Source organism: Magnolia sinica, chromosome 9 (genome assembly GCF_029962835.1).
Source record: "Magnolia sinica isolate HGM2019 chromosome 9, MsV1, whole genome shotgun sequence".
Classification (NCBI taxonomy): Eukaryota; Viridiplantae; Streptophyta; class Magnoliopsida; order Magnoliales; family Magnoliaceae; genus Magnolia; species Magnolia sinica.
The window spans coordinates 5,565,944-5,710,122 of record NC_080581.1 but is presented as its reverse complement, the minus strand read 5'-3'; the positions used below and the strand labels follow the sequence as shown (position 1 = coordinate 5,710,122).

Sequence of the window (144,179 nt, the reverse complement as noted above, 5' to 3'; positions counted from 1 at the left end):
GCACCACATTGATGTAGTGCGGGTTGCGGACACCAAGATGGATTAAAGAAGGCCCTATCTGAGGAGGTAGAAATGATTCAAACCATCAAAACTTAAAACTAGTCATATCTCGCAAATCAGGATGAGTTTTTGTACATATCATATATGATTTTGGGGTAAGATAAGCTACTTTAGCCAACTAACCTATTACATCAAGTTACCGATGCTGGATTTGTGAGATTCCATCAAATCAATAGTCAAAAGTTCCATTTAATTTCATTTTTACTTTAAATAGCAAGTTTTAGTCCAAGTATATTTAATTTTGGTTTAATTATAAATAGCAAATTTTAGCCGAGTATAACTTTTGATCCTTTGAGCTATAGGAGTTTTGCCCAACATGACAAGGGCTTAGAAAAGTTAGAAGGTCAAGGTAACTAGGCCAAATTTAACACTTACTATTTTTTGTCGAAAACTATGAAGTGCAATAAGAAAGTTTACTATTTGTAGTAACTCATGTTTTTAGGGTGTTTGAGTTTAAAATTCTTTTTTAAGTTTGAACTCATTATTTAAAGGATTGTAATTTCTTTTTTTATATGTTAATCAATTTATTTCGAATTTATTAAAAATTATTTATACTTTTATCTCCCACGGTTCTAAGAAAGTTTTATGAAGAGTCCAAAGAGCATCGTGGATTTGAAATAGATATCCCCTGAGGAAGCCGGTGAACGACCTCATCATGTCCCTCCCTACATCACACATGCTTCTGGAAAAGCTCTACAAGCCCTGGGCCCACGATGATATATGTTTTATTCATGTCGTCCATCCATTTTGCTAGGTCATTTTATGGCATGAGCCCAAAATACTTAAATGAAATGTAATAATGGATAATGGATGTGGATATAAAATTAGGGTTGTACATGAACCGAGTTAGATTGGTTAGCTCGCTCGACTTGGCTCCAAAAAGCTTGATTCGACTCGGTTTAAAATTGAGTTCGAGTCGTGTCGAGCTGATTTTTTGAGCCCGAAAAAGTTTCGAACCGAGTTCGAGCTTGCCTGAGCTCGACTCAACTCGGATCGAACCCCAACTCGAATCAAACTCGGATCAAACCAGTTCAGTGGCTCAGTTACTTTAATATTGATGTTGCTCACCAAGTGTTTGATGAAATGACTCAACGAAGTGTTGGCTGATGGTAATGAAGGTATGTATATGAAACAAATACCATTTTTATCTTGATTTTGATGTTGCTTATAAGGTGTTTGATGAAATACCTTTAAACAGCTGCTGTTGTTTTACATACAGTAAGATATTGAAAGTACACTCCATATGTTTTTGAAAATGCCACACAGGCTTGATCTTAGCTCAAACTAGCTCAAGTTACTGATCAAACTGAGCCGAGCTGGCCAGTCAAGCTAGAGAATCGAGCTGAGTTCAAGCTGGGGTCAGCTAGCAGGCGAGCCGAGTGGAGCCATTTCAAGCTCAACTTGGTTCAACTCGTGTACACATCTATATAAAACACATACATCATGGTGGGCCATGGTGCTTTTCTAGCACCAGCGGGAGGGGGGTTTCAAAACCAATCTACGATTCTGAATAGGCTGATTACAAACTCGGATTGGGTAGTAGAGTGCACAACATTTATGTCGGCACTATGTTGCTGAAAAAGATCACTCTCGGCCTCACCATGATGTATGTGTTTTATCAACTCCGTCCATTCATTTTACTACAATCCTTAAAATGAGGCAAATCCAAATCTCAGGTGGACCACATTGTAGTTGTGATTGGACGTCCACCGTTAAAACTTTCCAAAACTTATAAAAAATTTGGATCAACAAGATATTTGTGTTTTCCCTTCATCAGGCTTGTGTGACCTGGTCAACATGTTGGAATGCAAATTTTTTAACGGTAAGATTTTTATCACCACTCTTCAAATGGTCCACGTGAGATTTAGATCCAACTCATGCTTCACCATGAGTTGGGAAACGATGAAGTGCTGGATAAAACACATACATCGCAGTGAGAACACAGCGATTTTTCAGCACCTACGTCGGCAGCAGACGGGTCACTACCGAATCTGACTCGGTAAGGACGCGCTTGGACGGAAGCAAGATGGGGCGGAGGACACGTGGGTGCATCACGTGTCCTAGGTTTCGCCTTCACGTGACGCCCATTGGCTTTCTTGTCCGTTTCTGCCACGATAACACAAATTCTTCTTCCACATTCGCTCTGGATAAATACCAATGCGATTTGTGAGACACGTGTCAATGTGGTACACTTTTAAGATCAGGTCCGTTCATAAGATGGGGCCCACAATTATATTCCATTTAAAATCCAATCGTATGGTTGGGCTGATGTGTACCAAAAAAGGAGCACTAAAATAAGATGAACGGCGATTTATGTTCATGCACATGTGTGGGCCACATGATGAGTGGATCAGATTAATCTTAAAGCTAGATCATGTTCATGGTGGGCCCTACTTTTCATGGTTTCCAGCATTTCCATGTCTGCTCTGCCTTTATAGTCACTACTCGCATGAATCGGCTTACTTCGCCGAGAGAAGAGAGAGCGAAAATTCTTCTATCCGTCACTTTCCTCCAATTACCCCCAAAATTGACCGTTGACTATTTTATTTTTATTTTTATTTTTATTTTTCTGATGGCTATCAGATGAATACGATGTACTAACAGGTGGAACTTCGTAGACATAAGCCATCCATGGTAAGTCCAGTGTATGGATGGACACGATAGACGGCCTAGATTGTTTTTCAATATTTGGGTCCACCTGTAACAACAAAGATAGCTGACTTCACGTAAATGGGGCCCACTACACGTAACCAATCATGATATAAAAAGGTTTTGCGGGGCATATTAGGAATAAATAACATAAGTTTTATTCAAATTTATGAAGTTGTAAACCAGTGGGGACGTCTGAGTTTGTACAGATGGGGTCCATTGTTTGGTGATCCAGACCGTCAATCTGATGAAGCCAAGATAGACCGACAAAACCCAAAAATCTCCCAGATTGGAAGACCCTATACATCTGGTTTTTGGCTCTTCATACGTTGAAGAGACTTGGCCAAATTCTATTTATTTCTGTCTTTGTTCATTTATAGTGAGGCCCATCAGATCAACGGTATGGATGGCCGAAGCAGGCATCCCTCTGTTACAAACATGGTGCTGGAGGAGACTATACATGTCTTTGGTCAGATCATTCCACTGTTGTAATTTTATATGCAAAGATAAGATGAAAAATGACACGTGACTCTTATTAGATGGTCTTGTCGGGCAGGCCCACCACAAGATTTTAAGGACCAATGAGAGAACAGAATCTGATGTGGTGGGGTCCAGTGTAACAACTAAAAACCAAAGTAAATCAGCTATCTGCGTCTTGGCACTGTAGTAACTGAAATAAACTGCCACTTCGACATTGTCATGGTTCATGTTGGGCTAGAAATCTATGATAGTTCATCATCATTTAGAAAATGGTGGTGATTCATGCTTCTCACAATTTGCACTCATTAGGACCGTCCAAATTGTGGGACACATTGCGAATGGAGCATTTCTCTAAAATCACATTGATTAAGCAATCCTTCTCATCCAATTGATGGTTGCAAAATGGATGGTTAAAGTGTAATACTGAATGGTCAAGAGTCCAAGGGCTAGATCAGATTGTTACTATCATCTTCTTAGTGAATTTTTTTAGTGTTCCATTCTTAATCAGACCAGCAATTTGGACGATCTGGATTGCAGTACGACAATGCCAGGTGTAAGTTGAAGAGTCACCACATCTTTAAAATGATTGTGAACTGTTTCTTATAGTAATCAGACTGTTATAAGAAGAAATGTGTGCACTCAATTAGTTGGATTGGATGACGTGTCACTCCCAGATTGGATCATCTCATGCCACATCATCAAATCCATGCTAACGTGTCTTCCATGTGGAATTGCAAAAAAAAAAAAAAAAACACAGCTGTTAAAGAAAACCACACTATTACACTGCTGAAAAAGCCAGTGAAATTACATAGGCAAGCCACACACAGAAATACATAAGAGAAGTAGAGAAAGTGACACACAAAACACACATTTGCAAACCATAAGATGAACATGAAGAAAAATGGAAGATGGCCCACTAGATGGTGGGCCATATGTTTCCATCTCTCTTCATTTGGATACGAAATCTACATATCCCTAACCTCGAAAACGTTAGAATTCTTGACGACGATGTCGTACATGTGGACGGATTTGAACTTGGAGAAATCCTTAGGGAGGGAGATGAGATCCACTGATGATTGCTTGTGGTATTGGAGGAGGTCGGGGTTGTCATAGTACCTCTCCCACCCGAGTGCAGCGAGCTTGCGCTCAAGTGATGAATAGGATTTGATCACCTCATTGGTTGGTAGGTGGACCAACACCTTGCGCCGGGCATTGCTCGTGTCTGTCGCCGGGTTCTCGACGAGGCGGATCACACCATTGTTGAATACCCAAACCCCAGACATTTTTTTTATATATTAGTTTAGTTATACTTAGGAGAGAGAGAGAGAGAGAGAGAGAGAGAGAGAGAGAGAGAGAGAGAGAGAGAGAGAGAGAGAGAGAGAGAGAGAGAGAGAAGAGTGTGTATGAAGGTGATGGAGAGGGAAGGAGGGTGGAGGGGTATATATACATGGGAGATTTGGATGAAAAGAGAAAAAAGATCTTTTGGGTGAGGGCTTAAAGGCACGTTTGTGACAGTGTTTGGTTTTGGCATGGATGATGTGGGGGCCATGTTTGGGTGAGCATGGGGAGAGGGGTACAAGGATGCTGTCTGGGTTATGTCTGATTGACACGTACAGGTCGTGGGGCTGGATTGAAGAGAATCCAGACCATGGGCTGTGGCCCACTAAGAGGATGGGGCTGGACTTCCAAAGTCAATACTCAAGATAAGTATTTTGTACTCTCTCTCTCTCTCTCTCTCTCTCTCTCTCTCTCTCTCTCTCTCTCTCTCTCTCTCTCTCTCCAATTATGCTCCTGAATAGAGAAAGGAAATAACTACTCAAACTAATGGCCATCCAAATCCTACTCTCTCATACATACCAATACGTTTGCACGTGCAAAATGCAGGTCATCCATTCAATGGACTCTAATTGCATGTCTGCGTGTCTTTACGTAATTTCCACAAAAAAAAAAAAAAAAAAAAGAAAAAAAAAGAAAAAGAAAGTAAAATCATTTCGTAAAAAAGTAAATAATAAAAATAAAACTAACTATATATTTTATTGTTGTTGTTGATATCTCAAATATGAAAATCAATGGATCTGTCGATGTCATCGACAGACACCCTGATGCAATTGAGCATACTTTGAAGCATTCAAATAGATTTTGATACCATCAAAGTACGCTTGATGCCATCGGAAAAATTCAGAAAATTCATGTTCTGTAGCTGGAATATTTTGATTTTTTCTCGATGCCATTGGCAATCTTCCGATGCCATTCAAGTCTCATCGAAGGAGTTATCGAGTGCTCGTATAGAATTGCGTGAGGGATTTGTTTCTGATTTCAATTGCAATTCTTATAGAGGCTATATACATGGGTGTAATTGAAATGTGGGAGTATGAAAAGGTCTTTTTAATTCATTTCTAGGGTTTGCAAGAGCATGACTAAGGGAGATTCGAGGCTTTTGTTCGAATTGGGTAATCTCTGTCTCTTGTAATTTTCTACTTTCATAGTGTAATACTATAACTTTGTGCCCTGGTGTTTTGCTGCAAAGGTTTTTCCATATAAAATTTAGTTTGTTAGTGTTCGAACTTGGTTAAGCGATTAGAGTTCTTTACTTAATTCATCTCTACATGGTTTCCCCAACAATTATCATGATAGTTACCTCACCATTGCCTTTTTAATATTTTTCTGAAAAAACAACGTTCAAACCAATCAACATAATAATCATTGGATATCATAATTTTCCATATTCCCTATTCTACAAGGGTTTTCCATGTTAACATCTTTTATTCTCTTTAATTGGATATTACTTAGATGAAGAAAATAACCAAGTAGAAATTTACCAACCCACATAGGTGGGCCTACCAGATAAAAAGGATCCAGCCAGATTTTGGGATGACAGCATAAAATGATCGGGGCCCACCTTATGATGGACCTCACTGTGTATGGACCTCACTGTGGATGGAGTATGACCTAAAAAAATTCTAGATTGAATGATTTAACCATCTAATCGATGACAGTTATTTAAGTTGCATTCTATGTCTTTTCCCTAACCATTTGTTTTTAGATCTCTTATCCCACGGTTAGAACAGTGTAATCTGACAGAATTTTTTAGGCACCATCCATCTATTGCAGACTACTTTGAAATCAACGGTGATCCGTATAAGGTCCCTTGGCACATCAGAAACCTATCCCTCTATCAACCTTAGCCATGTTCATCACTAGTTCACCTATTCAAATATTGCAAGCAAAGTCAAAAATAATAATAATAAATAAATAAATAAATAAATAAAAACGGTCAAAAAATTCAATGGAATTATAGAACTTTTATTTTTTAATTTTCCTTTATCTGGGTTCATCCAAAATCAGCGGTTCAAAGTTGATGGTGGTCCTGATTCATCCCTAAAGCTAGGCTGATACTAGTGTCCAAGGAAAGTTGATACATCCAGTCTATCTTTTGGGGATACATATCACAGGGCCATGGCTATTGTGTTCATACCTTGTTCCTCTTTCTCTCAACCATGGTGTCCCAATGACGTGGACATATCAAGACCATGGTAGATGAAGTCTTCGCCAGCCATCTCCCGATAACAGCCCGTTCTGCTGAATTTTCCACGATTGCTGTAAATGTAAGTGGACCACTTAGAGTATTTCCCATTCACTTTGTCCAATAGAATCTTTCCTCGTCATACATCAATAACCATTAACTTCATAGGCATCCGATGAATAGAGAAGCATGGAAATTAATATAAATTATTGTTTCTTTAACTTTATAAATTTTTTTATAGAAATGTTAAAAGGTCAAGGATCAAATTTAAAAAAGAGTTATCTTTTACAACTGTGAAAATGGACATTTAATTTTATTTTTTTTTCTTATGAAATTGACATCCATGATTTTATAGGAAAACCTTGGGAATGAAATATCCATTTTTGTAGCTGCTACTTTTCTTCTTAGATGGGAGAAGTAGATGTCTATGGAAATTGAATTTCTTTTCCAAGGTTTTTAATGTTCCCTCATTGAATTAAATATTAATCCACAGACAAATAAGCATCAATCAATATTAGATTTTTGCAATCAATTTGATGGAAGGCATGGGTTAGGTCATTGGCAAAACCCTCCTCGTGGGCCCCAAATTCATGGGTTCCGCCTCCTCGTAGGCTCAAAATTTATAAGTTTCACCTCACACGGGCGTCAAATACATGAGTTCCGTGGGCCACCCACCCCGAGTGTACCCCTGCGTCCCACAGGCCACCCGACTTGAGCCAGTGTGAAAATGCCCTCGCATTAATGGGACACATAGGTTCAGTTCGAGATTCGAGCTTTCTATAATGCTTAGATATTCTGCATAAAAAATCAGATTATTTCATACTTTAAAAAAGCAAACCCAATGTTATTGTTTTTTTTTGTGTTTTTTTTGTCTAGCTAGCCATTCACTTTCTTTCATAATGTCGTGGCTCACTTGATGTGTGCAATGGCCTGATGACTTTTATGCTAGAAGATCTAAATAGTGCAGCTCACCTCATGAAAAGATCATACCTTACACAAGTGCCACATTGGAACATATGCTACGTGTGTGGATGTGTACGGCTCCCACTGGTTTGTGGAATTAGCAAACTACCTGCTGTTTGCTTGTTGCTACTGCCACTAGTAAGTACTAACATGTTTCACAGGGGAACGGCCGATTGGCTACTCCCCCTAACACCAGCCAATGGCTGGTGGTCGGTGCTATGTGGGCCCCACCATGATGTATGTTTTTCATCCATTCCATCCATCTGTTTTTACAGATCATTTTACGATATGAGGCAAAAAATTAGGTACATCCAAATCTCAAGTGGACCACATTACAGGAAACAGTGTTGAAGGAGGGTAGACCATTAAAAACATTTTGGGGGCCATAAATGTTTTGGATCAAGCTGATATTTGTTTTTTCTCTTCATTTGGGCCTGTATGACCTAATCAACAGATTGGATGTCAAATAAACAGTATAGTGGGCCTTAGGAGGATTTTAATGGTTGATATCCAATCACTATTGTTTTCATGTGGTGTGGTCCACCTGAGATATATATCCCTCTCATTTTTGGGATTAAGCAATAAAATGATCTGTAAAAATGGATGAACGGAATGGATGAAACACATACATCATGGTGGGGCCCACAGAGCACCGACCATCAGCCACGAAGCTGGTGTCATGGGGAGTAGCCAATCCGTTTCCGTTTCACAGCTACTACAGCCATTGTAGCTGCCAGTATGGCTGTTGTAGTTATTCTTGCTGATGCAACTAGTACAGTATTCCGTGTAATGTTGTCACCAATGTTGTGACTTGAAGCTGCAAAACACTATCGTAGCTGCAACACACAACTATCTTGCTACTACGACGGATGCTTATTGTTGCTACTTTTCACTACAACATTTCACCACGTCGACTGGTAGATAGTGAAGTGCGAGGATTATTTCAAATGTCGACTCTTGCTAGAGGAACTGTAGGGTACTGATGTGCCATGTGGGTTATGGTGGGACCCAAGGTTGTATGATCCAGGCCATTAATGTGACCAACCACAGTGGATTGGAGATGCCCAAAAAAAAAAAAATTCCGGATTTGAATGCATCAACAATCCAATCCATGGCCGTTTTTTAAAAATGTTTATGTGACTCAATCTCAACTGTCTATTTGTATGTCACTGATTGAAGGGTTTGGATCTTCGGGCGGTAGGGAATTTTTAAAGAATTACCTATCCATGTGGAGTCATTTCAGATGAACAGTATCGATCACCAAACCATGGGCCCACTTGCACAAACACGACACATGGGCAGGAGATTAAGATCCTGATGATCAGCACCATGTGTAAGGAGGGAACCCAAAAAAATAAAAAATAAATAAAAAAAAGACCCAAAAGCAAATTCAATGTGGATAGTGATGAGGACTTTGTGTTGGAATCAAATTCGATTACCCAAGCAAGATTCCATGTCCAACTAGGACTCCTAATGCTTCGATGAAGGATTTTTTTTTTTTTTTCGGATCAAATACTCATCACACGTGCAACGACATGGCCCATCAGCACACGCCCCTTTGTTTTGTTTTTCTACCTTTTCTTGGTATTTTAAAAGCTATAGAGGGAATCTTGTGGGGGCTATTCCCTTATCAGGCCACAACTTTTGCAACAGGCTTTCTTTTGTGCTGATTCAAGTGAGAGAAAGGTGGGGCCCACTTCAGTGGGGGAGCATCCCTTAGAATAGCTATTGGAAGCCCACCCACTCACCCGTGGCATGCGTGCCAGATCCGGGCCGTTCACCATGCGGGCCTCATTGTGATGCCCAGAAATCAGGTCGGCCTGATCATCATGGTCCAAGCATTGAAAGTGAATGTGAAGTTTGGAGCGGATTAGCTGTAACCCGGGTAACATCTTAGTGCGTGTTACCCTAACTGTGTGGAGGCCACCTTGATGTATTTTTTGTATATCCACGCCATACATATGTTTTAACATCTCATTTTAGGTCATGATCCCAAACCTTAAGAATACCCAAATCTCAGGTGGGCCATACCACTAGAAACAATGATGAATGACTGTTAAAAATCTTTTGTGGACTACAAAAATTTTGGATCAAGCTGATATTTTTATTTTCCCTTCATCCAGGTCTTCTTGACATTATCAACAGGTTGGATGGAAAATAAACATTATGAAAACCTTATGATGGACCCTTTGAAAATTTTAATTGTAAGGCACTCAATCACCAATGTTTCTTGTGGTGATGTCCACCTGAGATTTGGATCTACTTAATTTTTCGGACCACATCCTAAATTAGGCTGGAGAAACGGATGGACGGCTTGGATATACAAGACATCATCAAGGTGGGCCCCACTGTAAGGACAACACCCACTAAGGTGTTACCTAGGTAACACCTAATCCACTCCCATCTAAGTTGATCCAACTGATTGCCAGATTGGCCTGATTGCTTTGTTTAAGAAATACACGGTGGGCCACGTCAGATGAATGGTTCGGCTCTTGCTGAAAGGTGCCACGTTGACATGTGTGGGTAGAGTACGATTTGGATGGCTACTCGCGCAAGTAAAGCCTTTCATCCCATCACAAGACTAGAAAAGCCAAAAATCAAGTCCTATCCTTTAACAAGGAAAGATACTCACAGCAACTGATTTTCTTTTGATAAGTATCACGGAATGTTAATAGAAATGCCACCGTGATGTGCGCTCCACGTAAGTTTGTGAAGTGTGGTCCCCCACCATACACGTGGCAAAGATTTGTATGGAGATCGAGACCCATGGAAGACCATAGTACTAAGTAAATGTTCTTGGACAATCTTCACCATTCGATCATTGTGAGCTTTTTACTGTTAAATATGGACCGTTGTTCTTCTTTTCCCTGAGTTTGAATTAACCATCCAGTTTAAGTCATTAATCCAACGAATATCATAGTCCGGAAGTCCTATTTTTTATATGGATCATCCATATAATGTCCCACTCAATCAATGGTCCCGATCATGATACGCTGTGTGACATATGAGGTGGAGTTTCTGGTGCATGCTCATGGAATCATGTAGTGCGCGTACCACTGCAACGTACCGTAATCATTTAAATGGTACTTTTTAGTTTACAAAGGTTTCTCACGTAAAGTTAATTTATTCTCGCTAACGCTATAGGCATTTGCTAGAATACATCGCGATGTATTAGTATATGATATCTACGGACTGTAGGCTTTGGATCTGGAATCACCTTTCAATGATCCAAACCGTTTATAAGATGCGTCTCAACTATAATGGGTGATTGATAAAATCTTAAGTTGGAAATTTTTAAACGTTTGGGCATTTGAGTCCTTCTATTCGAATGTGAACGGTTTACTTAATTTTGAGTAATTGAAGGGTTAAAATATTTTAATAGGATTTTTTTTTCATGGGAATTGCCAATGCTTGGTGAGGATGGCCTAACCTTTGGACAATCGAACGGTTTGGATAATTGTAAAGGATCTAGATCAAACTACTAAAAGTCTGAACGGATGGTATTGCAGTACATCACGATGTCTTCTAGCAAACTCGTTGCATTCCAGCGAACCTTTCAAGTACCAACCCAAAGAATATGGTTTAAGTAGAAAATACATTATTAGAGTAATTTACACAAAACCAAGGCCCACATGCACATACAAGGCAGCCCATCTATACACCACCACAGGCACCAATCTAGCACATAAGCCCAAGATCCAAGTGGCCCATTAGGAGGGTCCCACAGCGTTGCCCTATCCCAAAAAAATCTGGCCATACCATTCATCAGGTTGACGACAATGTTCGGAACAAATCAAGCCCTTATCCTTCATTGAACACTGTGACCTACTTGATGAGTCAGCTGGCCCGAACTTTGGGACTGATCATCTCCGTGGTGGGACCCACCTGATGGACGGATTGGATCATGTACATAAATACTAGGTTGGCAAATATTGGGGGCGTGTAGATCAGCTGGATTATAATGGGGAAATAGGCTTAGCAAAGCTAGTTATGATTATTATTCCTAAGTAAGATTAAGAAGCTTAATGATGATATTAGTGAAGGTGAGTTCCAAACAAGGAGAATAAAGACCCAAACACTTATAGTATATTGTAGGATCAATTCCCTCAAGCTAAGCTTCTTCTCTTTTTCATAATCTAATAGATTTTTTTTCTCAAGGGACCCAATTGCATGCATTGACAATATGGTTGGTTAGATCCCACGTTCATGTCACCACATGAGTAGATGCAGGGGGGGCGTGCTATCAGTTGCTCCGTACGATATGGAAAGCCTGGCCCAAAATCGGGCTGGCCCACTTGGTTGGCAGGTGGCTACAATGTGTGTAACAAATGGATGGCTGAAATTAACCTACCAGGTCTATTTTCGCTGTCTACTTGTTTCATGTGTTGTGGCCGATTGGATGGCTGGACCAGCTAGTTTCTTTGGTCGAGTCAACTGCATGGAGAGGCCCATATAGTGGACGGCTTAGATCTGTCACGCGTGTACCTTGTTGGGAAATATCTGTGTGTATCCGGACTAGCACATACCGTGCATGGAATTGAGAGAGAGAATGCTGCCTGGAGAGAATGTTAGGAAAGCAAGAGTGGGAATATAAAATCGTTATTCTCTTAATTGCTTCTCTAAACAAGTAATTACAATAGAACAGAATGTTCTAATTTTAGCCCATTGTCATTGATGATGATGTTGTTGTTGTTGCGGCTGATGCTGTGTTCCATACGCAACTGGGTGTGGCAATGGGCTGAGTCTGGGTTGGAGCCACTATAAGGTCCATGGGCCTACCAAGCAGGCCCAAGCTCAAAATTAGAAATTTTATTAAAATGGGATCCATTTTTAAAAATAAATTTCAAAAGGAGATTTAAAAAAAATGAGCCAGTTAATGTTTTACTATAGTTGTTAGAGCAATCTACTTTTTCTAAAAAAATCTTGTGGCTAAGGGCGGTGATTTGTCAATTCAGTGGTAATTTTGGAGGTAATGCTTGATAGGTGTGCCATATTAAAATGGATTCCAAAGTAATAAATGTGGACAATAGCATCTCTTTGGATGCAATAAAGTCTCTCTTCATAATATATATATATATATATATATATATATAGAGAGAGAGAGAGAGAGAGAGAGAGAGAGAGAGAGAGAGAGAGAGAGAGGAATGCTTACCTGCCACAAGTTCTAATGAGTTTTCATGAGAACTTTTTAGAACTCATCTCCCATTATGTAAGCCCAAAATCTCAACCTTCCATGTGATACATAACCTTATGAAATTCTCAAGGCTCAACTTTCACTCTGATCCAAAATTTTGGTGGGCCATGAAAAAATGAAATAGTTTTCTCCCTTGATTAATTTGTCTCTCTTTTTCCATGGCCTACCAAAGTTTTGAAAAAGGGTAAAATCGAGCCTTTGGAGATACATGAGGTATTCTATCACGTGGGTCATTCAGATTTTGGGCTCATATGATTGAAGATGAGTTTTCACGAGAACTTGTGATAACAGTTGGACAGTTAAGCATTCCGGTATATATATATATATATAAAGAGAGAGAGAGGCATGCTCAGGTGCACACTTTTGCACACATGTCATGGGTGTCTAATCCGAACCGTCCATGTGATGCGGAATCACATGAAACTCTAAGGGACCAATTTTCAACTTGATCTAAAACTCTGGTAGGCCATAGAAAAGAGAGATGCAAATCAAGGGAGGAAACTATTTTCATTTTTCGTGGCCCACCAAAGTTTTGGATCAAAGTAAAAGTTGGGCTATGAGGTTTCATGGGGTGCTGCATCACACGGACGTTCAAATTTATGGAATCACATCACATATGATAAGTTCTCAAAAAGTTGGCACATAGAAAAGGTACTATGAGAGCTTCCCATGAGATTGAGCTGTGTGGACCCCACTGTGATGTGTATCAGACATCCACACCATGTATTTGGTGGGTCCCCTCTATATTATGCGAAATATTAAAAATCAATCATATATGGAAATCAAGTGGGCCACACCATCTGAAACAGTGTGAATCATGCCTAAAACATTTAAAAGCACTTGTTAGCTCACCTGAGTTTGGGATATGACTGAAACTTGGTGTGACGCCTCGTCCAAGTGTGACACACACAATGGATGGGCTGAATTACTAAACCACATCTAAGTAGACCCTATAAACAATCATGGAGACGCCTCGTCCACTCTCAATTGTTGTCTATGGTGTGGCCCACATAGGTCATGGATTGCCCTGATTTTTAGGCACATGGTCTATCATAGAAGGGTGTATCTAATTGATGAGTCCATCACACATCTCACTAAGGGCCAAATAGCTCGACCTCATGGGAAGCTTCCCATTAGGTGCAAGTCAGTAGTACCTCTTCCTAATTGCAATGAACCTCTGATGTTGACTTCTAAGAAAATTGCAATACCGGTATTGATCCAGAATTTAACTGTCTATAAAAATTCAGATGCATTGTGTAAATATTTACTTGCTTGTGGTCAAATAATAATGCCAAAGTGTAGGGCACAAACCTGCAGATATGAGGCTAACTCAGGGACCCAGATGTTTTTCGGCCAATCAAATAATGATGGAGTGCCTCTTGAGGATGAAGAGAAATAGTGGACTTATGCAAATGGAGTGTTTCTTAATGAATCCACAGTAGGATTACTTGATGGATCCATGGATAGGTCAATTGATAACTTCATGGTTGAACTACAAAAAGTTCCAATCAAATTAGAAGATTAGTAGACGAGTAGCCTAAGAGAAAATGGGTTTGTAGATAAGGATGGCTCAATGGCCAAGGAGATCGTTACTTTCATGATCATTCCATCAAGCTCTAAGTAGATTGTCACCCTTTTACCTTCTCCGCAGTGATCAAAGTGCACATATCAAAGGCTAGTAGTAACGGGAAAAACAGTGTGGCCGTTCAACGTTCATCAAGAGTGACCAATCACACATCCATTATTATGAAAGAGAGGGAAGTCGACCTCCAAGATGCAAAGGATTGTAAATAAGAGGTTTTGTTTTCTAAAGCTCCATCATAAATATAAAATTCCTATCAGATGCATGGGCCTTTATATACCATCAGTTATTGTCAAAGACAAAGAAGATGCATTACAAAGGCAGGTCATTGTGATGGGCTACTGCCATTCTAAACTCAGGGACAAATTTAAGTTATCAAGTGGAGGGTACTGATGCATGACAAAGTTAAGGACAATCATGTGGACGGCTAGAATTGAAAGAAATCGGGTTAGAAAATTCAATCTAAGGATCTAGCACGCATTATAGCTTCCAACAACTATAGCTTTGTGACCGGTTATCCGTTTTTTGTATATAATGTCATTAGAAAACTATCAACGAGCTGTACATGCTGGCCAATGCCTAAAAGCCATTGGCCCCCAAACGGTTTTCGAAAAATATGTCATTTTATTAGTTAATTTTGAGTTTTTAGTCAATATTTACTATTTTTAGTAAGTTGTGATTTTTTTTTTATTGTTACAGTTTTTTAGAGTTTGGAGAGTCTTGGAATATGTTAAAATACTTATCTCAATCCTCAAGCCTGACTAGTCAGCTCGGCTTGGTTCAGTCAGAAGCTCGGGCCAGTTCAACCTGAGTTCGAGCCAAGATCGAGCCGAGTTCGCCAGTACAACATTTTCACAAACACATGGACTGCATATTCAAATTCTCACTATATGTAAAACAACAGCAGCAATTTTACAGGTATTTCATCAAACACCTTGTAGGCAACATCAAAATTAAGAAAAAAGAGGGTATTTCTTTCATATACATACCTTCCTTGCACCAGCTAACACTTTGTTGAGTCATTTCATCAAACACTTAGTGAGTAACATCAATATCAAAGTAATCGAGTCACCAAACTGGTTCGATCCAAGTTCGATTCGAGTTGGGGTTCGATCCAAGTTGAGTCGAGCTTGGCCAAAATCGAACTCGGGTCGAAATTTTTTCGAGCTCGAAAAATCAGCTCAACTCAGTTCGAACTCAGTTTCGAACCAAGTCAAATCAAGCTTTTTCGAGTTGAGTCGAGTGAGCTACCTCAGTTCGTGTACAACCCTACTTATTTGAGTCATGAGAATTTGAATCAATTTAAAAGTCATTTGTCATTTTTTTTTGTAAGTTGACTATTTTAAGAAGTTAACTATTTCATGAAAGTTTATAGCTTATGTAAGTCATATTAAGGGTTCTGTAAATAGACTTCTTCTTTTTTTTTCAAACTTATCAATTTTCATCAATAATCTCAATTTTATTTATCGCTTTTAGAGCTCTCTCCTAACAGATTCAAGAGCTATTCTTAAGAAGAAGATGGTGATCTCTTCTCTTCATCCACGCATCTGCTATGCTAAAGATTTTGGAGAAGAAGAAAGGAGATTAAAGAGAGTTTCTCTCTAATCTAGGTGCGCATGTAATCCCGATGCTCCCTTAGGACACCATATAATGTATTTTTGTGTGTATGTAATCCCAATGCTCCCTCGGGACACCATATAATGTGTTTTTAGGTTTATTATTAAAAAAAATAAGGTTACAGAGAAACTCTCTAATCTCCTTTCTTCTCCAAAATCTCTCTGATAAAAGTGGAAGAGAGAGAGAGAGCTGGAGAAAGGGGATTGTAGAGAGTCTCTCTAACTTATCATTATTAATAATAAAACCCTAAAAACGAAATATATGGTGTCCTAAGGGAGCATTGGAATCACAAGCACGCACACACTTCTAACATCTCTAACCATCATAATTTTAATTTCAGCATATGTGTGTGCGTGTGGCTACCATTGAGCTATGGGCTCAAACCCGAGGGGGCACATGACTTGGCAAGCGTTGCCAAGCGCACGCGCATACCAACCAAGCAATATGCCAGCAGTTGGGACATCCAACCATGTATCAAGAAGGCCTACTGAGTAGTGTGAACTGGCCCAAAAATAGTCTGGTCAACTCATCAGATGGGACACATAAAAACAATGGACGGTTTAAAGCAAATGGATATATCCACATTCAAATACACATGTGGCCGGCTTGATGAGTGGACTAGCCTGATTCTTGGACTAGGACATTTAGACAGTGGTGCCCACCTGATGCACAACTCAAATGTTCCAACAAACATGCCAAGTGATTCACGTAGAGGTGCATGGGGGTTTAACATCAATGGTTCCTGTTCATCATGAAGACTTGCAAAGCACTGTAAATTAAAACCAATAGTGGACATGACTCAAGCCATCGGCTCTGGCTGGTTCAATGCATTGGCACAGCTGCACATGTGATGATGTTGTCGAAGAGCCAAACTAAAATGGCATTGAAATAACTGTGGACTCCTACCCAGAACACCTATTGGTGGCCAACAACAACGATGGCAGGGAAGTCAAGGGAGTCTTAATCCATGTGCGAGAAGGATCACCGTCGAACTTTTGCAAAAAAGGTGAGTTGCAGGCACCTCTCCTATCAACCTCTTCATTAAGAAAGTCAACCACAGAGCTCAGTGCAACTAACACGTATCAAAAGCCACGGCAACAAATAAAAAACTTGGCTCTCAAGTCTCAACACTAAAACCATCCTCAACCACTTCATAATGTAGTTCAAAAACCAAATTTGGATTCAAGTCGACCTTCTGCCGGGTCAGTTTGACTCCAAGACTCGACCAAACTGAACTGGGTATTTAGTTACTACAAATTGAAAGTATTACAATTGTTCATAGATATTTAAAATAGTTAGACCTTGAATAAGTAGAATAAACCATAATTCAAAGCAACAACATTACTAATAGCTTACTAGTTATAGTTTATTGCCTCTGTAGTTGAGGTTGGGGATTCGAATCTTGCTCCTGACATATTTCATTTTTACTAAAATAGTTGAGGGTCAAATATTACATATCAGACCCTAATTACTGCCTGGATTTACGAACATGATACTGTTTAACGGTCCAATTTAACTATGTTTTTGCTGCAAGGTGTATTTATGTCACGCCTCAGACTCGGTAACTGGACTCACAAGGATCCCGATGGCCGGTTCTAGCTGCAATCCTGGGATCCTAGAAGGAGGATTTTCATAACAGTATAATCATTTCCAATACGAGCATACTCAAAATCACAACAAATAAATCTCGAAAATAACAAAAGGACACATCACAAAATCCACTATAAATTTGAACTTTTACAAGTATCCATAAGGTCCAAAAGGACATACATAAGATGATAGAAAAATATCTACAACACTAGGGTTCTCAAGCTTAACTCTACTCCACGCTCTGCCGCTACGACGCCTGCCTAGGATCTCTTACACGCATCAATCGTGCATAAGCTTATAAAAGCTTAGAGGGTGGTGAAGGTATGTGATAATAGTGCACAGAAGAATAATAAAAGATACAGGAAGGAAACGTGATCAAAACCAACACCACCAGCCTTACCAAGGCTGTCATGAACGCAAGAAGTTATACCAAGGCAGTACAATAATGCGGGAATCCATACCAAGGCTATATAATGTAATGAGTACTGGGCGCCATGCCAAGGCGATGCAATATGAGGCTTATACAATCGATGCAAATACAATGCAGAGTAATGCTAGTGCTCCTATCAATCCACATATCAAGTACATTTCTATCATAAAGAAATCACCGGGGTCCATTACACTGCTGGATGATTGTCGCTCTACAGACCCTGCACAGTCAAACGAGCATAAAAAACCTCACCACCCTACCTCCGGCCAACCAATCACCAGCAAGGCCTGAAGGTAGCGGACCCATTTACGAGCTAGTCAGACTCAGCCTAGTAATGCCTCCTTACATCAGGTAAGTAAGGCCACACGCTATTCCAACCGACTACACAATAGTGGGAGTCGCGGCCTAAAGGTGTAAGGCCCCCGTGCGCTCATAGTTTCCACTCGGTCACGGCATTGGAGTAGATCCTTGGTACCATGGACGTTTTGAAAATTTCACTCATGGGCATCCTCTACACCCTATATGCTCAAGTAACATTTTCAGTGTCCAAACATGGTCATCCACGATTTATCTGTGGAGGCCTCAGCCGTGAAGAAGCAAGGGCGATTATGCTCATATGTTATGCAATACCAGATGCATGAATCACACAATCAATCATACATCAATTCCAAGCATCTAACGTGCTCAAGAAGGGATACTACGTCCCTCGAGGAAGGTATCATGCAATGCCCAATGGTATAATCATAACCACACACACACAGTGTCGTTCAAGCATACAATGATGCACATGGGCCGTGAAGATAAATCTAGACGCGTTATACAGCGACATACAATGTGGTACATTCCTCCTAAGAATGGACCATGACTAGGTATTTAGACAATATCTATAAGGAACCAACTTCTAGGGGAGGCCCAATTACCCGAGATAGTCCACAAGACTAAGCATATAAGCTACAAGACTAAATAATGGAGAAATGGCCCTAACAAGAGTCTAAGATGGGCATCCAAACACACTTAGATACTACCGGGCCTTAAGGGGGGTCTATAATGGGGATGTTTAACCACCATTCCCCAAAAGGCATATCAACCACGAACTATATAGATAGAAGGCCCAAGGCCCATAATTAAGATAAAAATAGGTGGTCACATACATATATCCCTCATAATGGGTCATAAGAAAAAGGGTCTAATGCTACATTCAACAACATGGGCCCCAAGAGGGGAATTAAGGCCCAAGGCCCAATTTCCAATGGTCATAGAATCCGTGCATTAAGTTGGACTTGGTGGGCAGCCCGCGTACACAATATACCGCCCAAAAATAAGTTTAAGTTTGGATGAAATGGGCCCCCACTACATCAGCCCAATAACTAGCAATTTAAGTGGACAACCAATGGCCCAATATTATCCTTATGTCAGCCTACAAGTCCATCAAAATGATGGAAGTCGGCCCAATATATGGCTGGGCCAAGCTGGGACGTCTCAACCCACTCTGAGCCCATGAGATGCCCCAAAAGCTGATTTAAAATGGGGTCCTCATGTGATCACTAAAGGTGACCCAAAAGAATGCACTGATTAAGTCCAAAGATTATAAGAAAACATAAGCATGTAACATGTACACAGGTTCTCAATATGGTGAGTCCCATAGCTAAATAAAGTTTTGACCATAAAATTGTACATCTAAGGCCCGTTGATAAACTTTTGGCCCTTTGACTTCCTGGACCTGCTAAGGTCCAGAAATTAGTTAACTAGGTGGAAATAATCTAATGAAGCCTACTATACTCATTGAGGGACCCCACCAGATGGAGATGTGTATATATCATGAAAAGATCAAGTGGGCTTGCTACTAGATTGTGAGTCTAGCAACAACTCAAGGCACAGAGTGCTTCCATGATCGGGCGATCCAAGGATTGAATGGCCTGGTCCAACATACGTTGAGGTAGGCTCCACATACATCCATATTTAGCCTCAAATAAATGGCCTAGGATTTATGGTGGGTCTTTAACCATCCATAGAAAAACCCATGGGCCTACCTTAGGATCACCCGGGAGGACATTAACCTCAACGGGTTTCCAAGAGGTAGCCCGCCACTACTTGAGCATAAAATAAGGCCCAAGGCCTAACCAATCCATGGCCTAATGGGCTATACACAAAGCCTAACTCATAGGCAATATAGTGGAACCTCAAGCAAGGTTTGGGCCTAACCATAAAAGTTATAAATCCATATATTGTGGTGGGCTTTATGGGCAGCCCGATAGTTCATCCACATGTGCAAATTTCACATTTATCACAAGTGAGTTGGGCTTCACTTCTTAGCCCAATTACAAGGTCAACTTAGTGGGCAGCCAAGGGCCCAACTACTTGCATACATTGGCCCCTAAACCCATCACAATAGATAGGAGAGTGTAGGCCCCCAAGGTCATTGGGCCTACTTAGAAGGTTCTAATCTAAAAGGGCTAAGGAACTAGTTAATTATCCACATACAACATTCCAATGAAAACCTCAACTTGAGTGGGCCTCTGATGGGCCCTAACTACACCCAAAAATACTAAAGAAAAAATGGTAAAATAACAAATAAATCCACCCTCAAATCTGGTGGGTCATGCTGCCCCAAAATAAACTCTTATGGGTAGCAATATTAGGCCTAATTGCCAAATTCCAACCCACCCATTTTCTGGGTTGGTTGGAATCCAACAATAAAATTATTTTATAGCATATTTGATCCCTAATGGCCCACACCTTACACAGTGGGTCCCACCAGATGAGAAGATGATATACAACACATATTCAAGTGGGTCATGCCGTTGGAATGCAGGCCCAGCAGCCCAAGGCAGGGATATCCCTTGCATAGATAGCTTTATGGGCCTGGGTATATGGCCCAAAGACTCATCCAAAGGGCCCCAATTGAATACTACTGAAGGGGAGAATATTCAAGTCCCCTATGGACCCCACATGGATTAATGGTGGGATATACAACACATTAAGGTGGGCCCACAAAGTGGCCTAACGGCCAGCCAAGGCTGGATGCCCCAGCCTGGGTGTCCCAAACTGGTGGGCCACTCCAGGCCGCACCACGGATGTTATAGAGGCCCATTGGTCTTGAAATTTTTTAATTTGGTACTTTCATAGGTGGGCCACACCTCCACAAAATTTCATGATTTTTGGATACTCATAAATATTTTAATTTATTTAAATGAAACAGTCTGTCCAGAAAATCTGGTTGTTCTGGACGTCCCAACGTGGTGGGCCGGTCCAGCCCTTACCACGGTGTGTACAGGGATCTATTAGCCTCAAAAATTGGTAGGTGGCTCGTAACATGGGTGAACCACACCCTTACAAAATTTCAGAATTTTTGGGCGTCTATAAATATTTTAATTTATTTAAAGAAATCAATCTGTCCAGAAATTCTGTCTAATCTGGACATCTCATTATGGGGGACCGGTCCAGCCTTTGCCATGGTATACACAGGTGTCCATTGGTCCCAAAAAATTTTACGTAGGTCCTACCATGGGTGGAACACCTCTCTATAAATTTTTATAATTTTTAGATACCCATAACTATTTTAATTAAATTCGGAATTACAGACTGTTCAGAAATTCTGCTAAGTACAGAATTTTGGATAGACCATGATTGAGCACCCAATGGAGTGGGCCCTGGATGTCCAAAAATTAGGGAAATTAAATTTAAACATTCTCTCATACATGTAGTACAATGTGGGGTCCACCAAAGTGGCCCACCTGATCAAAAACTATTTTATAATTTTATATTTCCAAATTGCAACTTTGCTGGAATTACAGTAGAAATTTCAGCAAATACCCATATTGGCCCACCCTTTTGGGGACCCAAATGAGGTCAATTGGGACTGGAATTTGGCATTCTTATAGGTGGGATACCCATCTTGAAAAATTATATTTTACTTGGTATATAATTCCCCACCAAAATCCCCAAATCTTAGCCCTAAGTTGGCCCAAAATCTGTTCAGACAGATTTGGACAGCAACTTGTACTTGAAAGAAATTGAATATAAACATCATATAAGAAGGGATTTAACCCCCAAAAAATCATGTTGTGGACCACCTTAGTGGGTCCCACAAATATCCAGACCTTCCTCATGTACCCCATTTAGGTGGATTTGGGGCCACATGTCTAAGGATGGACCACCATGGACGTCCAACCTCCATGGATGGTCTGAATTTTTGGTTAGTCCACAAGGTGGGCCACACATGCATGATCAGAATGCTAACATCAGAAAAATGAAGGATCGGCCATGGGGGTAGGGCCCCACCACTAATGGGTCCTCTCAAGATTCAATTACACCCATATAACCTTGATTACACATGCAACCATAAAACTATCACATGCATGGTTTATATCTACAATAGATGGTTGAGATGTCATCGCAACATGGTCTTTAAGGTCTAGATGACCTTAAGATGGAGATGATCATGAAATACATTATGATGGGGTCCATGGAAAATGGCCCCATCGTGTATCATGGGGTCAAATGGGATCCTCACCATGAATTGGTGGGTCTCATATGATCCACACAAGAAGAAATATGAAGATTAAAAATGAAAATAAATCAGCAAGAATAATAGTCACCCACCTCTTGGATCTTCAAGCTTCTACCATCACTAAGAACCTCAAGCTCTAAAGGTTATGATTCTATGGCCAAGATGAGTTTATGATGGTGAGATGGAGGGGATATGGAAAGAAAATGGGCTGGAAAAGAGGGAAGAAGGAGCTAGAGATTTTACAAATGGAAAAGGAAATGAGAGAATAAGAAGAAAGAGAGAGAGAGAGAGAGAGAGAGAGAGGATTTGTAGGGAGGTAATGATTATGTTGTAAGAAAGCAAATAATAGCCCATGGTGACAATAACAAAATTGTTATACTTAGACTAGGTTTGGGTGGTGTCTGGAATGTGTGGTGTAAATTCCATGTAATTGTGTAGTGTGTGTGGGTGGTGTAAGACCCGTATCCTAGCCCATATCGTTCCGTATGCTTCTGCGGTCCTCCCGATCGAATTCTGGCAACCCGCGACCTGTAGATTTCATTTGCGCTCGACCGCGAGTCACACCCTATACACCCGAGTCGGTTCGACCCGAGACCTATGCCATTGCGACCATGTCGTCGCTACGATTCTGATGTCGCGTCTCGGCGTCAATCCGATGCCTAGATCCCAAAATATAACCCGTGTACGATCATAGCGGTGGACCGCACGTTGCGGGCCATGGTGTACACGTTTCCCCATAATCATAATGAGGATGATGTCATCCTAGGGATGACATCATCCTAAGGATGACATCACCCTATTCTACAACATAACCTACCCCCCTACCTAGCCTACCCCTTAAATGCTCTCTTTTTTTCAAAACTCATTATTACACCTCTTACAACCCATCCTTTCACTCTCTCTATCCTCTCACTTTCTCTCTCTCCTTCTTCACTTCCATTGCTAGCCATGGACGTCCTAAGCAAGCTCCATTTCCAGCCCTCTTACCTTTAGATCCCTCCTAATCTAACCCTTAGAAGCCCATCTCCACCATTGGAAGGAGTCCTGGAAGGCTTATGAACCCATGAGAAGAAGAAGAAGGAGAAGATCATGTGGGTGCCTCTCTCTCTCTCTCTCTCTCTCTCTCTCTCTCTCTCTCTCTCTCTTTTTCATTTTGTGTGATGCGAGGCCCACTTGGATGGACCCCAGCTTGATATATGTCTTATCCAACCATCCAAGTCATGTGAACCCCACATTATGAATGATGAGAAGACAATAGCAGACCCATTAGGTGGGCCACGTTCATGTGGGACCCACCTTGATAAAGCGTGGGCCACATACATGTGGGACCCACCATAATATTGTGTTTATCCATGCCGTCCAGCGTCTAGGGACGCTGGACGTGATGCTGGCTAGCATGGAGAGCGTGTACTGACATGGGTGTGTACTAACAAGCTAACCAGAAAAAAAAAATACATATATATATATAGGATTTTAGATATTTGGGTGGGTCATTTATACAGGCCCCACCTTAATACATTTATTTAATCCAAGCCATGCATTCTATTTCTCAGATTATTTTAAGCATTGAGCCGAAAAATGATGTTAATCTGACTCTCAAGCGGGCCCTAGCATAGCAAACAGTGTGTCTACCACTGAAATCCGCCTTGTTGTTTTTATGCACCAAAAATATAGTGAATATTGGACTTGTTTGGTCCGTATCAGGCCATGGAATACAATGGGTGGTGTGGATCTACATGATGTGGGTCCTACATGCAAAAAACCGTATAAAAACGATTTAAAAATAAATAAATAAAAATGGGAGCAGCAGCTGCTGCTGCTGCTTACCATCAGAGGACGCCTTTGGCGTCCTGTTGCGTAGGCGGACGAGCCAGGGACCACTTTCCCAGCAATGGGCCCCACTATGATGTGTGCAGTATATCCACAACGTCCATTTTATAGGCCTCCCTCCGAGCAGTGGACCACCCTAAGAATCATCCATATACAAAGCTCAGGTGGCCCACATCATAGGAAATAGTAGTTATTGAACGGTTGCCATTGAAACCCATTTTTGGGTTCACAGAAGTTTTGGAACATCATGAAATTTGTTTTTCCTGTTCATATTTGTCCGTGTGACCTTTTCGACGGATTGGATGGAAAGTAAACATTATGGTGGGCCCCACATGGGACCCACAGTGATGTACGTGTTTTATTCACACCGTCCACTGCCGTGGACGGTGGACACCATATGTATGTGTTTTATTAATGCCGTCCAGGCATTCGCTGGACGGCCAGTAGGCCCCACCATGTCTTGATATATCCAACCATCCTTCTATCTAGTGGGCCATACATGTGGACCCCACCATGAGGTATGCCGTCCATTCCTATGGGACCTACCATGATGCATGTGTTGCATCCAAACCATCCAATCCTTTAGCAAGCTCGTCCTACAAGCTTGAGACTAAAAAAAATAAGTTAGATCTAAGGTTTAAGTGGACCCCACCTTACTGTATGTATTATATAATCACACCGTCCGTGGAATGAGTGTCCAGAGGCTGGTGTTTGATTATATATATATAATAATATATAATAATACCCAATATAAATAATAGTAGTATATAATATTATATAAATTATATGATATTATATAGTGGACCCCACTTTGGACCCACCTGTGATGGGATTAGATTGGCAGGTGTACCACACACTAGCCTATAGCTGTTGTTGAAATAGCAAGTTATGTGGAGCCCACCTTGGTGACGTGTGCACCCCATGAGTGGGACCCTCTTTTATGCATGTGTTGTATCCAAACCATCCATCTAATTGGCAAGCGATCTTAGGCTTAAGACTAAGAATGAGGCTGATTTATCAGGTGGACCACACCACAGAAAATAGTGGAGAGACGAACGCTTACCATTGAAGTCCTTTTTAGACCATAGTAGTCTTGGGTTATTGATATTTATTTTTTTTCCCTCCCAACCAAGACCTTGTAACCTTACTAACAGACTAGATGGGAAATAAATTTGATGGTGGGCCTTGGAATTGTAAACGGTGAAAATCATTATCTCCACTGCTATTTGTGGAATGGTCCAGATCCTTCAATATGATCCTTTTTTTGAGAATGTATGAGGCCCACCTTGGTATATACATAAGGCCCATTTGAGGAGGTTCACCTTTGAGGTGTTTATGGCCCATCTATGAGGCCTACCTTTGATGTGTTATGGCTCATCCATCAGGCCCACTTTGATATACTTGTAGCCCATTAGTAAGGCCCATTGATGTGGCCCACTTGTTGTATATGAGGCCCATTGGTGCGACCCAATGATGTAACCCATCGTGATGTATATGTTATACAGGCCGTTCTTTGGCCGGACCACTGGTAGGCCCAGCTGTGATGTGTGGGCCTGCTTGCTACATGTACAAGGCCCACCTCTGATGAATATTCGAGGCCCACCTGTTATGTATTTCCAACCCATATGGCATGGCCATCGTGATGTTTTGCAACCCATTTAACGAGGCCCATTATGATGTGCGTTGGGCCCATGGGTTGTGGTCATGCGATGTATCTGAGGCCCATATGCAAGGCCCACTTATTGTGCATATATCCTTTGTACGAGGCCCAATGCGATGTACATTAGACCTTTGTGTGAGGCTATGGGCCCACCTTATGTTTGACTCTATATGGGCCACTGCTTAGGAGCAATGTTAGTAGAATATCCACGTTAATGGGCAATGACGGTTAGATGTCCTCATTGTAACCTTCCCTTAGGTCTTGTTAGGCTCATTCTCTTCATGGGTTAACCCAAATAAGTGGGCCCCATTCGCCATAGACAGATGGTTCTGTGCTATCGGATTGATATAACCACGGCCGAGAGCCGATCCTTACATTATTGTTGATTGGTTGTCTATCTATGGACGCCGCCTTGTTTATATATGCTGGTTATCAGTGCCAATTATCGATGCTGATTGTCAGTGCTGATTATAGATGTTGATTATCGGTACCGATTATTGAGGCCGAATATCGAGGCCGATTGTTGAGGCCCAATGTGATATTTATGCGGCACGTATTTGAGGACCGTTATGATGTGCATTCAGGCCGTGTTTAAGGCCTAATATGATGTCTATGAGGCCTATGCGATGAGGCCCATTGGGACGCATTTGAGGACCAGGCTATGGAGCCCACTATGATGTATGTTAGGCCCCTAAGAAAGGCCCATTGTGATGTATTCATGGCCCATGATGCATGGCCCATTTGATGTATTCGAGACCCATGTATAGGGCCCACATGTCGTGTATTAGAGGCCCATGAGCAGGGCCCGCCTATTGTGTATATGTGGCCCTTGAGTAAGGCACACTATGTTGTATATCAAGCCTTTGTGTGAGGTCGTGGGCCCATTATATGTTTGGCTTTATGTGGGCCATTCCTTGGGGGCAATGTTGGTTAAATGTCCACATTGTCGAGGTCGATTGTCGATGCCGGTTGTTGACACCGGTTATAAGTATGTGACAGCATAACATCATGATACATGCCCATATGCATCATCTGCATGTTTGTTATGAGATGTGGTTGATCATTGCATATGTCATTGAGCATGTTGTTATGAGACTCCCTGATAGGCGGAGGTTATCTCACTTGAACACGCAGTATGCACAAGATTAATGCATGACTGGATTGTATGACTCATGCATCTCGCATTATGATTACTGTACGCCCTAGCGACACCAGGGCTGTAGCCTCCACAGGCGTATCGTGGATGGCCAAATGGGACACCAAAAATGTTTGGTTCTAGCATACGGGCGCCATAGATGTCCCTGGGTGAAAATCTCTAAACCTCCGTGGCCAGGAGACGCCCCAACGTCGAGACCGAGTGGATATATATGAGCACATGAGGGCCGTATACAAGTAGGCTGCGTCTCCCACTGTGTCGTGGTCGGTTGGGAGGGGGTGTGACCTTACCCGCCTGAGTGAGGGGGCAATATCTAGGTTGAGTTTGACCAGCTTGAGGAATGGTTCCGCTATTGACGAGCCGGGCTCGATATTGGCAAGCGGATAGTGAGGTCTCTTCCACTTACCCAGTTGTGCGCTCAGATAGGAGCAGCAAGCTGGCGTAGTGTAATAGACCTCGGTGATGATCCCAGAGAGGAACTGTACTGATATGTGGATCTAGTGAGCAGGAGTTACATACTCATTCATGCATTCATTCATTCACTATCCACTCGGGTTGGTGGTGCACAACTATTTGTTATGTGTGCCCTCACAATAGCCAGAATTTCGGTTGGGGCGTGCGACTAACCTGAGATCAAGAGTTTACCACATTGAGTTTAACTATCCAAATTTAGGTATGGGACTAGTTTGGATAGAAGTCCTTTGTGATGGACCCCATAGCCCGCGATACTACGTACTATCATCCCGACTTCACACTCCAGTATGGTCATTCCATTCGCGCCGCATATTGCAAGACATTCGCGGCATACAACATTTTGGGTTATCGTGTCCCTGCATTTATATGGTCTAGGTACGGCTGACGCTATTTGTGTTATCATCAGGAATGTATATTGTATTGTATTCTCTGCACCTGATATTTGGCTATCTATGATTCCTCATTTGCATAGTTGTTCTACATTGCATATTCTGACATTGATTGACTCACAGACTTGTCCGTATTTTTCGCTTACTCTGTTATCGTATGATCTTATCAATATTTCTGCTTACTCTGATAATTCATGATCTTATCAATATTTCTGCTTATTCCGATATTGTATGATTTATGGATTACCGGTATATTTCGGTATTGTATGATGATGTCATTATGTTGAATACTTGGCACTTGCCTTGTACACACACCTACACCACCCTCTAAGCTTTCTATAAGCTTATGCACGATAGATGCGTGCAGATGATGTTAGGTTGCAGCAGTGTTGAGCTTGAAGTGTGCAGCGGTCTTCTGGAGCTTGATTTTTTTATTCATGTATTTCTCTTTCAGCATTGTACTCAAATGATTATATTAGTGGATATATGATGATGATGTTGCCTTGTGATTTGGGTAAACTTGTGGTTATGCTTATTACGAGTTAAATGTACATTAAAAAAAATCCTCCTCGTAGGATCCCAGGATCGGAATATGGCATATGGACGCCGAGAGCCGAGAATGGGGTACTACGGAGGCTGTCGGCACCGAATTTGGCGATCGGTATTCCTGTGAATCCGATTTTTGGGTTTGGGGCGTGACAGGTAGTGTGCATGGGAAGTTGTGTAATGGAAGTGGTCCATATGCTTTTGTACAAAAAGTGGGCCACATGATGAAATGTTCATAACTTTTGATCCATAAGTTGGATAGACACACAAGACGCGTCGTTAAAACCGCAACGACGATACGAACGAGATGACATAGGTTTAGGGTCGATCCGAGTCGGGTCTACGTGATCGGACTTAAAGATGACCGTAAACAAAATTCGAGGGTCGCAGGTCACCGAAATTTAACCGGTAGGACCACGGGACCAAAATGAACGAGATACATACTCACTCACACACACATGCACAAATGAGAATTCGGGTCGGTTCTTACAATTTATGAGCTTGGACTGAAACAGGGTGCTAAAAGCATGGATTTAACACTCTGATGTCACCAAGGTAAGGGACGATTCCAAGGGACCGAGATCGATGAGTTTACATGCCAGAGATCTAGGAAAACCAAGTCTTTCATGTTAAACGAGCCTAAAAGTCAGCCAAAATGCAAGATTACAGGGTTCTCACCATCTGTTTGCCTCACGACTTCATATATGGCCTAAGGACCATAAATTAACCATACACGTCAAATTTGAACCATTGGATCCTTGTGAAAATGGCCCAACGGACAGATCAGCCCCTTAAATCCTAACATGGGGCCCACCTGATGTATGGACATGCTTCAAGTTTGGTTTCAACGCTTAAAATGTTGGATAAGCATATGGTCGGTGTAGATTTTATCACAACATCACCATGGGACCTACACCAGCGCGAGCGTGCACATGGAGTGTGCACATTCGCTGTGTACCGAACACCACAAAAGTCGGTCAACAGGTGCTGACCGACATTTCTTCCTAAAACACATCCTCTACTGCGAAGATTGACAGAGAGTTGCATTGGGTTCTTATGGCCCACCACCTTGTCATAACGATCTGATCCGGACCGTCCATCAAAATTATAAGGCTCATATCACCAAGACCTAGGTGACATAATTTCAAAGACAAGCGAGGATTGGTTCCCAACTGTTTAAAAGCAGGTTAGATGGCTGTAAGATCTAGCAGTTGGGCCATATCAAAAGCACTCCAAAACCATCTATCTCCACCAGAAATTTCATCACGAAGGTAATGGACGGAGTAGATTTCCTAACAGACGCTGATTATGGGCCCCACCAAGCACTAGCGCACGCCCTGTTACGCATGTCCGAGACCGTCCAGGAAATTCGGGCGGTTGTGGCTCACTGTCTTCGATCAGATGGATAATCCAAACCGTCCATCGTGTATCTCGTCCAAAAATGCCCCAAGGGATGTTAATTTTTCAGAAAGAAGCGAGGAAAGTGGGCTGTGTTTTGCTCATCTTCTTGGCTGCTTAACAAGATTTACGCCGAGGAATCTTCCGCTGCATAAACGTACGCACGACTCCAGCCGACCTTCCACCGACTGTTATCCCCTATAAAAGGGAACGTGAGAGAAAGAAAAAAGGCATCAGATCTTTTGGGGCAGCCGTGGAAGCATCTTGGAGCGAGGGAGCACAAGTTTTTCCTTCCCAGGATTTTAGCTTGATCATGTCTGGCTAAACCTCTTAGCTAGGACTAAGAGGTGAAGCTTGTAGCGTGATGGGGATGTTTGCTTGGTTTTGATTCATGTTTTGTTAAACTCTTTTGGATTCTAGTTTGATTATGAAGGTATATTTTTAGTTTTTAATGGTTTGTTGTGACTTAAATTACAATGGATCTGCGATAGCTTTAAGGATTATCTTTCCATTATTGAGATTGTGAAATTAGTAGGACCTGTTGTTTACCATTGTCCCATGGGCATGGTAGGGTGACGGAATCCTTCCTAACCTTCACAATTCTCTTATGATTAGCTGTGAGATTGGTAAATTGTTGTTGTTTGTCATCATCTCCTGGGCATGGTTAGGTGACGAGATCACTTCCAAATCTTTACCAATCTTATCTGTTGATGATTAGATCCATGAGAAGTTCAGAGATCTGACAAATCTCTTCTTACCAATTGGATAGGACAGGACTCTGATTCCAGTTATGTCCCTGAATCAATACAAGGTAACTTCCCAATTGTTACAAGTGAATCCTCTGAATCCCTAGTTTCCTACGTCTGATTTCTACAGTTTTAGTTTTATAGTCACCATTACTCCCTTAATTTTCCTGATTTAGATTTCATCTTATTCTACTTCTAGTTCTGGTCAATTTCGGATTATGTATAGGCTTCAGCCCCTGTGAATTTGACCTCAGTCTCACCGAGTCTATTACTACATCACAGCCCTACTTGGGGTGTGAACAAAAATCCAGCCACTTAAGGCGAGTGACTCAGTTCAAGTCACGCCTAGTGGTGTTGAGTCGACCGAGCCAAGTCGATTCTAAGAGTCTCTCCAAGTCCAGGCTAAGTCAGGCCTAGTATCAAGTTTCTCAGAGACTCAACTTGAAATCTCACTGAGTTGACTTGACTTGGCCGAGTTTCAAGTCAAGTTAGTGAGTTTTAGATCCGTCCTTCACGCCCCCTCAAAGGAACTATCTTCATTGGTGAATTTTAAAGAATTTTATTATATCATGATGCAAGAAGTCCAGAACTCAACAGTGAGAATGTTTTCATCAGATTTGGGATTATTGCAAAATCATTATAGCATCCTTCCAAATGTCCTTCATTTAGAATGTCAAATCATGCCAATGGCGAAAGAAAATAAAACATTTACGGTCCAATCAGTTTAACATCCACCTAAGCCGAGTGGGCCTGTTCACTCCCCAAGTATAGGGTTGTGATGTAGTAATAAACTCGGTGAGACTGAGGTCGAATCCCAAGGGACTGAAACCTATACATAATCTGAAACTAAATAGCACTAGAACTAGAATAAGATGAAATCTAAATCGAATAGAATTTAAGGAATAATGGTGAAATATTAATCTAAAACTTAAAGAATTCAGAGAAAGGACACTAGGGATTCAGAGGATCCACTTGTAGAAATCAGGGAGACCTTATGCTTGTTTCAAGAATTCAACTGGACTTAGAGTCCTATCTTCATCCAATTGAAGGGTGTAACCATCAAACTGAACTTCCATTGATATAATTTTCAAGAGATGAAAGGTATATGAATTAGAATAGATTCCATCACCAAACCATGCCCAGGAGACAAAATAAACAACAGAATTAAACTAATTAACAACCAATCAGATGATTATGAAGGTTAGGAAGGGTACCGACATCCTACCATGCCCAGGAGACAATGGTGAACAACAGGACTTCCTGACGTCATAAACATAAAAAAGGAAAGGAACATGCTCAAAGCTATCGCAGACCCATTGTAATTTTAGTCATAACAGACCATTAAAAACTAAAAACATTCCCATGATCAAACTAATATCAAGTTCAATTCAGTATAAATAAAAAGCACAAGCAAAGAGTTCTCCCATCATGCTACAAGCTTCACCTCTTAGCCCTAGCTAAGAGGTTTAGCCGACCATGATTATGCTATCCTCAAAATTAAGCGTAAAGAAAAACAGTAAATAAAACTAAGAAAAATCTTCTCCAACTCTGTCTCTTCTTGCGTCCCAGCTTAGATCCCCTTTCCTCTTTTCTCTCTTTCTTTTATAGCAGGAGAGGTCGGTGGGCAGCTGTTTACGCACAGCGTCTGAAGTCGGTGTGGAAAATTTCCGCGCTCCCTGCGTAAATAAGCGTAAACCGACTTGCACTTGACCGTTATTTTTGGACGGTGCACGGCTTCACCTTCAGATCTTTCATCATATCTAGGGTCGGCCTGGGCTTGTGCTCCATATGGATGGTCCGGATTTGCCATCCCAGAAAATTTGGTGGGCCACATCTTCCCGAACGTCCGAAAATCGCGGGCGTGCGTAACGTACGCACAGGAACTGCGCTGAGCTCTCGATGGGCCCCACTGAAGCTGTCTTTTGAAAAATCCCCCCATCAATCTTACAGTCGTTCAACCAGTGTTGGAATGGTTAGGATGCCATTATCGCTGTCTTTTTGAAATTATGTCACCTAGGCTTGGATGATAGGAAGCATGTACTTATGATGGACGGTCCAGATCAGACTCTTGAAGCACGGTGGTGGCCCACAAGATTCGTCCGCAGGCTCTGTTTGCGAAACAGAGCCTTCGTAATGCGTCTTCTGTCATGGCTGTTGGGGCCATGATCGATGTTGGATAGGAAATCCATTCCGACCATTGGATTTTTCTCGCAAAACCGGTTGAGATTGTTGCTGTTCGGATTGTATTTGGTGAGGCTCCACAAGAATGTCGTTTTACCGTCCGAACGGCGCTTGATTTGTAGTCTTCTACGTGTGTAGGCATGGGTTTGGAAAAACCCCACTTGTGTGGTCAGTTCTACCTTATGGAACTAATGGATGGTCCGGATCATCCATATAAAGGATGATGGTGGCACACCAACATCCGAACGCAACTCCCTGTTGCGTAAATCCAGATTTTGGATTTTAGTCGGTTCAGCAATCCTTGATCGAACTCAATGGTCCGATGCACATCGAGTGCGCAGGTGCTATGCACGTGTACACTTAGCTGTAGGCTCCATCGTGATGCATTTGCCAAATCTTCTCCATCCATTCAGTTTTTTATCTTATTTAAGCAGTCGGGGCCAAAATTGAGGCATATCTAGATATCAAGTGGGCCCCGAGTTGAGGATTTTTGGGCTGTTCTGTCCTTTGAGCAACTTCTAGAGGGATCCAATGGCTGAGAATTGACTTGTACGGTTCATTTATAATCTTCAAGCCCTGTATGAAGTTTCAAGCCGAACAAATGGTAGAAACCCTGTGATCTTGCATTCTGGACCAATTTCGAGCCACTTAAGCTTCAGTTTCTTGATTTTCTCGGATCACTGGCGTGTAAATCCATCGACTTCGTCCCCTGGGGTCCGTCCCTTTCCTGGGTGAATTCTGAGCGTTAAATCCATACTTTTAGCACCTTTTTGTAGTCCAAGCTCCTAAATGCACCTTGCATCACAAACACGATTAAATTGAGCCGTTAAACAGTACCATGTTCGTAAATCCATGTAATAAATGGGGTCTAATATGCAATATTTGACCCTCATCAATTTTTCTGGGGATTGAGAGAGAGAGAGAGTGTGTGTGTGTGTGTGTGTGTGTGTGTGTGAGAGAGAGAGAGAGAGAGAGAGAGAGAGAGAGAGGCATCTGAAGAGGGGCTGAAAGAAGGGGAAGGGAGGAGAATCTGGATTTTGGGGGTAATTTGAGAATTTTGTAGTGCGGGGTATTTTCGAAATTTGGTGATTGGGTGGTGTGTTTGGGTGGGGTTTGTTAAAGAGACTCAGCACCGAACGGAGTTGACCTTAAGGGCATGTTTAGCCGGACCAATTCCATGGGATTAGGTGGGATGGAGTGGATTTTAAGGTAATGATGGTGGTGTCAGTGTTTGTCCCTTGATCCCATGGGTTTGGGATAGCCCATGGGATATACAGTTGCCTGTTTGGACCATCCCAAATGGAAGGGTTTGCATCTACACTGCTTCTTGTGGTGTGCTCCACTCACTGTTTTATATTTGCCTTAAAACAAGTTTATGGCTAAATGTAGGCCGGTGAAAATGATGGATGGAGTGGATATCTCATTGATATCTTAGTGGGCCTCACATAGAGGTGAAAATTCACATCCTGAGACTGGCAGAATCCATATTAACTACGGGCAGTGTTTACGAGGGCGAGGTACATCTTGCCGTCCCAAACGGGGGATGGGATGAGATGGCGCAGAATAACCCCCCTAATCCCATCTAATACCATATCCGGCGCCCGGCCAAACACGCCCTGAAGGTTTCATTAAATGATGGAAGTGGATGACCAAAATGCCCTCGACATTTTTTAATTGAGTACAATGCCCCCGTCAGTTGTGGTAACTTTTATAGTAACTCTCACGTGTGGCACTCATTTGCACGTATCCAGACCGTCCAAATTTTTGGGGACGTTCTGGATGGACCATTTGTCAAAAATCACACCGATAAGATGATCGTAACCATCCAATTATATGGTGTAAAGTAGTTAGTATCATCATTTGATCAGCGGAAATTTCGGGTTATGCTCCACTAAGGTTGAGCAAGTGGTTTGGACGGTCTGGATTTCAATGAGAGACATTGGGGAAGTTGTATCTTCATCCGTACAACTACGCCATCTCTACCGTTGAAGAGTAACCACTAGTCTTATGGCATGGTAATTAGATGCGTTTGAGTCATGTGGGGCCCACTGGGATGTATGAGCACCATCTAACCCGTCCATTAGATGCGTGCTTGGATGTTTGGCCTAGATCCAAAAATCCAGCCTCACACATAACTCAGATGTACCACACCAAAGGTAAAGATGAGGGACGCTGGAGAGGGGGAGGCCCACCATAGAAACTTTCCTATGTAGCGTGGGACCCACATTATTGTAAATATGTCATCCAACCCATTCATCAGATTTTTTCTGCCAAGATAAAAGGACCCATCAAAAATCAAGCCATTCAAAAATCTAGGTGGGCCACAAAAGTGATAGGATGTACGTGTATTTGTACATACCTCCCTGTGAGCTGGCCTACCTGAGGTTTTTTAAAGGAATAGTTCTTGAGATATACAGTGCCCCTGAGAAGTTGCACCATACGCGCAGCTTGGATTCCTCATGCAGATTGTGGGTGGGCCCCACACATATCCAACACATGATAGTTCCCGTACGTCCAACGTATGTGATAATTCCCCTTTCTCCAAAATGATGCTGAACAGCGAGCACTCGCAGGAATTTTCCAACGAGGACTCGTCTGATACTCGGGCTGCCTGTGACCCTTGATACGCAGGAACTCCGAAACTGTACCCGAGACTCAAATAAAACCGGCTTTATTTTGCGGCCCACTGTTTCCAAATGAAAATTCCAACATCAGATTGGCTGAACAATCCTAGCCTTTGGATTCATGGATACTTGTTCTTGCAAATAGGACCATTAGATATTTTTCATCCTTAACTGTTCAATAAGTGTCCACCAATCCAATAATCAGGTAACCGGATAAGCTTAGTTTTTTTATCCATGACACATTTATACTGGGTACCACAACTTGGACGGTTTATTTGCCTAGATCTGCCCCGCATATATAATTCTAAGTGCATGCGTGTCATCCATCGAATACTACCAGAGTATCAAAGTTTTTCTATTTTCCAATTCTGTCAACGCAATCCATATCACTGGTCTAGAGAAAATGACCACTGTAGACAAAACCTTTTATCCAGCGGTTTTTATGAAGAAATACAAACTTAAGTTACCAACTTAGACTAGCACGTGCGGACAGCGACTTTGAAGACGAAACTACCCCTCCTTTCCGCTGCGAAGACGAGCGCTGACGCTCCTCCAACTGAGAGTTGTACGAACGGCTTAGAAGAGATCAAAGTTACATGGCCCCACAGCTATGTATTTATTATATCCACAATGTTCATCCATATTTCGAGATCATTTCGGAGCATTATCCAAAAAAACAAAAAAAATCATATCCAAAGATCAACTGGACCACACCACAAAGAGCAGCGGGGAAATTGATTTTCACCGTTAAAAATTTTGTAAGGCCCACCATAACATTTATTTTCCATCCAATCTATTCATAAGGTCACAAAGGCCTGGATGAAGAGGAAAAACAAATTTCATGATGATCCAAAACTTCTGTAACCCCTAAAAGGGTTTCAATGGTAGACGTTCAATTCCCCACTGCCCTTTACAGTGTGGTCCACTTGATAGTTAGATCTATCTTATTTTTCGTCTCAAGCCTTAATATGAGCTCAAAAAATAGATGGACGATTTGGATATAACACAGACATCATGATGGGACCCACAAAAGTAACACAAAAAAAAAGACCGTCGCTGTTGGAGCGTAGTTGCGGATATAGCTACGGTTAGAATCCATAGCAATAAATACCCGTAATTCAGCTACCCCGATCTACGGCTACGGATTATAACCGTAGCTATAATCGTATCCCTATGCAACTTTTTCTTTCTCGTTTTTCCTTTTTTTTTTCCTTTTTTTTTTACATGGAGAATTTTATTCTACCTACATTTTTCTCTAACACATATTTTTATAAATATGTATATATAAGCATATAAAGAATTTTATTCTACCTACGTTTTTCTCTAACACATATTTATATGAAATGCATGGAAATGACCATGAAATGAAATGAAATCGTCGGAATTGACCGTGAAATGCATGGTAATGACCGTGCAGTAAACCGAATTGACCGTGAAATGCATGGAATTGATCATGAAGTGAAGGGAATTGACAGTGAAATGCATGAAAATGACCGTGAAGTGAAGGGGAATCGCCGTAATTGGCCGTGAAATGCATGGAATTTATCGTAAAGTGAAGGGAATTGACCATGAAGTGAAGGGAAATTGCCGGAATTGACCATGAAAAGCATGAAATTGACCATGAAGTGAAGGGAATTGATCGTGAAATGCATGAAATTGACCGTGAAGTGAAGGGAATGAAATGCATGGAATTCATCGTGAAGTGAAGGGAATTGACCGTGAAATGAATTGAGTTGACCGTGAACTGATTGAAATTGACCGTGAAGTGAATGAAATGCGTGGAAATAACCGTGAATCAACACGAAATCGCCGGGAATTACTGTGAAATGCATGGAAATAACTATGCACATATATAGTACAATATATAGTGGGGTCCACAAAAAGTGAGGGATTTGAATATACCTGTCGTTCGAAGCTTCTTAGATGGGGAGACCATTTTCGTCCTTTCTTAGGTACACAAAAGTCGAAAATGACGTGCGTGGGGTCTGTATTCTCGACCGGACAAGGGAAATACAAAATGAAGAAAATGGAGGGTTTTACTGGAAGGTGGACAGTCGGAGAGGGGGAGAAGTAATCAAAGAATCAGAATCGGTCGGCTAAGATGAAGGAGCAGGGAGAGGAAAGAAGAAAAATTAAGCGAGACAAACTGGAAATTAAGCGGGACAAACTGGAAATTGAGCCGGCCAAACTGAAAATTGGAAATTGAGCGGGCCAAACTGGAAATTGAGCGAGACAAATGAAAATTGAGCGGGACAAACTGAAAATTGAGCAGGCCAAACTCGAAATTGAGCAAGACAAGCTCGAAATTGAGGTTAGACAAGTTCATCACCTTGGATCTAGTTAAAATTGGTTGAGTTCGATTAAGTTGAGTCTAGGTTGAGCCTAATCTAGTTTTAATATATGTGTGTGTGTGTGTGTGTACAATCCTACGGAAAAAAAATAAATGAAAAGAGAGAACATATGAGAGGTGATCCTTATCTCCTTTGATGGATTCAAGCTGCATGTGCCCTACCTAACTTCCTATAAGGAGAAGTTATATGGGTCTTGGAATAATGTTGGTGACAAATCCACCTTGTCTATTAATATTATCATATTGCGTTAGGACATGACTCTAAAAATGAGATAAATCCAAATCTCAAAAATCTATACTATAAGAGATAGTAGAGATGGAAATAGATGCATTGTGATGCTTGAGTTCGAGTATGCTTGCCAACAAAGCAAGATTTTCTTATTTGTTGCCATGTGATTGGGCTACATTATTACATCAATCAGGTTTGGGTTCAGGATCGGGTTTAGGTTTGGGTTTTCAAGTTTAGGTTTAGGTTTAGGTTAGGGAGTTGAGATTAGGATTAGGTGTAGGTTTAGGTTTAGGGATTTGAGAATACATTTAGGTTTAGGTTTTAAGTTTTAGGTTTAGAGAATTGAGAATAGGTTAAGGTTTAGGTTTAGGAAATCGAGTTTGGGTTTAGGTTTGGGTTTTCAAATTTAGGTTTAGGTTAAGGAGTTGAGATTAGGATTAGGTGTAGGTTTAGGTTTGGAAATTTGAGAATATATTTAGGTTTTAGGTTTAGGTTTAGGAAATTAGGTTCGGGTTTAGGTATGGGTTTTCAAGTTTAGGTTTAGGTTTAGGTTAGAGAGTTGAGATTAGGATTAGGTGTAGGTTTAGGTTTAGGGATTTGAGAATACATTTAGGCTTTAGGTTTAGGTTTAGGTTATAGGTTTAGGTTTAAGTTTTAAGTTTAGGTTATAAGTTTAGGTTATAGGTTATAGGTTATAGGTCAAGGTTTAGGTTATAGGTTTTGGTTTAGGTTAAGGTTATAGGTTTAGGTTTAGGTGAAAGTTTAGGTTTAGGTTATAGGTTTTGGGATTTGAGAATAGGTTTAGGTTTAGGTTATAAGTGTAGGTTATAGGTTTAGGTTTAGGTTATGTTATAGGTTAAGGTTTAGGGAATTGAGAATAGGTTAAGGTTTAGGTTTAGGAAATCGGGTTCGGGTTCAGGTTTAGGTTTGGGTTTTCAAGTTTAGGTTTAAGTTAAGGAGTTGAGATTAGGATTAGGTAGGATTAGGTGTAGGTTTAGGTTTAAGGATTTGAGAATACATTTAAGTTTTATGTTTAGGTTTAGGTTTAAGGTTTAGGTTAAGGTTATAGGTTATAGGTTTAGGTTTAGGTTAGGTTATAGGTTAAGGTTTAGGGAATTGAGAATAGGTTAAGGTTTAGGTTTAGGAAATCGGGTTCGGGTTCAGGATTGGGTTTAGGTTTGGATTTTCAAGTTTACGTGTAGGTTAAGGAGTTAAGATTAGGATTAGGTGTAAGTTTTAGGTTTAGGTTTAAGTTTTAGGTTTAGATTAAGGTTATAGGTTTATGTTAGGTTTAGATTTAGGTTATAAGTGTAGGTTATAGGTTTAGGTTTAGGTTAGGTTATAGGTTAAGGTTTAGGGAATTGAGAATAGGTTAAGGTTTAGGTTTAGAAAATCGGATTCGGGTTCGGGTTTGGGTTTAGGTTTGGGTTTTCAAGTTTAGGTTTAAGTTAAGGAGTTGAGATTAAGATTAGGTGTAGGTTTAGGTTTAGAGATTTGAGAATACATTTAGATTTTAGGGACAAACTGGAAATTGAGGGGGACAAACTGGAAATTGAGCAGGCCAAACTGGAAATTGAAAATTGAGCGGGGCAAACTGGAAATTAAGTGGGACAAATTGGAAATTGGAAATTGAGTGGGCCAAACTGGAAATTGAGCGGGACAAACTGAAAATTGGAAATTCAGTGGGCCAAACTGAAAATTGAGCGGGCCCACTCAATTTCCAGCTTGTCCCGTTCAATTTCCAGTTTGGCCCGCTCAATTTCCAGTTTGTCCCACTCAATTTCCAGTTTGGCCCGCTCAATTTTACATGGAGAATTTTATTCTACCTACATTTTTCTCTAACACATATTTATATAAATATGTATATATAAGCATATAAAAAAAAATTATCTCTTTTTTTCATTTCTTTCTTTATTCATATAACAAGAATATCTTCTAAACCAAAATTAGTTACTTGACATACTATATATGATTTTAGGGCTGAAAGTTGGGCGGGCTTAACCCAACCAACCTGTGACCGACCCGACATTGGGTTGGGCTTAGGCTGCATGTATCGAGTTTAGTCTTGGGGTTGGGCCATACAAACACCAACCCAATAAAACTGGGTTGGGCTCGGGTTGAGGTCTCGAGTTGCCTGACCCAACACGAACTCAATTAATATATAAGTTCCTTATAAATTAATTATAATTGAGTGCAGATCATTTGTGTTGAAGGCAAAGGAATTTCCAATGCCTCCCCTGAAGCTAACAAGATATGTCAGATTTTCCTCGCCGGGAATGACCGTGAAATGTATGGAAATGACCGTGAAGTGAAGCGAATTGACCGTGAAATGCAAGGATATGACCGTGAAGTGAAGGGAATTGATCGTGAAATGCATGCAAATGACCGTGAATCAACACAGAATCGTCGGGAAAGACTGTGAAATGCATGGAAATGACCGTGAAGTGAAGCGGATTGACCATGAAATTCATGGAAATGACCGTGAAGTGAAGGGAATTTACCATGAAATGCGTGGAAAAGACCGTGAATCAACACGAAATCGCCGGGAACAGTGATTTTGAGCGGGCCAAACTGGAAATTGAGAGGGACAAACTGAAAATTGAGCGAGCTAAACTAGAAATTAAGCGGGCCAAACTGGAAATTGAGCGGGCCAAACTAGAAATTGAGTGGGCCAAACTGAAAATTGAGCGAGACAAACTGGAAATTGAGCGAGCCAAACTGGAAATTGAGCGAGACAAACTGAAAATACAGTGGGACAGTATAAAGTTCATTTCATCATCCACTAAAATTACAAAGTATGTTATACATCCACTCATGCACTTCCAGCAAATATGAAATTGAGTGGGGCAAACTAGAAAATCAGCGGGGCAAACATGAAATTGAGTGGGGGAAACATGAAATCAGCGGGGCAAACTAGAAAATCATTATGCCCACTGTTTCCCGTGGTATGATCCACTTGATATTTTAATATGCTTCAATTTGGGGCTCAACCCCTTAAATTAGATAGAAAAACGGATGGACGGCGTGAATATACTAAATGAAACGGATTGGCTACTCCCCCTACCACCAGCCAATTGCTAATGTAGGTGCTCTGTGGGCCCCATCAGATTCCATTGAACTTAAGTGGGGAGTTCCACACATCCAAACAACCCCTAAGGCACTTCATCAAAACCAACTAACCATGTGAGACACCGAGGAAATGAATTGATGGCAGGAAAGGTATACTCATTCAACTAAATAAATAAAATAAGAAAACCCAGCTAATCATGGATACAGATTGTAGGTTTAACATATTTTAAACTTGAAATTAGGTGGGGCAAACTAGAAGTTGAACAAAGCAAGCATGAAAGTTGAGCGACGGAAACATTTACACCCTAAAAAATTTAATTCATTACAAATTTTCGTAAAGTACAAATTGTACGGGATATATACAACACTATATATAATACAACATTCCACAAAATTATCATTTTCATCTCATGCCTACGACAAGCATCATTTACAGCTTATAGATAAACAATCATACGCTATCGACTTCCTTCAATGTATAGTGAATTTTTGCATATCTATTCCCTCCAAGGTGCTACCGCTGCACAGTATATCGATGAATTTCATTACAAATATGCCACAGTTAAAACCTAGGTTGCCTCGCTCAATTTCTAAGTTCCCTCACTCAATTTCTAACTTTCCTCGCTCAAATCCTAGGTTACCTCGCTCAAATCCTAGGTTGCCTCGCTCAATTTCTACCTTCCCTCGCTGAATTCCTAGGTTACCTCGCTGAATTCCTACATTGCCTCGCTCAATTCCTACGTTGCCTCACTCAATTTCTAGGTTCCCTCACTTAATTTCTAGCTTCCCTCGCTCAATTCCTGGGTTGCCTCTCTCAATTGATAGGTTGCCTTGCTCAAATTCTAGGTTCCCTCGCTCAATTTCTTGCTTTCCTTGCTCAATTCTTAGGTTGCAATACCAAAAAAGCATCCCATCAGTAGTACATTAATAGACAAATACTTCAGAGAATATCCAGTTTTTAAAAAAGATTTATTAGATGTGTTTAATAAATTAGTTGACACCAATAAGCACGAGGATGTCGTGAAGGTTTTTAAGAAGCATTTATTAGATGTGAAGGATATTTGGTATAGTGAACGGGTAATGCATTCGTTACATAACATCAAAATAGGTTGTAATGTATTCTTTGATCATGTTTTTTAACTGATAACCTACTTCTTAAACATGAACAGGTTTATGTACCCGTCAACCATGATAACTGTCATTGGTTCTTGATGGTCCTATATCCAAGACAACAAGAGATCATTATTATCGATAGCTTAGTGTCAAATCCTCTCCTAAAGTATAAGCAAATGATCAATTTGATGACGGATGCGTTCCCGATTCTCTTCCATGCCACCAAAGACGTCACCGTGCTTGAAGTGAAGACTTGGATCGCCAAATCCATGAAATCTATGCCGAAGCAATGCAATGGTTTTGACTGTGGCATATTTGTAATGAAATTCATAGATATACTGTGCAGCGATAGCACCTTGGAGGGAACAGACATGCAAAAATTCACTATACATTAGAGGAAGTCGACAGAGTATGATTGTTTGTCTGTAAGCTGTAAATGATACTTGTCGTATGCATGAGATGAAAACGTGTAATTGGTGTCGTACTGAGAAGGCGGTTAATCGATTCAACATCTTCAATCCAAACCGTGGTACGAGTATCTCCTTGCTTGGACACACAAGGAGAAACTGAAATAGCAAGAAGTGTTCATGTTATGATTTGAAGTTGTTGGTAATTGGTAGTTTAATGCTGAAGACAAGCTTTGTGCTGGTAATAATCTTTTCTGTTCGATCTATTATGGTAATTGAAACTAAAGGAATGTTGTTGTTTAAGCTTCCCTCGCTCAATTTCCAGTTTGGCCCGCTTAATTTCTAGTTTGCCCCGCTCAATTTCATGTTTGCCCCCACTCAATTTCCAATTTGGCCGGCTCAATTTTCAGTTTGTCCCACTCAATTTCCATGGCTCGCTCAATTTTCAGTTTGTCCCCCTCAATTTCCAGTTTGGCCTACTCAAAATCACTGTTCACCATCTCATCTGCAATGATCACGGCCCTTTGGTTGGAAAGAAAATAGCATAATTAGAATTTCCAACAACATTCTCTAAATCCCCGATGTAAGTCGCAGTGACAACATGGATATCTCCAAAGTATAGAACACATCTAATAAGTCTAAAGTTGAAAACATACCTCTCAATTTCTAGTTTGCCCCGCTGAATTTCTAGTTTGCCCCACTTAATTTCATGTTTGCCCCGTTAAATTTCTAGTTTGCCCTGCTGAATTTCTAGTTTGCCTCGCTCAATTTCATGTTTGCCCCGCTGGATTTTCAACCATCAACTCGATGGAACTTTGGAAAATAACTAGGTTGGTTGGCTAAATTAGTTTTTCCTACCCCAAAATCATATGCAATACATTAAGTAAATCATTCTAGTTTAGGAGATATGCTTGTTGAATAAATAGACAAAGAAATGAATTAAAAGATAGAAAAATATTTTTTATATACTTATATATACATATTTACATAATTATGTATTAGAGAAAAATGTAAGGGATAAAAAGTTCTCCACACATTTCACGGTCAATTCCCTTCACTTCACAGTCATTTCCATACATTTCACGGTCAATTCGCTTCACTTCACGGTCATTACTATGTGTTTCATGGTCAATTCTAACGATTCCGTTTCATTTGACGGTCATTTCCATGCATTTCACGGTCAATTCCCTTAACTTCACGGTTATTTCCATGCATTTCACGGTCAATTCCGGCAATTACGTTTCATTTCACGATCAATTCCCTTCACTTCATGATCATTTTCATGCGTTTTTTTTTCTAAAGAAACAAGCTAAAATATAGGACAACTACTTCATTACAAGTCGTATTTTGTATCAAGCAATTTATTTGGGAGAGGGAAATCCGGCATATCTTGTTAGCTTGAGGGGTGGCATTGGAATTTCCTTTCCTTCAACACAAATGATCTGCACTCAATTATAATTAATTTATAAGGAACTTATATATTAATCGAGTTCGTGTTGGGTCAAGCAACCCAAGACCTCAACCCGAGCCCAACCCAAGTTTTATTAGGTTGGTGTTTGTATGGCCCAACCTCAATACCAAACTCGATACATTCTGCCCAAGCCCAAAGCAATGTCGGGTCGGTCCCAGGTTGGTCGGGTTGAGCCCGCCCAACTTTCAGCCCTAAAATCATATATAGTACCTCAAGTAACTAATTTTGGTTTAGAAGATATTCTTGTTATATGAATAAAGAAAAGAAAGAAATGAAAAAAAAAAAGTGATAAATTTTTTTTATATGCTTATATATACATATTTATATAAATATGTGTTAGAGAAAAATGTAGGTAGAATAAAATTCTCCATGTAAAAATTTAAAAAAATAAAAATAAAAAAAGGTTAGGGATACGGTTATAGCTACGGTTATAATTCGTAGCCATAGATCGGGGGTGGAATCGCGAAATCCACGATTGATCGCCAATCAGGACAGCGACTTGCGGTGGAATCGCGGGAGCTGCGATTGATCGTCGAGCTACCAGTTATCTATGGCTACGGATTATAACCATAGCTATAATCGTATCCAGCTTATAGGCCATATGTTGGTCGTACAGTTGGAAATTTTCCTCTTTTTTTTTGGTTGCTTTTGTGGGTCCATCTTGAGGTCAGTGTTATATCCAAACCGTCCATCTATTTGGAAACCTCATATTAATAGTTGAGACGAAAAATAAGATAGATCTAACTATCAAGTAGACCACATTGTAAAAGGCAATGGGGAATTGAACGTCTACCATTGAAACCCTTTTAGGGGTTATAGAAGTTTTGGATCATTATGAATTTTGTTTTTCCTCTTCATTCAGGTCTTTGTGACCCTATGAATGAACTTAGACGGTGAGGATTTCTCACAAACATCACGGTGGGCCCCCAAAAAGTTTTTAATGGTCAACGCTCATTCAACACTGTTTCTTGTAATGTGGTACACTTGAGATTTGGATATATCTCATTTTTGGTCTTATATCATAAAATAATGTGGAAAAATATATGGACGGCATGGATGAAAATCATACATCATGGTGGGGCCCACAGACCACCGACCATCTGCCATTGGCTGGTGGCAAGGGGGAGTACCCAATCTGTTTCCGTGAAAGGAGGGGTAGTTTCGTCCTGAAAGTCGCTGTCCGCACGTGCTAGTCTAAGTTGGTAACTTAAGTTTGTATTCCTTCATAAAAACCGCTAGATGAAAGGTTTTGTCTACAGCAGTCATTTTCTCACTGGTCTATTATTACTAGAGAAATTTTCAACTGTACGACCCATTATGGCCCATTTACATTTGTAAACCCACCTCTTTTTACCTTTCAAGAATAAGCCCCATACGTACGGACGGCTTGCCAAAGGTCGAAAATGCGCCTGCTTTTCCTTCCGCAGTGGGATCGGCCGCTGACGCTCCTCGAACTCCGAGTTGTACGAACGGTTCAAAAGATATCAAAGTTACATGGGCCCCACAGTTTTGTATTTATTATATCCACAACGTTCATCCATATTTCGAGATCATTTCGAAGCATTATCAAAAACAAAAAATCATATCCAAAGCTTAACTGGACCACACCACAAAGAGCAGCAGGAAAATTGATTTTCACCCTTAAAAATTTTGTAGGGCCCACCATAACATTTATTCTCCATCCAATCTATTCATAAGGTCACAGAGACCTGGATGAAGAGGAAAAACAAATTTCATAATGATCAAAAACTTCTGTAACCCCTAAAAGGGTTTCAATGGTAGACGTTCAATCCTCCACAGCCTTTTACAGTGTGGTCCACTTTATAGCTAGATCTGTCTTATTTTTCTTCTCAAGCCTTAATACGAGTTTGTCAAATAGATGGACGGTTTGGATATAACACATACCTCATAATAGGACCCGCAAAAAGTGGTGGGGATTACAACAATAAAAAATAATAATAAATAAATAAATAGACCAGGAACTCATGGCTAAGGTGTTTTCTATAGCTACTGATTATAACCGTAACCATAGTCATGACCCCTGTCATTTTGATATGTCCTTTTATATGTATCGAAGGTCTTTCGATTAATCGAAAAAGGTTCAGAAGTGTCCAACGAGTTTGCCTCAAAAATCCTGCAATTTACGATATGTTCGATATGTATCGAAGGTGATTTGACCAATAGCTACATATTATAACCGTGGCCATAATTGTAGTCTATGCCAGTCTATGAATTTTTTTTTTGTTTTTTATTTTTTATTTTTTTACATTGAGAACTTTAAGCTACCTACAATTTTCTCTAATACATATTTATATAAATATGTATATATAAGCATATAAAAAAACTTTCTCTCTTTTTTTTATTTCTTTTTTTATTCATTTAACAAGAATATCTTCTAAACCAAAATTAGTTACTTGATGTACCCTATATGATTTTGGGGTAGGAGAAGCTACTTTAGCCAACCAACTTGGTTATTTTTCAAGATTCCATCAGGTCTATGGTCAAAAATCAATTTCATTCGCTTCGCGGTCAATTTCAATCAGTTCGCAGTCAATTTCATTCATTTCATTCACTTCGCGATCAATTCCATGCATTTCATGGTCAATCCCAGTGATTCCGTTTTAATTCACAGTCATTTCCATGCATTTCATGGTCAATTCTCTTCACTTCATAGTCATTTCCACGCATTTCACGGTCATTTCCCTTCACTACATGGTCATTTCCATGCATTTCACGGTCAATTCCCTTCACTTCACAGTCATTTCCATGCATTTCACGATCAATTCGCTTCACTTCACGGTCATTTTCATGCATTTCATGGTCAATCCCGGCGATTCCGTTTTGATTCCTGGTCATTTCCATGCATTTCACGGTCAATTCCCTTCACCTCACGGTCATTTCTATGCATTTCAGGGTCGGGTCAATTCACTTCACTTCACAGTCAATCCCGGCGATTCCGTTTTGATTCACGGTCATTTCCATGCATTTCATGGTCAATTCCCTTCACTTCACGGTCATTTCCATGCATTTCACGGTCAATTCGCTTCACTTCATGGTCATTTCCATGCATTTTACGGTCAATCCCGGCGATTCTGTTTTAATTCACGGTCATTTCCATGCATTTCACGGTCAATTCCCTTCACTTCACGATCGTTTCCATGCATTTCACGGTCATTTCCCTACACTTCATAGTCATATCATGCATTTCACGGTCAATCCCGGTGATTCCGTTTTGATTCACGGTCATTTCCATGCATTTCACAATCAACTCCCTTCACGATCATTTCCATGCATTTCACGGTCAATTCACTTCACTTCATGGTCATTTTCATGCATTTCATGGTCAATCTCGGCGATTCCGTTTTGATTCACGGTCATTTCCATGCATTTCACGGTCATTTCCCTTCACTTCACGGTCATTTCCATGCATTTCACGGTCAATTCGCTTCACTTCACGGTCAGTCCTGGCGATTTCGTTTTGATTCACGGTCATGTCCATGCACTTCACAGTCAATTCCCTTCACTTCACGGTCATTTCCATACATTTCACGGTCAATTCGCTTCACTTCACGATCAATTCCATGCATTTCATGGTCAATTCCATGCTTGGAAATGACCATGAAATGAAACAGAATTATCGGGATTGACCGTGAAGTGCATGGAAATGACCGTGAAGTGAAGCGAATTGACCATGAAATGCATGAAAATGACTGTAAAGTGAAGGGAATTGAAGGTGAAATGCATGGAAATGACTGTGAATCAAAAGGGAATCGCCAGGATTGACCGTGAAATGCATGAAAATGACCATGAAGTGAAGCGAATTGACCGTGAAATGCATGGAAATGACCATGAAGTGAAGGGAATTGACCGTGAAATGCATGGAAATGACCGTGAATCAAAACGGAATCGCCGGGATTGACCGTGAAATGCATGAAAATGACCGTGAAGTGAAGCGAATTGCCCGTGAAATGCATGGAAATGACCGTGAAGTGAAGGGAATTGACCGTGAAATGCATGGAAATGACCGTGAATCAAAACGGAATCACCGGGACTGACTGTGAAATGCATAGAAATGACCATGAAGTGTATGAAAATGACCCTGAAATGCATGAAAATGACCATGAATCAAAACGAAATTGTCAAGATTGACCGTAAAATGCATAGAAATGACTGTGAAATGTAGTGAAATGACCGTGAAATGCATGGAAATGACCGTGAAGTGAAGGGAATTGACCGTGAAATGCATGAAAATGACCGTGAATCAAAACATAAAAATGCGCATTGATGTTGAGGGTGCTTCCTTGTGGAGCTCTTTCGTCGATGTGCAGGTCTCATATTCCATTGCCTTGAGGAGCGGCATGGCTGCCATGACCTCCTTGGACAGGCCATGAGACATACATTTCAACAAGTCTTTCATTTCGTTGATGTTGAAAATCCGTTGTTTTGGATTTGGATTTGGATTTGGATTTACACCAAATCCACGATTTTATGCTGGAGTGGATTTAGGAAATACATGCATTTAACAATTCCTTGCCTCGAATCCCTTAGTCAGACAACCCCTAAATTCATCTTTCACATTAGATTTGAGAGCATCCATGGAGATCTCAGGCCATTAATGCAAAGAAATAACTTTTATTGCAAGTCTTTCATTTCTTTGAAGTTCAAAGTCCTTGTTTTTTTTTTTTCCTTGGGATTTGGATATACCCCAAATTCATGATTTTATGCTGGAGTGGATTTAAGGAATCCATGCATTTGACAATTCCTTGCCTCAAATCCCTAACCTCAGATAGCACATAAATTCATCTTTCACATTATACTTTTTTTTTCCTTTAAACTATTTTCCTCAATTTTGTAATGGGGGGAGGTTTTTGGGTAAAAACTTCCTTCACATAATGGAGCAGACATCCAATGTTTGTATATTCCTTTGTAAATGTCACATAAAAATGCCCATTGATGTTGAGGGTGCTTCCTTGTGGAGCTCTTCCGTCGATGTGCAAGTCTCATATTCCATTGCCTTGAGGAGCGGCATGGCTGCCAGGTCTCATATTCCATTGCCTTGAGGAGCGGCATGGCTGCCATGACCTCCTTGGACAGGCCATGAGACATACATTTCAACAAGTCTTTCATTTTGTTGATGTTGAAAATCCTTTCTTTTCTTTTCTTTTTGGATTTGGATTTACCCCAAGTCCACGATTTTAGGATGGAGTGGATTTAGGAAATACATGCATTTAACAATTCCTTGCCTCAAATCCCTAATCTCAGACAGGCCCTAAATTCATCTTTCACATTATATTTTCATTTTCCTTTTAAACTTCTTTCCTAAATTTCGTGATGGGGGAGGTTTTTGGGTAAAAACTTCCTTCTCATAATGGAGCAGACATCCAATGTTTGTATATTCCTTTGTAAACGTCACATAAAAATGCCCATTGATGTTGAGGGTGCTTCCTTGTGGAGATCTTCCGTCAGTGTGCAGGTCTCATATTCCATTGCCTTGAGGAGCGGTGTTGCTGCCATGACCTCCTTGGAAAGGCCATGAGACATACATTTTCTAGCCATCTGTTATTGTTCTTTCTTCTGACATCTCGGTGTTCACTTAATTTTATTATTTTCTGTTAAAGCTTTGTCTACCTGTTTCAGTTTAAATAATCTGTTGAAGAATGTACAATTAAGGTGTGTTTTTCTTGGAGAGCCATTGTTTTATGCTCTGTTTGGGCTTTTCATGCTGCATTCTCACTTCCTCTGTGTTCCACTGCAGGTGTCATTCATAACCATTTTTTGATGGGTTACATGATTGATGGTTTTTCTTGCAACTTAAATCACTATTTGTTTTAGTATTTTATTGAAAATGGTGTCTTAGTGGAGAATATTTTAAGAGTATATATGATACATCTAAAATGTAAATACATATTAATATATTCGTATAAGAATGCCATATTTAAAATCTGGTGAGTTTTTCAAAATCTTGTGATGTTATCACGAGATTTATTTTTAAAAAAAAAAAAATCATATTTTTGCACTGACTGAAACCGTAAAATCCTCTGTGGCATTCGTTCTTTCTCAACATTTAATTATGCTTTGAGGTCATATAAAATATATGTTTATTCATGTGATATTAAATCCTGGCTAGAGCTTGACCTTTGAAAGCTTTGAGCTGTTGGCCCGTGATGATATCCGTTTACCAAAATACCAACTTTCGGGACTGAATGGCATTGAAGCCTTGTTGTTATTCTGCAATTCTGAGGCCTATGAATTGATTAATTGTAATGCTTTTCTTAAGTATTTTATTTTCCCAATAAAAGACTTGATTGATTGGTTTGAACACTCTTTAGAGCTTGGTTCTATTGGCCGGCGATGATATCCAATTACCAAAACACCATCTTTCGGGACTGAATGGCTTTTGAAGCCTTGCTGTTATTCTGCAATTCTGAGGCCTTTGAATTTATTGATTGTAAAGCTTGTAATATAGTTTCTGTGTCATTAATTTCCAATATGTTTGATTAGTTGGTTTGAAACATCCATCCCTTCGTGGATGTTAGTGTGTTAGTAAAAGACTATTTTGTTGTTTTTTCCCCTCATGGTCATCTGTTGACACTGGGAAGCTTTTTGCTTGTGACAGATCTTATTAGGAAACTAATAAGCAATGGGAAGCAGCTTGATGCTGTTAACTATGCATATGCCTTCGATGTTGTGGGGGAGTTCCCTCCTGTGCCTCTTCTTAAGGCCTACTTGAAGGAATCAAAGAAGGTAGCCCAAGAGGTCCGGAAAAGGGGAAATGGCTCCCTTCAGGCACAGGTATTTCATTTTTCTTTCTAGGCACATGCCATGTTTTTAAAAATAAGTGTATGCACTGAGATTGCACAACACCCTGGATGCATCTTCAACAGAATGAGGCCATTGCTAAAGAACTTGCTGCATGGAGAGCAATAATCAAATGCATTGAAGAGCACAATCTCCAATCCGAGTACTTGCCGGAAGGCCTTGAAAAGCATATTGCTCAGTTGGAAAAGCAGAAGGCAGATAGGAAGCGACCGGCTCCGACGATGCCAAAGACCCAGCAACAGCAGGCTGCAAACAAGCGTCCCCGACCAGCTTTAGTGGGTGTAGCTGGCCCCACCACTCTAACTGCACCCCTGGTTGCACAAATTAACCAACAACCACCGCATTCGTCTAGCCTGAGCCTGTTGGCTGACCGGGTATCTCCGTACCTGCTTTCAGCCGGGCCTTATGGCTTGGCAGGGCCTGGTGCAGGAGCTTCTGCACTCTTTGACTGTCAGGGTCCCAGCTATCTAGGATCACATCTGGGTTATGTTGGGGGCAGGAGCCCACCGATGTCTCATCTCTACTCCACAGAGCTATCATTTAGTTTGTATGATAAGCCTGTTGGTTACAGTGGTTACACTGCGTCTGGTGGCATGCAGCATGGAAATTTGCAGCCCAGTAGTCTGCAGCAGCCTTTTCACCAATCATACTATCCTTAGATGAGTATGGGGTTCATTTTTTAAAAAAAAATTTATTAGGAACTTGTTTGTTAATCTGGTATGGCTTAGTCTGCCCTAGGGCATGGTCAAACCTTATATTTGACTACTTACTACAAATGTTGATGCATGGTGCAACTTGGTTAATCAAGTTCGTGGTCATGGTCTTGTCCTGACGGTAGTTCATTGGGCAACAACAGCTTTGGTTTATTTATATATGTTTTCTGTCCAACTAGGTAATGGAGGCCTTTACATATTTTAATTTAGTAGATATTCATTGCAATACTACTGGAGGCATTCCTGTCATGCATTTTTTTATAGAACTTGTTATTGTGTCTGGACTTCAAACTAAAACTCTCATAGGATCCTTGCCCATAGAAGTTTTATGCACTTCCTACATAAACCACAATTGCTTTCGTCTCTGTAGGAAGTGTGTATTGTTCATTTGGTTTTTCATTGTTATCTTAACTGTCTGTGTTCCTTTTCCAATAGCTCTCTGTTGGTGTCAGTCTGCAGCCAGCTGCTGCTTGATGTCCTCTACATTTCTGTTGTGCTGTCTGAAACGCTGTTGTTTTTTGATCTGTCGCTGGCATTTGGTCATGCATCTTTTCTTAAGATGGGGTAATAGCTTTCCATCTTTAGTTTCATCTCTGAATTTACATTAGACCTAAACTTGTTGTTTGATACCTATTTCTGTTAGATTGGAAAGTTGGGGCCTTGTGCCCTGTAACATCCTGGATTTTCACTGTTTTGGATTTTCAAAAATCCTTGAAATTTTTTTTTAATTAACTTATATTATTACTTATTGACCGTTAGCACTCAACGTTAGCTTATACACGAGTGGTCCAGTCTAGTCACGATCAGACCGTGTGCAGGCCATCAAGTCAGATGATCGGTTTGTACTCGGCGGCAGCTTGTGTAGGCCGTGCAGCAGCCGAGGAAGATCAGAAAAATATAAAATTTTGGAAAAGCATAGATCTCACTGGGCTTGTGGTCCATCACGGACCATGGACTCAGCGGACACCCAGAAATAAACTATTCAGGCCGTCCCAACGGCACTTTCCAAATGCAACCCACCAATGCCAGAATTGGAATCTAGTACTGGTAAATAAAACTGGGATTTCAGGCATTTCAGTCATCGAATTTTTTTCAAATTTACGGTAAAGGTCTAATGTATTTGTCTACACCCGCTTACAAAATCTGGGTCCCGATCGTGGCACGGTGACCGTTGATCGCGAATCAGACCCGTGCGACCAAACCCCATATCCGATCGTCCCCAAAATTTGCATGGCCCTTCATCGAGCCATGGAGCACCTATCCTATAAATTTCATGGCCAGAGAGCCACCAGAACTGCCCCATCAATCAGAATGGACCCCATAGGGTCATTTAGAGACCGGAACTATATATATGATCAAACCCCATATCCGCTAATCCGTTTGTTCCCAAACTTTGCATGACCCCTCATCGGGCCCTGATTCACCTACCCACCAAATTCGGTGGCTAAGGGGGGTGCTAGGGCAGCCCCAACGCCAATAGGGAGTCCTAGAGGGCCATTGTAGACATTTTAGGAAACTTGGGGCCAATGGGCCCAATTTTAGGAAATAAACCCTACCTCTCTCCCTCGTAACTTCCACCATTCTCTCCCTCATAATCTCCACCATTCTCCAACAACCAGGTTCTCTCCCTCATAACCTCCATCATTCTCCAACAACCAAGTTCTCTCCCTCATAACCTCCACCATTCTCCAACAACCAAGCTCTCTCCCTCATAACTCCCATCATTCTCCAACAACAAAGCTCTCTCCCTCGTAACTTCCACCATTCTCCAACAACCAAGGAGAGTAGAGAGAGAGAGAGAGAGAGAGAGAGTAAGGGAGAGCAAGGTGGACCCTAGATCGAGGTGGGGCCCAAGGAAATCAAACCCCACAACTCCCTACCTCTTCTCTAAGAAGAAACCCTCATCCACGACCACCCTTTCATTCCATTGATCGTCTAGGTAAGATCCATCACCCCTTTTTCTTGAAACCCTTGTGATGAGAGGGGATTTACATTAAAATCTAACATACAAATGTTTGCTTTAGGGATTCCAGCCAATCGACCCCGAAATCCGCATTCTTAGGTCGTTTTCCAACTCTCCAACAATTCATAGGTGTGGACTATTATCCTTAGGTGGCGTAGCACCAATTATAATATGAGTCTAATGATTTTTTTTGCTCGGTTGTTGTATTGGAGAATCTAGAGAAACCCTAGGAATTGTAGGTTTGTTGGAATCATATGAAATTGCATGATTAGTTCTCATTTTGATGTTGATCTTGTCTCTCACATGATTTAGTACATGGATGATCATATGCTCTTGTTTGTTGATTTTCTCATATGGTGTTGCTTCATAGTAGATAGGAGTCATGACTCTTGTGCATTGATTCCTTGAGATGTAGGAAGTGCTTAACTTCCTTACTAACCCACACAACTCACATGCACCTTGTTCGTGATAACTTAGTATACTTGTTAGGAATATTTGCATCGTATGTTGTGATGTATGTAAATATGATACTATTATGCTAGTTGATAATCTTGATGGTTGGCATGCTATGAATCAACATTGAACCCTAGATGGTCGGGAACATGAGGAGAGACGGTAGTCCCATCGGTAGGACTATGCTAGGGCTAAACCCGTGGATTTGGGCGGGTGTGTACGGGCGGCAGTAGTTCGACTACATGGGTCCCTTGTACCCAATGTCACTCGTCGCGTGCTCGCCTGACTCGTGCAGTCTAGCCTACTTACTGACCAGCCCCGTTTGTTAACCCTGTTTGCTCACATATGTATGGAACCTGGAACACCCTACCACCGTTGCAGCCCATTGATAACCACTTGAAGCTGATCCACTGCCTCGTGAGTTGGGCATGGTGGAATGAGACACTGTGTCCGAGCTGTCGGCCTACGTTGGGGCGACGAGCCTCCCCGTAATGACCGCGAGCGATCCCAGTTCTCAACACTCCCCATGTGCTTGAAGTCGGGGATGGGGAACCTGACGGGATCACGGATCACGGTGCCCTAGCCTCACGCGTTGAGGGGCCCTGGGTATCGCAACCTGTTGAGGGCATTGATACGCGGGGTGTATCAGTTTTCTCAACTTGCTGGATGAATGGAATTAACTAAGAACTCGAATAACATTATCATCGAATCGCATTAGCTAGGTTGGCGACTCGGCAGTGAAGGTCACTCTGAGGGAGTATTGGTCATACGCGATCGTTAGATAGAGTCGCCTGAGGGAGCGTTGTGGCGAGGGCATGCATCATATCATCCATCATGCATACGCATTAATAAGATTAGTTTAGTAACTGTGAATGTTTGCTTTTCATTAAATTCTTAATATAATTGATGCTTGTTATAAGACTAATAACACCCACTGAGTTGATCACTCACTCCCACTCTAGGGGGGTGTTTTAAAACACCAACCAGACTCTCCCGTAGATGTAGGAGATACAGATTTCGAGGAGCTTGGCGCGCAGAGGAAGACGAGTTTTCCTACTTTCAGTTAATGAGTGGGTCTTCATCGGCTTAGTAGATGGCGCGTTGGACCGCTAAGTAGTGGACTCAGCTTTATTCTTTTGGGCATACTATTCTTTTTGGTGATTTTGTTGGGTAACGCTTGTGCGACCCATTATACATTCTTTTGAACTTGTATATATACTTGATTTCTTTTATTTCAGTAGACTTGTGTGTTTGTGCTTCATGTTCTAGGAAATTCCAGGCTGTGCATTTTAACTTGATTTAAGTGCATATTAATGAAAATTGGTTATAAGTGACCTCGGGAACTCGGGAGTCGAGTGTAGGCATGACCCCTGATTTCCAAGGCGTTACATGCCCCCATACCAAACTGTTGGCTTTTTATGTTTTGGGGATTGTTGGCCAAGATGGTTTCTTAGTGTTTTTAATTATGTCCTGCAGTCTGGTCTCTGTCATCCAATCTTCTCTTGGAGCATAGAGGAATAGAATCATTGTCTTTCATGTTGTGCCTGAAAATTTCAAGTTTTTAGGTCCTCGTGGTCGTTAAAGTTCATCTTGTCATCTGTTCAACATCTTGAGTTACCCTTAATAGGATGAATTAGCAAAAATTCTAATATTTATATACGATGCCATTCACCCTCTGTGAAGATGATGGTTTGGCTTTTAGCGATGGTGATGTGGCTTTAAGCCATTGTGTTTTTCCATGAGAAGCTGTCTTCACTTTGGAGAGCTGTTGAATAGCTGCCAAAATTCGTTTCTCATGTATTGCTGCTGCATTAAAACTGATTCCACATGGTTGTTACGTGGTAATTTTTTTCCCATTTCCGGATTGCATTAATCTGCTGAGGTGATACTGAGATCAGTACATGAGCTGGGCTGGAGCCTAGATCTTCCCTTGTATCTGCTTCTGCACTAACTTTGCTAATGATCTGGATGTGAAGCAATGGTTTTGAGCTGGCTTCATGTGTTAGATGAGATGGCAAATTGATCTCGTGGATTTTGCCTTCCCATCTTTAGGGTTGTTAGTAACCAACATTTTCTCGTGTACTGCAGAATTGGTTTTATTATGGAAGAAAACCAATTAATTGATCTCAAAGGTGCAGAATTCGGTGAAATTATGCAGTCATACCAGTAATTTGTGGTGGAAAGTTGATTTTCCATTTGTGGTGGGTATTTTGAATTCCTGCTGTTGGACATCCATGCTATCTGTTCACCCCTTTGGGTGAACTCTGTTGGTTACACTTGTGCATTTTTCTGGAGATGGGTCTCTGGATTGGAATAAATGGCTGTCTGAAGCTATGGCAATTGTTTGCCTGAATTTTCTGATATAGGATAGTTCCACTCAATTGTCTGTTTAGTCCTTCTAGCCAACAAACCATTGTAAATGGGCCTTAGTCCACCTCTAAATCAGGAGAATTTATAGTCTTATTTCGTTCCCACGACATCCATATGTTCTGGTCAACCACCTTTGATACACGTATACTACCCACCCCTCCTTCCTCCCTGTCCATCGAATATGACTAAATGCGGTATAATTTTAGATGGTTTGGTGCATGCTTCTTTGACTGCATACGAACTGAGCCTTGGACATCAATCATGTTAGCGCATGTGAAAGGTTGGTGCATCTGTTCTGCTGCTTCAGTGGAGTGAGCGTAGCAAGCCTCAAGGCTTGTCTTATTGAATGCAATCATGCATTTCGAAGATCCACCGTAAGAGTCGAAGCCGTATTGCATGCCATAAATGGCATGTTGAAGACAGCTATATGGAAGATCTACTCGGAGGGGTCAGCTGGCTTGGACAGCTATAGTTGACTGGTTGGTGCTTTATATTCTTTCTAAAAGGCATTCAGTGGGTTTTATGTTCACAACTTATGTAATTGAATGGATTGTATTGTATTGTATTTATTTAATGGAATCTTTGGAAATGTTATTGTCACATGGTGCAGTCGTGAGTAATATTCACGTTTTTCTCTAACTTTTAAAATATAATTTTACAGGATTTTGCAGGGTGTTGATGCCATGCCATTTTATGCACGACTATGGATTTGCAGGGTGTTAATGCCATGGCATTTAATGCCCGCCTATGAAGGTTGCTGTCGGCGGGGCTCCTTCGAGTCCAGATATTCCACCCACCCCCATATGGTGTATTTGGGTTTCTGTGTTTCAGTGGTGGTGATGGGTCGGCTGAATGGTCTAAGAATTCAGTGCTGAACTGGTAGTGTTCGTTGCCCTATGGTCCGCTTGTAATACGTACGCTGTGAGTTTGGTTAAAATCAAGCCTTTTTAATGGCTATATATTTTTTCGAACTTTGACCCACTTCACATTTGGGTTAGCCAAACTTGGTTCATTAATGGTTTGGGCCAGTTGAGTTGTGGATGATTTGAACAATTATTTCACACCTGCCTGCGTTACTCACAACATTGAAACCATTTTGCGAAAGGTGTTGCTTCTCTTCATAAGTTTGTAAGGGACACAGGTGGATGTCAAATGGCCCAGTTGTATGGTTGTTTTAGGCCTGGATTTCAAATTTTTTGGGATTTTCCTTTTGCTAGGCCTCAGCCAGGGCCCATTTACTGCTATGCAAGTCTCTCTCTCTCTCTCTCTCTCTCTCTCTCTCTCATTATTCTCCTGCCCTGGCATCCTGTTAGTACTATTCATCCATCTTCGTTCGGAATGGTTGGGATTACTTCCAAATTTGATAAACAAATTCAGAAACATTTATACGGTTATGTTCAGGCATATGAGTGCATTTTAATTTGGTTGCCCCTTATGTTCAGGCTCTATGCGCATGCTCCATTTTAATTTTTTCTTTTTTGTTTTGTTTTTTTCCTTCTAGCATTTTTATTTGTGCCCCTCTAGTACCTTCTTAGATCCTATTGAGGTGCATGTATTACATTAGTCATTAGGTTATTTTGGTGATCCAAAGTGTTCCTAATTGTGAAATAATAAGCTAATAGGCCTCGGAAAAAAAAAAAAAAAAAAAAGGAAGAGAATGCTGTAGTCCTAGTTGCATCCGTTCACTTGTAAAGTAAAATTGATAAATCTGAGCCGTCTATTCACTCCATGGGCTACTGTGCTGAAATCCAATCTTTTTATTATTATTTTATTTTTTAAACACACGCTCACTAGATTAATCAATGTGGTAGATTCACAAAAGTTTCAACACAGGCCATGGTGCCCCACTAGTTATGTTGGGCGGCTCATGAATAAAGTCAGCCAAGTTATTTGGTGGGCCTCTTGTGTATTTGGATAATGTGAATGGTTAAAAAGATTTTGCAATCTGCAATCAGTTTACATGTCTCTTACTGGTGAGGTTTGCTTGAATACATCCTAAGTATACATTGCAACTTTTAGTCGCTGGATTTCTTTTATTTATTTTCAATTACCAAGGCCCTGTTTGGTTGCACCCTCAAATGGCCACTTGGGGCCTAAGTGTAGTCTTGATACGAGTGGCAATTAATCATTAAAATTAAGCACCAGTACTGGATTGTATACATATTGGTCGTTTAGAAAGAATGCAAATATCAAGATTTTATGAATTTTCTTTTTTCTATGGGTCAAGATTTCCATTCCTTATGGCGAATTTGGTTGCTATCAAGAAAATTTCATAATCAAACAGTCTAATTTAGTGCAAAATATCATGATATTTAGTGCAATCAAAACGTATTGGATTGATTAAAATTAAAATTATAAAAGATTCTTAAAATATTATTTTCCATGTATATAAATGACCCCGGTAAGTAAAGGGAGGAGTTGGTAATGTTCGTGCCAAAATTTGACAGGCCAGATTAACCGCGCAAATGGAGCCAGGTGGCATATATATGATATGCTAGATACATGAAGGACAAATCATATTTTTGAGAAGCTTTATTTTTATGTTATTTTCAGATAAGGACGAGTAACTGTTTGAGCCATGTGGAGCATGTTTTGGGTGTTCCGCGAAGGTAAAATTATGATTGGTGCCATGTGGACAAGTGGTTATTTTCACACCTCTCCTGGGAAATGCTATAAATAGCAGAGGTAGATACGAAGTGAGGAATCCAATTCAATCCAACTTAAACAACCCCACCAATGCAACGCTGCATATCTTAGCCTAGTATGTAGGAGTGGTCTAGTCTAGTCTGTCCTTGTGATCACGCCGATTTCATCGTTGTATTTTGTAGCCATTAAATTAAGGCATCATTTCATGTTCAAAACCATTCATGTAATTGCATCTATCAATCTTATAAAATATACGTTAACTCACCAATCTTGAGAGGTCAAATTGGGAAGTGAATTCTAGCCTTATTTGAATTCAACTTTAATTATGTACCTCAAAAGATCGTAAAATGACAAGTTATAGCCAACTTTTTGGCCGATCACCCAGCTAAAAACATTGGCTAGACTTCGCATGAAGTAGTTGATATATGTCATGTTAGTATCCTATCCTGAAAACTGATGTTTGACCCTTCAAAAACAAACCAGTCAGCAGGAGCATTAATTATCATTATCAAAAGAGGCTTTAGAAAGTATGTCCTAAAGTGAAAGATTTACTTATACTCATTATCAAAGTCCTTGGCCTTTTCAATAAAGAATTCTAGTGCATGAACGGTCAGGCCGAATACAAGGCTTTAATTGTTAGTTGGACATATTGTGTGAACTCAAAGTCTGAAAAGTCAAAGTATAGGGTGATTCCCAACTAGTCGTCAATCAAATCAATAGAAATTATATATGCCTAGTCATCAATCAAATTAATGGAGTTTATAAATGCATAAACAACAATTTAATCTCATATTGTGTTACAACCAGCAAATTGATGAATTGCTTTAATGATGTCACAGTAAACTTCATACCAAGAGAAGAAAACGGTGATACCAATGCAATAACACAGCTGGCTTCTAAGTTAAGATTATCAGAAGGGATTTTGAAAAGAATTGTAACTGTCCAAAAACGATCACCGCCATCAATAAAGGAGTGGAAGCCTTGTGTAAGACTGTTTATTGCAAACGCAATTGTAAGATCGATAAGTCGATTGTTCAGTGATAGATCACGCATGGTAGAATTAATAGGAGTGACTTTTTTTCCCTTCAACTGAGGGAAGTCCTATTCGTTAGCCGATGTAGAACTAATAGGAGGAGCTTTTCTTCCTTTCAATTGAGGGAAGTCCCAGTCGTCGATTGCATAGCTCGGTAGTTAGAATTTGAAAGAAATTCTCCTCCCCTAACTTGGGGAGGTTCTTTCATAGTAGAATTCACAGTGGAGGACTTTCTTCCCTTGCACTAAGGGAAGCCCTCGTAGTCGGTCGTGTAGTTTGAATAGTCGGGAAGTCATTTAAAAGAATTTTCTTTCCCTAACCTGGGAAAGTTCTTTTATTGTAAAAGTCTATAAAGTAGTAGAAAACACAATAGTAGAATCATAAGCACATTTTACATTTTTGAAAAGGGAGGTCGCTCTTAGTTGAGCAGGTCGAGGTTAGCCGATGAATCTTATTACCGAGCTCAGTTGATTGGTTCAGCTCGGTCGTCAGATTTCCTTAATTAGCCTAGCTTCCTCAAGTACCTGTTTCGGCTTGGTGTTTAAGGGAGTGTACCGATGGAAGAGACTTTCCGGATGTCGGTTGGTACAATGGTCTTGGTCTTGGTCGTCCTCTTCTTTTTTTTGGCGTTAACGGCAGATAGCTCCTTTTCTTCCTTTTGTTTCATATCCTTAGCTGAGTTGTTTCCTTCCTCGAGAAGCTCTTTGTGAACTAAAGAACTCCTCGACATTGGATTATTTTTTAACTCGGTTAAGTAGGTTGACGAGGGTATTCGGGGGTTCTTACCAATAGAGAATAGGAACTTATTTAAGGTCGACTACTATGGCAGACAAAGCTATCTGGTCGGAATAATCGTCAACTTGGACAACTTCAGCCTTAAAATGGATGACATATTCTTTTAGCAACTCGTTCTCCCTTTGAGTGATTGTAAGAAGATGAGTTATTTACTTTCTTTTCTCTTTCCTACAGATGAACTGTGTGACGAAGGCCTTCCTCAGTGAGTGAAGGAGCTAAGGGACTTCTGCTTTAATTGCATGTACCATTTGTATGCAGTCCCCGACAAAGACAAAGAGAAGGCTTGACACATAACCGAGCTCGACGTGCTGTGGAGCTTCATCCATGCTCCGAACGATTCCAAATGCTCGGCCGAACCCGGAGTATGGGGCAATTTGCGACATTCAGAATTTGGGTGGGAATTTGGCTCCCATAATGTTGTCAGTAAACGGCGGCTCGGTGTCCTTCAGCATAGCTTCGACAGAGGTCAGTATTTGGGTTCGGTAGGTTTGGTGGATATCGCCAATTTGACCTCGCAGTTCCTTGAGTTTTGCTTTTCAGAGGTCCTCGTTCTTAGCTACCTCATCGGGAGCCTTTCCACGCATCTTCTTCTCCAACATGTGACATAAATTGGAGTCAGTGGGCATTGCAGTTCCCGAGGTGTAGGAGGGCGCATGGCTTGGTTGCTCAGGATGTTGCTTGGTTCTCTGCGAGTCGACCGGTGCTTGAGGTGGTGTAGAGACCTCGGTAGCTGCCCGTGCATCTATCCCCTGGTCAGGAGGTGGGTTTTGTCTCTCCAAGGTTTGCATTATCCGGTAATGTTATCGGTTAATGCTTCGACTTGATGTTCTAGAGAGATGAGCCAACCTCCTCAGTTTCGGGACTGCTGCGCAGGGCTTGCGAGTGTGGTATCAACCTGAAGATGTGAGGGCTGGTCTTCGTGCTCTGCAGACTGCTCTGCTGGTGGGGGGGCAGCTGCTGCGATCACGGCCTCACCTCCTGCTATCCAGAGTATCTGCAATTTATTGAAGAACAAAAGAAAATATTGGGGGTGCTGGTTAAGGCCGGAGACCCTCTGATGCCTTAGTAAGGTAGTTTCGTAGGAGTAGAAGAATCAAGATATTTGTTCACTACCAAAAAATTGAGTGAAGGGCATAGACTTTGAAAGTATTTGGCTATGGATTAAATCTGTAGTAATTATACTACAAATTTAATCCGTAGCTAAAACCTAATTGATCGGTAGCTAAAGCCTATATCCTTACCAGAATATTATTAGATAGTGATGGTGCTTAAGGGGCTCCATGGGGCCCATTGGAATATATGTATTTGATCTAAGCTGTCCATTAATTCTGATATATAATTTCAGTGGATTAGCCCAAAAATTATGTAGATTAAAGGTATAAGTGGACCACACCATAAGAAATAATAAAAATTAAATTTCAATTGTTAATATGTTGTGTGGTCTTCTTACAGCTTCGATCTGACTCATTTTTTTCAACCCTTAAAATAATATTTTAAAATTAATGGACGGAGTTGATAAATAACATACATCATGGTGGGCCCCACGATCCAAAAACCCACGGTCCTAATGGGCCGATCCGTCACTCACCCTCCCAAAAATGAAAATCTCGATCTGCCTTTTTTCTCCCGCCCGCAGTGTCCGCCCTTTTCTCTCTCTCTCCATCTCCCAAGCTCTCTCTCTCTCTCTCTCTCTCTCTCTCTTGCACAGCCTCTCCCTCGCCCTCTCTCTCTCTCTCTCTCTCTCTCTCAATTTCTGAAATCAGTTACATTTGGATGCGCCATTGAAATCTCTATTTCTGTATCTAATGACTCAAGCGTAGATAATAGGGCTACAACTTGAACCCAAGTTCTGGTTGTGTTGGGTCAGGTTTTTGAAAAACACCAACCTTATTTAAATTGGTGTTGGGTTTTCATTGAGCAAATTCATGCATTTGGGTTGAGTATTGAGGACCTTGGATTGGGTTGTAGATATATGGCATAAAAGCCCCTTTCTACCAAAGATTGTCTCCAAAAGGTGGCACGATTTGATGGGCCCACATGAGTTTTGGATCTGCCTTATTTTAGAATCCTGTCCACTTGTATTTTTGAAAAACTGATGGACAGAGTGGATTTATCTTGGCCATCTCTGTAGCCACACATAGCTTCCGACTACAAGAAATTCCTGTGGGCAGATTAGGGATTGTGCGAGTAACACCGCAGCATGTGTTTTTCCTGATCGTGGGCCCACCTTGATGTGTGTTTTATATCCACGCAATTCATCAGTTTTTCCAAATCATTGTATGGGATGTTCCCAAAAATGAAATATATCGAATTTTCAGGTGGACAACCTCATAGAAAAGGCTAGTGATTAATCATTAAAAACTTTCTTGCATGCCACAAAAGATTTAAATCGGGCTGATATTTGTGTTTGACCTTACTAACGAGAGGCAAATAAATATTAAGGTGGAGCTGGGAAGTTTTTAATGGTGGGCGATTGTTTCTTGCGCTGTGGTTCATATGAGATTTGATTTGCTTGAATTTGACATTAAATCCTTCTTATAAACGAATCTCTTTCCAAAAGGTGGCATGATTTTTATGTGGTCTAAAGTAGATCCTGGTAGTGCAGTGAGTATCTCTGGTTTTATAGTTTTACTTATACATTCTTGTACATTCTTGTATTGATTGCTCATGCATGACGGTTATGCGCATTCTTTCAGGTGGATGTTGCATGTGGGAGGATTGGAGCTGCATATTTCAGATTCAAGCTTATGTTGTTGTCATACATGCAGATCAATTCTTCTATGTTTGGGTGCATGGCGATTGGATCTGAAAATTTGAGATTTTCATTCACTTATTTCATGGCTTTCGGTAAGATCTTCTTTAATTGTTAATTTATTTAATTTGAATGGAAGAAGGATTGATTATTCAATGCAAACTCAATTTATGGAGAGGTGTAGTTTTAGTCTAAAAATACTCCAGCTTTCATTTGAAATTTAAAAAAAAAAAAGGAATTATACTTAATTTGATGTTTCATTTCTTGGCATATAGCTCAAAGAGGACTGCATGCATAAGAGCATTTGATGATTTTTGGCCGAGAGTCCCAGCTCAAAGAGGACTGCTGTTATTGGGTAACATCTGTCATATGTAATGATCAATTCAAATTTGATTGAGAATCCAAATACACCTTTCTTGCATATGCTTTTCCAGCCACTACAACTCGAATCTCTATTCGGGCTCTGGTTTTCCTGATTTTCTCAATAAAACAGTTTGATTGAAGACTGATTTGCTCTGCTTTTCGTGATTTTCGCCTGTTTTTTATAGAAATTAGGGTTTGGAGAAGTTATCTTGAAGAAATTCTAGGCCATTGACTCACAAGTGTAGCTGGGTCATGTGCATTCAGCCCAACTCGAAGAAGCTAAAACTGTCTACATGACAGCTCCCACGCGGGCCTCATTCCTACCATCACAGTGCACCCCACCTGATGAATGGACTAACCCTTGCCTAATTGGTAATCTGGACCTAATTTGCTGAACGCTTGCTTGAATTACAGAATCACGTTGCCATTGGAAAGTTAACTTGATAAGCTAAAACTGATTTTTTTTTTATAGCTTGAGTGATGTTTAACCTTTGAACTATAGCCACGCTCTTTGTTGACAAAAAATGGATAACCACCTTGATTATTGTCAGCAACAAGCCTTTTGAGGCAAATATCTGTAGAATGATAAAACCATGAAGTCATCGACTTGGGTTTCATCTTGGACCCCTAACATTGTTTCACGAGAACCCTTGGCCAAGCCTGCATCACAGGTGAGTAATGTATCCGTCAAATTCACTTAAAATTTGCTTATAGGAACAGATTCACATAGAGAAACCTCCATTAAGTTGTGTTTATAGGTTTTCCAGAAGACAAAATCCGTCCCTTCTCCTTTGTTATTTCCATTGTAACAAACATGTCCTTTGTGTATCTGTTGCAATCAATTAATAACCACTTTATCATTCTTATGTTAATTGGGCATATTTTCAGTATTACATGTGTCAATGAAAAAAGTTCTTTAAAGCTACTCTTTGGGCATATTGGTTCTCTAAAGAAAATCTTTGCTTTTAGTTTCCCTCTGTATAGTTTCTTTGGGCACTACTCTTTGTACCACATCTTAGCGTAAGTTTTTTTATGGCAGTTTCATTTTATGGTTTCTGTTTTTGAAGTTTTTAATAACAATTCCTCGGATGTGGGTATGGATGTTGTATTTTTGACCTTTTCTTTCTTGGTTTTGTTAGGTTATTTTAGTTGTTCTAGTTGTCTTTTCATTGTATAGCTCCTTTAGGTTTTCTAGTCTTTTGCCTCTTCTTTTTTCCTTAATTTTTTTTTTCTTTCCTTTTGTTTTCTTCCTGTTTGTAGTCCCTTGTGTGCTTTAATAAATTTCTCATCTTTCAAAAAACAAAACACAAAAGTGGATGTGTTAAATGAACTTCTAGTTAATTTTTCATATTATTTAAGATTCTTGCAACATTATATATATGAATTTATATTTGTAGACTACTTATGTATATTGTTTCCTTTCATAATCTACTTTCTCAGTCTTTTCGGGTGGTTGTTATTACTTTCTCAGTCGTTGGTCCTATTGTGGGCAGAGCATAGCTGAAATTCACACTGTTTATACAATCTGAAATTTTCAACTCAACTATTGAATTTGGGACACGGACCACTTTCTCTTCAACTTTCCATTTGACAATCACCAATGGGATGGTTAGGATCGTCTGGCTAGTAAGACTAATTGTAAATTAGCATGCATGTATGCAGTGTGTTGGGTTGTGATATTGTTGCGAGGAAAGCATATTGTAGAGATATGTTGTCTTATTTATGGACATTATGATCACTTAAGTTTTCAGTTTCTACAACTAGGCCCATTGTTCAGTGTTCCAAACCATCAATATGATGGGCCATGCCCCATATTGGTTGCCCATGTACCAATAGCCATTCAGTTTGGAAGAGCCTAGCCAAGAATTCTTGGCCTTCATTTGTTTTTGGAACACTGCTGTATTAGAACCGGAAGCTTGAGAAAATGAAAATTGGACAAACGCCTCGTCTTAATTTTCATTCTTTTGATTGTCCTGTCTATATATATGTTGGCCACTGGATAAAGGGTCAGAACTTCCCCATCTAATCTGGGAGACTTAGAATGCATTGGCCATACATAGGCCCTCAAATAAATATGGTTTGGACGTGTTTGGTTCGTCGATGGCCCTGCTGATGTGACACAATTTCCTGGAGCAAACGTGGCATCTTGCAAGAATCCATCCTCTAGCAGAATATCTCCCAGGCGAGTGATCAGGGAAGCCTTCGAACCTTCCTACATTGGTAACATTCGGCCTTAGGTTGGTTATCATTTTGCTTGTGTTGCTTTGTTCAATGAAATTCTAGTGAGCAGCCAGCATGTCAGGTGTTTGATGAAATTCCTAAAACAACTGTGTGTAGTATTATCAGGTCGATTGGCCTCATACATGCATCGCTTTCACCCCCACTTTGTTTCTATCCACTGTAAATGGTAATTAGTTGAGTCAATTACATTTGACTGAAACTGAGCATCCAAATACAAGCTGAAGATTATATTATAATTACTGAATATCGCACAGGTCTTGTGTCTTCCCCAATAGGAGTCACTTACAAAGGCACCAACCAGAGAGAAGGCATATGTGCTCCCTGTTTATAGCATGTTCATACAGGCCTTTTAGTTCCCATTTGAACTTTGAATTTGAAATCAACACAGCAACTGAGGACAGATTATAATTACTGAATATGACTCTCAAATTTATGCATGCTTTTCCTTGTATTTGCCTTAAAATACTCTGCAAAGCTGCATAATAGGGGTTATTTGATACTCTAGCAAAGTGTGATGCTCTGGACACATGCACAAATTATACACGTGGAATACATGTACCACAAAGTGAACTGGGCAAATTGCAAGACACACTATAGATAGCATGTAGCGATGACAAAAGATTTCGATTAGATGAACTAGGCCTCAGAATAATGGACATTTGTTTTGCTGATTTTGGACTACTGAAATCTTTCGATCACAACTGTCCATTTTGATGTCCATTAGTCAGCCGTTTACGATCATGTATTCAGTGCACTTTTGTGCTATGGTCCATCTGCAGTAGGGCACATATTTTTATGTTGAAAATTTATCATTTTTTTGTGCTAGTATTGTAATATCTATTGTGGATTCTTACTTATATGTACATTTATCTGGAAGTAGAAAGCTTTTGCACAGTTTTGTTCTAGTAATGTCTTATAATTGGATGAGGTTTTCCACTGAATTAACTTTCATTACATTTGTGACTTTTTACTCTCTCTCTCTCTCTAATTACTATATTTAGCTTTGGTTTTGTATATCTTGCATTTTGGATGTTTAGCTTTGGCTTGGATATATGAAAGCTTGAGCTGATTCAGGAGATGACAGCTACTATTTCCATGGCAAGGAAATAGCTAGGAGTTGTAAGTCAAAGGAAATATTAAAGAATGATGTGGTTGCCTTAGAGGAGAGTTGCATCAAGTAAGAGAGAATCACGATCTCCAAATAGCACGGGTGCGGACCTTAAAGGCTAAAATAGATAGATACACCGAATATACTGGAAAATTCTCTATAGAGTAGGAAAAGTTTAACTGCAATAACAAATTTACTTTGAGGTATGTTGGTATCTTTCACTAAATTTTTATCTTGTTTAAGATCTGGCAAATATGGTATGTGATTTTGATCTTCTTTTACAAAATAGATGCGCCTCTCAAAAAGAAGAAATAAGAAAAATAGATAGTTCATTATGTATGAAACTGTAACTGACATTGAAATGGGTGGTGTTCAATTTTCACAAGGAAATGTTACTGATTCATGCATCAGTATAATTATGGATTCTGTCATCAAGTTACAATCAAATTCTTTAATCTCACCCATTACTATTGCAAACAAAGCCACCATATCTCAGAAATTCCTATCAGTTTCCAAGTGCCACAAGCAATGTGGAAGTATTCCTCACAAATGAACATTCATCATGGCTTGAGGGTAAACAGGCAAATGCTCTGTTATGGCTAACCAGATCAGAAATCTTCATTTTGCACATTACAAATGCAAACATAATGTAATCAAATTCCTTTCAAGTGGGACATCCATTGCTTGACAAAAGAAAAAAAAAATGTATTGGTCCTGTAAGTATTTATGGACTGACAGCCATGATCATAAGTTAAAACAAGGGGATACATGCATGATCCCACTTTTTTTTTTCCCTTCTGTATTTGCAGATTCTCACATAAGAAAACTGTGTTTGTAAGAATGACATTCTCGATGTCCAGCTATCGGGGCCCACATATGATGGATGAACCATTATTAGTGACTGAATTGAAACATATACAGGCTATCTGTTTCACTGGCCATTTGTTGGATGGTTAGGATTGTCTTATAAGAGTGATTCCTAAAGGATATGGACAATCCAACGTGGGACTTGTATGATAGAAAGTCTAGACCAACTTGATTTTATAAATTTGATTTAGATCAAACATTGTCATGGTCATTGATATCATGGTAATGAACTTATGGTCATTAAATCAAAATGATTGTCAAGAGGTCTGTGGAATAGAAGATGGATGTCGAATGATCTCCGTGTCATAGTGACAGAAAATACTGAGAAATGCTTATTTGTATGCAATTTGCCACATTAAGGTGTATGAGACTGGAGGTTCTGTCTTTCTTGACTCTTTTCTTTTTTCTATTTTGGTTTTCTGCAAATCAGAGTTTGGCAACTAGTCTTGGATTTCTGTTATTTTTAGGGGAAGAGGAAGATGATCTATGTTTCTACTTCGTTAAACTACATATTATGAAGGTTAGGCTGTTGCAAGTTTTTTCAAGGTATGTCCTGTACATTTGTAAATGCAAATTCCTTTTTCTTCCAGACCTTTCTTAATGTTATAGGCTTCATTGTATGCCCACCATTTAAAAATTCCAAGGCATGTCCTCTACATCTGTAAATGCAAATTCCTTCTTCTTCCAGACCTTTCTTAATGTTATAGGCTTCATTGTATGCCCACCATTTAAAAATTCCTAGGGCCCACCATAATGTTATAGGCTTCATTGAATGCCCACCCTAAGAAGTTTTTAATGGTAGGCATTGAGTCCCTATTGTGTGGTCCACTTGAGGTTTGGATCTGCTTCATTTTTCAGACCATGTACTAAATAAATACATAGGCCAGTAGGTGATTGGAGTTTGTTGTGTTTTGTGGTTTTCTTTTTTGGTTTTGATGGTAACAATGCAGTGTTTGGGTGATGATGAATAAACGGACTAGAAGATTGTCCCAAATGCCGGAAGAAGTTAGAGGGGAAATAGAACCTTATTTTATTGAGCATGCTGCTGTCTTGGATGAAGACAGCCGAAAACTGCCAAAGCTCAACGATAACCCTGCGGATTACATGAGGCGTGAGTGAGCATATAATTTCTTCTATTTCCTTTTTTCCTTTTTTGTCAAGTGGTCAGTATACACTGTGTATCATCTGTGTTTGGGTAAACCATATTCCGGCAATATGATTGGTTTTGGAAACATTTGAAAATCATGTATGCTCCCAATGATTTTATATTAGATTTTGATTTCCTTCGAATATTCTCGTGACACGTGGTTTCTCTCTGGTAGTAGTGAAGCTAGGAGAGTATCTTAGTACCATAATTACTATATTGATTTGCTAGAGCATTTGATTCAAACATGCATGATTTCTATTTTAATGATTGTCTGAGGTCATTTCATAATTGCTTCCCAAAGTCATGATCCTTGATGTGTTGCTGACATACATTATTTAATTTAATTAATTTCATATAATACACGAATGGGCCTGGGCAGGCACTCCAAATGAAGGGGCTGCTTGGCTCCATTTGCAGAGACTAGCTGATACATTGCATGGGATACCGTTAATTCCAGTGACTGGAGGAGTTGTCGTTGGCATGATGCATGGATTACTTGAAATTTTTGACCAAATAAAGCAGCCAAGGTCTTCTTAGAGGCAAGGCTTTGATCTGCTGGCTGGAGTCTTCCCTAGAATAAAGGCCATACAGGCTGTTGTAACATTAGGCACTGGTTGTTTTTTAGGTCCTGAGGGACCCAGTGTTGATATTGGTAAATCATGTGCAAATGGGTGTTCGGCAATGATGGAAAACAACAACGAAAGGAGGATAGCTCTCGCGGCAGCTGGTGCAGCTTATGGAATTTCTTCAGGTTCGGTATTTCTCTCAATTTTCTACTCTGCAGATGTGAATGGTTGGTCTAGTTGAATGACTAACCATGTCTTTGTCGAAAGTTGCTTTGAAACCCACCTCTACGTGGGCTTGGGCAGGTACTCCAAATTTACTGTTCACATACAATTGCCAAACAGCATCGAAGTTAAATTGTGAATCCTTTGTTATCATATTCAAATCAAATAGTAGGATTTGATTTGCTATCAATTTTATTAACACGCTTTCCTCATCAACAGTGTCTCAATGCTTGGTTTTGCCCCATTTTCATCTACATATCATGTTGCGCAGCACGCCAACAACGCAGTGTGCCTAGATCCAATCTCAGGCCTCACCCACAAACGATAAACAGGAAGAAATATAAAATAGAAATAGATCAAAGCATTCAAAACAAACCACAAGACAAGATATACGTAGAAAAACCCCAAACTAGGGTAAAAAACCACGGATGCAAACTTCCACTATGAAGAACGAAGATTACAAAGCAATATACTAACCTCTCCCTTGGAAGCACATAAAAAACCCTTTGCCCATACCTTAGAATAATTTTTCCTTTCTTTTTCTCTATCCTAAAAAACCCTAGGAACCCTTGTTTATAGTTTAGGAAACTCCCCTTTCCGCATCCCAGTTGCGAAAGGACTTGCGACACGAAATCTGCGCAAAATCGCAGAACGAATCTGTGTAACCTCGACTGGTCATGCAGCCTGCATGACCAGTCGAGAGGACCCCACGACCGGTCGTGAATGAGCCACAACCGGTCAAACACCTCGGGATCAAAAACAATGCTCGCTGGACTTTGAGTCGAGCCAGTCCACGACCGGTTGAGCCGGACCCTACGACCGGTCGAGCATGGCTCACGACCGGTCGAGGACAGTCCCAGATGTGGCTCCACATCTTAACAATCTCCGACTTGGAGACACATCACCTTAAACCTTCGTCTTCTTCATCCGGCATGCACCTTCTCCCTCTCTTCAAGCCTGAAGACCAATCAAAGCTGAACAGAGCTTCAGCTTCTCCCGTGTGACCGCCTTGGTCAACATATCCGCAGGATTCTCACTTGTATGAATCTTCTCCAGAGCAATCGATCCATCTTCCAGTAACGAACGTATAAAGTGATATCCGATGGCAATATGCTTGGTCCTTGAATGAAAGGCTGAATTCTTAGCCAAGTGTATTGCACTCTGACTGTCACTGTACAGCTTGCAATCTACTTACTTCTTATCCAACTCTTCCATGAAACCTTGCATCCATACCATCTCCTTGCACGCTTATGTAGCTGCAATATATTCTGCTTTTGTCGTACTGATAGATACTATTTTCTATAACTGAAAGACCCAACTGACTGCAGCACTACCCAGAGTAAAGACATAACCTATAGTGCTTCTTCTGCTGTCGATATTTCCTGCCAAATCTGAATCCACGTAGCCCTGTAGCTTGATTTTCGATCCACCATAGCACAGCCATATGTCCTTAGTACCTACCAGGTATCTAAGAATCCACTTCACAGCTTCCCAATGTTCCTTCCTGGGGTTGTTCATGAACCTGCTAATAACTCCCACTGCTTGAGCAATGTTTGACCTCATGCTCACCATAGCATACATGAGACTCCCAATAGCTGACGCATATGGGACTTTAGCCATGTAGTCCCGTTTCTCCTGTGTCTTTGCACCTTGCTCCTTAGATAGCTTGAAGTGGTTGGCTAATGGAGTGCTAACCGGCTTAGCACCTCCCATATTGAATCGATCAAGTACCTTGGCTATGTACTCTGCCTGTGACAAAACCAGTTTCTTGTTTTCCCTATCACGCTTTATCCTCATGCCTAGGATTTGTTTTGCAGCTCCTAAATCCTTCATGGCAAATTCTCTAGATAGTTGTCTTTTGATATCTGAGATGTCCTTTATGCTTGAACCGGCCACAAGCATATCATCAACGTACAGAAGAAGGATGATGTATGACATATCAAACTTCTTCAAATAGCAACAATAGTCTGCATGACATCTCCTATAACCATTTCCCGACATGAAACTATCGAATTTCTTGTACCATTGCCTCGGGGCCTACTTCAGGCCATATAGACTCTTCTTCAGTCTGCACACTTTGTTCTCCTTTCCTGGTGCCATGTATCCTGTTGGCTGATGCATATATATCTCTTCTTCAAGGTCCCCATGAAGAAAGGCTGTCTTTACATCTAGCTGCTCTAGATGTAAGTCCTCTGTAGCCACTATACTCAAAACCATATGAATCGTAGACATTTTCACCACAGGTGAGAATATTTCAGTGAAATCGATACCTGCCTTTTGTTGAAACCCTTTCACAACCAGTCTAGCCTTGTACCATTTTGAACCATTGTGCTCCTCCTTCAATCTGTAAACTCACTCGTTATGAAGAGTTTTCTTACCCATAGGTAGGGTGACTAGTTCCCATGTACGATTGGACTCAAGAGAATCCATCTCCTCATCCATGGCCTTCTCCCACTTAACTCGTGTGTCTGTCTTTAATGTCTCTTCAAAACATTCTGGTTCATCATTATCTGTCAGCAGTAGATAATGTAAGGAGGGTGAGTATCGGACCGTGGGTCTCCTCTCTCGAGTAGATCTCCTCACAACCGGTGTATGCAGCTCTGCCTCATAATGCTCCTATGCATGATCATTCTGTGGCGCTGTAACACCCGTGTCCTGTAACTCTTCCATCTCTACGAATTCTTTCTCCTCAGCCTTATTTTCCTGCACACTGTCCTTATGCATCACTTTTTCATTGAAGACTACATCCTTGCTTCTGATGATTTTCTTGTTTTCTATATCCCAAAACCTGTAGTCAAAATCATGCTGCCCGTAGCCTATAAACGTGCACCTTCTGGACTTCGTATCTAGCTTGTTTCTGTGCTCTACATCAATGTGAACATATGGAGTGCAACCGAACACTTTGAGATTTGCAAGGTTTATTTCTTTCCCAATCCACGTTTCTTCTGGTAGCCCACCATCCAATGGTGCTGAGGTACTTCTATTGATGAGATATGCGGCAGTATTCACAGCATCTGCCCAAAAGGTCTTGGACAACCCTGAATGTAGCCTCACGCTCCTAGCGTGCTCGAGGATGGTCCTGTTAATGCACTCAGCCACACCATTCTGCTGTGGTGTCCCTGGAATCGTTTTCTGATGTTTGATTCCATTTGCTGCACAATACTCCTCAAATCTCTTATCACATACTCTCCCCCATTATCAGATCTGAGACATTTTACTGTTCTACCTGTCTCATTTTCTACTACAATTTTTCACTTTTTAAATACGTCAAATACATTAGATTTGTGCTTTAAGAAATAGACCCACAGTTTTCTACTAGCATCATCAATAAAGGAAACAAAATAACGTGAGCCACCAAGAGATAATACCTGTGCCGGTCCCCACACATCAGTGTGTACAAGCTCCAACAGATGCGTCTTTGGAGCGCGTCCCGTCTTCTTGAAACTTACCCTCTTCTGCTTGCCATATACGCAGTCCTCGCAGAATTCCAAGTCAATAGACTTCAGCCCTGGTAGTTTTCCTTTTGACAATAACACTTTCATCCATTTCTCACTCATATGTCCTAACCTCTGATGCCACAACTGTCCATTCACTCCAGTTGATGCGACTGAGAGTGAATTATACGATCCTGAAGTCACGTACAAAGTACCTTCCTTTTTGCCTCGAGATATCACCAAGGCACATTTTGTGATCTTCCAGGAATCAGAAGTGAATGTCGTCACATAACCGGTATCGGCCAATTGCCCCACTAAGATCAAGTTACGTTTCAAACTCGATACATGTCTGACATCCTTCAATTTCAAAACCGTTCCGTCTTTCTGATTGACATGAACATCTCCCTTTCCAACAATACTGCACGGCTCATCATCACCTAAGTAGACTTTTCCAAAGTCACCTGCTACATAATCATGCAGAATTTCCTTACATGAAGTGGCATGAAACGAAGCACCTGAGTCTATGACCCAAGACTCATTCCTCACATCAAGAGACAAGATTAAGGCCTCTGTGTCACTCTCCTCAGATAGATTCACTGAATCCTTCCCACCTTGAGAGCTTCCTTCTTGTTTCTTGAGCGTCCGTAATCACGTTTCAAGTATCCCTTCTTGCCGCAATGCCAACACTCGTCTTTGTCTTTCGGTCCCTTGGACTTCTTCTTCAACTTAAAACGCCCGTATTTATTGCCTCATTTGTTCAGCGATCTTCCTCTTCCTTCAACATTTAGAGCATTCCCTAAATCCCCTGAAACTCCTGATGCCTTTCTTCTAGATTCTTCGCTGAGAATTAAACTGGCCACATCATCAAATTTCAACTTTGTCGACCCTGAAGAATTGCTCACAGCAATCACCAAACCATCCCATCTGTCTGGTAAACTGGATAAGATCAATAACGCCCTTACCTCATCCTCAAAAACAATGCCAACGGATTCCAACTGGCTCGTGACTGTATTGAACTCGTTTAGATGTTCAGCCACACTCCCACCATCTGACATCTCTTTTGTCGTTTTTACCTTGGATATATTAAAGGCAACACTCTTAGACAAAGAGAGTCGGATCGTTCCTAAAGCCTTTCTATCCAGTAAAAACTATTCATCATCTATCATCTTTTCTGGTTTCTTTTCTTTTCCTCCTAGAGGAATATAGAGGTCCTTCTGATACAGATAATCTTCTATCTGCATCTTCCAGAAGGCAAAGTTTGAACCATCAAACTTCTCAATTTTAGTTTTTTCTTCTTTCGCCATCGCTCCCAATAGAACTAAACTAATAGCTTTGATACCAGTTGTTGCGCAGCACGCCAACAACGCAGTGAGCCTAGATCCAATCTCAGGCCTCACCCACAAATGATAAACAGGAAGAAATATAAACTAGAAATAGATCAAAGCATTCAAAACAAACCACAAGACAAGATATACGTGGAAAAACCCCAAACTATGGTAAAAAACTATGGATGCAAACTTCCACTATGAAGAACGAAGATTACAAAGCAATATACTAACCTCTCCCTTGGAAGCACATAGAAAACCCTTTACCCATACCTTAGAATAATTTTTCCATTTCTTTTTCTCTATCCTAAAAAATCCTAGGAACCCCTGCTTATAGTTTAGGAAACTCCCCTTTCCGCATCTCAGTTGCGAAAGAACTTGCGACACGAAATCCGCGCAAAATCGCGGAATGAATCTGCGTAACCTCGACCGGTCGTGCAGCCTGCATGACCGGTCGAGAGGACCCCACGACCGGTCGTGAATGAGTCACGACTGGTCGAACACCTCGGGATCAAAAAACAGTGCTCGCTGGACTTTGAGTCGAGCCAGTCCACGACCGGTCGAGCCGGACCCTACGACCAGTCAAGCATGGCTCACGACCGGTCGAGGACGGTCCCAGATGTGACTCCACATCTTAACATATCATTCCTGGGGCAACTAATAGAAAATCCGAACGGTTCTATACCGGCAAAGTAAGCATACATTAAGTTTCTTCCTATCCTATGCAGGGCTTTGACAAACTGAAAGAGACAGTTGAGAAGTGGGAGGGTATAGCAAAGGCACCAGCACGATTTAATCTAAAGCTTTTTGCTGACAAAAGACACATACGAAGCCATGGATGAACTTACAAAGCTGAAGAACAAGACTGCTCACCAGCTGGCCATGGAAGTCATCCGCAACTTTGTTGCCGCCCAACAAAATGGCAAAAGTGAATGATCAGCCCCTTTTTTCAGCTATTGCTATTTGTTAAATAAATACCAGTTTAGATGAACTTATCTTTTTTCTTTTTTTTCTAAATCATGGAAGAGTGAGACTTCGTTGAAAAGAACTTTAGATATATAACCATCTACCAGGCTGTTGCATCGTTTTCCCCTGTACAAACAGTTTTGATTTTGATTTTTGATTTTTTTTTTTTAATACAAAGTGATCCCTTTGTGACGCAGGGATGAACGTGATGAGGATAACTACTCCGAATCTACGGAGCTTATCTGGACTCCTCACAGAGACTTCTCGAATCCACGAGGAAAGAAAGCAGAAAATAGAAATAAATTCTAAGAAATTCGAAATTGATTAATTGATGAATAAAAACGAGTTTACAACCCTTTAAATAGGGCTACCAAGCAATGGGAAAGAAATTAGAATCAAACTACAACTCAAACTCTTAGAATCTGCGACTTACTATAAATAGTAAACTTACTATTTATAGACGGTCGTGATGTCTACTAGTGCGCAAGGTTTTCGGCCAAAAATAGTAAGTGTCCTATTTGGCTTCACCAAACCGTTCTCCTAATTATTCTAAGCTCTTTTCACGTTGGGCGCAACTCCTAAAGCTCGACGGATGAAGAGTTATAATCAAACTAAAACTTGCTATTTATAGTAAAAACGAAATTAAAACAGGGAAACGACCGTCAATCCAGGGGTTTTTCACAATTTCGGGCTGTGCAACCCGGCATAGCAGGGTTGGCTGGCTTCAGTAGCTCGTTCTACCCCAAAATCATATATTTTACGTCAGATAACTCATTCCGGATTGCAAGATACGCCCGATTTAAGGTTCGATGGTCTGGATTACTTCTGTCGTCGACCGGGCCTTTTCTAATCCATCTTAGCCATGTAATTATCCGCGACTCGCTCTACATCAGTCTCCTCCACTTCAAAAGAACTCGTCCTCGAGTTCTCGTCATGCTCTGGTTCATGATACTCGGTCAGGTCCGCGACATTGAAAGTCTGTGAGATTGTCATGTCATCTGGAAGATCAACAATATAAGCGTTATCATTAATCTTTCGGATAATTGGGACGGGTCCAATCTTCTTATTTTTCAACTTGCTGTACACCCCGGTTGGAAATCTCTCTTTGCGCAGATGGACCATAATGCGGTCGCCCACCTCGAACACTTTTTGTCGTCGATGCTTGTCCGCTTGTTCCTTGTACTTCTCGTTCGAGGCATGTAGCTTAGTCTGCACTTCTGCATGGATGCCCACGATCTTGTCTGCCATATGTTCTGCTGCAATGCTCGTACCCGGGTGCTTGGGTAGAGGGACTAAGTCAAGTGTGTGGCGAGGCACTCGTCCGTAGATAATCTGGAATGGTGATCTCTCTGTCGAACGGTTCACCATGTTGTTGAATGCAAACTCTGCTTGGGACAAGGACAAATCCCACTGCTTCGGTTTTCTCCTGAAATACAACAAAGGAGGTTTCCCAATGTGCGATTCACAACTTCGGTCTGCCCATCAGTCTGTGGGTGGTAAGCACTGCTGAATTGAAGTCGTGTATCGAATTGATTCCATAAAGTCCGCCAAAAGTGGCTAATGAACTTCGTGTCACGATCGGAAGTAATGGTCTTGGGGACCCCGTGTAGCCGAACGACCTCCCTGAAAAATAAATTCGACACGTGTGTTGCATCGAGGGTCTTCTTGCATGGGATAAAGTGCGCCATCTTTGAGAAACGATCTACCACCACGAACACCGAATCCATGCCACGTTGTGTTCGTAGGAGACCAAGCACGAAGTCCATTGATAAATCCTCTCAATGACCGTTAGGCACAGGTAACAGGGTGTAGAGGCCCGTATTCTGAGATTGCCCCTTGGAGGTCTGACAAACATGATAACGTTGTATGGCTTTTTCCACATCACGTACTAACTGCGGCCAGTAATACCGCTCTTCCACAAGAGCTCGCGTCTTATCTCGCCCCAGGTGTCTACCAAGGCCACCTCCATTTAGCTCCTGAATAATCTGCTCCCTCAGAGAACTTTGGGGGATGCACAATTGATTCCCTTTGAAGAGAAAATCGTCCTGTATATGAAGGTCACTGGGGTGACCTTCTTGACACTTCATCCAAGAATCTTTGAAGTCCTCATCCTCCGCATACAGCTCCTTGAGACAGTCGAAGCCGACTACCTCATTGCTCATTGTAACTAGTAGTGATGCACGATGGCTAAGAGCATCAACCACCTTGTTCTGCTGCCCTGACTTGTGCTTCAGAACGAACGTGAATTCCTGTAAAAACGCAACCCATCTAGCATGCACACGATTCACGTTAGTCTGACTATTAATAAACTTTAATGCTTGATGGTCAGTGTACAAAATGAACTCTCTTTGAATCAGATAATGTCGCCAATGTTGCAGCGCCTGAACAACTGCGTACAACTCAAGCTCATAAGTCGACCACTTCTTTCGGGCTTCGCTAAGCTTCTTGCTGTAGAAGGCTACCGACCTGCCTTCCTGTGATAATACTCATCCAATTCTGACATATGAAGCGTCACACTCAACCTCAAACAATTTGTCGAAATTAGGAAGCACCAAGACCGGTATTGTAGACAAATGATACTTGATCTCATGAAAGCTCTTATCGGCTTTATCGGTCCACTGGAACGGTTCTTTTTTCATGCAATTTGTTATAAGCATGACTATGGTGCTAAAATCTCGCACAAATCGACGATAGAAAGTCACTAACCCGTGAAAACTCCTCACCTCATGAATGTTTGTCGGGATCGGCCATTCCCTAATAGCTCGCACCTTTTCATCGTCCACACGAATGCCTGTGGATGTTACAACAAATCTTAGAAATAATAGGCTGTCAGTTAAAAAACTACACTTCTTCAAGTTGAGGTACAACTTGTTAATTTGTAGAACCTGTAGCACCTGCCTGAGATGTTTCCTGTGCTCCGCCTCATCCTGGCTATATATCAATATGTCATCAAAATATACTACCACAAATTGGCCAGTGAACGGTTTTAGAACTTGATTCATTAAACGCATAAAAGTACTTGGTGCGTTTGATAGGCCGAAGGGCATGACCAGCCACTTATACAACCCTTCCTTGGTCTTGAATGTCATTTTCCACTCATCACCGGGTCGAATACGAATCTGATGGTACCCGCTTCTTAGATCTAGTTTAGAGAACACCTTAGCCCCTTCTAACATATCGAGCATGTCGTCCAACCGTGGTATTGGAAACCGATATTTGATGGTAATTTTGTTGATTGCTCGGCTGTCAACACACATGCGCCAGCTTCCATCTTTTTTTGGCGTTAATAATGCTGGTACGGCACATGGGCTCATGCTCTCTCTCAAGAGACCCTTACGGATCAATTCCTCCACTTGCCCCTGAAGTATCTCACACTCCTTCGGACTCATCCGATAATGAGGGCGATTAGGCAGGCTAGCCCCAGAGACGAGGTCTATGTGATGTTGGATGTCCCTCATGGGGGGCAATCCATCAGGTAAATCCTTAGGCCAGACTTCTTTGAATTCGTTTAGCAACAGTCTTAAACTTGAAGGGATGTTTGAGAGTTCCTCTTCCTCGCCCTTTACTACTATGGCGTATACCTCGCCAGTTTCCTTAGATTCCTCCATGAAATCTCGAATGGTCAAGAGGGAACTCCCCTCCACTATAGAGGCTTCAGGGTGGTTCTCTGGTGCCATAGGGGCAAGGATTATTTTTCGACTATCCTTGACGAATACGTAGACATTATCTTATCCCCGATGGGTCGCATCACGGTCCGACTGCCAGGGTTGACCGAGTAACATATGACAAGCTTCCATATCGACCACGTCACAAAGTATTTGATCCTTATAATTTTTGCCAATTGAAAACGAGATAGTGCATTGTTCAGTTACCTTGGTCGCATTCACCTTTTTTATCCAGCCAATAGAGTATGGGGAAGGATGTTTCATCGTTGGTAGCCGCAACTTGTCCACCATTACTCTCGAGACGATATTTTCGCTACTACCACTGTCTATGATCACATCACAGACCTTTCCGTTGACGGTGCACCGAGTACGAAATATATTATGTCGCTGTGGATGTAATTCCTTTCGTGGGGCATACAGTAATCGCCTCACAACTAAAAATTCACTACGATCTTCGCCCATTACTTCATCGCCACCTGTTATTTCTTCAGTGGTTTATTCATGTTCATCAAAGCGATGGTCTTCTTCTGCGGCCTCATCTTCAGTGCCCCCTTCGTTTATAGTCAAGTGCGCCGCGGGACGTTGAGGACAAGTGTTTGATAAGTGGCCTGGTTAGCCACAGCGGTAACAATTGTTCGACCTTGGCCGAGTATAAGGATTTGGAATCCTACTCGGACCTGCTGTTGTGGGTGCTGCACGTTGAGGTCTGGATGAGCCGCTTCCCGTATCACGGTTTGCGGTTATAGGAAGTTGAGATACTGGATCTTTTCCTCGTGGTAGCACTGGATCCTGCGTGGGACCCATCATGGGGGGTCGATTTGAAGGATATGGACGAGCAGGAGCTCTTGCAAGTTATGTTTCTGCCATACCCGTCAATTGAACTGCTTCATCCACGGTCCCGACTGGGTACATCTGAACTCGATCCTGAATTATCGGTCGTAACCCACCTATAAATCGTGCCACCTTCTCTGACTCAGATTCTGACAGATCGTTTCGTGTAGCCAACCAACCGTTGAAATTCTTCGGTGTAATTTGTGACGGTTCGATTTCTTTGTCTGCAATTTTGATATTGCTGGAATAATATCTGCTCATAATCACTGGGGAGAAATCGTGATCGAAGAAGACGTCTCATCCGTGGCCATGATGAAATGGGTGCCTTATTCTGGCGGGCTCGTTAGAGTTGTAATTGTTCTCACCATGCAGAAGTACCAGATTTTAATTTAAATACTACCAATTTTACCCTTTTATGATCTGGCACGTCTATGTAATCAAAATATCTCTCTACTTCGGCTAGCCAATCAAGAAAATCTTCTATACGTAATAAACCGTTAAAACTAGGAAGTTCAGCCTTACCTCGATAGTCTCTTTAAGCACGATCTAGATGATCACCTCCATGGATTGGTCATCGAGCAAAACCCTCATTAAGGTCCTCGTCACTAGAACTTGAATCATCTGGTGTAGCCCTACGGTTTGCCACTGGTAGTGCTCTACGAAAATCGGGGTTGTGTCGTACAACAACCATGGGTGGTGGAGCACCGCCTAGGGCTCGGCGCGGAAGTAGCGCATCCGCAAGACGGTCGAGAGTTGCCTGCAGCCCTTACATGGTCAACTGACTCTCCCGGTGGAAAGCTTCCATTCTTTCCGAAAGATAACGAATCCCTGGATCACCGTCCACAGGATTTTGATTCATATCTTCGTTGTTTGCCATTGGCCCGAGGGGAATTCTCGTTCTGATACCAATTGACGCAGGGATGAACGTGATGATGATAACTACTCCAAATCCACGGAGCTTATCTGGACTCCTCACAGAGACTTCTCGAATCCATGAGGAAAGAAAGCAAAAAATAGAAATAAATTCTAAGAAATTCGAAATTGATTAATTGATGAATAAAAACGAGTTTACAACCCTTTAAATAGGGCTACCAAGCAATGGGAAAGAAATTAGAATCAAACTACAACTCAAACTCTTAGAATCCGGAACTTACTATAAATAGTAAACTTATTATTTAAAGACGGTCGTGATGTCTACTAGTGCGCAAGGTTTTCGGCCAAAAATAGTAAGTGTCCTATTTGGCTTCACCAAACCGTTCTCCTAATTATTCTAAGCTCTTTTCACGTTGGGCGCAACTCCTAAAGCCCGACGGATGAAGAGTTATAATCAAACTAAAACTTACTATTTATAGTAAAAACGAAATTAAAACAGGGAAACGACCGTCAATCCAGAGGTTTTTCACAATTCCGGGCTGCGCAACTCGGCATAGCAGGGTTGGTTGGCTTCAGTAGCTCGTTCTACCCCAAAATCATATATTTTACGCCCGATTTAAGGTTCGATGGTCTGGATCACTTCTGTCGTCGACCGGGCCTTTTCTGATCCATCTTGGCCATGTAATTGTCCGCGACCCGCTCTACATCACTTTGTCATAAGGCCATGGTATGAAATGAAGATTGTAATTGAATGAATGATTGATTGATTATGCAGGTGGTTAATTGAATGAATGATTATGAAGGTAATAAATGAAAGCCTATAAAAATTTTTAATTGAATGACGGATATTAATCGTAGTGCTTAGTCTGAAAAAACCGTAGCTGTATTTTGCATATTGCTAGCGCTTAGTCTGAAAACCCGTAGCTGTATTCTGCATATTGCTACGGATCCAACGCTACTTTCAGCTACCAATAATAGCCGTAGCTGTACGTGCTATTGAATTATTTCCTACGGCTTATATCCGTAGCTGAATTTTTAATATTTGGCTACAAATGAAATCTGTAGCCTTTGCCCATTTTTCTGGTAGTGGTTGTGTGTTCCTTTATTTATGACAACGGATGTATTTATAGGCTGCTTTTGGTCTCAGATACATATATGTTAATGCCTCTTGAATGGTGATTGCGTATTACAAAAGAGATCTTCCTCTGAACGTGTCATGGTTGACTTCTTCAAATCTTCGACGAATATCTCATAGGATAATATTATCTTAATATATTGTAAGTGTATTTGTATTCCGAAGTGGTGGTCGATATCCAAAGCCGACATCCGAGGCCGAGGTTGGTATTCGAGACCGATGTTGATATCTGAAGCTGAGATCGGTATCTGGGGTCAAGGTCTTTGGTCAAGGTTTGTATCTAAAGCCGATTTGATTTTTCGGCCCTCCAGCAATCCATAATTTTCGAGTTTGTACATTTGGTCAGTCCATTTTTACTAATAACACCAATCATATATATATATATACATATATATATATATATATATATATATATATATATATATATATATATATATATATATAAACTCGAGTATCATGTGTAAATGGTGCATTTTAGGGGCATTTGATGCAGGGTATTAGATGGGATTAGCTGGGATTGAATTGCACTTGGTCCTGTGCAATTCCATCCAACATTTGGAGAGGATGAGAAAGGTTGGAATTGGGTGGGATGGAATTGCATTTGGTCCCATGTATGATTTCTGTAGATTTTGAATTCACTACACATATGGGCCCCATATTGATGCATGCGTTTATCCATGCTATCCATCCATATACACTGTTTATGCATGACATTATGGCTATATATGTGTATAAGTGAACGACATCCGTTGTGAATTTGGTCCATTGATTACAATTCCATGGTCCACCAAATATGATTTTACTTAATCCCGTATTTTCCAGTAGCAATTTTTTTTATATCTTAAACACGGGATTGGATGGCTACAATACTATGGTATTTCCATACATGCAATCATTGTGCAATAATGATATTAATCCCTTGTAATACAATTCAATTCCATAGACCAAACACGCATCTTCCGGTGGGATTGAAACTAATCTCTTCCAATACAATTCAATTCCACATACCAAACACGCAGTTTCCAGTGGAATTGAAACGTCAAATGCCTATACTAATCAAATCCTTCTCATGAATGATAAACCACAAACAAATTTTATATGTCACTGTTTGCAATTCGATACCACCCAATCCCACCTAATCCCATGTTCTAAACAAGTCCTGGGTAAAATCAATCAACTCTTTTACCAAGGGTGTTTGACATGACGTACTAGATGGAATTGGATGGTATTAAGTGGGATTTGATCCCTATTTCCATACAACGGTATGTTTGGATGACTGGATGTACTTAAGCGCAGATAGCCTCATAAACTGCACCAGCTGCCCAAGGGATTCGCCCATCCCTTGATACAGCATGGGATATAGGATGGGACCACGGGCAGCTTTACATGTAGCCTACCGTAATGTATAACTTCGATCCACACTGCCCGCACATAAGGTCCATTCAATATAGAGAATTAGACCAAAACAAAGGTAGATCCAAGGCTATAGTGGACCACACCGTATGAAGTAGTGGTGTTAAGAATGTCCGCTATTAAAAAAACGCATGATGTATTATAATTTACTTTGCATTTCCAAACACTCCCACGGGTTTACCACAGGAGGATGCCCAAATTCCATCACCCATCCAAACAGAAAACCCAAATCCTCCCCAGCTCTTCCAATCCACTGAAAGTCCTGGAGAACCACTGGCAAATTTCTCATTACCTTAAATCTAATTTCATTGACAAATCTCTCATTACCTTGAATCTAATTACATCTCATCTAATCCCCTCTACTGCAACGTCCGTGGGTTGTGTCGAAGGTGAGGGGAAATTAAGTGTCATTGCTAGGGCTGTCAATGGTTTGGGCGCATGGGAGGTCTCAGCTCGGATTTTGAAATGTTTGGGGCTTGGCCATCAAGCTGCCCCATTCAAATTTATAATATTTCAGGCCTAAGCCCGGCCCATTGACGGGTGGATTTGTGACCACCGTTACGGTGGGACCCACTCACATCGCTGTGGATGAACTGTCTTCCGCAGGAAATTCGCACGTCTTGAAAAACCGACGGTCCAAAATGGTTCCCTGTCTTAAATTAACCAGAACCGCACGATTATAATCCAACGGTGGAAGTAAACGAAATCGGATTGCGTACGCTCTTATCGTACTGAGTAAACTCAGTTGGGCCCACTGCGAATGCATGTAGTTCATCCACGCCGTCCATTCATTTTTTCAGATCATTTTATAGGTTCAGCCCAAAATTGATGCATATACAAAGCTCAAGTGGACCATACCACTGGAAAAAGTGGAAGCAATGATTTCATTCGTTGAAAATTTTCTAAGGCCCTCAGTGATGTTTATTTGTCATCCAACATGTTCATAAGATCAGAAAGACATGGATGAAGGGAAAACACAAATATCAGCTTGATCTAAAACCTCTGTTGTCCCCACGAAAATTTCAACGGTAGATGTTTAATTCACACTGTTTCTGGTGGTGTGGTCTATTTGAGGTTTGGATATATTTTATTTTTAGGATAATGCCCTCAAATTAGGTTTCAAAAGAGATGGACGGAGTGGATACAATGCATGAATGCCACTGGGGCCCACTGAGTTTACTCAGTACGCTTACCGTACTGAGTTCCTCAGTGCGCATTCCGCTTCCGAAGTATACCACTTAGCCCGATAAATGCTGCCGCTCGCTCTCTATCCTCCTGCATCTCTCCCAACAGGCGCCGCGAGGGGTTAGGGTTAGGGTTAGGTCTTTCGTTCTTACGTTTTTAGGGTTTCGATCGTCTCTCTTTCTAGGGTTTTTTTTCCCTCTCCCTCTGGTTCTTCTTAGATCCTTTGCAGAGATCCATGGCTTCTCTGAAGTCGATTTCTGCATCGATTCAATCCGTTTCTTTGAAGAAGGAGAAGCTTCAAAAGGCCTTTGAAGCCCTCCGATCGCATTCCGAATGCCTCGCTTCCTTCAATCTCCAATGGCAGGATCTTGAGGATCACTTCGCTTCGATCGAGAAATCGATCGAGCAGCGCTTCAAGCACCTTGAGTCCAAAGAGCAGCAGGTGGCCCCTGCTGCCGCGGCCGCTGTCTCCTCCGCCGTCGAGCTTGAATCGTCGGATGTTGTCCCACGGCCCGAGCTGAAGTCTCTCTGCGCCAAGATGGATGGCCAGGGCTTGCGGTTGTTTGTCATTGCACATCGTAAAGATCTGCAGGACATGCGGGAGGAGCTCAGCGCGGCCCTCAGGACTGCGTCAGATCCCGCAAAAATGGTGTTGGATTCGATGGAGGGTTTCTACCCTGTGAAATCGAAGGGCGATAAGGACGTCCAGCTGGCTGCAGTCCGACGTACCTGCATTCTTCTTCTTGATCGGCTGATGTCGATCTCACCAGAGATTTCAAATGAGGTGAAGGATAGGGCCAAGAAATTGGCTGAGGAATGGGAGGGGAAGGTTAGTAAAAACGGTGAGAACCCTTTAGAGGGGGTTGCATTTTTGCATCTTCTGTCGGCGTATGGCCTGGTTTCTTGTTTTGATGTCGATGAATTGTTGGATATTGTTGTTTTCATTGCTCGGCGAAAGCAGACGATTGATTTGTGCCGATCACTTGGGCTCACGGAGAAGATTCCCGGTAAGATTTTTTTTCCTCAGATCTTTTCCCCTAAAATTATGGGTTTGTTTATATGGGTTCTATTGCAAATGTTAATATGTAGTAAAAAGCTTTCTACGTAAATATATTCAGTGATCTTTCAAAAAAAATGTAGTAAAGAAGCTTTTGATTCTTCTGTTCATTATGTGTTTGGATTTTAATTATGCTTCATTGAATTCTTTCCTTTCAGTTATGTGACGGGGGAGGTTTTTGGGTAAAAACTTCCTTCACCTAATGGAGCAGACATCGTTTGCATATTTTTTTGTAAATGTCACAGAAAAATGCCTGTTGATGTTGAGGGTCCTTCCTTTGTTGGGGCTCCTCCGTCAAGGGGCTGGTCTCATATTCCATTGCCTTGAGGAGCCAGCTTTGCTGCCATGAACTCCTTGGACAGGCCATGAGACATACATGTCTTAGCCATTTGTTGAATTGCATTATCATGGTTCCTTATTTTTAACATCTTTGTGTTTGTCTGGTTGGATTAATTGGCTCTTTCCAGCATTTGCTTTAAATTGCCTTCCCATTTCTCATGTTGGACTTGAAGCTTCCATTTTTATTTTTTATTTTTGGGTTCCAAGGCCCTGTTTCGATTTAGGAAAATGAATCATGAAATTGATAAATCTATTAACTAGGCAAATTCATGGATTTGCATTGGATTTCTTTATTTGGCTGTTTCTAGTTTTTGGTTTTAAATTGCCTTCCAGTTTCTCATGTTGGACTTGAAGCTTCCATTTGTTTTGTTCCAAGGCCCTGTTTGGGATTAGGAAAGTGAACCACGAGTTTGAAAAATCTATGAGCTAGGAAAATTCATGGATTTGCATTGGATTTCTTTACTTGGCAAATCTCAAAGTTCACTGTTTTGCAATGAAGATATACACATCTTTAGATTTGAGGGCATCTATGGAGATCTCAGGCCATTATTGCAAAGAAATAACTTCTATTGCAAGTCTTTCATTTTTTTGATGTTCAAAGTCCTTTTTTTCTTCTTCTTGGGATTTGGATTTACCCCAAATCCATGATTTTATGCTGGAGTGGATTTAAGAAATCCATGCATTTGACAATTCCTTGCCTCAAATCCCTAACCTCAGACAACCCATAAATTCATCTTTCACATTATACTTTTTTTTCCCTTTAAACTTCTTTCCTCAATTTTGTGATGGGGGAGGTTTTTGGGTAAAAACTTCCTTTACATAATGGAGCAGACATCCAATGTTTGTATATTCCTTTGTAAACGTCACATAAAAATGCCCATTGATGTTGAGGGTGCTTCCTTGTGGAGCTCTTCCGTCGATGTGCAGGTCTCATATTCCATTGCCTTGAGGAGCAACATGGCTGCCATGACCTCCTTGGACAGGCCATGAGACATACATTTCAACAAGTCTTTCATTTCTTTGATGTTCAAAGTCGTTTTTTTTTTCTTGGGATTTGGATTTACTCCAAATCCATGATTTTATGCTGGAGTGGATTTAAGAAATCCATGCATTTGACAATTCCTTGCCTCAAATCCCTAACCTTAGACGGCCCATAAATTCATCTTTCACATTGTACTTTTTTTTTTTCCCTTTAAACTTCTTTCCTCAATTTTTGTGACAGGGAGAGGTTTTTGGGTAAAAACTTCCTTCACATAATGGAGCAGACATCCAATGTTTGTATATTCCTTTGTAAACGTCACATAAAAATGCCCATTGATGTTGAGGGTGCTTCCTTGTGGAGCTCTTTCGTCGATGTGCAGGTCTCATATTCCATTGCCTTGAGGAGCGGCATGGCTGCCATGACCTCTTTGGACAGGCCATGAGACATACATTTCAACAAGTCTTTCATTTCGTTGATGTTGAAAATCCTTCTTTTTTTTATATATATTTTTGGGATTTGGATTTGGATTTATACCAAATCCACGATTTTATGCTGGAGTGGATTTAGGAAATACATGCATTTAACAATTCCTTTCCTCGAATCCCTAACATCAGACAGCCCCTAAATTCATCTTTCACATTAGATTTGAGAGCATCTATGGAGATCTCAGGCCATTATTGCAAAGAAATAACTTTTATTGTAAGTCTTTCATTTCTTTGATGTTCAAAGTCCTTTTTTTTCCTTGGGATTTGGATTTACCCCAAATCCATGATTTTATGCTGGAATGGATTTAAGAAATCCATGCATTCGACAATTCCTTGCCTCAAATCCCTAACCTCAAACAACCCATAAATTCATCTTTCACATTATACTTTTTTTTTCCTTTAAACTTCTTTCCTCAATTTTGTGACGGGGGGAGGTTTTTGGGTAAAAACTTCCTTCACATATTGGAGCAGACATCCAATGTTTGTATATTCCTTTGTAAATGTCACATAAAAATGCCCATTGATGTTGAGGCTGCTTCCTTGTGGAGCTCTTTTGTCGATGTGCAGGTCTCATATTCCATTGCCTTGAGGAGCGGCATGGCTGCCATGACCTCCTTGGACAGGCCATGAGACATACATTTCAACAAGTCTTTCATTTCGTTGATGTTGAAAATCCTTTTTTTTTTGGGATTTGGATTTGCCCCAAGTCCACGATTTTATGCTGGAGTGGATTTAGGAAATTCATGCATTTAACAATTCCTTGCCTCAAATCCCTAACCTCAGACAGCCCCTAAATTCATCTTTCACATTATATTTTCATTTTCCTTTTAAACTTCTTTCCTAAATTTTGTGACGGGGGAGGTTTTTGGGTAAAAACTTCCTTCACATAATGGAGCAGGCATCCAATGTTTGTATATTCCTTTGTAAACGTCACATAAAAATGCCCATTGATGTTGAGGGTGCTTCCTTGTGGAGCTCTTCCGTCATTGTGCAGGTCTCATATTCCATTGCCTTGAGGAGCGGCGTTGCTTCCATGACCTCCTTGGACAGGCCATGAGACATACATTTTCTAGCCATCTGTTATTGTTCTTTCTTCTGACATCTCGGTGTTCACTTAATTTTATTATTTTCTGTTAAAGCTTTGTCTACCTATTTCAGTTTAAATAATCTGTTGAAGAATGTACAGTTAAGGTGTGTTTTTCTTGGAGAGCCATTGTTTTATGCTCTATTTGGGCTTTTCATGCTGCATTCTCACTTTGTGTTCCACTGCAGGTGTCATGCATAACCATTTTTCGATGGGTTACATGATTGATGGTGTTTCTTGCAACTTAAATCACTATTTGTTTTAGTATTTTATTGAAAATGGTGTCTTAGTGGAGAATATTTTAAGAGTATATATGATACATCTAAAATGTTAATACATATTAATATATTCATATAAGAATGCAATATTTAAAATCTGGTGAGTTTTTCAAAATCTTGTGATGTTATCACGAGATTTATTTAAAAAAAAAAAAATCATATTTTTGTACTGACTGAAACCATAAAATCCTGTGGCATTTGTTCTTTCTCAACATTTAATTATGGTTTGAGGTCATATAAAATATATGTTTAGTCATGTGATATTAAATCCTGGTAGAGCTTGACCTTTGAAAGCTTTGAGCTGTTGGCCAGTGATGATATCCGTTTACCAAAATACCATCTTTCGGGACTGAATGGCATTGAAGTCTTGCTGTTATTCTGCAATTCTTAGGCCTATGAATTGATTGATTGTAATGCTTTTCTTAAGTATTTTATTTTCCCAATAAAAGACTTGATTGATCGGTTTGAACACTCTTTAGAGCTTGGTTCTGTTGGCCGGTGATGATATCCAATTACCAAAACGCCATCTTTCGGGACTGAATGGCTATGGAAGCCTTGTTGTTATTCTGCAATTTTGAGGCCTTTGAATTTATTGATTGTAAAGCGTGTAATATAGTTTCTGTGTCATTATTTTCCAATATGTTTGATTAGTTGGTTTGAAACATCCATCCCTTTGTGGATGTTAGTGTGTTAGTAAAACACTGTTTTGTTGTTTTTTCCCCTCATGGTCATCTGATGACACTGGGAAGCTTTTTGCTTATGACAGATCTTATTAGGAAACTAATAAGCAATGGGAAGCAGCTTGATGCTGTTAACTATGCATATGCCTTCGATGTTGTGGGGGAGTTCCCTCCTGTGCCTCTTCTTAAGGCCTACTTGAAGGAATCAAAGAAGGTAGCCCAAGAGGTCCGGAAAAAGGGAAATGGCTCCCTTCAGGCACAGGTATTGCATTTTTCTTTCTAGGCACATGCCATGTTTTTAAAAATAAGTGTATGTACTGAGATTGCACACCACCCTGGATGCATCTTCAACAGAATGAGGCCATTGCTAAAGAACTTGCTGCATTGAGAGCAATAATCAAATGCATTGAAGAGCACAATCTCCAATCCGAGTACTTGCCAGAAGGCCTTGAAAAGCGTATTGCTCAGTTGGAAAAGCAGAAGGCAGATAGGAAGCGACCGGCTCCGACGATGCCAAAGACCCAGCAACAGCAGGCTGCAAACAAGCGTCCCCGACCAGCTTTGGTGGGTGCAGCTGGCCCCACCACTCTAACTGCACCCCTGGTTGCACAACTTAACCAACAACCACCGCATTCGTCTAGCCTGTTGGCTGACCGGGTTTCTCCGTACCTGCCTTCAGCCGGGCCTTATGGCTTGGCAGGTCCTGGTGCAGGAGCTTCTGCACTCTATGACCGTCAGGGTCCCAGCTATCTAGGATCACATCTGGGTTATGTTGGGGGCAGGAGCCCACCGATGTCTCATCTCTACTCCACAGAGCTATCATCTAGCTTGTATGATAAGCCTGTTGGTTACAGTGGTTACACTGCGTCTGGTGGCATGCAACATGGAAGTTTGCAGCCCAGTAGTCTGCAGCAACCTTATCACCAATCATACTATCCTTAGATGAGTATGGGTTTCATTTTATTTTTTTTTTAAATTATTAGGAAGGAACTTGTTTGTTAATCTGGTATGGCTTGGTCTGCCCTAGGGCATGGTCAAACCTTATATTTGACTACTTACGACACATGGTGATGCATGGTGCAACTTGATTAATCAAGTTCGTGGTCATGGCCTTGTCCTGAAGGTAGTTCATTGGGCAACAACAGCTTTGGTTTATTTATATATGTTTTCTGTCCAACTAGGTAATGGAGGCCTTTACAGATTTTAATTTAGTAGATATTCATTGCAATACTACTGGAGGCATTCCTGTCATGCATTTTTTTAAAAACTTGTTATTGTGTCTGGACTTCAAACTAAAACTCTCATAGGATCTTTGCCCATAAAAGTTTTATGCGCTTCCTACATAAACCACAATTGCTTTCGTCTCTGTAGGAAGTGTGTATTGTTCATTTGGTTTTTCATTGTTATCTTGACTGTCTGTGTTCCTTTTCCAATAGCTCTCTGTTGGTGTCACTCTGCAGCCAGCTGCTGCTTGATGTCCGCTACATTTCTGTTGTGCTGTCTGAAATGCTGTTGTTTTTTGATCTGTCGTTGGCATTTGGTCATGCATCTTTTCTTAAGATGGGGTAGTAGCTTTCCATCTTTAGTTTCATCTCTGAGTTTACATTAGACCTAAACTTGTTGTTTGATACCTGTTTCTGTTAGATTGGAAAGTTGGGGCCTTGTGCCCCCATACCAAACTATTGGCTTTTTTTGTTTTGGGGACTGATGGCCAAGATGGTTTCTTCGTGTTTTTAATTATGTCCTGCAGTCTGGTCTCTGTCATCCAATCTTCTCTTGGAGCATAGAGGAAGAGAATCCTTGTCTTTCATGTTGTGCTTGAAAAATTCAAGTTTTTAGGTCCTTGTGGTCGTTAAAGTTCATCTTGTCATCTGTTCAACATCTTGAGTTACCCTTAATAGGATGAATTAGCAAAAATTCTAATATTTATATACGATGCCATTCACCCTCTGTGAAGATGATGGTTTGGCTTTTAGCGATGGTGTTGTGGCTTTAAGCCATTGTATTTTTCCATGAGAAGCTGTCTTCACTTTGGAGAGCTGTTGAATAGCTGCCAAAATTCGTTTCTCATGTATTGCTGGTGCATTAAAACTGATTCCACATGGTTGTTACGTGGTAATTTTTTTTTCCTGTTTCTGGATTGCGTTAATCTGCTGAGGTGATACTGAGATCAGTACTTGAGTTGGGCTGGAGCCTAGGTCTTCCCTTGTATCTGCTTCTGCACTAACTTTGCTAATGATCTGGATGTGAAGCAATGGTTTTGAGCTGGCTTCATGTGTTGGATGAGATGGCAAATTGATCTCGTGGATTTTGCCTTCCCATCTTTAGGGTTGTTAGTAACCAGCATTTTATTGTGTACTGCAGAATTGGTTTTATTATGGAAGAAAACCAATTAATTGATCTCAAAGGTGCAGAATTCGGTGAAATTATGTAGTCATGCATGTACTTTGTGGTGGAAAGTTGATTTTCCATTTGTGGTGGGTATTTCGAATTCCTGCTATTGGACATCCCTGCTATCTGTTCACCCCTTTGGGTGAACTCAGTTGGTTACACTTACGCATTTTGTTTACAGTCATTCATTCAATAATGAATCAATTACAATTGCAGTTACAATTACAATAATATACTGAAAATACACAGAAAATGTCATCAGGTCATCATCCTTTTCTTGGTGAGTCTGGTTCCCAACAGATGAATATCCCAGATCTGACACATGCTACAAAGATCCTCTTCCCTTTGCACCTATCTTCTATGCATTTCTCTCTATTTTGCAGGAGGCAATACCTTTCCATCTAGCCTTTCTTTTTCCTTCAACATTTCTTGCTGCCAGTAGAGAGGATATAACCAGCATAGATTGATGAACAACCAAGAGATGAAGATGGGTACATGTTTGTACCCATTCCCAGCTGATGCCCAGTTTCCTTAGCAATTGCCAATTGATCACCTGCAATGGTTTCCGTGGGGCACATTAGTGGAAATGTGTGTGTGTGTGTGTGTGTGTGTGTGTGTGTGTGTATACATAGCAGCACTGACTAGCAGTGCGATAATACAAAGAAAACTAATTCAAACATGAAAAGAATGATTTTGACAATGAGAAAACTCAGAAAAAGGTTTCACTACTCCCAAACTTCAGTTGGGAAATCTGTAAATATAAAGGGAAAAAAGGAATTGATCAACCATTGTATTTATTGTTTGGCTGTGGATATCTTTGTTTAACCTTTTTCTCATACTATGAAATTTGCTCAGTTTTGTTAAGTGTTGATTCAATTCACATAAACAAAAAGAAAAGAAGTATTAATATCACAACTGTTGGACAGTACTTAATGCTAAATTCTCATGAATGAGCTACGAAGTGTGACACCGTAATCATCATTATCCCAGTAATTCAGGCATTGGAATATCTAAAATACAATAGAAGTAAACTATGTAGTTAAGTATGAGTTTATTTAAGGGTTTTCTCAATGTCATCAACGTTTCAAGAGAATTGAGTATTGGTTCTATAAACTGTTCAGAATCAGCAACATTTCCTGATTTACAATTCCTTGCAGTCGTGGATGGCAACAACAAAGAATTTGCAATAAGATTCTAATCATTTTTTTTTTTCAAAAGTGCGCTCATTCATATGTATTTGTCCTGTACAGAAAACAATTCACAATACCATTAAAGCTCAATTGTAATAGGTTCTGCCTCAGGTACATCAGGTGCACGTGTATCTCTATGTAGAACATGTAATAGATGTGCAAGGTTCCACGTTCCAAAAGACCTCCAAAAACGAATTAGAATTCCATCTCCATTGGAATGAGAATGTAAATGCAATTTGTAACTTGTAAAACTTTTATGCTATGGCAAAACAAGCCAAAAATGGAGCAATGCAAAGAAAAAAAATGACATGAAAAGGAAAATAAAGCTACCAAATTCTATACCACTTCAACAATTTTCTCCATTAAAACTATAGGGTAAAAATAGACAGCTGAGAATGAATTAATGCCATTTCCAAGATTACATCATGATCTGCTTAGTTGCAGAATTGAAATGGACTGCAAATTGAATTTGAATGATAAACTTTTACAAATCATTTCACATCAAGAAACCTTATAAGCTACTAAGAAATTTCCAATCCATAGTGACAGATGATTGATTTGCAAGATGAAGGAAATCCATATTAAATCAATTAGTACATTTAAAAAAAAAAAAAAAACAAATAGATTATGGTTGCTACAAATATAAACAACAAAATGACAATATCTTTGCATTGTTGTATATTAAGAAGCTTCACAGTAAGCTAGAAATTTATCACTCACAGTAACATATAATCAAAATAGCTATAAAAAAAACTGTAACTTGTTTCTATACAATGTTGAAGTTACAAGCCATAAATGGTTTACCTCTGATTCTTGAAATTCAAAATGTTTAATAGTTCCAATCTTTCAATCATGAAAGATTCCACTTGCCACTTGAGTTCTTCGGAATCCGTACAACAAAGAAACTCAACTTCAATTCAATGAAAATAGAGAATTATGCATGAAAAATTGTTAAAAAATTGAACATTTTTCTATGATACTCTTGCTTTGCGCCAAAGTCTCAACTCTTCTGGTAAGCTTCATGTCAAATTAATATGTATGATAACCATCAGTCATTTCTCAGCAATGATTTAGAATAAGAAAGAAAGAACAACCATCATACAAAGGTGTGAGACATGCAAAGTTGTAGGGGCATAGAAAACAAGAATCATGAGATAAGTGAGAGTGAATCAGCATACCTTCTGCAAGAAGTTTATACAACTTTCTTTGGTATAATGCTAGCTTATAAAGAATACAAGACAAGCATTTTCCTGCAGGTGTTCATTTTAATAAAAGGAAAAGGGCGGCAGAAAAATCTGTATCGTTCACTCATCAAATGGGTCCACAAGCTACAAAAAAATCTTACTGTTATGATGACTCCAAGCTACTCGCTAAAACTGCCTCGAAAATTCCTCATAAAATCCGAATAGACTTGAATAAGAGTTCAACCTCCTAGCACTTCATCGCATCCCAAGATATGTAGCTTTCTTGTCGTGAGTTTCAGCTTCTTTTCCACTCCGTTCTGGGATTCCATCTCCAGTTGTAGTTGCCTTTCTAGCTCTATGAGCTGCATCTCCTCCAAAAAGAGATAAGGGAATGAGAAGAAAGTAGGATACTCAATTCAAAATCAAAGCTGACTTAGATTCCCAACATGTAATTTTAACTAAGAAATCCATCAAATTATAATACCCATGAATTTTTTAGATGGGAAAAAACAGAGGAGAGTATTCAAAAAATAGAAATTAAAAAAAAAACGCACAAAATTCTACATATATTATATAATTATAATATAATAGAAATGACAGTAGTCTTTCCAAATCATCTCATAACTTTGCATGTACCTGTGCAAGCCTAGCTAAGATTTAAAAAAGCAAGAGTGCGCCTCCAACTCAAATAATCTAAAGCTAAAATGGAATATCCTACATGCGAACCTGCTAGAATTTTGCTCCATCATGCCCTTTAATTAAGTTATGAATATGATGTGAATCTGTTTCCAGCAGCATGAGCCATAACTAGTGTTACACACAACTTGATTCCTGCCTCAAACCCTCCTCTGTTTCCATTTGAAGTAGAGGATCTGAAAGGAAATGGAGACAAATCCAGGAAGAAAGGAATACCTCTCACCCACATTATGCAAGACAACGGGATGTACCTAGACAGGCAAATTATAAATCAAATGAAAGAAAAAATGCAGACGAGAACTGCAATACCTTGTCATGAATTCCTCTAGAGATTCCGTGAGTTTCTCTACTAGTACTTATATCTGCCTCTTTGCTCTCTTCCACAGTCATCTATTCCACAACCAAGCAAACAAACAACAAAAATGTATCCTCAACACATCTTTAATAAATCAAAATCGGTTGTAATTTGTTTCATGTTGGAGGATAACCTTCTCACTTTCTTAGCGGGCTGATCCTCTTTCTTTTTTTTTGTAATCGTCTTTTTTAATCAAATCATCGTTACCTCTCAAAAAAAAAAAACATTTAGCATGCTTCTGGAAATAAACCAAAACTTGTTGTGCAATTGAGCAATGTTTCTAGACTTCTTCTACAGTACCTTTGTCCTTTTTCCCCATCTTTTGAACAAATGATTGAGACATGGAGCAGAACTCGTGAGGTAGGCCTGCTTTCAACCGCAACTAGTTGTCAAACTTTTGCCAAGCAATAAAGAGAAGGTCAGGAATGGTAAAGCCAACCCCAAATAGCTGGGATAAGACTATGATGACAATGACAATGATGACAAAGCATTTTCCATCACGCACTAAGAAATGGCTGTTCCATTACTTCTAGGTGGGGTAAGACACCAAGATGGCAGAGCTAAAGAAAAAATAATAAAAAGAGAAAAACTCATTGAACCTTATTTCCTCTGTGCACAACCATTGAAGCAGTCTCTGGTTATCAGTATCAGCTGGGTGTAAGAAGCTAGAAAAACACACGTAGAAGAAATTAGTGAGAAAAAAAAACATTGAGAAACATGAAAAGCTAAGAAAATGGAGAACTTACTCATTAAACTCAGTAAGATTTAGAAGACCATCCCCATCCACATTCAAAGCCTTAAAGTGATCCTCTTTCCACCAACTGATATCGTAAGTGTTATTGTGTGCCATAAAAAGTACAAACTACAATCAAATCTTCTAGAACTCAGGTCAGTTGTGGCAATTTAAAGGACATTGTTTTATGCAAACATCAAGGTCACTAACATTCTGGTTCCTAGAATAATTGGATGCACCATTTTTAGTTCATAATTTCATAATGACAGCTAGCTGTGAGTCCATGCATTTGAAGTTGAACAGGAAACTATTATAATCTCAATTTGGGCCTAGACAGAGATTGATAATGGAATGAGACTAACCCCACTTTGGTCCAAATCCACAAAGTGGACCACATTTGGGGGTTCTAAAAAGCAACTGAGCAGAACTGCTTGCTGCAAAAAGACCACATAAAACTGAATGGTAGTGTTTTCTCTTGGGTGCGAGGAGAAGACTTCCTTCCCCTCCTATTGTTAGTCAGGAAGAGCTTGGCTGGTTAGCAGTGAGGCTGCAGGGTTGCTGCCATCTATTCTCTATTCTCCAAAAAAAACAGGCCTATGCAACCAAAGTTTCAACTTCTTTAATTGAGATTGAATGGCCATTGCATTCCAAAATCACAAAACAGAGAAACTGGATGCATTAAAACATTTTAAAAAACTGAAAAAAGAGGTAACAATACAAGATTAACAAAATCCTACCAGTGAAACTAGATGGTAGAGATGTCAAATCACATGATAACTGCAATAAACAAAAACTAATCGCTCGATTGCTTCAACAGAGATAACAAGTTTCAACTTTCAAGTCATACATGCATTTGTAGAGGTAATTAAATCTAGAGGCATATGCAACCAGCTGGGTCATACATGCATTTGTAGAGGTAATATGCAACCAGCTGGATCATACATGCATTTGTAGAGGTAATATGCAACCAGCTCGGTCATACATGCATTTGTAGAGATAATTAAGTCCTAAACATACTCTTAAATCAGGTATTAGATCATCATACCTTAGGCTTAATCTTTTCCGGTGTGATATTTTTGTGGCACTTAATTCCACCAATGTTGAAGGCTGCAAGTATCCGAGATTGGCAGCTAATCAAGAGATTGTAGCAAGGATGAAGAATGGTACAGACCACATTATGGACTACCATGAAAAACACAATTCTAGCCAATGCATACGGCTAGAATATTGCAGTATTAATCCTTTTTTTTTTTTCTTTTTCTCCCCTGTTTTTCTTTATTTCTTTTCTTTTCTTTCTTTCTTTCTTTAAAAATAAAAATAAAAATAAGAAAGGGGACTGATTATATTAAAGTAGAAAATAGGAACAAAACGTAGCAACCATGATTATTCGTTGCATGTTCGATTTTTCAGTTCAAAATTTCCATTTTAATTTTTTCAGCGTGGAGAGAATTATTCAAGGCCAAACTAGGAAACTGCCCATGCTCTGATTTCTTACCCAGTAGATCATTCCTAATAGGCAAATGATCCTAAAATAAAAACTGACAGAAACCATTAGGTATATAAGTAATTCCTAACAGGCAAATGATCCTTGGAGCCTATAGAGATTTATGTCACCTAGAATGTTAAATACAAATCCCAAATAATGCGCAAAGAAAGGTTTTATGGGAGTTTTATGTCAATTTAAACATAAGGCACAATACCAAATTGAAGAATAAATCAAGTATTGTACTGCTAAACAGATCAATACATTTTATTTTCAAAGAACTATCAATGCAAGAAATCTCTACTTGAACACAATGCCCAAACCTTTCAAAGTCTTATGCAACTTTCATCATTTTATTACATCAAAGTCAAAGAAATGAACTACATCATGTTCAATTTGAAGAAGATGATCCACTCTTGCATCACATCCACTCTGAGCAGTTGCTCCAGCTAATGTTGTGAAATGGGTCGAAAAAATTAAGATTTTCAGTGACCACATCCAAAAAAAAATAAAATCAACATACCCCAAAATCATGCCTGAGTAATTCCATGTCCTGCTTGCACCAAAGCAATTAGTTAATTATTCCAAAGGAGTTACAAGAGATTTAGAAGGACCATGAATCAATCTTTCATGAACAGTGACATATAATGCAAAGGAGTTTTGAGGCAGTACTTGTATTCCAATAATGAACTCTGAAACCAAGAAAATCTTCAAATTCACAACAGCCCACACCTTTGGCAGCAAATTGCCCAATTAATAGGACAATAAAAGTAAAACATAAGTAACAAGAATGGATGAAAAATAACGTAAATTATCATTTCATTCCATCTATAACTAAAATTTTGCATGACAGAAGGAAGAAACCATACATACATTTTTTGCATACTTAGCTTAGAAACAATGGAGAACATGTTAACCAGTCATAGAGGAAAAGGCCTTTTCCATTTATCATCCATTCATGAGAATGGCAAAACAAAAGAAAGCAAATGATGGCTTAATAACAACACCATGCTAGCTCTTTGTAAGGCATATGCAAGTATGCCTCAAGATAAAACATTTGTAGCTTCAAAGTTACCAATGGAAGTACACTTGACTACTATGGCTGCAGATGAGTGTACCGCATTTTCCAACTCAAGATCACATCTAGACATAAGACACTACAATCCACACAAAACATTTCTTGTTAAGTCATTTTATTAAATAGTTAGCATGCACAGAACGCAACAAGGAGGAATTACATAATGGCTCTATGAAATCCAACTATTAGGATCTAAAATCATGTTCAGTCGACATTGCAAGTAACAAAAGGCAAAACAAAAACCACCTAAAAATCTTCGTAGTCTTCGCAACACAAACTCCCAAAACTTCCGGCAATGTTAGGCTGCTGGATAGAATAACCCATATCGATAGGATTTTAAACCCATCACTGACAGTAACCGTAATACATGTCCGAGAAACTCCATCGTCTGCTTGACGGACAACAGATTGAAGGCCCACCAAATACGGCAGCCAGTAGTGTCAATCGCCACCGTCATCGCCGCTGAGCTTGCGGCAGCCATTAATGGCAACAACAAGCTCTTAGAACTCCCAGCCATTAAAAAAAGAAGAAATAAAGAGGGGTTTTCAAATCATAGATGGGAGGAAGAATAAGGTTTAACAGATGAGTGGTGGCTACCATTAGAGGTGTGCGGCCGCTAAATCCTGCTTTTGCTTTGAGTCAACGGTGATGAATCGAACTCAGGTGGCTGTGATTTTGAAATCAGATGCTGGCATATCTGGCCATCTCTGTAGACACACACAGCTTCCGACTATAAGAAATTCCTGTGGGCGGATTAGGGATTGCCCGAGTAACACTGCAGCATGTGTTTTTCCTGACCGTGGGCCCACCTTGATGTGTGTTTTATATCCACGCAGTTCATCAGTTTTTCCAGATCATTGTATGGGATGTTCCCAAAAATGAAATATATCCAATTTTCAAGTGGACAACCTCATAGAAAAGGCTAGTGATTAATCATTAAAAACTTTCTTGCATGCCACAAAAGATTTAAATCGGGCTGATATTTGTGTTTGACCTTACTAACAAGAGGCAAATAAATATTAAAGTGGAGCTGGGAAGTTTTTAATGGTGGGCGATTGTTTCTTACGCGGTGGTTCATATGAGATTTGATTTGGTTGAATTTGACATCAAATCCTTCTTATAAACGAATCTCTTTCCAAAAGGTGGCATGATTTTTATATGGTCCAAAGCAGATCCTGCACAGTGTAGGCTTCTTAGTACCATGTTTGCAAAAACATGGTAAAACTGAAAGTATCTTTCTTTTGAGACTTTTTATGAAATATCTCATTGTAGACCACATTAGGTATAGCAAAATGTTAGCAACATTATTAATTTGCTGTAAAAATACAATGATTGCAAACTCCTTAATACATTGTATTTGGTAGATAATATCTGTCTGGGTTCAATCATCCGATAGTGCAGTGAGTATCTCTGGTTTTATGGTTATACTTGTACATTCTTGTATTGATTGCTCATGCATGACGGTTATGCGTATTCTTTCAAGTGGATGTTGCATGTGGGAGGATTGGAGCTGCATATTTCAAATTCAAGCTTATGTTGTTGTCATACATGCAGATCAATTCTTATATGTTTGGGTGCCTGGCGATTGGATCTGAAAATTTGAGATTTTCATTCACTTATTTCATGGCTTTTGATAAGATCTTCTTCAATTGTTAATTTATTTAATTTGAATGGAAGAAGGATTGATTATTCAATGCAAACTCAATTTATGGATTTTCATTTGAAATTTTTTTTTTTTGTTTTAAAAAAGGAATTATACTTAATTTGATGTTTCATTTCTTGGCATATAGCTCAAAGAGGACTGCATGCATAAGAGCATTTGATGATTTTTGGCCGAGAGTCCCAGCTCAAAGAGGACTGCTGTTCTTGGGTAACATCTGTCATATGTAATGATCAATTCAAATTTGATTGAGAATCCAAATACACCTTTCTTGCATATGCTTTTCCAGCCACTACAACTCAAATCTCTATTCCGGCTCTGGTTTTTCTGATTTTCTCAATAAAACAGTTTGATTGAAGACTCATTTGCTCTGTTTTTCCTGATTTTCTCCTGTTTTTACAGAAATTAGGGTTTGGAGAAGCTATCTTGAAGAAATTCTAGGCCATTGACTCACAAGTGTAGCTGGGTCATGTGCATTCAGCTCAACTCGAAGAACCTAAAACCGTCTACATGACAACTCCCACGCGGGCCTTGTTCCTACCATCACAGTGCACCCCACCTGATGAATGGACTATGCACCCCACCTGATGAATGGACTAACCCTTGCCTAATTGGTAATCTGGACCTAATTTGCTGAATGCTTGCTTGAATTACGGAATCACGTCGCCATTGGAAAGTTAACTTGATAAGCTAAAACTGATTTTTTTTTTTTATAGCTTGAGTGATGTTTAACCTTTGAACTATAGCCACGCTCTTTGTTGACAAAAAATGGATGACCACCTTGATTATTGTCAGCAACAAGCCTTTTGAGGCAAATATCTGTAGAATGATAAAACCATTAAGTCATCGACTTGGGTTTCATCTTGGACCCCTAACATTGTTTCACGAGAACCCTTGGCCAAGCCTGCATCACAGGTGAGTGATGTATCTGTCAAATTCACTTAAAATTTGCTTATAGGAACAGATTCACATAGAGAAACCTCCATTAAGTTGTGTTTATAGGTTTTAGGTTTTCCAGAAGACGAAATCCGTCCCTTCTCCTTTGTTATTTCCATTGTAACAAACATGTCCTTTGTGTATCTGTTGCAATCAATTAATAACCACTTTATCATTCTTATGTTAATTGGGCATATTTTCAGTATTACATGTGTCAATGAAAAAAGTTCTTTAAAGCTATTCTTTGGGCATATAGGTTCTCTGAAGAAAATCTTTGCTTTTAGTTTCTCTCTGAATAGTTTCTTTGGGCACTACTCTTTGTACCACATCTTAGTGTAAGTTTTTTATGGCAATTTCATTTTATGGTTTCTGTTTTTGAAGTTTTTGATAACAATTCCTCGGATGTGGGTCTGGATGTTGTATTTTTGACCTTTTCTTTCTTGGTTTTGTTAGGTTATTTTAATTGTTTTAGTTGTCTTTTCTTTGTATAGCTCCTTTAGGTTTTCTAGTCTTTTGCCTCTTCTTTTTTCCTTAATTTTTTTTTCTTTCCTTTTGTTTTCTTCCTGTTTGTAGTCCCTTGTGTGCTTAAATAAATTTCTCATCTTTCCAAAAAAAAAAAAAAAAAAACACAAAAGTGGATGTGTTAAATGAACTTCTAGTTAATTTTTCATATTATTTAAGATTCTTGCAACATTATATATATGAATTTATATTTGTAGACTACTTATGTATATTGTTTCCTTTCATAATCTACTTTCTCAGTCTTTTCGGGTGGTTGTTATTACTTTCTCAGTCGTTGGTCCTATTGTGGGCAGAGCATAGCTGAAATTCACACTGTTTTATACAATCTAAAATTTTCAACTGAACTATTGAATTTGGGACACGGACCACTTTCTCTTCAACTTTCCATTTGACAATCACCAATGGGATGGTTAGGATCGTCTGGCCAGTAAGACTTTTGTAAATTAGCATACATGTATGCACTGTGTTGGGTTGTGATAATGTTGCGAGTTGGGGGGAAAGCATATTGTAGAGATATGTTGTCTTATTTATGGACATTATGGTCACTTAAATTTTCATTTCTACAACTAGGCCCGTTGTTCAGTGTTCCAAACCATCAATATGATGGGCCATGCCCCATATCGGTTGCCCATGTACCAATAGCCATTCAGTTTGGAAGAGCCTAGCCAAGAATTCTTGGCCTTCATTTGTTTTTGGAACACTGCTGTATTAGAACCAGAAGCTTGAGAAAATGAAAATTGGACAAACAGCTCGTCTTAATTTTCATTCTTTTGATTGTCCTGTCTATATATATGTTGGCCACTGGATAAAGGGTTAGAACTTCCCCATCTAATCTGGGAGACTTAGAATGCATGGGCCATACGTAGGCCCTCAAATAAATATGGTTTGGACATGTTTGGTTCATCTATGGCCCTGCTGATGTGGCACGATTTCTTGGAGCAAACGTGGCATCTTGCAAGAATCCATCCTCTAGCAGAATATCTCCCAGACGAGCGATCAGGGAAGCCTTCGAACCTTCCTACATTGTTAACATTCGGCCTTAGGTTGGTTATCATTTTGCTTGTGTTGCTTTGTTTAATGAAATTCTAGTGAGCAGCAAGCATGTCAGGTGTTTGATGAAATTCCTAAAACAAATGTGTGTAGTATTATCAGGTCACTTGGCCTCATACATGCATCGCTTTCACCCCCACTTTGTTTCTATCCACTGTAAATGGTAATTAGCTGAGTCATTGCATTTGACTGAAACTGAGCATCCAAATACAAGCTGAAGATTATATTATAATTACTGAATATGGCACGGGTCTTGTATCTTCCCCAATAGGAGTCACTTACAAAGGCACCAACCAGAGAGAAGGCATATGTGGTCCCTGTCTATAGCATGTTCATACAGGCCTTTTAGTTACCATTTGAACTTTGAATTTGAAATCAACACAGCAACTGAGGACAGATTATAATTACTGAATATGACTCTCAAATTTACCCATGTTTTTCCTTGTATTTGCCTTAAAATATTCTGGAAAGCTGCATAATAGGGGTTATTTGATACTCTAGCAAAGTGTGATGCTCTGGACACATGCACAAATTATACACGTGGAATACATGTACCACAAAGTGAACTGGGCAAATAGCGGGACACACTATAGATAGCATGTAGCGCTGAAAAAAGATTTCGATTAGATGAACTGGGCCTCAGAATAATGGACATTTGTTTTGCTGATTTCGGACTACTGAAATCTTTCGATCACAACTGTCCATTTTGATGTCCATTAGTCAGCTGTTTACAATCATGTATTGAGTGCACTTTTGTGCTACGGTGCATCTGCAGTAGGGCACATATTTTTAAGTTGAAAATTTATCATTTTTTTTGTGCTAGTATTGTAATATCTATTGTGGATTCTTACTTATATGTACATTTATCTGGAAGTAGAAAGCTTTTTCACAGTTTTGTTCTAGTAATGTCTTATAATTGGATGAGGTTTTCCACTGAATTAACTTTCATTACATTTGTGACTTGTTACTCTCTCTCTCTCTAATTACCATATTTAGCTTTGGTTTTGTATATCTGGCATTTTGAATGTTTAGCTTTGGCTTGGATATATGAAAGCTTGAGCTGATTCAGGAGATGACAGCTACTATTTCCACGGCAAGGAAATAGCTAGGAGTTGTAAGTCAAAGGAAATATTAAAGAATGATGTGGTTGCCTTAGAGGAGAGTTGCATCAAGTAAGAGAGAATCACGATCTCCAACTAGCACGGGTGCGGAGCTTAAAGGCTGAAATAGATAGATACACTGAATATACTGGAAAATCCTCTATAGAGTAGGAAAAGTTTAACTGCAATAACAAATTTACTTTGAAGTATGTTGGTATCTTTTACTAAATTTTTATCTTGTTTAAGATCTGGCAAATATGGTATGTGATTTTGATCTTCTTTTACAAAATAGATGCGCCTCTCAAAAAGAAGAAATAAGAAAAATAGATAGTTCATTATGTATGAAACTGTAACTGACATTGAAATGGGTGGTGTTCAATTTACACAGGGAAATGTTACTGATTCATGCATCAGTATAACTATGGATTCTGTCATCAAGTTACAATCAAATTCTTTAATCTCACCCATTACTATTGCAAACAAAGCCACCATATCTCAGAAATTCCTATCAGTTTCCAAGTGCCACAAGAAATGTGGAAGTATTCCTCACAAATGAACATTCATCATGGCTTGAGGGTAAACAGGCAAATGCTCTGTTATGGCTAACCAGATCAGAAATCTTCATTTTGCACATTACAAATGCAAACATAATGTAATCCAATTCCTTTCAAGTGGGACATCCATTGCTTGACAAAAGGAAAAAAAATGTATTGGTCCTGTAAGTATTTATGGACTGACAGCCATGATCATCAGTTAAAACAAGGGGATACATGCATGATCCCACTTTTTTTTTTTCCTTCTGTATTTGCAGATTCTCACATAAGAAAACTGTGTTTGTAAGAATGACATTCTCGATGTCCAGCTATCGGGGCCCACATATGATGGATGAACCATTATTAGTGACTGAATTGAAACATATACAGCTATCTGTTTCACTGGCCATTTGTTGGATGGTTAGGATTGTCTTATAAGAGTGATTCCTAAAGGATATGGACAATCCAACGTGGGACTTGTATGGTAGAAAGTCTAGACCGACTTGATTTTATAAATTTGATTTAGATCAAACATTGTCATGGTCATTGATATCATGGTAATGAACCTATGGTCATTAAATCAAAATGATTGTCAAGAGGTCGTGGAATGGAAGATGGATGTCAAATGATCTCCGTTTCATAGTCACAGAAAATACTGAAAAATGCTTATTTGTATGCAATTTGCCACATTAAGGTGTATGAGACTGGAGGTTCTGTCTTTCTTCACTCTTTTCTTTTTTCTATTTTGGTTATCTGCAAATCAGAGTTTGGCAACTAGTCTTGGATTTCTGTTATTTTTAGGGGAAGAGGAAGATGATCTATGTTTCTACTTCGTTAAACTACATATTATGAAGGTTAGGCTGTTGCAAGTTTTTTCAAGGTATGTCCTGTACATCTGTAAATGCAAATTCCTTTTTCTTCCAGACCTTTCTTAATGTTATAGGCTTCATTGTATGCCCACCATTTAAAAATTCCTAGGGCCCACCATAATGTTATAGGCTTCATTGAATGCCCACCCTAAGAAGTTTTTAATGGTGGGCATTGAGTCCCTATTGTGTGGTCCACTTGAGGTTTGGATCTGCTTCATTTTTCAGACCATGTACTAAATAAATACATAGGCCAGTAGCTGATTGGAGTTTGTTGTGTTTTGAGTTTTTTTTTTTTTTGGTTTTGATGGTAACAATGCAGTGTTGGGTGATGATGAATAAACGGACTAGAAGATTGTCCCTAATGCCGGAAGAAGCTAGAGGGGAAATAGAACCTTATTTTATTGAGCATGCTGCTATCTTGGATGAGGACAGCCGAAAACTGCCAAAGCTCAACGATAACTCTGCGGATTACATGAGGCAAGAGTGAGCATATAATTTCTTCTATTTCCTTTTTTCCTTTTTTGTCAAGTGGTCAGTATCCACTGTGTATCATCCGTGTTTGGGTAAACCATATTGTTTGGGTAAACCATATTCCGGCAATATGATTGGTATTGGAAACATTTGAAAATCATGTATGCTCCCAGTGATTTTATATTAGATTTTGATTTCCTTCGAATATTCTCGTGACACGTGGTTTCTCTCTGGTAGTAGTGAAGCTAGGAGAGTATCTTAGTACCATAATTACTATATTGATTTGCTAGAGCATTTGATTCAAACATGCATGATTTCTATTTTAATGATTGTCTGAGGTCATTTCATAATTGCTTCCCAAAGTCATGATCCTTGATGTGTTGCTGACATACATTATTTAATTTAATTAGGTTCATGTAATACACGAATGGGCCTGGGCAGGTACTCCAAATGAAGGGGCTGCTTGGCTCCATTTGCAGAGACTAGCTGATACATGGCATGGGATTCTGTTAATTCCAGTGACTGGAGGAGTTCTCGTTGGCATGATGCATGGATTACTTGAAATTTTCGACCAAATGAAGCAGCCAAGGTCTTCTCAGAGGCAAGGCTTTGATCTGCTGGCTGGAGTCTTCCCTAGAATAAAGGCCATACAGGCTGCTGTAACATTAGGCACTGGTTGTTCTTTAGGTCCTGAGGGACCCAGTGTTGATATTGGTAAATCATGTGCAAATGGGTGTTCGGCAATGATGGAAAACAACAACGAAAGGAGGATAGCTCTCGCGGCAGCTGGTGCAACTTATGGAATTTCTTCAGGTTTGGTATTTCTCTCAATTTTCTGCTCTGCAGATGTGAATGGTTGGTCTAGTTGAATGACTGACCATGTCTTTGTCGAAAGTTGCTTTGAAACCCACCTCTACGTGGGCTTGGGCAGGTACTCCAAATTTACTGTTCACATACAATTGCCAAATAGCATCAAAGTTAAATTGTGAATCCTTTGTTATCATATTCAAATCAAATAGTAGGATTTGATTCGCTATCAATTTTATTAACACGCTTTCCTCATCAGCAGTGTCTCAATGCTTGGTTTTGCCCCATTTTCATCTACATATCATTCCCGGGGCAACTAATGGAAAATCCGAACAGTTCTATACCAGCAAAGTAAGCATACATTAAGTTTTTTCCTATCCTATGCAGGGCTTTGACAAATTGAAAGAGACAGTTGAGAAGTGGGAGGGCATAGCAAAGGCACCAACACGATTTAATCTAAAGCTTTTTGCTGACAAAAGACACATACGAAACCATGGATGAACTTGCAAAGCTGCAGAACAAGACTACTCACCAGCTGGCCATGGAAGTCATCCGCAACTTTGTTGCCGCCCAACAAAATGGCAAAAGTGAATGATCAGCCCCTTTTTTCAGCTGTTGCTATTTGTTGAATAAATACCAATTCAAATGAACTTATCTTTTTTCTTTTTTCTAAATCATGGATGAGTGAGACTTAGTTGAAAAGAACTTGAGATATGTAACCATCTACCAGGCTGTTGCATCGTTTTCCCCTGTACAAACAGTTTTGATTTTGATTTTTTTTTTTTTATATATATATACAAAGCGATCTCTTTGTCATAAGGCCATGGTATGAAATGAAGATTGTAATTGAATGAATGAATGATTATGTAGGTGGTAATTGAATGAATGATTATACAGGTGGTTAATTGAATGAATGATTATGCAAGTGGTAATTGAATGAATGATTTTAATTTTTTTTAATGTAGGCAATCACTACGGATTTTAAACGTAGCTTTTACTCAAATAATCCTATCTTAATATATTGTAAGTGTATTTATATTCCGAAGTGGTGGTCGATATCGAGGCCGAGGTCAGTATTCGAGACCGATGTTGATATCCGAAGCCGATATCGGTATCCGGGGTCAAGGTCTTTGGTCGAGGTTTGTATCTAAAGCCGATTTGATTTTTCGGCCCTCAAGCAATCCATAATTTTCGAGTTTGTACATCTGTTCAGTCCATTTTTACCAATAACACCAATCATATATATATTCATATATAACTTGAGTATTATGTGTAAATGGTGCATTTTAGGAGTGTTTGATGCAGGGTATTAGATGGGATTAGCCGGGATAGAATTGCACTTGGTCCCGTGCAATTCCATCCAACATTTGGAGAGGATGAGAAAGGTTGGGATTGGGTGCGATGGAATTGCATTTGGTCCCATGTAGGATTTTTATAGATTTTGATTTCACTACACATGTGGGCCCCACATTGATGCATGCATTTATCCATGCTATCCATCCATATACACTGTTTACGCATGACATTATGGCTATATATGTGTACAAGTGAATGACATCCATTGTGAATTTGGTCCATTGATTACAATTCCATGGTCCACCAAATATGATTTTACTTAATCGCGTATTTTCCAGTAGCAATTTTTTTTTAAATCCTAAACATGGGATTGGATGGCTACAATACTATGGTATTTCCATACATGCAATCATTGTGTAATAATGATATTAATCCCTTCTAATACAATTCAATTCCACGGACCAAACACGCTTCTTCCAGTGAGATTGAAACTAATCCCTTCTAATACAATTCAATTCCACGGACCAAACACGCATTTTCCAGTGGGATTGAAACTAATCCCTTCTAATATAATTCAATTCCACGGACCAAACACACATTTTCCAGTGGGATTGAAACGTCAAATGCCTATACTAATCAAATCCTTCTCATGAATGGTAAACCACAAACAAATTTTATATGTCACTGTTTGCAATTCTATACCACCCAATCCCACCTAATCCCATATTCTAAACAAGCCCCACGTAAAATCAATCAACTCTTTTACTAAGGGTGTTTGACATGGCGTACTAGATGGAACTGGATGGTATTAAGTGGGATTTGATCCCTATTTCCATACAACGGTATGTTTGGATGACTGGATGTACTTCAGTGTAGAACGCCTCATAAACTGCACCAACTGCCCAAGGATTCGTGAAATCCCTTCGTGAAATCCCTCCTTCAGAGTTCGCCCATCCCTTGATACATCATGGGATATAGGATGGGACCATGGGCGGCTTTAGATGTAGCCCACCGTAATGTATAACTTCGATCCACACCGCCCGCACATAAGGTCCATTCAATATAGAGAATTAGACCCAAAACAAAGGTAGATCCAAGGCTGTAGTGGACCACACCGTATGAAGTAGTGGTGTTAAGAATGTCTGCTATTAAAAAAATGCATGATGTATTACAATTTACTTTGCATTTCCAAACACTCCCACGAGTTTACCATAGGAGGATGCCCGAATTCCATCACCCATCCAAACAGAAAACCCAAATCCTTCCCAGCTCTTCCAATCCACTGAAAGTCCTGGACAACCACTGACAAATTTCTCATTACCTTAAATCTAATTTGATTGACAAATCTCTCGTTACCTTGAATCTAATTCCATCTCATCTAATCCCCTCTACTGCAACGTCCGTGGGTTGTGTCGAAGGTGAGGGGAAATTAAGTGTCATTGCTAGGGCTGTCAATGGTTTGGGCCCATGGGAGGTCTCAGCTCGGATTTTGAAATGTTTGGGGCTGGGCCATTAGGCTGCCCCATTCAAATTTACGATATTTCAGGCCTGAGAGCGGCCCATTGATGGGTGGATTTGTGACGACCATTACAGTGGGACCTACTCACATCGCTGTGGATGAACTGTCTTCCGCAGGAAATTCGCACGTCTCGAAAAACCGACGGTCCAAAATGGTTTCCTGTCTTAAATTAACCAGAACCGCAAGATTATAATCCAACGGTGGAAGTAAACGAAATCGGATTGCGTACGCTCTTATCGGACTGAGTAAACTCAGTTGGGCCCACTGCGAATGCATGTAGTTCATCCACGCTGTCCATTCATTTTTTCAGATCATTCTATGGGTTCAACCCAAAATTGATGCATATACAAAGCTCAAGTGGACCATACACTGGAAAAAGTAGAAGTATTGATTTCAACCGTTGAAAAATCTCTAAGGCCCTCAGTGATGTTTATTTGTCATCCAACCTGTTAATAAGATCAGAAAGACAAGGATGAAGGGAAAACACAAATATCAGCTTGATCTAAAAACTCTATTGTCCCCAAGAATTTTTCAACGGTAGATGTTCAATTCACACTGTTTCTGGTGGTGTGGTCCATTTGAGGTTTGGATATACTCCATTTTTGGCATAATGCCCTAAAATTAGGTTTCAAAAGAGATGGACGGAGTGGATACAATGCATGAATCCAGTGAGTTTACTCAGTACGCTTACCGTACTGAGTTCCTCGGTGAGCAATCCGCTTCCGAAGTATACCACTTAGCCCTATAAATGCTGCTGCTCGCTCTCTGTTCTCCTCCATATCTCCCAACAGGCGCCGCGAGGTATTAGGGTTAGGGTTAGGTCTTTCGTTCATACGTTTTTAGGGTTTCGATTGACTCTCTTTCTAGGTTTTTTTTTTTTTTCCTCTCCCTCTGGTTCTTCTTAGATCCTTTGCAGAGATCCATGGCTTCTCTGAAGTCGATTTCTGCATCGATTCAATCCGTTTCTTTGAAGAAGGAGAAGCTTCAAAAGGCATTTGAAGCCATCCGATCGCATTCCGAATGCCTCGCTTCCTTCAATCTCCAATGGCAGGATCTTGAGGATCACTTCGCTTCGATCGAGAAATCGATCGAGCAGCGCTTCAAGCACCTTGAGTCCAAAGAGCAGCAGGTGGCCCCTGCTGCCGCGGCCGCTGTCTCCTCCGCCGTCGAGCTTGAATCGTCGGATGTTGTCCCACGGCCCGAGCTGAAGTCTCTCTGCGCCAAGATGGATGACCAGGGCTTGCGGTTGTTTGTCATTGCACATCGTAAAGATCTGCAGGACATGCGGGAGGAGCTCAGCGCGGCCCTCAGGACTGCGTCAGATCCCGCAAAAATGGTGTTGGATTCGATGGAGGGTTTCTACCCTGTGAAATCGAAGGGCTATAAGGACGTCCAGCTGGCTGCAGTCCGACTACCTGCATTCTTCTTCTTGATCGGCTGATGTCGATCTCACCAGAGATTTCAAATGAGGTGAAGGATAGGGCCAAGAAGTTGGCTGAGGAATGGGAGGGGAAGGTTAGTAAAAACGGTGAGAACCCTTTAGAGGGGGTTGCATTTTTGCATCTTTTGTTGGCGTATGGCCTGGTTTCTTGTTTTGATGTGGATGAATTGTTGGATATTGTTGTTTTCATTGCTCTGCGAAAGCAGACGATTGATTTGTGCCGATCACTTGGGCTCATGGAGAAGATTCCCCGTAAGATTTTTTTTTCCTCAGATCTTTTCCACTAAAATTATGGGTTTGTTTATATGGGTTCTATTGCAAATGTTAATATGTAGTAAAAAACTTTCTATGTAATTATATTCAGTGATCTTTCAAAAAAAAATGTAGTAAAGAAGCTTTTGATTCTTCTGTTCATTATGTATTGGATTTTAATTATGCTTCATTGAATTCTTTCCTTTCAGTTATGTGACGGGGGAGTTTTTTTGGGTAAAAACTTCCTTCACCTAATGGAGCAGACATCCAACGTTTGTATATTTTTTTTTGTAAACGTCACAGAAAAATGCCTGTTGATGCTGAGGGTCCTTCCTTTGTGGGGGCTCTTCCGTCAAGGGGCTGGTCTCATATTCCATTGCCTTGAGGAGCCAGCTTTGCTGCCATGAACTCCTTGGACAGGCCATGAGACATACATGTCTTAGCCATTTGTTGAATTGCATTATTATGGTTCCTTATTTTTAACATCTTTGTGTTGATCTGGTTGGATTAATTGGCTCTTTCCAGTGTTTGCTTTAAATTGCCTTCCCATTTCTCATGTTGGACTTGAAGCTTCCATTTATTATTATTTTTTTTGGGTTCCAAGTCCCTGTTTCGATTTAGGAAAATGAATCATGAAATTGATATATCTTTTAACTAGGCAAATTCATGGATTTGCATTGGATATCTTTATTTGGCTGTTTCTAGTTTTTTGTTTTAAATTGCCTTCCGGTTTCTCATTTTGGACTTGAAGCTTCCATTTGTTTTGTTCCAAGGCCCTGTTTGGGATTAGGAAAATGAACCAGGAGTTTGAAAAATCTATGAGCTAGGCAAATTCATGGATTTGCATTGGATTTCTTTACTTGGCAAATCTCAAAATTCACTGTTTTGCAATGAAGATATACACATATTTAGATTTGAGAGCATCTATGGAGATCTCAGGCCATTATTGCAAAGAAATAACTTCTATTGCAAGTCTTTCATTTTTTTTGATTTTCAAAGTTCTTGTTTTTTTTTTTTACTTGGGCCACCTCAAATCCATGATTTTATGCTGGAGTGGATTTAAGAAATCCATGCATTTGACAATTCCTTGCCTCAAATCCCTAACCTCAGACAGCCCATAAATTCATCTTTCACATTATACTTTTTTTTTTCCCTTTAAACTTCTTCCCTCAATTTTGTGACGGGGGGAGGTTTTTGGGTAAAAACTTCCTTCACATAATGGAGCAGACATCCAATGTTTGTATATTCCTTTGTAAATGTCACACAAAAATGTCCATTGATGTTGAGGGTGCTTCCTTGTGGAGCTCTTCCGTTGATGTGCAAGTCTCATATTCCATTGCCTTGAGGAGCGACATGGCTGCCATGACCTTCTTGGACAGGCCATGAGACATACATTTCAACAAGTCTTTCATTTCTTTGATGTTCAAAGTCCTTTTTTTTTTCTTGGGATTTGGATTTACTCCAAATCCATGATTTTATGCTGGAGTGGATTTAAGAAATCCATGCATTTGACAATTCCTTGCCTCAAATCCCTAACCTCAGACAGCCCATAAATTCATCTTTCACATTGTACTTTTTTTCCCCTTTAAACTTCTTTCCTCAATTTTGTGACGGGGGGAGGTGTTTGGGTAAAAACTTCCTTCACATAATGGAGCAGACATCCAATGTTTGTATATTCCTTTGTAAACGTCACATAAAAATGCCCATTGATGTTGAGGGTGCTTCCTTGTGGAGCTCTTTCGTCAATGTGAAGGTCTCATATTCCATTGCCTTGAGGAGCGGCATGGCTGCCATGACCTCTTTGGACAGGCCATGAGACAAACATTTCAACAAGTCTTTCATTTTGTTGATGTTGAAAATCCTTTTTTTTTTTTTTGGGATTTGGATTTGGATTTACACCAAATCCACGATTTTATGCTGGAGTGGATTTAGGAAATACATGCATTTAACAATTCCTTGCCTCGAATCCCTAACCTCAGACAGCCCCTAAATTCATCTTTCACATTAGATTTGAGAGCATCTATGGAGATCTCAGGCCATTATTGCAAAGAAATAACTTTTATTGTAAGTCTTTCATTTCTTTGATGTTCAAAGTCCTTATTTTTTTTTCCTTGGGATTTGGATTTAACCCAAATCCATGATTTTATGCTGGAGTGGATTTAAGAAATCCATGCATTTGACAATTCCTTGCCTCAAATCCCTAACCTCAGACAGCCCATAAATTCATCTTTCACATTATACTTTTTTTTTTTTCCTTTAAACTTCTTTCCTCAATTTTGTGAGGGGGGGAGGTTTTTGGGTAAAAACTTCTTTCACATAATGGAGCAGACATCCAATGTTTGTATATTCCTTTGTAAATGTCACATAAAAATGCCCATTGATGTTGAGGGTGCTTCCTTGTGGAGCTCTTCCGTCGATGTGCAGGTCTCATATTCCATTGCCTTGAGGAGCGGCATGGCTGCCATGACCTTCTTGGACAGGCCATGAGACATACATTTCAACAAGTCTTTCATTTTGTTGATGTTGAAAATCCTTTTTTTTTTTTTTTTTTTTATTTGGATTTACCCGAAGTCCACGATTTTATGCTGGAGTGGATTTAGGAAATACATGCATTTAACAATTCCTTGCCTCAAATCCCTAACCTCAGACAGCCCCTAAATTCATCTTTCACATTATATTTTCATTTTCCTTTTAAACTTCTTTCCTAAATTTCGTGACGGGGGAGGTTTTTGGGTAAAAACTTCCTTCACATAATGGAGCAGACATCCAATGTTTGTATATTCCTTTGTAAACGTCACATAAAAATGCCCATTGATGTTGAGGGTGCTTCCTTGTGGAGCTCTTCTGTCAGTGTGCAGGTCTCATATTCCATTGCCTTGAGGAGCGGCGTTGCTTCCATGACCTCCTTGGACAGGCCATGAGACATACATTTTCTAGCCATCTGTTATTGTTCTTTCTTCTGACATCTCGGTGTTCACTTAATTTTATTATTTTCTGTTAAAGCTTTGTCTACCTGTTTCAGTTTAAATAATCTGTTGAAAAATGTACAGTTAAGGTGTGTTTTTCTTGGAGAGCCATTGTTTTATGCTCTGTTTGGGCTTTTCATGCTGCATTCTCACTTCCTTTGTGTTCCGCTGCAGGTGTCATTCATAACCATTTTTCGATGGGTTATATGATTGATGGTGTTTCTTGCAACTTAAATCACTATTTGTTTTAGTATTTTATTGAAAATGGTGTCTTAGTGGAGAATATTTTAAGAGGATATATGATACATCTAAAATGTAAATACATATTAATATATTCGTATAAGAATGCAATATTTAAAATCTGGTGAGTTTTTCAAAATCTTGTGATGTTATCACGAGATTTTTAAAAAAAATAAATAAATAAATAAATCATATTTTTGCACTGACTGAAACCATAAAATCCTCTGTGGCATTTGTTCTTTCTCAACATTTAATTATGCTTTGAGGTCATATAAAATATATGTTTAGTCATTTGATATTAAATCCTGGCTAGAGCTTGACCTTTGAAAGCTTTGAGCTGTGGGCCAGTGATGATATCCGTTTACCAAAATACCATCTTTCGGGACTGAATGGCATTGAAGCCTTGCTGTTATTCTGCAATTCTGAGGCCTATGAATTGATTGATTGTAATGCTTTTCTTAAGTATTTTATTTTCCCAATAAAAGACTTGATTGATCGGTTTGAACACTCTTTAGAGCTTGGTTCCGTTGGCCGGTGATGATATCCAATTACCAAAACACCATCTTTCGGGACTGAATGGCTTTTGAAGCCTTGCTGTTATTCTGCAATTCTGAGGCCTTTGAATTTATTGATTGTAAAGCTTGTAATATAGTTTCTGTGTCATTAATTTCCAATATGTTTGATTAGTTGGTTTGAAACATCCATCCCTTCGTGGATGTTAGTGTGTTAGTAAAACACTGTTTTGTTGTTTTTTCCCCTCATGGTCATCTGACACTGGGAAGCTTTTTGCTTATGACAGATCTTATTAGGAAACTAATAAGCAATGGGAAGCAGCTTGATGCTGTTAACTATGCATTATGCCTTCGATGTTGTGGGGGAGTTCCCTCCTGTGCCTCTTCTTAAGGCCTACTTGAAGGAATCAAAGAAGGTAGCCCAAGAGGTCCGGAAAAAGGGAAATGGCTCCCTTCAGGCACAGGTATTGCATTTTTCTTTCTAGGTACATGCCATGTTTTTAAAAATAAGTGTATGTACTGAGATTGCACAACACCCTGGATGCATCTTCAACAGAATGAGGCCATTGCTAAAGAACTTGCTGCATTGAGAGCAATAATCAAATGCATTGAAGAGCACAATCTCCAATCCGAGTACTTGACAGAAGGCCTTGAAAAGTGTATTGCTCAGTTGGAAAAGCAGAAGGCAGATAGGAAGCGACCGGCTCCGACGATGCCAAAGACCCAGCAACAGCAGGCTGCAAAGAAGCGTCCCCAACCAGCTTTGGTGGGTGCAGCTGGCCCCAACACTCTAACTGCACCCCTGGTTGCACAAATTAACCAACAACCACTGCATTCGTCTAGCCTGTTGGCTGACCGGGTATCTCCGTACCTGCCTTCAGCCGGGCCTTATGGCTTGGCAGGTCCTGGTGCAGGAGCTTCTGCACTCTATGACCGTCAGGGTCCCAGCTATCTAGGATCACATCTGGGTTATGTTAGGGGCAGGATCCCACCGATGTCTCATCTCTACTCCACAGAGTTATCATCTAGCTTGTATGATAAGCCTGTTGGTTACAGTGGTTACACTGCGTCTGGTGGCATGCAACATGGAAGTTTGCAGCCCAGTAGTCTACAGCGGCCTTATCACCAATCATACTATCCTTAGATGAGTATGGGTTTCATTTTTATTTTATTTTTTAAATTGTTAGGAAGGAACTTGTTTGTTAATCTGGTATGGCTTGGTCTGCCCTAGGGCATGGTCAAACCTTATATTTGACTACTTACTATACATGGTGATGCATGGTGCAACTTGGTTAATCAAGTTCGTGGTCATGGCCTTGTCCTGACGGTAGTTCATTGGGCAACAACAGCTTTGGTTTATTCATATATGTTTTCCGTCCAACTAGGTAATGGAGGCCTTTACAGATTTTAATTTAGTAGATATTCATTGCAATACTACTGGAGGCATTCCTGCCATGCATTTTTTAAAAACTTGTTATTGTGTCTGGACTTCAAACTAAAACTCTCATAGGATCCTTGCCCATAAAAGTTTTATGCGCTTCCTACATAAACCACAATTGCTTTCGTCTCTGTAGGAAGTGTGTATTGTTCATTTGGTTTTTCATTGTTATCTTGACTGTCTGTGTTCCTTTTCAAATTGCTCTCTGTTGGTGTCACTCTGCAGCCAGCTGCTGCTTGATGTCCTCTACATTTCTGTTGTGCTGTCTGAAACGCTGTTGTTTTTTGATCCGTTGTTGGCATTTGGTCATGCATCTTTTCTTAAGATGGGGTAATAGCTTTCCATCTTTAGTTTCATCTCTGAGTTTACATTAGACCTAAACTTGTTGTTTGATACCTGTTTCTGTTAGATTGGAAAGTTGGGGCCTTGTGCCCCCATACCAAACTATTGGCTTTTTTTGTTTTGGGGACTGATGGCCAAGATGGTTTCTTAGTGTTCTTAATTATGTCCTGCAGTCTGGTCTCTGTCATCCAATCTTCTCCTGGAGCATAGAGGAAGAGAATCCTTGTCTTTCATGTTGTGCTTGAAAAATTCAAGTTTTTAGGTCCTTGTGGTCGTTAAAGTTCATCTTGTCATCTAATCAACATCCTGAGTTACCCTTAATAGGATGAATTTGCAAAAATTCTAATATTTATATACGATGCCATTCACCCTCTGTGAAGATGATGGTTTGGCTTTTAGCGATGGTGATGTGGCTTTAAGCGATTGTGTTTTTCCATGAGAAGCTGTCTTCACCTTGGAGAGCTGTTGAATAGCTGCCAAAATTCGTTTCTCATGTATTGCTGCTGCATTAAAACTGATTCCACATGGTTGTTACGTGGTAATTTTTTTTCCCGTTTCTGGATTGCATTAATCTGCTGAGGTGATACTGAGATCAGTACATGAGCTGGGCTGGAGCCTAGGTATTCCCTTGTATCTGCTTCTGCACTAACTTTGCTACTGATCTGGATGTGAAGCAATGGTTTTGAGCTGGCTTCATGTGTTACATGAGATGGCAAATTGATCTCGTGGATTTTGCCTTCCCATCTTTAGAGTTGTTAGTAACCAGCATTTTCTTGTGTACTGCAGAATTAGTTTTATTATGGAAGAAAACCAATTAATTGATCTCAAAGGTGCAGAATTCGGTGAAATTATGCTGTCATACCAATAATTTGTGGTGGAAAGTTGATTTTCCATTTGTGGTGGGTATTTTGAATTCCTGCTATTGAACATCCATGCCATCTGTTCACCCCTTTGGGTGAACTCGGTTGGTTACACTTGTGCATTTTGTTTACAATCATTCATTCAATAATGAAACAAGTACAATCCTTCATTCAATCAATTACAGTTATAATTACAATTACAATAATATACTGAAAATACAAAGAAAATGTCATCAGGTCATCATCCTTTTCTTGGTGAGTCTGGTCCCCAACTGATGAATATCCCAGATCTGACACATGCTACAAAGATTCTCTTCCCTTTGCACCAATCTTCTATGCATTTCTGTCTATTTTGCAGGAGGCAATACCTTTCCATCTAGCTGTTCTTTTTCCTTCAAGATTTCTTGCTGCTAGTAGAGAGGATATAACCAGCATAGATTGATGAACAACCAAGCGATGAAGATGGGTACATGTTTGTACCCATTACCAGCTGACGCCCATTTTCCTTAGCAATTGCCAATTGATCACCTACAATGGTTTCCGTGGGGGACATTAGTGGAAACATATATATAAAGCAGCACTGACTGGCAGTGCGATAATATAAAGAAAACCAATTCAAACATGAAAAGAATGATTTTGACAATGAGAAAACTCAGAAAAAGGTTTCACCACTCCCAAACTTCAGTTGGGAAATTTGTAAATATAAAGGGCAAAAAGGAATTGATCAACCATTGTATTTATTGTTTGGCTATGGATATCTCTGTTTAATCTTTTTCTCATACTATGAAATTTGCTTAGTTTTGTTAAGTGTTGATTCAATTCACATAATCAAAAAGAAAAGAAGTATTAATATCACAACTGCTGGACAGTACTTAATGCTAAATTCTCATGAATGAGCTACAAACTGCGACACCTTGATCATCATTATCTCAGCAATTCAGGGATTGGAATTTTTAAAATACAATAGAGGAAAACTATGTAGTTAAGTACGAGTTTATTAAAGGGTTTTCTCAATGTCATCATTGTTTCAAGAGAATTGAGTATTGGTTCTATAAACTGTTCAGAGTCAGCTAGATTTCCTGATTTACAATTCCTTGCAGTCTTGGTTAGCAACAACAAAGAATTTGCAATAAGATTCCAATCATTTTTTAAGAATTTGCAACAAGATTCCAATCATTTTTTTTTCAATAGTGCGCTCATTTATATGTATTTGTCCTGTATAGAAAACAATTCACAATACCAAGAAAGCTCAATTGTAGCAGGTTCTGCCTCAGGTACATCAGGTGCATGTGTATCTCTATATAGAACATGTAAAAGATGTGCAAGGTTCCACGTTGCAAAAGACCTCCAAAAACAAATTAGAATTCCATCTCCATTGGAATGAGAATGTAAATGCAATTTGTAACTTGTAAAACTTTTATGCTCTGGCAAAACAGACCAAAAATGGAGCAATGCAAATAAAAAAATGACATGAAAAGGAAAATAAAGCTATCAAAATCTATGCCACCTCAACAATTTTCTCCATTAAAACTATGGGCTAGAAATAGACAGCTGAGAATGAATTAATTCCATTTCCAAGATTGCATCATGATCTGCTTAGTTGCAGAATTGAAATGGACTGCAAATTGAATTTGAATGACAAACTTGTACAAATCATTCCACATCAAGAAACCTTATAAGCTACTAAGAAATTTCCAACCCATAGTGACAGATGATTGATTTGCAGGATGAAGGAAATCCATATTAAATCAATCAGTACAAGGAAAAAAACAAATAGATTATGGTTGCTACAAATATAAACAACAAAAATGGCAATATCTTTGCATTGTTGTATATCAAGAAGCTTCACAGTAAGCTAGAAATTCATCACTCACAGTAACAGATAATCAAAATAGCTATAAAAAACCTGTAACTTGTTTCTATACAATATTGAAGTTACAAGCCATAAATGGTTTACCTATGATTCTTGAAATTCAAAATGTTTAGTAGTTCCAATCATGAAAGATTCCAATTGCTACTTGAGTTCTTTGGAATCCGTACAACAAAGAAACCCAACTTCAATTCAATGAAATTATCAATGAAAATAGAGAATTATGCATGAAAAAATGTTAAAAAATTGAACCTTTTTCTATGGCACTCTTGCTTTGCGCCAAAGTCTCAACTCTTCTGGTAAGCTTCACGTCAAATTAATGTGTATGATAACCATTAGTCATTTCTCAGCAATGATTTAGAATATGAAAGAAAGAACAACCACCATACAAAGGTGTGAGACATGCAAAGTTGTAGGGCATAGAAAACAAGAATCATGAGATAAGTGAGAGTGAATCGGCATACCTTCTGCGAGAAGTTTATACAACTTTCTTTGGTATAATGCTAGTTTATAAAGAATACAAGACAAGCATTTCCCTGCGGGTGTTCATTTTAATAAAAGGAAAAAGGCGGCAGAAAAATCTGTATCGTTCACTCATCAAATGGGTCCACAAGCTACAAAAAAATCTTACTGTTATGATGACTCCAAGCTACTTGCTGAAACTGCCTTGAAAATTCCTCATAAAATCCAAATAGACTTAAATAAGAGTTCAACCTCCTAGCACTTCATCGCATCCCAAGATATGTAGCTTTCTTGGCGTGAGTTTCAGCTTCTTTTCCACTCTGTTCCGAGATTCCATCTCCAGTTGTGGCTGCCTTTCTAGCTCTATGAGCTGCATCTCCTCCAAAAGGAGAAAAGGGAATGAGAAGAAAGAAGGATACTCAATTCAAAATCAAAGCTGACTTAGATTCTCAACATGTAATTTTAACTAAGAAATCCATCAAATTACAATACCCATGAATTTTTTACATGGGAAAAAACAGAGGAGGGTATTCAAAAAATAGAAATTAAAAAAAAAAAAAAACCCACAAAATTCTACAGATATTATATAATTATAATATAATAGAAATGATAGTAGTCTTTCCAAATCATCTCATAACTTTGCATGTACCTGTGCAAGCCTAGCTAAGAGATAAAAAAGCAAGAGTGCGCCTCCAGCTCAAATCATCTAAAGCTAAAATGGAATATCCTACAAGCAAACCTGCTAGAATTCTGCTCCATCATGCCCTTTAACTAAGTTATGAATATGGATGTGAATCTGTTTCCAGCAGCATGAGCCATAACTAGTGTTACACACAACTTGATTCATGCCTCAAACCCTCCTCTGTTTCCATTTGAAGTAGAGGATCTGAAAGGAAATGGAGACAGATCCAGGAAGAAAGGAATACCTCTCACCCACATTATGCAAGACAACGGGACTTACTAGACAAGCAGATTATAAATCAAATGAAAGAAAAAATGCAGACGAGAACTGCAATACCTTGTCATGAATTCCTCTACGATTCTGTGAGTTTCTCTACCAGTACTTATATCTACCTCTTTGCTTTCTTCCACAGTCATCTATTCCACAACCAAGCAAACAAACAATAAAAATGTATCCTCAACACATCTTTAATAAATCAAAATCGGTTGTAATTTGTTTCATGTTGGAGGATAACCTTCTCACTTTCTCAGCGGGCTGATCCTCTTTTTTTTGTAATCCTCTTTTTTAATCAAATCATCGTTACCTCTCAAAAAAAAAAAAAAAACACAACATTTAGCATGCTTCTGGAAATAAACCAAAACTTGATGTGCAACTGAGCATGTTTCTAGACTTCTTCAACAGTACCTTTGTCCTTTTTCCCCATCTTTTGAACAAATGATTGAGACATGGAGCAGAACTCATGATCTAGGCCTGCTTTCAACAGCAACTAGTTGTCAAACTTTTGCCAAGCAATAAAGAGAAGGTCAGGAATAGTAAAGCCAACCCCAAATAGCTGGGATAAGGCTATGATGGCAATGACAATGATGACAAAGCATTTTCCATCACGCACTAAGAAATGGCTGTTCCATTACTTCTAGGTGGGGTAAGACACCAAGATGGCAGAGCTAAAGAAAAAATAATAAAAAAAGAAAAACTCATTGAACCTTATTTCCTCTGTGCACAACCATTGAAGCAGTCTCTGGTTATCAGTATCAGCCGGGTGTAAGAAGCTAGAAAAACATACACAGAAGAAATTAGTGAGCAAAACAAACATTGAGAAACATGAAAAGCTAAGAAAATGGAGAACTTACTCATTAAACTCAGTAAGATTTAGAAGACCATCCCCATCCACATCCAAAGCCTTAAAGTGATCCTCTTTCCACCAACCGATATCGTAAGTGTTATTGTGTGCCATAAAAAGTACAAACTACAATCAAATCTTCTAGAACTCAGGTCAGTTGTGGCAATTTAAAGGACATTGCTTTATGCAAACATCAAGGACACTAACATTCTGGTTCCTACAATAATTGGATGCACCAATTTTAGTTCATAATTTCATAATGACAGCTAGCTGTGAGTCCATGCATTTGAAGCTGAACAGGAAACTATTATAATCTCAATTTGGGCCTAGACAGAGATTGATAATGGAATGGGACTAACCCCACTTTGGTCCAAATCCACAAAGTGGACCACATTTGGGAGTTCTAAAAAGCAGCTGGGCAGAACTGCTTGCTGCAAAAAGACCACATAAAACTGAATGGTAGTGTTTTCTCTTGGGTGCGAGAAGATAGACTTCCTTCCCCTCCTATTGTTAGTCAGGAAGAGCTTGGCTGGTTAGCAGTGAGGCTGCAGGGTTGCTGCTATCTATTCTCTATTCTCCAAAAAAAAAAGGCCTATGCAACCAAAGTTTCAACTTCTTTAATTGAGATTGAATGGCCATTGCATTCCAAAATCACAAAACAGAAAAACTGGATGCATTAAAACATTTTAAAAAACTGAAAAAAGAGGTAACAATACAAGATTAACAAAATCCTACCAGTGAAACTAGATGGTAGAGATGCCAAATCACATGAAAACTGCAATAAACAAAAACTAATTGCTCGACTGGTTCAACAAAGAGAACAAGTTTCAACTTTCAAGTCATACATGCATTTGTAGAGGTAATTAAGTCTAGAGGCATATGCAACCAGCTGGGTCATACATGCATTTGTAGAGGTAATATGCAACCAGCCGGGTCATACATGCATTTGTAGAGGTAATTAAGTCCTAAACATGCTCTTAAATCAGGTATTAGATCATCATACCTTAGGCTCAATCTTTTCTGGTGTGATATTTTTGCGGCACTTACTTCCACCAGACGTTGAAGGCTGCAAGTATCCGAGATTGGCAGCTAATCAAGAGATTGTAGCAAGGATGAAGAATGGTACAGACCACATTATGGACCACCATGAAAAACACAATTCTAGCCAATGCATATGGCTAGAATATTGCAGTATTAATCCTTTTTTTTTTCTTTTTTCTTTTTTTCCCCTGTTTTTCTTTATTTCTTTTCTTTCTTTCTTTCTAAAATTAAGAAAGGGGACTGATTATATTAAAGTAGAAAATAGGAACAAAAAGTAGCAACCATGATTATTCGTTGCATGTTCGATGTTTCAGTTCAAAATTTCCATTTTAATTTTTGCAGCGTTGAGAGAATTGTTCAAGGCCAAACTAGGAAACTGCCCATGCTCCGACTTCTTACCCAGCAGATCATACTTAATGGGCAAATGATCCTTAAATAAAAACTGACAGAAACCATTAGGTATAGAAGTAATTCCTAATAGGCAAATGATCCTTGGAGCCTATAGAGATTTATGTAACCTAGAATGTTAAATACGAATCCCAAATAATGCCCAAACAAAGGTTTTATGGGAGTTTTATGCCTATTTGAATATAAGGCACAATACCAAATTGAAGAATAAATCAAGTATTGTACTGCTAAACAGATCAATACATTTTATTTTCAAAGAACTATCAATGCAAGAAATCTCTACTTGAACACAATGCCCAAACCTTTCAAAGTGTTACGCAACTTTCATCATTTTATTAAATCAAAGTCAAAGAAATAAACTACATCATGTTCAATTTGAAGAAGATGATCCACTCTTGCATGACATCCACTCTGAGCAGTTGCTCCAGCTAATGCTGTGAAATGGGTCGAAAAAATTAAGATTTTCAGTGACCACATCCAAAAAAATAAATAAATCGACATACCCTAAAATCATGCCTGAGTAATTCCATGTCCTGCTTGCACCAAAGCAATTAGCTAATTATTCCAAAGGAGTTATAAGAGATTTAGAAGGACCATGAATCAATTTTTCATGAACAGTGACATATAATGCAAAGGAGTTTTGAGGCAGTACCTGTATTGCAATAATGAACTCTGAAACCAAGAAAATCTTCAAATTCACAACAGCCCACACCTTTGGCAGCAAATTGCCCAATTAATAGGACAATACAAGTAAAACTTGAGTAACAAGAATGGATGAAAAACAACGTAAATTATCATTTCATTCCATCTGTAACTGAAATTTTGCATGACAGAAGGAAGAAACCATACATACAGTTTTTGCAAACTTAGCTTAGAAACAAGGGAGAACATGTTAACCAGTCATGGAGGAAAAAGCCTTGTTTCGATTTATCATCCATTCATGAGAATGGCAAACTCATGGCAAAACAAAAGAAAGCAGATGATGGCTTAATAACAACACCATGCTAGCTCTTAGTAAGGCATATGCAAGTATGCCTCAAGATAAAACATTTGTAGCTTCAAAGTTGCCAATGGAAGTACACTTGACTACTGTGGCTGCAGATGAGTGTACCACATTTACCAACTCAAGATCACATCTAGACATAAGATACTACAATCCACACAAAACATTTCTTGTCAAGCCATTTTATCAAATAGTTAGCATGCACAAAACACAGGAGGAATTACATAATGGCTCTTTGAAATCCAACTATTAGGATCTAAAATCATGTTCAGTCAACATTGCAAGTAACAAAAGGCAAAACAAAAACCACCTAAAAATCTTAGTAGTCTTCACAACACAAACTCCCAAAACTTCCAACAATGTTAGGCTGCTGGATAGAATAACCGAAATCAATAGGATTTTAAACCCATTACTGACAGTAACCGGAATACATGTCCGATAAACTCCATCATCGTCTGCTTGACGGACAACAGATTGAAGGCCCACCAAATACGGCAGCCAATAGTGTCAATCGCCACCGTCATCGCCGCTGAGCTTGCAGCAGCCATTAATGGCAGCAACAAGCTCTTAGAACTCCTAGCAATTAAAAAAAGAAGAAATAAAGAGGGGTTTTCAAATCATAGATGGGGGGAAGAATAAGGTTTAACAGATGATTGGTGGCTACCATTAGAGGTGTGCGGCTGCTAAATCCTGCTTTTGATTTGAGTCAATGGTGACGAATCGAACTCAGGTGGCTGTGATTTTGAAATCAGATGCTGGCATATCTGGCTCTCTCCCTTCTTTGGATCTAACATACAGAGAGAGAGAGAGAGAGAGAGAGAGAGAGAGAGGAATCCTAGGTGGAGAGAGAGAGTGGGAATGAGGGGGTAGGGTTGAGAGAGAGCGGGAATGAGGGCGGTGACTTTTCTTTTGGGTAAAATACCCCGCCAGGATTACGCGTTTGCACAAGTGTTTTGACGGACGGTTCGGTAAAGGGCTTTATGGGTCCATGGATGCATTTGATATATCCACTCCGTCCATTAATTTTGTAATTTTTTTACAGAAAATGACAATGACCCAACATCTGCACAAATCGAAGGTCCAGTTGAACTACACCATCAATCAATGGTATGTATTAATCTCCATTGTTTCTTACCGTGTGGTCCATTTGAGCGTTCGATCTACTTTCTTTTTTGAGCTCTTGCCCTAACATGCTCTTTCAAAATGGATAGATGTATTACATGGAGCACACACATTTTAATGGGCTTCGTAAAGTCCCTTGCTGGGCTATCCCAGGCGGTAAGTACGTGTGGAGGTGTTAGGTTTTAGCTACGGTTTGATGAACTTTTAGCTTCGATGTTAAGCCGTGGTAATATAGCTACAGTATATTTCCGTAGCTAAAAGGTAGTATAGTCCGTAGCCTTCGATCATTTTTTGGGTAGTGAAGCTGTTAGGCACACCTGTTGGTTCCCTTGGGGTGGACAGACTGAGGCCTCTCCACATCCCCTGTATGTGGACTTCGGAATTGATAGGGGCAGGAGTGCAAGCTAAGTGTGGCACTGGAGGACTGTTTTGCTGTTGGAGAGGGTCCGGGTTGAAGGTCCCCTGAAAATTCTGAGATGGTTGGAGCAAGCTCATTTCAATATTGCAGGAGGGAGAACGGGAGCCAGGGCGAGCCGGAGAGGATGCACGAGGCCTTTGAGGCGAGTTCCTATGGAAATAGGGAGATAGGTCTATCGCCAGCAGGCCCCCCCTGAGGTGGGCGTTTGCAAATTCTAACCGCGTTCCAAGCAATCACTTGAGAATCTTCTATATCTTCTTCGAAGCTAGAACCTGTTCGCAGCGGGTTGCAGCCTTCAGACAGCGCTTTTCTGGGAGGGGACAGGGCAAGGTTGGGTGGGCTGTGGAAGAGGTGGTCCATAGGTGACTGGTGGGAGGGATTTATCAGGTTTTGGGAGGGGAGTCGAACTTGAGAGGGTGGGGGTGAAGAGGGGTCTAGGCTGAGTTGTTGGTTTAGGCTAAGGTATTGGGGTTGGGGTAGATCCAGAGCGGGTTGGGAGATGGGTGGTCCCAGGGTCAGGGGAGGCTGTTGGGGTGTGGTCGGGTTTTGGGAGAGGGGCTGAAGAGGTGTGGGTGGATGGGGGTTAGGAGCCTGGAGGTTCGGGTTGGGGTTGCAGGTGTTGGTCATAAGGTTTGGTAGGCCCTGGATGGGGTGAGGTTTGGAGGACAATGGGTCGGAGGAGGAGGTAGAGCGATTGGAAGGTAGGTAGAGAGGTGGGGGGTCGGACGAGAAAAGTTATGTTCCAGCCACTGTCTAGTTGAGAGCTGCTTAGGTAATTGAACAGAGTGACTCAAAGAAGTATACTCTGGGTCCGCTTCCATGATAGGTCGGATTGTGAACATTTTATTCTCCACTAGCAAGCCACTAGGAGAGATTAGATTTGCCCCCGGCTGGACTGTGATCTTGATTCCAACGAATTCTTGAGGTGGTCCTAAGAGAGCGCACCTCTCAATCTCTACCACTTGACCGAATGTGCTACCCAAGTCTTTGATTACTGATTTCATCCAGGCGTGGGCTGGGATTCCCTGCAGTTTGATCCATCGACTATTCAATTGGGGAATGAAATTTGGAGACCATGGTTCCACGTTGATGATGCCCATCTTCTTGTGTAGCATTGTATCAGAGAAAAAGGATATGAGGGTTGTGCGCTGGTTGAAATGGAATAGAAATAGGTCCTTGGAAATTTTCGAGATGGTCACTGCCTCTGCGATATATCTAGCTTGCGAAAAAAATTGCAGTAAAGTGGAAATTTGGATGTCTGAGTTCAAGGCTTGGGCTACCACAGCTAGTCTGAGATCCCTCTGCTTTTCGACCACCGAAAGTCTGTCAGCTTCCACTAGGCAGTTCATGATGGTATTTCGACAAACAGCTAGAGGCCATCCCTTTATCTGATGCTGCGGATGATTATACAAGATGGTGGGGGTCTGTTTCCGCTTAGCTGCTCTGTCGGGGTTGTGAATGGGGAATGTAGAAGCAGTAAGATCCAGCTGAGCATTTCGTCAAACAGGTGGAAGGTCTGATTGATTATCACCTCTTACAACCACGGTGAACAGCCGACCATCCCTGGTGGAGGTAGCAATAGATGATGTATGCGCCAGGAAGGACGAAGCCTTTTAGGGGTGCATTGGCTGTTCTGGTTGGGAGCGCGATTTTGCTATCTGAACGGTGATGATCCTGCCTTCCACTCTTTTCCCATCCAAGATATCCAGTGCTGCTTTCGCATCCTTCTCATACTCTGATAAAACCATACCCTTTCGATCTTCGCAAGCTTGGTTTTGTAGGGATAAACACATTGATTACTTTGCCATACCTTCCGAAGATTCTATAGATGTCTTCCGCCATGGTGTTGAAGGTAATATTCCCCACGAAAAGGGTGTGGGGGTTTCTGCGCGACCCCTTGTTGCGAACCTCTTGCCAGCCCTCTTCTCCATCTTTTCCATGTCTGCTGGCTGGAGCTGCCGTTGCGCTCCGCTGCTAGACCGGGTTCATCGTTTCACCAGACCGATTCCGAAGGGTCTGAATTCAGCATCTTTTCTTTTTGTATGTTTATGAGGATTTTACTGCTGGAAACTGATTTCCTACAGGTGCATGAACCTTTTCTAGAGTGGGCCAACTCTTAAAGCCCAATTCACTAGCTTGGCCCTACTTGTCTGTAGGGTCAGACTTAGAGAAACATACATAATCAAGGTTTGGCCTATCTAATCATTAGGTGGGCCACACTAGAAACAATTGACAACCATCCAAAAATTCTAATTTCACGTGGTGGTCCACGTTATGGTTTGATTATATCATGGTGTGCCATGCACAAATAAGCATGGTTTGTAGGAGAGCGGATTGAGTGCGGCCCTTATCGCGGGGCCCACTTGATGTATGTATTCAATATCCACACCGCCCATCTGTTTTTCCATATCATTTCATGGCATGAACCCAAAAATGAAGCAAACCCAACTCTCAGGTGGACCATACCAAAGGAAACAGTTGTGATTGACCATTAATGGATGGTTTCCCGTGGTTTAGAGAAATTTTTTGATACTCTGGCATAGTGTGATGGATGATACGTAGACACTTAGAAATGCATACCTGGAACATAAGTTGTCAAATTAAACCGTCCAAATTATGAACCCAATGTAGATTAATCATTAACGAAAAAAAACTAGTTTATTTTGGATGGGGATTGCCTACTGAGGTATGGCCATCTGAATTACAGATCAAGAGCTCGGTTTTGGGATGTAAGCATAACATGGGGAGACGTATCTAATGAACGCATGAGATGGCACTCATATATCACAGTGGGCCCCACGCAACTAACATAAGTTCAAACATATGTGATAGATGCTCCATTGGCAATTCATTTCCTCTATCCATTGCATTGCATCATCTTGCATACATTCTACTTCAAAATAATAACTCTCTCTCTCTCTCTCTCTCTCTCTCTCATGCACACACAATCACAAAGCAAGGGAGGACTGCACCTAGGTCCTTCAAAAACAAATAGTCCGGCTTGCCATCCAACCCTCCATTCCCAACTGAATCAAATCGTTCTTCACACCCTCCATTCCCAACTGAATCAAACCCTTCTTCACACCCTTCATCAACCATATTTACCACCCTCCCAGCTATTACTCTACAAATCACCACAGCCCACTTCCCGTTCTCTCCTTTCCGGTCCGTGATCGCATCATGGCAGCTCGAGCTCAATCTAATCCAATCCGCACCTTTGATTTCAAAGCCTGATTGGATTATTTTAATTTACACACCCCACAAGTGGACCTCCAACAGACCTCTGACACTTTAGCTGACTTCATTGTGGGACAACAGCTCATGACCGTCGTGTAGAACATCAAGAGCTCGTTCCCGTCAACGATGCTTCGTGGGTGACATCTACGTTGACTTCTTGCTCTTCTCTTCACCGTCTCTCGGTACTCTTCGAACCATTTGAGGGTCTCTGGCGACTTGTTCACCTTCAAGACTCGGATGATTTTCTTGGTGTGCTCCTTTGGCCTCATTGCCTCCGACGATGCTTGGAAGATCATTTCGACAATGTTCCTCAATGCATCTCCATCGTTGAGTTCTAGTTTGAAAATATATGAGAAAATAGAGAAAATTACAATCAATGGGGATAGCAGATATTCAAAAGGTGGCCCCTATCATCCATCTATTAATGTGGACCAATTTTCTCTTTGAATATAAACATGCCTGGAACAATCGTTTCATTTGAGCGTCCGTTGGTTGGCCATTTTTGTGATGGGGACCATGATATTGCATGGATGGATGATCTTAGCCGTTCATCTAAGGAACCATCTACTAGATGGAATATCACGTTGGTTGGACATCCCTGTACTTTTGATCAATGACCATTAAAGGGATAGTAGAAAAAATGGCAAACGGTCCATATCAGAGTTTAAAAACACAAAACTTCGACTCAACTCAACTCAAAAACTTAGTTGAGTCAACTAAATAACTAGGGTGACTTTCTAAAAAATTCTTATGATTTTTTTTTTTCAGTATTATAAATTATTAAATATTTAAAAGTATAAATGTGTAGACATCCCATTTTAAATGAGATTGAAGTCCATGTGTAGATTTTAGTTGGGCCCTAATCAAAGCACGCGCGCGCGCACACACATGCGTGCGGCATATGATATGCCTTAAAGACAACCATCAAGTCAGATTGACCACTATCAAAGCATACGAGTGGCAGGACAAATGAGAAATATGGTCTTAAGTGCACCCATGAAACAAAAACTATTTAAAAAAAAGATGAAAACCCATAAGTCGTCCATGCACGACCGGTCACAAGGTGAAAGGTTAGTGGCGACCTAGTTTTATGTAAAACTGGTCCGCCAAAGACCAATTCTACACAAAACTAGTCATTAGTTCACGGGATTTTAACCATACTGGCCTCGTTGTATGGTCAAATTCTCTAAAGAGGTTCCACCTTCCAAATATTCTAAGGGTAGCTTTTTGACAAGCTTTCGAAAATTATTTAGACCAAAATGCTCTTGTCCTTGATTCAGTAGTTGTACGGTTTTTGAGTGAATAAGAAGTTACGTTATATTTAATGCTGAGAAAGTGAGGTGTACGGAAGCCTTTTTGGGCGTGGCAAGGCTCAACTTGTGGGGCCCACATTGATGTGTGTGTATAATCCATGCCGTCTATCCTTTTTTGCTGTGTCATTTTAGGGCTATGGCTCAAATATTAGCCTGATCCAGTGCTCTTGTGGGCCACATAATAGAAAATAATGGTGACAATGGCATCCAGTGTTGAAACTTTTTAGGCTCACTGTGATGTTTGTTGGTGGACACTGCCCAAGTCAGGACTTTTTGGCCTCACGATGAGCTGGATGACAAGATAGATGGAACGGACACTCCATTTGGGCCTTAACTCCGATTACTTAAAAATAATCAAATTGTTAATTACATCAACCTGACAACCATGACCCTTAGTACATTACAACCATGACCCTTACCACATTACAACCACGAGGTCGTGGTTGTAATGTGGTAAGGGTCGTCGTTGTTATGGGTCAAGGTTGTCATGTTATATGGGTCGTGATTTGATGGGTCATGGTTGTCATGTTATATGTGGGTCGTGGTTGTCATGTTATATGTGTCGAGTAAAATATATAACATGACAATCATGACTCATATAACATGACAACCTTCACCCATGACAACCACAACCCATGTAACATGACAATCTCGACCCATCACAACCACAATCCTTAATTTTTATAGAGCCGATTGCAATGATTATATGAAATCCACTCCAACCATTAGATGACATATCAAAACTTAGTTCTAATGCCTAAAATTTGGGCCGATCTAATGTGCGCCACACCAAGAAAAACATTTTAGAATACATTGTTTTCAATCGTATGGTCCATCTGAATCACATATAGAGCTAGTTTTCGATCCTATGCCTACCAGGGGTGATACACCCGGTAGTTGGGGTGGACATTAGGGTGGGTTGTATCCGAGCCACCACCCCTCTGAGTGGAAAACCTTTTTGGAAAAGGTATTACAATATCAATTTTATATTAAGTAAGTAGCTTTTTGCAAATTTCCGAAAAAGGACTAGAAGGATCTTTGAGTGCACGCATTGCCCTGTTTCTAAAGTGGGCCATAGTTCAGTAATCTAGACCATTGATCCGTTGCCTCTCACTGTTGATGAACCGAGACTGGAAGTGAGTCTATTACTGAGGCATGAGTAAGGACCCAATGTAGTAATTTCTCAAAAAGAGCTTCCTTCAACCCCCTAAAAAAAAAAAAAATAATAATAATAAAATCATATTCATGGGAGCGTTATGATAAGGAGCATTTCTGCACATGATTGCACTAACAATGTGTAATTTTTGGATCATGAGTGCCCACATTAGCTTTCCTTCATGAAAGATGATATTCACATACAAAATGGAAAAAGAACCAATTTTCGCTTACCACTGAAACGTTCCCTTCCATGTTTCCACCCGAAAATGGCATCGTTCGTCGACGAACTTTCCTTTTCTAAAAGACGCTCTCTTGGAGGACGTACCTTTTTAATGGTGCCGTCTCCGCCCCTGCATTTTTCTGGCCGGAATACGTCGATGGATTTTGCGCTACAATTCATGCTCTCCTTCAAAGACAGCCAAACACTATACATCTCTCTCTCTCTCTCTCTCTCTCTCTCTCTCTCTCTCTCTCTCTGTATATGTGTGTGTGGGAAATGGTACTACGAGGTCTAACTCATGGGAGACCTCTCATGGGAACTTCCCATGAGGTCGAGCTGTGTGGGCCCCTGTGATGTTTTTCAAACATCAACACCGTGCATTTAATAAGTGAACTTTAGTTGATGGGATGTCCAAAAAATCAGCCGTTTATGGAACTCAGGTGTGCCATACCATCTAAAACCATGTGAAAACATGACTAAAATATATAAAAGCACTTGGTGGGCCCACTTAAGTTTTGGATGCGGCTGGAACTTGATCCAACTCCTCATCCAAGTGGGACACACACAATGGATGGGCTGGATTTGTGAACCACATCTCGTTGAGCCCAGTAAATGATTATGAATGTTTTAATGGGAGGGTAACCCCTCTCAACTGCTGTATGTGGTGTGGCCTACCCAACTCATGGATTGACTTAATTTTTAAGCCCATGGCGCCCACCATGGAATGGTGCATCTGACTGATGGGGTAGATGTTTGACAAATGTCACGGTGGGGCCCACGTAACTCGATCTACCATTTCCATACAGAGTGCGGATCGTCTGTTTCCTAGAGGCAGGAACTCCCTGACTCCAGCGTTTTCATTGTTCCACGTCACTGTAAATTCCACGTCATCAGTTTTTTTAATATATTAAAATATATATATTTAATAAGAAGTCCAACGGAGACGTTAGACACGAAAACGGACTGGCTACTCCGCATGCCACCGGCCAATGGCTAGTGGTCAGTGCTATGTGGGCCCCATCATGATGTATGTGTTTCATCCATGCTGTCCATCTATTTTTATAGATAATTTCATGATATGAAATCAACAATGACATATATCCCAATCTCGAGTGGACCACATTGCAGGAAACCGTGTTCATGTGGACCATTAAAAACTTTTTGAGAGCCATACAAGTGTTTGATCAAGCTGATCTTTGTTTTTTCCCTTCATTTGCGTCTGTACGACCTAATCAACGTATTTGATGTCAAATAAACAGTACAGTGGGCCTTAGGAGAATTTTAATGGTGGATATACAATCACTACTGTTTTCCTGTGATGTGGTCCACCTAAGATTTACTTACCTCTCATTTTATTTTTTTTTTAAAAAAGCCCTAAAATGATCCGTAAAAATGGATGAACGGAATGGATGAAACACATACATAATGGTGGGGCCCACCGAGCAACAACCACAGCCACCGGGTTGGTGGCAGGGGAGTAGCCGATCCGTTTCCGTCGGACACGGGGACGCGGATTTCCTGCCAAAGCCTTTTGCAGTAAGCTCCTGCTCAAGGATTTTGGATGGGGCCCACTGCCACGTTTGAGATAAATCCAACCCGTTCATCCATTTTTAGATATCATTTTAGGACATTATACCAAAATTAAGGTGTATACAAAACTCAAATGGGCCACACAAAAGGAAACAGTGGGGATTCAATGACCACTGTTGAAATATTTATATGGCCACAAAAGTTTTGTATCTGTCTAATTTTCTTGTGTTTTCACTTCATCCCAGTAAAAATGACCTTATAAACGGTTTGGATGGCATATAAACAGCAAGATGCCTGGGAAGGTTTCAACGGTAGGAATTTCTTTCTCCACTATTTCATCTTATATGGCCCAGTTGAGTTTTCGATCATCCTAATTTTTAGCTACATGTCTTAAAATGAGCTCTAAAAATGGATGAATAGATTGGATTTCTTATAAACATCACGGTGGACCCCACCTTACATCATAGTGCTGGAACTTCTTACAAAAGGCTTTCCCCAGGTAATCCGCGTCTGTTATACGGTTTCCATTCGATTTGCTACTCTTCTGCCACTAGGTGCTATGTGGGCCCACTATGATGTATGTGTTTATCCATGTCATCCATCTATTTTTCTTGGTATGAGAACAAAAATGAGGTATAACCTAATCTCAAGTGGACCACATTACATGAAACAGTTTTGAATGAACGTTGACCATTAAAAAGTTTTTGGAGGCCATAAAAGTTTTGGATCAAGCTGATCTTTGTTTTTTCCCTTCATCTGGGTCTTTATGACTAAATAAACAGATTGGATGTCAAATAAAGAGTACAATGGGCCTTAGGAGGACTTTAATGATGGATATCCGATCACCATTGTTTTCCTTTGGTATGGTCCATATGAGATTTATATCCCTCTCATTTTTAGGATGAAGCCCTAAAATTATATGTAAAAATAGATTAAAGGAATAGATGAAACACATACATCATGGTGGGGCCCATAGAGCACTGACCTGGTGGTAGGGGAGTAGCCAATCCGCTTCCATTTCCATTTGGGATTCAACGCACATGTTGAGTAGTGAGACTCGCTACCGAAGTGATGTCACCTATTTATGTGGGTCCCACTATGATGTATGTTTTGTATCCGCACCGTCCATCCATTTGGAGAGATCATTTTAGGGCATGAGCCAAATAATGAATCAGATCCAAAACTCGAGTGGACATGCCCACCATTAAAAACTTATAAGGGCAACAAAAGTTTTCGACCAAGCTGATATTTGTGTTTTCCCTTCTTTAATGTCTGTGTTAACTTATGAAGAGGTTGGATCTCAAATAAAAATCACGGTGGACCTTAGGAAAGCTTCAATGGTGGACATCACTCTCGTCATTGTTTTCTATGGTAGGGTCCAGTCCAACATTGGATTTGCCTCATTCTTTTGATCATGCCCTAAAATGATCTCTCCAAATGGATGGACAGTGTGGATACAACACATACATCGTGGTGGGCCCCATGGAACGTGGTGGCGTCACTTCAGTAGCGAGTCTAGCTACTCAACGTTTCGGTAGCTAATCCGTCTCTAATTTCTTCCTTTTAAAATTTAATTAGGCCATGTCATCTCACAATAATTTTATAAGATAAAAAAAATATTTACAAAATCTACTTAATTAGTAAAGAATATTAGCTACGGCCTAGGATGAGTGATGTCCGTAGGATCCTCACCGTGGGCCCACCTTGATTTATGTGTTGTATATCTACTCCATCTATCTGTTTTCTCACATTATTTTAAGACTCGACCCAAATCGGTATAATTGACTTTATCGGGGCCCAATGCAACTAGTAGGTTGTTGAAAAAAGTGACGGGTTGCCGAACAAAATTACCTAGTTCCACTAAATGAATTAACGAGGTTGCAGTATAAAGTGACGGGGTTCACTAGACAAAGTGACGAGCTTGCAGTACAAAGTGACGGGGTTCACTAGACAGTGACGAGGTTGTAGTACAAAGTGACGGGGTACAGTAGACAAAATGACAGGGTGTTAACAAACAGAGTGACGAAGTTACAGTACAAAGAGACGGGATTCAATAGACAAAATGACGAGGTTGCAGTACAAAGTGACGGGGTTCATTAGACAAAGTGACGGGGTTCACCAGAAAAAGTGACGAGGTTTTAGTACAAAGTGAAGGGGTTCACTAGACAAAGTGACGAGGTTGCAATACAAAGTAACAGCGTACAGTAGACAAAATGACAGGGTTTTAACAGACAGAGTGACGGGGTTGCTAGAGAAAGTGACAAGATTTCACTAGATAAAGTGAATGGGGTGTTAGACGGATTGACAAGGTTATTGTAAACAAAGTGATGGGATTCTTTAGATAAAGTGACGGGATTACTGGACAAATTACTTGGCAACCCCGTCACTTTGTCCAGTAATCCAGTCACTTTGTCTAAAATAACCTTGTCACTCTGTCTAGCACCCCATTCACTTTATCTAGTGAAATCTCGTTACTTTGTCCAACAACCCCGTCACTTTGTACTGCAACCTCGTCACTTTATCTAGTGAACCCTGTCACTTTGTACTGAAACCTCGTCAATTTGTCTAATGAACCCCGTCACTTTGTACTGTAGCCTCGTCACTCTGCCTGTTAACACCCCGTCATTTTGTCTACTGTACCCCGTCACTTTGTACTGCAACCTCGTCACTGTGACTAGTGAACCCCGTCACTTTGTACTGCAACCTCGTCACTTTGTCTAGTGAACCCCATCACTTTGTACTACAACCTCGTCACTGTGACTAGTGAACCCTACCACTTTGTACTGTAACCTCGTCAGTTTATCTAGTGAACCCCGTCATTTTGTACTGCAACCTCGTCATTTTGTCTAGTGAATCTCGTTTCTTTGTACTGTAACCTCGTCACTCTGTTTGTTAACACCCCGTCATTTTGTCTACTATACCTTGTCACTTTGTACTGCAACCTCGTCACTCTGTCTAGTGAACCCCGTCACTTTGTACTGCAACCTCGTCACTGTGTCTAGTGAACCCCGTCACTTTATACTGCAACCTCATCGCTTTGTCTAGTGAACCCCGTCACTTTGTACTGCAACCTCCTCACTTTGTCTAGTGAACCCCGTCACTTTGTACTGCAACCTCGTCATTTTGTCTAGTAAACCCCGTCTCTTTGTACTGTAATCTCGTCACTCTGTTTGTTTACACCCCGTCATTTTGTCTACTATACCCCATCACTTTGTACTGCAACCTCGTCACTTTGTGCTGCAACCTCATCACTGTGACTAGTGAACCCCATCACTTTGTACTACAACCTCGTCACTTTGTCTAGTGAACTTCGTCACTTTGTACTGCATCCTCGTCATTTTATCTAATGAACCCCATCTCTTTGTACTATAACCTCGTCACTCTGTTTGTTAACACCCCGTAATTTTGTCTACTGTACCTCGTTACTTTATACTGCAACCTCGTCACTTTTTCTAGTGAACCCTGTCACTTTGTGTTGCAACCTCGTCACTGTGTCTAGTGAACCCCGTCACTTTGTACTGCAACCTCGTCAATTCATTTAGTGGAACCAGGTAACTTTGTTCGACAACCCGTCACTTTTTTCAACAACCTACTGATTGCATTGGGCCTCGATAAAGTCAATTATACCAACCGGGTCAAGTCTTAAAATAATGTGAGAAAACAGATGGATGGAGTAGATATAAAACACATAGATCAAGGTGGGCTCGCGGTGTCCTACGGACATCGATCACTCATCCTGGGTCGCAGTTAATATTCCTTGGTAATCAAGCAGATTTTGTAAATATTTTTTTATCTTATAAATTTTTTGTGAGATGACATGGCCTAATTAAATTTTAGAAGAAAGAAATTAGAGGCGGATTAGCTACCGAAACATTGAGTAGCTAGACTCGCTACTGAAGTGACGCCACCAAGTTCCGTGGGGCCCACTACAATGTATGTGTTGTATCCACACTTTCCATCCATTTGGACAGATCATTTTAGGGCATGATCAGAAGAATGAGGCAGATCCAATGCTGGACTGGACCCTATCACAGAAAACAGTGACGAGAGTGATGTCCACCATTGAAGCCTTCCTAAGGTCCACCATGATTTTTATTTGAGATCCAACCTCTTCATAAGTTAACACAGACATTAAAGAAGGGAAAACACAAATATCAGCTTGAACGAAAACTTTTGTCGCCCTTATAAGTTTTTAATGGTGGGCGTGACTCTCTCCACTTTTTTTTGTGGGGGGGTCCACTCGAGTTTTGGATCTGATTCATTCTTTGGCTCATGCCCTAAAATGATTTCTCCAAATGGATGGACGGTGTGGATACAAAACATACATCATAGTGGGACCTACATAAATAGGTGACATCACAACATGTGCGCTGAATCTCAAATGAAAACGGAAGCGGATTGACTACTCCCCCTACCACCAGCCCGGTGGTGGTCGTCGGTGCTCTGTGGGCCCCACCATGATGTATGTGTTTCATCTATTCCTTTAATCTACTTTTACATATAATTTTAGGGTTTCATCCCAAATATGAGAGGGATATAAATCTCATATGGACCATACGACAGGAAAACAATGGTGATCGGATATCCATCATTAAAGTCCTCTTAAGGCCCACTGTACTGTTTATTTTACATCCAATCTGTTTATTTGGTCATAAAGACCCAGATGAAGGGAAAAAACAAAGATCAGCTTGATCCAAAACTTTTATGGCCCCCAAAAAGTTTTTAATGGTCGACGTTCATTCAAAACTGTTTCATGTAATGTGGTCCACTTGAGATTAGGTTATACCTCATTTTTGTTCTCATACCATAAAATGAACTAGAAAAATAGATGGACGGCATGGATGAAACACATACATCATGGTGGGCCCACATAGCACCGAGTGGCAGGGGAGTAACAAATCCGTTTCAAATGGAAATTGTATAACAGACGCGGATTAACTGGGGAAAGCCTTTTGTAGGAAGTTCCAGCACTGGGATGTAAGGTGGGGTCCACCGTGATGTTTATAAGAAATCCAATCTATTCATCCATTTTCAAAGCTTATTTTAGGACATGTAACCAAAAATTAGGATGATCGAAAACTCAACTGGGCCATACAAGATGAAACAGTGGAGAAAGAAATTCCTACCGTTGAAACCTTCCTTGGCGTCTTGATGTTTATATGCCATCCAAACCGTTTATAAGGTCATTTTTACTGGGATGAAGTGAAAACACCAAAAAATTAGACAGATACAAAACTTTTGTGGCCATATAAATATTTCAACGGTAGTCACTGAATCCCCACTGTTTCCTTGTGTGGCCCATTTGAGTTTTGTATACACGTTAATTTTGGTATAATGTCCTAAAATGATTTCTAAAAATGGATGAAATGGTTGGATTTATCTCAAACGTCACAGTGGGCCCCATCCAGAATCCTTGAGCAGGAGCTTACTGCAAAAGGCTTTGGCAGGAAATCTGCATCCCCGTGTCTGACGGAAACAAATTGGCTACTCCCCTGCCACCAACCCAGTGGCTGTGGTTGGTGCTCGGTGGGCCCCACCATTATGTATGTATTTCATCCATTCCGTTCATCCATTTTTATGGATCATTTTAGGGCTTTTTTCAAAAAAAAAAAAAAAGAGAGGTAAGTAAATCTCGGGTGGACCACATCACAAGAAAACAATAGTGATTGTATATCCACCATTAAAATTCTCCTAAGGCCCACTGTACTGTTTATTTGACATCAAATACGTTTGCCCATCAATGTGGACATTTAACCAGCATTGCTCCCAAGGAATGGCCCACATAGAGCCAAACATATAGTGGGGCCAATAGGCCTCACACAAGGGCCTCACATACATCACAAAGGGCCTCACTCATGGGCCTAATATACTTCATAATGTGCCTCACTTATGGGCCTCATATACATCCCATTGGGCCTCACTCAAGGGCCTCATTATATGGGTCACATATACATCACATCAGGCCTCACCAAATGGGCCACAAACATATTACAACGGGCCTCATTAATGGGCCATAAATACATCATATTAGGCCTCACCAAATGGACAGCTTGGATCGAACACGTACATCACATGGGGGCCACGTGGATGGACGGTGGGGTGAAACAAATACATCATGGTGGGGTCCGCGTCCAGGGATGGACGGACTGGACATAAAACACATCTCAAGGTGGGCCCCACCTGTCCATCAATACAGACGGCGTGGATAAAATAGATACATTATGGTGTGTCCCACAGCACGTCCAGATGGACGGTGCTGATATACAATGCATACATTAAGGTGGCGCCCCCCCCCAAGAAAATAGATGGACGACGTGAATATACATGAGGTGGGTTACCATTGTCCTGGGGCAGATGGACGGACAATGGGGATAAGGCCATACATCACAGTCGGCCCTACATGCAGCACCGTCCAGATGGACGGTGTGAATACAGGATACATACATCAAGGTGGGTCCCACCCCCACACGTGCCACACGTGTGGGGTGGGCCCCACATCCAAGACAGATGGATGACTTGGGATATAACACATACATCATGTATGGGCCCCACATATGGACGGTGTAGACAAAACATATATATCACGGTGACATCCACCGTCCAAACAGCTGGATGGTGTGGATGAAAGGTAAATACATCATGGTGGGTCCCATCATCCCTGCTGGACAGTGCTGGACTCCACACTTGTCAGGTGGGTCCCACCGTCCAGTCAGGCAGACGGTGTGGTAAAAACACTTACATTACAGTGGATCCCACGTGGGGCCCATCATATATATTATATATTATTATTATTATTATTATTATTATTATTTTATTTTAAAAAAAATGTTAGTGTCCAGCAACCACTGTCTAGTGGACTGGATGGTGTGGACTACCACACGTGTAGGAGGCCCCACCGTCCAGGATTCCACGGACGGTGTGGATGCAAGACACATGCATCATATGTGGGTTCCACGTGGTTGGGCCACACACTAGATCAACCTGATATTTGTGATTTCCCTCATCCATAGCCTGCCAAAAAAAGGCAGCAGCAAGGTGGGCCTCACGATCGGACGATGGTTAAAATACTTGCATCATGGCAGGTCACAAACCGGGAAGAGAGAGTGATAGAGAGAGAGAGGCGTGTGATGGAGGGCTCCGCCACTATGAGCCCTCCCTTTCATACAAAACATACATCGAGTAGGTCCCAATACATGTGGGCACACTAATCAAAATCAACGGTGGAGATCCCTTTTCCACGAAAATGCAAGGTCTAGATGACCTTTTCACACTAGGAAAATAAACATCATGATGGGGTCCATGGAGAATGGTCCTGTAACATCCTTGATTTTCACTGTTTTGGATTTCCAAAAAAATCCATCAAATTTTTTTTTTATTTATTTAATTAACCTAAATATTACTTAATGACCATTGGCACTAAATGTCAGTTTACACAGGGTGTACCAGTGAAGAACCGCATAAGTCCGGTTAATCATGTAACGTCCCGTCCAACCAGAACAGTGTACTGAGGCGTCCTCGTAGGATTTGCCGCAGGACCGTTTGTTTAAACTACTCATGGTTTGGTGCCATAATTAAATTAAGTTAGGATTAGCCCATTAGAGTAGACCAGTCGGGTTGTGATTGGGCCAAGTGCGGGCCGTCAAGCCAAATGGCCATTTACACTTGGCAGTAGCCCGTGCGGGCTATACCGTGACATGGGAAGGTCAGAAAATTATAAAAATTGAGGGGAGCATAGATCTCACTGGGCTCGGGGACCATCGCGGACCACGGACCCAGTGGACACCCAGAAGTGTAATCTGGCACTTGCCAGATGCGCCCCACCAATGCCAAAATTGGAATCTGGCACGTGTAAATAAAACTGAAATGTAAGACATTTTAGCCATCAGATTTCTTCATAATTTATGATGAGTGTCTAATGTATTTTTCTACACCCGCCCACAAAAATCTAGGTCCCGATCGTGGCACGGTGACCATTGATCGCGAATCAAACCCGTGCGACCAAACCCCATATCTGATCATTCTCAAATTTTGCATGGCCCTTCATCGGGCCAAGGAACACCTATCCCATAAATTTCATAGCTAAAGGGCCACCAGAACTGCCTTAGTTATCTAAACAAGCTCTAGACCGCTCGTTGGTGGACCACTAGTTCCAAAACTATAGAATAATGTCCGTCTCATTGGGCTTGACGTCCATCGCGGGAATCGGACCTGGGTACGGTCCAGAACCGGTCAACTTGAGCCGAAGGACGAGTGCATGAGAAGTGCAAATACCCTAAAGGAAGGAGTTGGAACTTAAGTGAATTGAGTCGTCCACTCTTATGCAAAGTTGAGGATTTCGGACCGTCAGTTTGTGACCAAACTTTACCCATGGAGTAAGGATATTTCCCTGCTCATATCCGTATAGCCGCGGCCCTGATCGACTATCGGTGACCGTTGAACAGACTTCTTATCATATCTGTCGATCGGCGCATCCAAATGGCGGGCCAATCATATCCATACGTAGATCATCATTAGAGCAAGCTATCCTACGGTGTATATTGACTTATACACCTCATAGTGGGCCCTAGAGCTTAGAAAAATCCTCTCATAGGTCTAGTATAGTAAAAACCCAACACTTGGGGCCATTTCCACCAAAACTGGCATTATAAAAGGGGCTCATTTGGGGCACCCTTCTCCCCATACGAAATTGCCCTAGAGAAGGAAGGAGAGAAGAGAGAAAAGTGAGAAGAGAAAGAGGAGAAAGGTGGAGAAAGAGAGAGGAAGAAGAAAGGAAAAGATTATGTGGTAGGAGGTGGGGCCCAAGGAAGCTCAAACTTGCAAACTCTCTACCTATTCTTCAAGGAAACCTCCACCAAACCCACCATGCCAAGAAGAGGAGGTAAGAATGGTATATTTCCCTTCAATATAGCAACTTAGTGTAGATTTATAGGCATTAATGTTGTCTTCTTAATTTTGATTTAGGAAATGGTGGTTTTACTCAAATCCCCAAACCCTAAGATCTCAAAGAATGGAAATCTCCTCTTAAGGTGCGGACTATTACTCCTAGGTGGCCTAGCACCAATTTCAATATGAGCTTAATGATTTTGACTGCTTCCTTGATGCATTTAGAGAATATAGAGGAACCTAGGAATTTATATTTATTTAGAGTGGTTTGGAATTGTATGTTTATTTGATTTCCCCACATGACGTTGTTCTTGCTTCTTACATGACTTGGTGCAAATTTGATGATGACTTATTGGATTGCTCATATGATTGCTCACATGATGATGCCCTATAGCTTGCATGCCTTATTTACTTTATGTGTAATTTGTTTATATGAGTTGTAGGAAGTGAGCAACTTCCTCACTAACACACCCAACACACATGCACCATTGCTTATAAATTGTTAGCTTGCTTATTAGGTGAATATGGATTATATGATTGAGGTATGAGAACATGATGATGATTTTGCTAGTTGATATCCCTGTCCGTTGACATGTTGTGGACCACCATCCAAACCCTAGGGTTGGCCAAGAAAACGGGGAAAGTTAAGGCGGTCTCGTTGGTAGGACCGCCTTGAGGCTAAACCCATGGATTTGTGCGAGTGTGTGTGGGCGACTGTAGTTAGACTACATGGGTTGCTTGCACCCGATGTCGTTCCGATATGCACTTGCCTGGACTCGTGCGGTCTAGCCTACTGTCTGGCCAACCATGATTGTTAACCCTGTTTGCTCACACTTGTATGGAACCTGGGACACCCTACAACCGTTGTAGCCCAACAATAACCCACTTGGAATTAGTCCACAGCCTCGTGAGCCGGGCATGGTGGAATGGGACACTATGTCCGAGCTGTCGGCCTACGCTGGGGTGACGCACCTCCCCGTAGTGACCGCGAGCGACCCCACATTCAGCACCCCCATGTGCTTGAAGTCGGGGATAGGGGAAACCCGACGGGGTCAAGGATCGCGGGGTCTCGGCCTCACACATTGGGGGGTCTTGGCCTCGCAACTAGTTCAGGGCATTTGATACGTGGGGTGTATCAGATTCTCAAATCTGCTGGATGAATGGACTTAACTAAGAACCTGGTTAACATCATCATTGCAAGGCATTAGCTAGGTTGGCGACTCGGCAGTCGAGGTCGCACTGAGGGAGTGTTGCATTGGCGATCGTTAGATGTTGTCGCACGAGGGAGCGTTGTGGTGAGGGCATACATCATATCATCCCGGATCCATGCACATTAACAAGACTAGATAGATGTTTATGATTGATTGTTTTTCATTAAATTCTTATTATAATTGATGCTTGTTGCAACTTAAGGTTAATAGCACCCACTGAGTTAATCACTCACTCCCACTCTGGGATGGTGTTTTAAAACACCAACCAGACTCATTCATAAATGCAGGTGATACAGATTTCATGGAGCCTGGCGATGCGAGCCTTGAGGAGGAGGACCGGTTCTCTTCTTCCAGCTGATGAACGGGTCCTCATCGGACCTGTAGATGGCACGTTGGATCGCCGCGCTGAGGGCTCAGATTTATTCTTTTTGACTTGTTATTCTTTTTATGAATTTGTTGGGCGTCACCTTGTGCGTCCGTTTGTATTCTTTTAGGTATATATATATATATATAAGTATAATTGATTTTCTTCTATTTCAGTAGAGT

General features: G+C 40.4%; 4 protein-coding genes, 3 long non-coding RNA genes, 6 other non-coding genes and 1 pseudogene across 14 annotated transcripts; 13 read left to right on the top strand and 1 right to left on the bottom strand.

Moving 5' to 3' along the window:
- Positions 1–3,949: 3,949 nt before the first annotated feature.
- LOC131256111 (flowering-promoting factor 1-like) lies at positions 3,950–4,527 on the bottom strand. The gene has a single exon (XM_058257159.1). The coding sequence runs from the start codon at positions 4,470–4,472 to the stop codon at positions 4,155–4,157; it is 318 nt and encodes a 105-aa protein (XP_058113142.1). The 5' UTR covers positions 4,473–4,527; the 3' UTR covers positions 3,950–4,154.
- A 43,988-nt stretch (positions 4,528–48,515) lies between these two features.
- LOC131256744 (uncharacterized) lies at positions 48,516–50,675 on the top strand. Its single transcript, XR_009176929.1, has 2 exons — positions 48,516–49,238; positions 49,280–50,675. It is a non-coding gene; the product is annotated as an uncharacterized LOC131256744 (long non-coding RNA).
- Positions 50,397–50,486, top strand: LOC131257152 (small nucleolar RNA SNORD96 family). Its single transcript, XR_009177167.1, has one exon. It is a non-coding gene; the product is annotated as a small nucleolar RNA SNORD96 family (small nucleolar RNA).
- LOC131257140 (small nucleolar RNA SNORD96 family) lies at positions 50,584–50,674 on the top strand. Its single transcript, XR_009177156.1, has one exon. It is a non-coding gene; the product is annotated as a small nucleolar RNA SNORD96 family (small nucleolar RNA).
- Positions 50,676–50,751: 76 nt separating the features above from the next.
- LOC131256322 (FRIGIDA-like protein 2) lies at positions 50,752–51,987 on the top strand (the record flags this gene model as incomplete). Its single annotated transcript, XM_058257279.1, has 2 exons — positions 50,752–51,033; positions 51,126–51,987. Coding segments are annotated over 2 exons (876 nt in total), but the record flags the coding sequence as incomplete, so codon positions are not given.
- Positions 51,988–63,680: 11,693 nt separating this feature from the next.
- LOC131256742 (uncharacterized) lies at positions 63,681–64,879 on the top strand. Its single transcript, XR_009176927.1, has 3 exons — positions 63,681–63,880; positions 64,061–64,140; positions 64,334–64,879. It is a non-coding gene; the product is annotated as an uncharacterized LOC131256742 (long non-coding RNA).
- Positions 64,880–66,507: 1,628 nt separating this feature from the next.
- LOC131256741 (uncharacterized) lies at positions 66,508–69,831 on the top strand. 2 transcript variants are annotated; one of them, XR_009176926.1, is made up of 3 exons: positions 66,508–67,700; positions 68,795–68,910; positions 69,315–69,831. XR_009176926.1 is itself a non-coding variant. In XM_058257770.1 (2 exons), the coding sequence occupies exons 1-2, from the start codon at positions 68,693–68,695 to the stop codon at positions 69,481–69,483; spliced, it is 387 nt and encodes a 128-aa protein (XP_058113753.1). In that variant the 5' UTR covers positions 68,667–68,692; the 3' UTR covers positions 69,484–69,831. The 2 variants fall into 2 exon arrangements, 1 of the variants encoding a protein (XP_058113753.1); XM_058257770.1 differs by lacking the exon at positions 66,508–67,700 and having other exon boundaries at positions 68,667–68,910.
- A 15,394-nt stretch (positions 69,832–85,225) lies between these two features.
- On the top strand, positions 85,226–91,298 carry LOC131256739 (FRIGIDA-like protein 3). The gene is made up of 3 exons (XM_058257768.1): positions 85,226–86,133; positions 90,118–90,293; positions 90,386–91,298. Exons 1-3 carry the CDS (start codon positions 85,362–85,364, stop codon positions 90,971–90,973), a joined length of 1,536 nt encoding a protein of 511 aa, XP_058113751.1. The 5' UTR covers positions 85,226–85,361; the 3' UTR covers positions 90,974–91,298.
- On the top strand, positions 89,657–89,746 carry LOC131257163 (small nucleolar RNA SNORD96 family). Its single transcript, XR_009177178.1, has one exon. It is a non-coding gene; the product is annotated as a small nucleolar RNA SNORD96 family (small nucleolar RNA).
- Positions 89,844–89,934, top strand: LOC131257175 (small nucleolar RNA SNORD96 family). The gene has a single exon (XR_009177189.1). It is a non-coding gene; the product is annotated as a small nucleolar RNA SNORD96 family (small nucleolar RNA).
- Positions 91,299–103,507: 12,209 nt separating the features above from the next.
- Positions 103,508–107,753, top strand: LOC131256743 (uncharacterized). Its single transcript, XR_009176928.1, has 4 exons — positions 103,508–104,576; positions 105,707–106,294; positions 106,693–107,213; positions 107,477–107,753. It is a non-coding gene; the product is annotated as an uncharacterized LOC131256743 (long non-coding RNA).
- Positions 107,754–110,681: 2,928 nt separating this feature from the next.
- Positions 110,682–116,735, top strand: LOC131256740 (FRIGIDA-like protein 3; annotated as a pseudogene).
- Positions 115,145–115,234, top strand: LOC131257116 (small nucleolar RNA SNORD96 family). The gene has a single exon (XR_009177134.1). It is a non-coding gene; the product is annotated as a small nucleolar RNA SNORD96 family (small nucleolar RNA).
- On the top strand, positions 115,332–115,422 carry LOC131257127 (small nucleolar RNA SNORD96 family). The gene has a single exon (XR_009177145.1). It is a non-coding gene; the product is annotated as a small nucleolar RNA SNORD96 family (small nucleolar RNA).
- Positions 116,736–144,179: the final 27,444 nt, after the last annotated feature.

Excerpts from the sequence above, each read along its gene's own strand:
- LOC131256739 (XM_058257768.1), top strand. The coding sequence starts at position 85,362 with ATGGCTTCTCTGAAGTCGATTTCTGCATCGATTCAATCCGTTTCTTTG. Across the intron at positions 86,134-90,117 it reads GCTCACGGAGAAGATTCCCG|ATCTTATTAGGAAACTAATA; the intron begins GTAAGATTTTTT and ends TGCTTATGACAG. Across the intron at positions 90,294-90,385 it reads ATGGCTCCCTTCAGGCACAG|AATGAGGCCATTGCTAAAGA; the intron begins GTATTGCATTTT and ends CATCTTCAACAG.
- LOC131256741 (XM_058257770.1), top strand. The coding sequence starts at position 68,693 with ATGCTTATTTGTATGCAATTTGCCACATTAAGGTGTATGAGACTGGAG. Across the intron at positions 68,911-69,314 it reads CTGTTGCAAGTTTTTTCAAG|TGTTTGGGTGATGATGAATA; the intron begins GTATGTCCTGTA and ends GTAACAATGCAG.
- LOC131256111 (XM_058257159.1), bottom strand. The coding sequence starts at position 4,472 with ATGTCTGGGGTTTGGGTATTCAACAATGGTGTGATCCGCCTCGTCGAG.